The sequence below is a fragment of the Crocuta crocuta genome, unplaced genomic scaffold (genome assembly GCF_008692635.1).
Source record: "Crocuta crocuta isolate KB4526 unplaced genomic scaffold, BGI_CrCroc_1.0 scaffold172, whole genome shotgun sequence".
NCBI classification, from domain to species: domain Eukaryota; kingdom Metazoa; phylum Chordata; class Mammalia; order Carnivora; family Hyaenidae; genus Crocuta; species Crocuta crocuta.
Genome location: NW_027528872.1, coordinates 3,095,250 through 3,239,428, shown reverse-complemented (window position 1 = coordinate 3,239,428; position 144,179 = coordinate 3,095,250). Strand labels below are relative to the sequence as shown.

The 144,179-nt window shown below is 44.8% G+C and overlaps 2 protein-coding genes across 2 annotated transcripts; one reads left to right on the top strand and one right to left on the bottom strand.

The window, feature by feature from the left end:
- Window positions 1–44,801: 44,801 nt before the first annotated feature.
- ADAMTS8 (ADAM metallopeptidase with thrombospondin type 1 motif 8) lies at window positions 44,802–82,849 on the bottom strand. Its single transcript, XM_077756506.1, is given in 13 exon segments — window positions 44,802–45,999; window positions 48,021–48,196; window positions 48,318–48,490; window positions 50,884–51,067; window positions 53,440–53,741; window positions 54,702–54,869; window positions 55,548–55,683; window positions 56,484–56,723; window positions 64,725–65,019; window positions 65,021–65,231; window positions 65,586–65,704; window positions 71,549–71,657; window positions 82,465–82,849. Coding segments are annotated over 13 exon segments (3,069 nt in total). The 3' UTR covers window positions 44,802–45,428.
- Window positions 82,850–83,771: 922 nt separating this feature from the next.
- ADAMTS15 (ADAM metallopeptidase with thrombospondin type 1 motif 15) lies at window positions 83,772–111,079 on the top strand. Its single transcript, XM_077756527.1, has 8 exons — window positions 83,772–84,956; window positions 97,000–97,132; window positions 97,636–97,803; window positions 98,035–98,318; window positions 103,998–104,175; window positions 105,169–105,350; window positions 105,457–105,632; window positions 107,539–111,079. The coding sequence occupies exons 1-8, from the start codon at window positions 84,000–84,002 to the stop codon at window positions 108,311–108,313; spliced, it is 2,853 nt and encodes a 950-aa protein (XP_077612653.1). The 5' UTR covers window positions 83,772–83,999; the 3' UTR covers window positions 108,314–111,079.
- The last annotated feature ends 33,100 nt before the right edge of the window (window positions 111,080–144,179 follow it).

Below are 144,179 nucleotides of genomic sequence, written 5' to 3'. Positions count from 1 at the left end.
GAGCAGTCACTCGCTGAGTGAAATGATCTGCTGCCTCTTTCTCTCAAGCCCACTTGAATTCATATGAATTAAATGTGTGTATGTTGTTCTAGAATACAACAAATATAAAGTGATGAAAGACAAACAGAATATTTATAACTTAAAAACCTTTAGGAAGAAGAAAGAGAAAGCAACACATCGTGGTCACGGCTACTGATTTTATCTCCTATCTTGCTGGAAGAGCTGAGTAAGGGAGATCATAGGACCAGCAGATTTCACAGGCTTTCATTTGTTAACTCACTTGCTTAATAATGATAGAAGTTCAGTATGTATGCCCCAGGTTCTGTCTGCTGGGAGAATTTTCCATGCCTCTATCCCACAGGGCCATCCCTGAGAAGGAGGTTGGGGAGAACCCTCTGAAGAGGGAGGACTCAGCTATTTTAGTGGTGTACTCTTGTTGGTAAATACATTTGGGTTGTGGCTTGTCTTAAAGGTTAAGCAATAATCACAGCACCCTACGTAAGGATTGAGGGTTGTTGTGGGGTTTTTTTTTTGTCAATACTTCTTTAAGACTTTAGTTAACTGTCTATTGCTTTCATTTTGGGGAACAGTGGGTTTGTTAATAACCCAATCTAGAAGCCATTTGTGGTGAGGAGCATAAGATAATGATTTACCAAACCTGTAACAGGTGGTCATCTTTAGATCAATGAAATATTGTCCAATGATAGGTAAGACAAAAATAGAATTCCCGTAGCAGCCATCTGGATGGGGGAAAAGGTGTTCCCAATTCTCTTAAGTGTTTTCCTGATGCGGGCTTGCATTACTATACTATATTTTGCTAGTCAATTCATTCTTTTATTTTCCTAGATGACTATTGCCTAACATCTCTTCTGTTAAACCCCCAATACCTCCTTTCCTACTCTCACTCACAACTGATGACCGCCGTAACAATAATTACCCCACATTTAGTGCCATAACACACCACAATGTGTTGTCTTCTAGTTCTACAGGCCTTGACACAGGTCTGCTAGGTTAAAATCAAGGTGTAGGCAGGGCTGTCCCTTTCTGGAAGCCCAAGGGGAGAATCCATCTCCTTGTCTTTTCCAGCTTCCAGAGGCCACCTGCATTCCTTGGCTCCTGGTCTCCTTCTTTGATCTGTAAAATTAGCAATTTTCTGACCCTTTTCCCATCATCACATGTTACTCTGGCCCAATCTTCTGCTTCCCTCTTCCACTATTATTTAGTAACAGTTTTATTGAAGATCTAGTTCACATACCATACAATTCGCCCATTAAAAGTGTACACTCCCTTAGTTTTAGTGTATTTGTGGAATTGTGCATTGTTCACCACAACCAATATAGAACACATTTCATTGTCCCCAAAAGAAACCCTATACGCCCTGGCAGTCACCCTTTTATTCTCCCCACCCATGGAGCCTGGCAACCAATAATTTTTCTATATATATGGATTTGCCTGTGGGTGACATTTAATATAAATGGAATAATACAATATGTACTCTTTTGTACCTGACTTCTTTCGCTTAGCCTATTTTCACACTTCAGTCATGTTGTTGCATGTATCAGTATTTATTTCATCCCCTTTGCTTTTAGGACTCTTCTACAAATGAAATCCACTTGTTAGGAAGAAGAAAATTTCTGTCAGCAGTAAAAGAAAGGAAGAACAGGTATGGGAAAATTTGATGAGTATCCATAAAAAAAAATAGAACACACTAACACTTGTTTTATTTTTATTTCATTTTGTTTTTCTTTGTTAGTTACTCTTTTCTGCTTGTTGACAAAATTTCCAAAGGATTCATCTCAAATATAAAAGGAGATTTAGGATTTGACTTACCATAGACAAGGTATATAGTAGAAGTCCCTCGTTGCCTCAAAATGAGAACCATATTAACATGGTTAATATGAGGCTTTATTTCTGGGGTCTCTATTCTATATGGTTAAACCAATAATTGGTTTATTCTCATAAGTCTTATTGCGTGCAAAGTTGAGAGGGCAACTACTCCTATGGTTCGATTTTGATGTCACGTGGAGGAGCTGCTCCGTTCCATAAATTACCGTGTTGGAAGAAGTATATTTACTTCTACGATGGGATTCTACATTTAAACATCAATTCCTTGAATTTAAGGCAAATTCTCCTTTTTATTTAGTGGGCTCACCAATGCGTATCTGAACACCAAGGAATTTTCCTGAACTCTGCAACTAAGTAGCCATTTATTTGTTTCTGCCCTTCAATCACTTCACATGCAACATTTCTGAAGGAAAATGATTTGTCTTGCCGTAGACCTATTTCTTCCTCTGAGTTTCTTATTTCAGTGAATTGTATTACCATTTGCCAAATTTCCCAAGGTAGAAACCTTAGTCTTCCCATTACCCATACCCAATCAGTAACTGGTCTCCTGAACATTTGTTAATTCTGCTAGTCTCCATGGCCAGCACCTTAGTTGAGGGCCTTCACCAGTTCTCACATGTCGGACTGAGGAATTGAGCCTCTCTTCTGTCCAGTCTCCACAACATAGCGCAGGACACAGAGCTGATCACATGATTTCTCTTTCTAAAAGCTTACACAATGTTTTACTCATTGCCCTTAGGATAAAGTACAAACTCCCGTATAATGTAAGATATCCATTTTCTGAGCCTTGTCCAGCTCTCCAATATTTATCTTCCTCTCTTCACCCTACCGTCACCAATTTCATGTTGTCATATTTTCCCAATCTGCTTATACTCTGCTTATATTTCCCAATCTGCATATTGTCCCAATTTGTTTATATTCTCTTTACTGTCTGTGTCTTTTTGTGTATTGCTTCTCTTGCCTGAGAAACCCTTTTCCCTTCTCCTCTGGCTAACTCATATATGTTGAGGCTCAACTTAGTCACTAATATCCTTTAGAAAGGATGTTTCCAGATATTTCCTGCTTGGGCTAAATGCTCCTATATGCTTCATAAATTTCATATACTTACCAATATCATGGTACTTATCACATGGTTCTGTCTGTTAATTTTACTTTATGCTTTTCCAAACACGTTATAAAGTCCTTTATGACAAAGACTATTTTTTGTGTATCTTTGAAAGCTGAGGACCTACCAGCGACCTGACAATTGGTTAGCATTCAGTAAATTTTGGTTGAATAAAGGGAAGAAAATTAAATGACTCTTAACGGGCAGTTTGGGAGGGCTATGAAAACATGTGTCATCTTCAGTATAGTTAAACTTTTTTTTATTGTGGTAAAATGCACATAACAGAAAATTTATCATTGTAACCATTTTTAAGTATATAATTCAGTGACATTAAGTCCATTCAAATTGTGGTGTAACCATTAACACTAGCCCTTTCCAGAACACTTTCATTATCCCAAACAGAAATTCTGTGTACATTAAACAATAATTCCCATTCCACCCTTCCCACAGTCCTTAGAAACCTCTATTGTACTTTCTGTTTCTGTGAATTTGCCTATTCTCGGTAACTCATAAAAGTAGAATCATGGAATATCCATCCTTAGCATAATGTTTTCAAGGTTTGTTCATGTTGTAGCATGTACCAGAATTTCATTTGTTTTTAAGGCTAAAAAACAGTCCATTGTATATGTATACTACATTCTGTTTGTTCATTATCTGTTGATGGACACTTGGACGTGTCTTGCTATGAATACTGGTATACAAGTATCTGTTTGAGTCCCCGGTTTAAATTCTTTCGAATATAACCCTAGACATAGAATTGCTGAATCCTATGGTAGTACCATTTATGTTTATCCTTGTGAGGGACCACAGTACCTGTTTTCCATTTTGCATTCCCACCAGCAGTGAACAAGGGTTCCAACTTCTTTTTTTTCATCATAATTGAAGTATTTTTATTTTATGTACAATGAGTTGACATTTGGTAGGTATCTTGGATATCTGCAGTTAAGGTAGGTATCTTGGATGGCCCATTCAAGGAAGTTCACTTAATCCAACTTAGCAGCCTATGTCCTTTGCATCCTGATGGAAACACTGGCAGCACATATTGAGGCCGTAATTCCGGTTCAGAGTGTGCTGGATTGAGCAGATGCAGCAAGAATGAGAATCCTGGCCTCATTTCCTCAGATGGCTACAGTAGAGAGGCTGGTGACCCATCTTACTCACTCGGATGCAATGAGGCAAAAGGCTGAACAAGGGTTCCAGTTTCTCACACCTTCACCAATACTTCCTTCTTACTCTCTGCCTCCCTCTTCCTTCCCTCTTCCCTTCCTTTTTTCCTCCCCTCCTAGCCTCCTTTCCTTCCTTCCTTCTGCCTTCTCTCTCCCTCCCTTCCTTTTTATGCTTCTGAGCATGAAGTAGTATCTCCTTGTGGTTTCAATTTGCATCTCCGAAATGGCTAGTGATGTTGAGCATCTTTACATGTGCTTGTTTGCCAATTGTATATCTTCTTTGGATAAATGTTTCTTCAAGTCTTCTTTTTCCTTTTTTTAGATTGGTTTGGTTTTTGTTGTTGCTGAGTTGTAAGAGTTCTTTAAATATTCTGGATATAAGATATAGGATCAGCAAGTATTTTCTCTCCCTTGGTGGATTATCTTTTCACTGTCTTGATAATGTCCTTTGATTACAAAAGTTTTTCATTTTAATGAGGTCCAATGTATCTACTTTGTATTGTTATTTGTTTTTAATGTCATATACCAGAAATCATTACCAAATCCTATGTTATGAGCTATTTTCTTTCTNTAGTTTTGTGGGTTGTTTCCTTTGCTGTGCAGAAGCTTTTAATCTTGATGAGGTCCCAATCATTTATTTTTGCGTTATGAGCTATTTTCTATATTGCCTTCCAAGAGTTTCAGCTCTTATGTTTAGGTCTTTGATCCAGTCTAAGTTAATTTTTACATACCAGCTTCATTTTTTTACATATGGATATCCAGCTTTCTCAACACCGTTTGTTGAAAGAATCCCCTTTCTCCATTAAATAATCTTGGCACCCTTGTTGAAAATCATTTGACTATAAAATGAGGCTTTATTTCTGGGGTCTCTATTCTGTATGTTTATATTTATACCAGTACCACACTTTTTTGATTACTGTGGCTTTATAGTAAGTTCTGAAGTCAAGAAGTATGAGTCCTCCAACTTTATTTTTCTTTTTAATATTGTTTTGGCTATTTGGGGTCCCTTGAGATTCTATGTGAATTTTAGAATGGATTTTTCTATTTCTGCAAAAAAAAATGTCATTGGGATTTTGATAGGAATATTATTGAATCTGTTGATTGCTTTCTGGTAGTATTGATATCTTAATAATTTTAAGTCTCCAATCCATAAACATGGGATGCCCTACCATTCTGTCTTTAATTTCTTTCAGCAACATTTTACAGTTATAAGTGTACATTTATTTTGCCTCCTTGGTTAAGTTTATTCCTAAACACTTTTTTCTTTTTAGTGCAATTGTAAATAGATTTTCATTTTAGATTGTTTATTACTATTGTATAGAAATGCATTCTTTGTGAGCATTGATTTTTGCATGCTGTATGTTTTCTGAATTTGTTTATCAGTTCTAACAGTGTGTGTGTGTGTGTGTGTGTGTGTGTGTGTGTGTGTGTGTGTGTGTGTAAAATCTTTAAGGTTTCTACATATAAGATCATGTTGACTGTGAACACAGATAATTTTACTTTTTGTTCCTCCATGTGGTACCTTTCCTTCCTTCATCACTTCCTTCCTTCTATATTTTTTCTTTTCCCTCCCTTTATCCCTCCTCCATCTCCCTCTCCTCCTCTTCTTATTTTCCTCCTTCTTTTTCTTCCTCTTCCTCTCCTTCTTCCACTTCTCCCTCTCTGTTTCTCTTTTTAATGTAAGTTTTTACACTTATAAATTTCCCTATTAGAACTACTTTTGCTACATTCTATAAATTTTGACATGTTGTGTTTTCATTTTCATTTTTATCAATGTATTGTCTAATTTCACTTGTGATTTCTTCTCTAACTCATTGGTTGTTTAAGACTATGTTCTTTAATTTCCACATATTTTTGATTTTTTGAACTCTCCTTCTGTTTCTGATTTCTAGTTTCATTCTATTTTGCTAAGAAGATGTATTGGGGGCACCTGGGTGGCTCAGTTGGTTAAGCATCTGACTCTTGGTTTTGGGTCAGGTCATGACCTCATAGTTTGTGAGTTTGAGCCTGTGTTGGGCTCTGCGCTGACAGTGGTGACAGTGACAGTGGTTAAGGTTCTCTCTCTCTGCCACTCCCCTGCTTATGCATTCTCTCTCTCAAATAAATAATCTTAAAAAAAAGAAGATGCATTGCATGATTTCAATTTTTAAAAATTTATTCAGAATTGTTTTGAATATGTATGTATGAAACATGTATGTATGAATGAATGTATATATATATATATATGTTTGCTAGTTAGTGCATACATGCTTTTACTTATATCTTTTTGATGAATTGATCCTTCTATCAAGGTATAATGTCCTTAAATTGTCTCTTGTAACAGTCTTTAATTTTATTTCTACTTTGTCTAATATCAATATAGCCATCATATATGCTCTTTTGATTATTGTTTGCATGTAATATCTTTTTCCATCTTTTCCTTTTCAGTCCCTTTGTGTCTTTGGAACTAAAGTGAGTCTCTGGTAGACAGTATATAGTTGGATCATGTTTTATTTATTTATTTATTTANTCCGTTGGTTGCCTATTAGTTTTGTGGGTTGTTTCCTTGGCTGTGCAGAAGCTTTTAATCTTGATGAGGTCCCAATCATTTATTTTTGCTCTTGATTCCCTTGCTTTTGGGGATGTGTCAAGTAAGAAGTTGCTGCGGTGGAGGTCAAGGAGGCTGTTTCCTGCTTTCTCCTCTAGGGTGTTGATAGTTTCCTGTCTCACGTTCAGGTCCTTTAAGTTGGATCATGTTTTAAAATCAATTCTGCCAAGCTCTGCCTTTTGATTGGAAAATTTAATCCATTTACATCTAAAGTAATTACTGATAAATGATGAATCCTAACCTGAAACTAATATTACACTGTATGTTAACTACCTGGAATTTAAATAAAAACTTGGAAGAAAAAATAAAATAATTACTGATAATAAAGAACTTACCTCTGTCATTTTGCTATTTTGTTTTTGTATGTCCTATAGGGTTTTTGGTTTTTTTGTTGTTGTTGTTTCACATTTACTCCATTACTGCTTTCTTTTGTGTTTTGTTGCTTTTTTGTATTGGCATATTTTGATTTTCTTCTTATTTCCTTTTGTATGTATTCAAAAGCTATATTTTTGTGGCTACAATGATAATTGCATATAATATCCTCAAGTTATAACAACCTAATTTGAATTGATAATTTATACAAAAACTCTACTTCTGTACAGCTGTATTCCTCTCCTTACCCAACTTTATGTTATTGATGTAACAAGCCACTTTTTTCCCATATTTTGTGGCTATATTAGTTTCCTAGTTCTTGTCTAACAAGTTACCACATATTGGGTGGTTAAACAGTAGATATTTGTTATCTTACAATTCTGGCAGCTAGAAGTGCAAGATCAACATGTCAGCAGGATTTCTTCCTTTTGAGGCTGTGAGAGACAATCTGTTCCATGGCTCTTACCTACCTTCTGGTGGTTTCCTGACAATTTTTGTTGTTCTTTCATTTATAGAAACATCATCCCAATCTCTGCCCTCATCTTCATATGGCATTCTTTCTGTGTGACGTTCTCTAAATTTCCCCTTTTTATAATTACATCAGTCATATTGGATTAGGGGCTCACCATACTCCATTACGACCTCATCTTAACTAATTATATCTGCAGTGACCAAAATATAAACCAAAATAAGGTGATATTCTGAGGTATAGAAGGTTAAGGCTTCAACATACTAATTTTGAGGGAGACGTAATTTGACCCAAAATAGTGCCCAATAACATAGCTTTGAAATGATTTTATGCATTTTTTCTCTTAATTACTTTATCAGAGATCTTTATCTCTTCATAGAGCTTAAAGTTACTGACTAGCATCCTATCATTTTAACCTGAAGGATTCCCTTTAGCATTTCATGTAGGGCATTACTGAGTGATAGTGATTTCCCTATGTTTCTGTTTATCTGGGAGTGTCTTAATTTCTCCTTTATTTTTCCAAAAATGTTTTGATGGATATTGAATTCTTGGTTGACAGTTTTTATCTCTCAACACTTTAAACATTTTATTCTATGTTCCTCTGGCCTCCAAGGTTTCTTGTGAGAAATTGGTTGATATTCTTATTGAGGATCCCTAGTGCACAGTGATGGTTCACTTTCCTCTTGCCACTTCAAGATTCTCTCTTTACTTTTGGGCAGTTTGCTTATAATGTGTCTCAATTGGGTCTTTTTGAGTTTACCCTACTTGGAATTCATTGGGCTTCTTGGAGTTGTAAAATTTATATATTCTTAGACTTGTATATTCATGTACTTCATCAAATTTGGGATGTTTTACCATTATTTCTTTGAATAGTCTTTTCTCCTTTCTCTTTTCTAGGACTCACATAATGTGTGTGTTGGTATGTTTCATAGTATCCCATTGGTCCCTTAGGTTCTGTTCACTTTTCTTCATTCTATTTGTTTCTGCTCCTCAGACTCCATAATTTCAATTGTCTGATTCTCAGGTTTCTTGATTCTTTCTTCTATTTGCTCAAGTCTGCTGTTGGGTCTCTCTAGTGAATTGTTCATTTCAAATGTAATTTTCCGCTCCAGAATTTCTGTTTGCTTCCTTTTTAAAATTTATTCTCATTTTGTTTGTACATCATTTCCCTTGTTTTCTTTAGTTCTTTATCCATGTTTTCCTTTAGATCTCTGAGCATATTTAAGTTTTCTCTGGTAAGTTTGATGCCTGGACTCTCTCAGGAATGGTTTCCATGAATTTATTTTTGCTTCTTTGAAAAAGCCGTATTTTTCTGTTTTTATCTGTACCTGGTGATTTGTTGCTGAAAAGTGGAATTTAGCTATTATAATATGGTAAACTCTGGAGATCACATTTCTCCTCCTTCTCCAGGGTTTGATTGTATATGTGTGTGTGTGTGTTGTTGTTGTTGTTGTTGTTGTCAAAGGTTGTAGGCTGTAGTTAGTCTGTATTTTTGTTAGTGTTTTCCCAATTTTTTTTTTCAGAGGCTAATCCTTGTCATATATGACCACTGAAGTCTCTGTGCCTTTAGCTGACATTTGGTACTTGTTTTTATAGAGTTTTACTTGAGTGCCAGGAGCTCTTCCAGTATTTGCAGATTGGTTTTATGCTAGGGCGTTCCTTCAGTACTTAGGTAGGCTTGTTCTGAGGCTAGCAATCAGCCCGAGGTGAAAGCTTAAGAACTCAGATTTTTTCTGAGCATGCATCTTGCTTGGATGTGCATGTGGCTTCCTAAATTCCCCCATATATTAATTTCCTGTTAATCGTCCAGTTGCATCTCAGGTTTTCACCTGTGCTTTAAATAGTCTGTTGTGTTTCCACCTTTAATCTCTTGCCCCACAAGTCTGTGGATCTATAGTCAAATTGCAAATTTATGAGTAGTGTCCACTGCTTTTCCTATGTGATTTCTGAGTTAAACATAACAGAGACAATATCCTTGCCTCAGTCCTTTAGGTATCTGCCAGACAATTTAGAACACATATACACAATAGTTTGCAAATAAGGTCTTCTCTGCTCCTTCCAGTTTGAGGGATAGTACTGGGATCTAGGCTGCCACCACTTCAAGACCAAAACCATTGCCATGCTGGGAAGGGGTATAGTAAGGGTAAGTAAAAATGCCACAAAACTTCCTTACTGTTTGAAGATTGCTTTTTTTTAAAAAAAATTTATTATTGTGTGTTTGGTTGGTGGCTGTAAATCTTTGAGTGTTTTCCAGAACTTCAGTAAGATTGATTCAGATAGTTTCTGCCTTTAAAAAATATTTCTATAAGGTTGAAAGCTTGGAGCTTTCTAGCTGCCATTTTGATGATGTCTTCTTTTTCAACATAGTTTTTCCCTTCACTTGGACTTTAACCAAAGGACATCAGAGGCCTTGGCATGAGACCTAAATGAAGGTGGTTGCAGTCACAAAACAAATGGTGGGAACAAAGACACTCTTAGCCACTGTAAGAAGCTTGGAATCAGAACTTGTTTGGGTAGTTAAAGTTGTATAGATGAGGAATCCACTAGGATATTGGATGACAGTTGAGAACAGATAAGCTTATGAAATGTTCTGTCCAGGTAGTAAATTGCTCAGGGAGCTGGTGCTTGCTGACAGTATGAAACAGCTGCAGTTACATGCTCCAAATGGTTGGGTCTGTTTCTGGATACAAATTAATTCCAGCTCATGAAGGGTTTTGAGCAATGCCAAAAATGATCTAGTAGAAGAATATGTGAAAATAATGAGATGGCTGGTTCTGGTGCGAAGTTAGAGCCTCCCCTCAGGGCTGAGAGAACCTGTCTAATTCAATTCATTCCTAATGGTAGCTGTCATATCAGTTTGTCCTAACCCTGACTGTGGTTCACAGCTGTAACTCGGAAGTGACTTGGGAAGGTAAGCCTTTAGTAATTGTCTCCATCTCTCCATTTGCCACCCTCTCTCTCCTGCCAGTAGCACCCCTGCCTCTCCTCTCCGTCTTCTCTGACTACTTATCCTCCTTTGCCTCCTCCTCCCTCAGTGAAAATAATACTCCAAGGAAATAATCTGCTAAATGAATTCACGTTAAGGTGTACATAGTGAATAAGACTTGAGTGTAAACACTTTCAGGCGCTGTTTGTGTTTTAACAGCAATCTGTACTTCAAGAGAAAAGAAAAAAACTGTCTAATTGTGAAGCTCTAAGTGTTAGCTGTTCCATAGGAAAGAATTTTTAGAGGAGCTTGTTCCATCTCAATATTATCCTGTTTTCTGGATATTCACTACTCCAGATAGCACGAAGAAATACCAAATTATAAAAGAGCTTAAAAAAAACCAAATTTGGGGACGCCTGGCTGGCTCAGTCGGTTAAGCGCCTAACTTCGGCACAGGTCATGATCTCATGATTTGTGAGTTCGAGCCCCACGTCAGGCTCTCTGCTGTCAATGAAGAGCCTGCTTCAGATCCTGTGTCTCCCTCAGTCTATTCCTCCTCCAGCGTCTCTTTGTCTCCCAAAAGGAAATAAACATTAAGATAAATAAATAAATAAATAAATATTTAAAAAATTAAAACAAACAAACAAACAAATTTGTTTTCCAAATGTGCAATGAAGCTCTGGGGCTGATTTGAGTATAACATTGTTGGTTAGTGACCTTTTACATTCATCCAGTCAGAGACACTAGGGATAAAGCCAAGACCTTGATTATACTGAGAAGTCAAGTCAAGGAGATTTTCACTTTGCTATAGAAAAAACTGATAAGAAATAATACAACAATCTAATTTAGGATCTTGAATATTTTAGAGGATGATAAGCAACCTCAGTACCTTTTTATGGCCTTTCTTCCAGTCATCATCAGAGAATCTTCTTTGGGATACAGTGCACAAAGTGGGGTGGGGTGGGGTAGGGTGGGGTCTCAGTGCTAGAAAAATGAATACCAGGAAATAAGAGCTGGGAAATAAGGAGTGGGAAACACATTATTATCATGATTGGATCTAACCTCTCCTAGCTTCTGCTTTGTCCTCTGTAATGTGGGAATAATAATATCTATTGAAGAGAATTCAAACTGTTTTGATTGTAAGCTATAAGAAGCCATATTGAACTAGATTAAATGGGGGAGGGAATTTATAGGTTTCATTCTGGATGTCTAAGGAGCATTGGCTGGATCCTGAGACCTAAAAGATCCCTTCAGAACTTTCTGACTCTCCATTTCTTAGCTCTGCTTGTTTTTATTTGGATTTATTCTCACAGTTTTAATTTTATGTCAGCTAAGACAATCTAAAAAACATAACTACCAGCTTAACAATTTTAACAGAAAATCTCATTCAGATATCAGTCCCTGGGAAGATTACATTACCTTGCTCAGGTCTGATATCTAAACCCTAGCCAATCACCGTGTGGTGGGATTTTTTGATTGGCCAGCCTAAATCATACATGTAACCCAGTGATTTGGCCAGTATACCATAGATCTTTCCCAGGATCACCTTACATGGAGAGAGAATTCCTTAAAGGATTCAGGAGGCAGAGGATGGGAAAGTATGCTGGGCATAAAAATATTATAGATGTTATAATTTATCAAAGCTACCACTACAAGTTCCCTGAGCAGACACGGGGAAGCTGTTTATAAAATACAATCATAATTAAAACTTTTCAATCAAATGATGGTAAATGCCATGATAATTGAAATCAAGAAAGCTGCACTGTATAAAGATGGTTTTATTATTATTTATTATTATTAAGCATGGGAAAAGATACACCATTCAACATCTGGTGTGGAATAACTGGATAGGCCTCTAGAAAAAATGAAAGTAGAAGCCCTACCTCTCACATATAACAAATGAATTAAAGGTTTAAATGTAAAAATGAAACCATAAAAGTACTAGAAGAAAACATGAGAAAACTCTTTTATAAAATCTTGGAATAGGAAGTCTTCCGATCATTATTCAAAATTCTGAACTCATAAAAATATGACTGATGAATAAAACTACATCAAGGGTGCCTGAGTGGCTCAGTCAGTGAAACATAGGACTCTTGATTTCAGCTCAGGTCATGACCTCACAGTCCTGAGATGGAGCCCTGTGTTAGGCTCTGTGATGAGCATGGAGCCTAAGATTCTCTCTCTCTCTCTCTCTCTCTGCTTTTCTCCCCTGTTAGTGCTCTCTCTCTCTCTCTCTCTTTTAAGAATTTTTTTAATGTTTATTTATTTTTGAGAGAGAGAGACAGACAGAGCACAAGTGGGAGAGGGACAGAGAGAGAGAGGGAGACACAGAATCTGAAGCAGGCTCCAGGCACAGAGGCTCAAACCCATGTGAGATCATGACCTGAACCGAACTCGGATGCTTAACTGACTGAGCCANTGCTCACGCTGCCTCTCTCTCTCTCCTAGAAATAAATAAAACATTAAAAAAAAATAAAATTTATAAAATATACACCATAATTGTTTGATATATGTATATATTGCAAAATAATCACCGCAGTAGGTTTAGTTAACATCTACCACCTCATATAGTTATATATTTTTTCTTGTGATAGGAACTTTAAAGATCTTATAAGATCTTAGCAACTTTCAAATATACAATACAATATTGTTATCTCTAGTCATCATGCTGTACATTATATCTCCAGAACTCGTTTATCTTATGACTGAAAGTTTGTACCTTCTGATCAGCTTCACCCATTTTGCTCATTCCCACCCCTTACCTCTGGCAACCACCAACCTGTTCTCTATTTCTATGAGTTTATTTGTTTGGTTTTTTTTAGACTCCATATATAAATGAGGTCATGCAATATTTGTCTTTCTCTGTCTGAGTCATTTCACTTAGCATCATGCCCTGAGGATCCATCTATGTTGTCCAAATGGTAGGATTTCCTTCTTTTTTTATGGCTGTATAATGTTCATATAGTATTCAAACAGTATTTTCTTTGTTCATCAGGTTACATTATTAAGTGAACAAAGGCAAGGTTAATATCAGAGTGTATATCATATTATCTTTTGCATAATTAAATAAAAATCCAGTTGTATATGATTTGCATAAACAAACTGGAGAAGGATAAATAGAAATGGTTCTGGGGGGAGGTTGCTGGTAGGATGTGGGAACTGAGTGGGTAGAAAATGGGGTGAGAACAAGACTTGGTGTTATCTTTTTATACTAAAATAAACGTTGAACTATTTCAACGTACTACCTTTTTATAAAGCTAAGTGAAAAGAGAGAAAAGCTTCATTAAAGAGCTTGTTGTTTCAATAAATAGTTATTGAGCAGCGATGATGTGGCAGGCGCTATCCTAGGAGCTGCTCCCAGAAGACAGCACCATGTAAGCTGTGATCTAAAGCTAGAGTTTCGTGGTTGTCTTCAGTGACATAAACTACTCTTGAAATGCCACATCCTCTATTATGCCCATCCAACAGTTTTCTCTCATCCCGTCTGGTCTCATATTCACTACCTCAGCATGGGGAAACAGCCCCCAGGCCCTTCAGGTCTAGGGACCATTTAATGTTCGTGTCTTCTCTGTGGATATTCTCTGTATATGCTTTCACATCTCTGTTGTCTTTCTTTTTGAGTGTGTTGTTTAATGTAATTGATGGAATTTGATATTTTAAAAGCTCAGGGCTTTCATTTTATGGACAGTGAACGAAATAGACAACAATTCCTGTGAATTTACACTCTAGCGCTGATCAAGGAAGGGCTTTCTGAGAAGGTGATATTGAACACAGACATGACAAGTATAAGGGAAAGTGCTTGTCAGTATCTGGGATTATGCTTGTAGGTTCATAGCAATTATTATTTTTGCTGCCCTCAGGGGGATTGCAAAACATCACACACACACACACACACACACACACACACACACACACACACACACATTTACCCTTATTTACAAATATATACTGCTGCCAAACTATCTGAAGGCTATTTCCACCTGATTGCTTACCTGATAATGACGATAGCATTGAAAGGCGTAAACCATCACTGGTCTCTTGCTCAGGCTCCCAGTAATCAAGGTCACAGCAGACATTTCCTTGGCCCCTGGCTTTGATTGATGGATACACCTCTGGTTATGGGGGCTTTGTCCTCATTCCAAATGAAGCTAAATGGCCCATAAAATTAAACCCTGACCTTTTAAATATTAGATTCTACCAACCAGCGTAAACAACACACTTGAGAAGAAAAGAAAAAACAAGATGTGAAAATACATACAGAGAACACAGGGGAAAATAAAACATTCAATTATTAGTAGACCTTGACAGTCACAATCATGGGGGAATTTTTCATTTTTTCCCATGTTGGGGTCACTGATATGAGACTGGGTTGGAGAAGAGAACACTGTTGGGTAGGCATAATGTTGGGGTGCATGTAAAGAGCAGTTTATGTGTGTTTGAAGAAAGTCACAAATTTTTTAGCTTTAAATCACAACTTACATGACCTGGTTCCTGTTTCCTGGGCTCCTGCAATGACTATGCTCTCTTTTGTCCTAGCTCCTACTGCCTTTTTTTTTCTTTCTTTTTTTTTGGTAATTGTTGATTAGGTGGTGAGCTCCTTAGAGGAAAGTACTGTACATATTTCCTGATATCCCTAGCGCCTAGCACAGCCCTGGCATTTAGAAGCCTCCATTGAAAGACTGGTAAAGACATGTCCTATGAATCAAGAAACTGGATAACCTTGTAGGTATCTCTTTGGTTTGCAAGATTTGGAGTCCAAGAGGCATGCTCTGTTTGCCAGTTGGGTGAATTGATGGACTGTGGAGTGCTTTTGGTAACTGCTAAGATTTCCCCCTCCCAGTTAGCCTGCACTCTGCATGTACACACAACGCAGCTGGCGCAACACAGCTGACCGTGAGAGTTCTCAGCTCCCTGCCAGCTGGTTAGGCTCTCCCATGAATCTGTCCCAGAGTCTCCCACACCCTGCAATCTGACAGTAATCCAATCCCCTTCCTTAGACTTCTCTGATCACCCGCCCTGTGTTTTCCTCACCTCTGTCCCTTGCTGTCTAAGCTTCTCAGACTTCAGCAGCCATGTGGGACTAAAGCAAAAGTGAGTTCATCCACAGAGCATGTGCCGGGGCAGCCAAGTACTCCAGGTTTGAATAAAATGACCCAATCTATTTGGTATTTGCTGGGCAGTCACATAGGGACATGTCCATTCTGGGATGTCCCTCAACAAGGCAGATGCTGCCTCAGCCAGATTTGCCAAAGGTCCTTAAATCTAGCTCCTGGTGGGAGGCTGGGGAGGTCAGAGTATACCTTCCACTGCTGCCCCACTATGCCCCTTATTCTACCACCGTTTAGCCTTAATAATGAGTTCCAAAAGGAATTTCTATCCCAAATTTCATTTGGATTCTTCCCTATTTGAAATCTCTCACCTGGTCTGTAACTGCAAATTTAAAAGACTCAAAATAGCAGCTTTAATAGACAAGGGACTATTTCATTTCTGGGGGTAAAGAATTGGCACTGGCTAATGAGTTATATTCCAATGTACAATGCCCTCTGATTGTGTATTATATATTAGCACTCTGGACTTGAAAGAGACAATTGTGTAATGTTTGCCCATTAATTGAGAATAATCATCTCAGCTGCACAGTGTTGCATACCAGCCAAGCTTGTCATTCTTCGATCCAACAGCTTTTAATTGTTGTGTTGCCCTTTAATGGCAACCTTTCTCAGAGTTTGGAGAACAAAAACAGAGACTTACCTAAATATCATCTCCTTCCCACCCTGAGAGAAAAGAATCCATTTAGATGGAAAGGATTTGCGTTTTCTAATCCCCAGAGAGTGATCATGCTGTTGCAATTTCCATTATCCATCAAGTCTAAATGCAAAGGCCATGGGATTGCTTCTTCCTAATAAAGTTAGGAAATGTAGCAGACAAGGAAAAGGCTTGCATGATTACACAATGAGCTGGAGACTAAAATAGAAGAGATGCCTTAAAATCATTGTCAGGACCCTTTTGAATGCAAGTAACAGAAAATCTAAATCAAATTGTCTTATGTCAAAATTTTTATTGGTTCACATAAATGAAAAGTCCTGGGGTGGAACTGCTTCAGCATCTCTAGATTCCAAGGCTCAAAAATATCTTCAGACTTTGGTTCATGCTCTCCATATCATGAGTCTTCTCTACTGCTGCATTCTTAGATGGGTGCTCCTTCTTCAGGCAGTATGGTGGGTGGCAGCTTAGCTCCAGGCTCACATCTCTGGTGAAAGTCCCAAGATGGAATTTCACTGGACCAGTTTGGGTCATGCTCTTTATTCTGAATCCATCGTTGATGGCCAGTGGGAATGGAGTATATTCACTGGCCAGGCCTTAATCACACTCACCCCTGGGGGTGAGACAGGGTCAAATCCATCAACTTGAACCATGTAAACCAGCAATAGAAAGTGGTAGTGAGTCTCCAAGAAAAAACAGACACTTAATCAGAAAAATGGGACTCGATACAGAACAAATTAGAAAAACTGAGGTACCATACTTTCATCTCAACTTCGGGAATGAATGTCTTTATAGGTTGGTAATTTAAGCTTAATGTCTTTTCCCAGAACCCACTGTATAATAAAGATGAGCATTTACCAAGTGTCCGACGTTGTGTGGAGTGTTTTACATACATCCTCTCATTTAATCCTTACAGCTACAGAATCAGGCAGGTATGATTAACCCTCTTCTAAGTAAGGGAATGGAGGCACAGGGAGATTAAATAACATGCTCTAAGCCACACAACTATTAAAAGATGAGTTATTATTCAACCCAGGCCTAACTCCAAAGCACATGTCTTTTCTCCTTTTCTGTGTTTTCCAAACGTGCCCATTTGCAAGACTTTCTGGAGTGTTTATTGAAAATACAGGTTCCTCGGCACATTCTCCCCTCTGCTCCCAGCTCTGCCCCAGAAATTCTGAAACAATAAGTCCGGGCTAAAGTCTGGGGATCTCTTTTGTTAACAAGTATATTCTGTGATTCTTATGATCAGACAAGTTTGAAAATCCACAATATCACGCTGCCTCCTACAGGTTAAAAAAAACCTGCACATGGCCACTGCCCCATGCTGGCCCCCTTTTCCTATCTTCTCCTTTTCTCCACAGAGCATCTGAGGGAATTGCTTTAGCTGCTGACTATGCTCAGTTCACTTTCTAGAGCAGTGGTCTTCAAAGTTGGTGGGGTTGGTGGGGGTGGTGGTGCATATAGAAGTTCTGGTGGTGTCAGGGAAGGCAATCTTTTTCCTGTTTTTTTTTTTTTCAATTTCTATTTGATTTTTATTTAAAAAGAGAAAAAAACTCAGTTTCACTGAAATTTGATATCCAAATTGACACTGGCATTCCCCTGGGGCACCTGTGAGGCATTTATGGTACCCGAGGGGTTTTCATAGGAGGGCAGGTGGTCCCACAATGCACAGAGATAATGGTGCTCTCATCTTTTGCTAGTTTCCAGGCCACGGAGACCTTATTTGTACCTAAGGAGAATTACAGATTATATTGTCCTGTCCCCCAAAATCACCAGGCTTAGAGGGTTTTAGAGACAAGTTTTACAAAATCATCAACAAACCTATAATCATGTTATACCTGTTTCAGATGATAGAAAAGAGGGGAAAGCTACCCAGATTTTTTTTATGAATTAGTATCACTTTGATACTATGACAAGGACAAAACAAGAAAAGAAAAATGTAGATGTAGGATTCCTAAACAAAGGACTAGTAAATTTAATTTGGCAGTGCAATAAAAACAATAGATATCCATTTGCAGCGACATGGATGGAGCTGGAGAGTATAATGCTAAGTGAAATAAGTCAGTCAGAGAAAGACAAATAGCATATGACTTCACACTCATATGTAGAATTTAAGAAACAAAACAAGTGAACGAAGAAGAAAAGAGAGAAAGACACAAATGAAAAATGAGGCTCTTAATTGTAGACAACAAACTGATGGTTACCAGAGGGGAGAAGGGTGGATGGATGAGTGAAATAGGCATAGCTTCAGGAGTCATGGAGGATTAAGGAGGGCACATGTCATGATGAGAACTGGGTGTTGTATGGAATTGTTAAATCACTATATTGTACACCTGAAACTAATATAACACTGTATGTTAACTAACTGGAATTAAAATAAAAACTAAAAAAATAAATAGATAGCTGATATTTCAAATAAGTAAGATCCATGGGACACAGCCAGGCAGTGTCATTATTTTCTTCCTGCTGTTGTCCTTCAAAGCTGGTATGTGGACCGGGTTCTTTCTTATCTACGAATAAGTGAAAATCTATGGACTTTTCTGGTCACTCCAAGTAAAAAGTCTTTTGATCATGAAAAACTGTCTCAGTTTATGAATTAAGACATACAGTTGCAGGTACCAATCGAACTTCTAGCACCACAAAGTTAAAGCTTATCCTCATCCCCAACCTGAGCCTGTAGCAGGTGGAAAGCTTGGAATAACCACCAGGCTATTATCTGTTTCGCTCAACTGATTTCCTCTTTCATCTCATGCATTCATTAGTTAGTCTCTGACTCTTCTGGGATCGAAGTAGGAGAAGGGAGGGGAGCAGTAGGAAAATCCTACTTGCCCAACACTATTATGAACTGGTATCAGAACATCCTAGACTGGGTGGAAGTTTAAAGCTAACTTTTTTTTTTTTAAGTCATCATGGAATTCTCTGTGGGCTTTCTTTGAGACCCCTATTTCTGGGAATCTCTCACTTTCAATTTCATTCATGCAAAAGAATGCACCCTTTCTACTTAGTTTCCACCCCTAACAACACTAGTTCTTTATAGAAGCTGATCCTCTTAAATGGAACTAAGATGATCCTACGAAGACACATACTCTCTTCTGGCCCACAACTGGCCTATAGGAAATATCTCCACACTTCGCTCAGATAAATTCTGGGAATATGGGGTTTCTCCAATGACTCTGTTTGCTCTGTGTTGGAGCGGCTAGCAGCCAGCCTCTCCCTGTTTAGCTTTCTCAGATGTTAGACACAGTCTACACTGTTCTTCGAGTTCTAGGAGACTTCATGGAAGAGCAAGGGGCCAAGAGCCCAGATTCCATTTTTTAAAAGATGGTGGAACTGTTCTATTAGATATACAGACTTATTTTTTTTAAAAAGGCTTAAAAGTTAGGGCATGGGATGATGCAAGAATTGGAAAATTAATTGCTGTAACAGGATAGGAAGCATAGGAACACTCTTACACATACACATATCATATACTTGATATTATGATAAGGGTAGAATTACAAACCAGTGGAAAAATAATGCTTGGGAAACTGATTATCTGTATGGGAAAACACAAAACTGAATCCCTCTCTTACATCATAGGTGGGTAAAAATCCTACAAGTAAAACATTTTTTAAAAATCCTACAAGTAAGAAAATATTGGTCTTTATGACCTTGTGTATAGAAAGATTTCTTAGGGGTGCCTGGCTTGCTCAGTCAGAGAAGCATATGACTCTTGATCTTGGGGTTGTGGGTTTGAGCCCCATGTTGGGGGTGGAGATTATAAATAAATTTAAGAAAAAGAAAAAATATTTCTTAGAGTTTGCACCTATTAGGAAAAAAAAGGATAATTTTTATCATATTATATTAAATTTTATTGCAGTAAATTTTCTACAACAACAAAAGATACCATAAACAAAATAAAAAGACAAAAATGCAGACATTTGGTAAAAAAATATTTAAAATGCAAAATTTGACATAGCAAAAGTATCCAGATTATAGAAAAAGCCCCTACAAACCAATATGGTGATAATGGTAATAGTTAAGCATTGTCCTAAGCACTTGAGCTTTAATTTAATCTTTACTATGTCCCTGTGAGATAGATATTTATTGTCCCCACTTTATAGATGAAGAAACAGGCACAGAAAGTGTTTAATAACTTGCCTAAAGTAAACGGTGGGCCCAAGTTTGAGCCTAGAAGTCTGGCTTCAGTTCCTGTGGTCTTATCCACTATGTTTGCTTTCACATTCTATAGAAACATCAATCCAAGGGGCACCTGGGTGGCTCAGTCAGTTAAGCATCCGACTTCAGCTCAGGTCATGATCTCATGGTTCATGGGTTTGAGCCCCGCGTTGGGCTCTGTGCTGACAGCTAGCTCAGAGCCTGGAGCCTGTCTTCAGATTCTGTGTCTCCCTCTCTCTCTGACCCTCCCCTGCTCATGCTGTCTGTATCTCTCTCTCAAAAATAAATAAACCATTTCAAGAAATAAAAAAAAAGAGAAACATCAATCCAAGTGGCCAACATGCATATAAGAAGAATCTCAATCTCACTAGCAATCAGAGAAATGCAAATTACAATATCAAGGAGAAATCATCTCACACCCATGAGTTGGACAAAAAGAAAAAAAAGTCTGATGATACCAAGTTTGAGTGAAGATGTAGGACGAACATGAAACCTTTCATTAAGAATTTTTAAATTTGAGTATAGTTGACATATAATGTTATCTTAGTTTTGGATATGCTTATTAAAAATTTTTTTTAAGATTTTATTTTCTTAAGTAATCTCTACATTCAACGTGAGGCTCAAACAGAATCCCAAGGTCAAGAGTCACATGCTCTGCCAACTAAGCCAGCCAGGTGCCACTGAAATTGTTTCTTTTATTTGTGTATAGTGGGAAAATGAGGCCTTTTGTACATTGCTGGTGGGCGTATAGGTTTGCACAACCATTTTGGAGAGCAATTTGGCTATAATTAGCAAATTTGAAGGTGCTCATACGCTATGGCCCCAACAGTTTTACATCTAGAAATATATGCTAGAGAAATTTTCATGCTGTGTGTACAGGGAGATGTATTCAAGAATATTCACTGCAGTATTGTTTATAATAGAAAAATTAGAAAACCCCAGAATTCATTAACAGGAAAAAATGGTGATATATTATGTAAATATTATATAAAATAACATGCAGCAGTTAAAATGAACCAGTAATATATCTACCAATATGGGTAATTATGAAAAAAATAGTACCATGTGGGAAAAACGGGTTGAAGCAAAATACCTATAGTGTAATACAATTCTGTAAGATTTAAAAATCTGTAAAACAATGCTATTTAATGTGTATGTATACAAAATATGTGCTAAAAGAATGAAAATTTGAACAAGAATGATAAATAATGTATTCATGATAGTGTTTACTTCTGATAGAAAAAGAAGGGCGATGAGATCAGGGAGATGTCTGCCTAGGAAGTTTCCATTATGTTTGTAATGCTTAATTAAAAAAATCCTGGGGCACCTGGGTGGCTCAGTTAAGTCTCTGACTCTTGATTTTGGCTCAGGTCCTGATCTCATGATTTGTGAGTTTGAGCCCCATACTGGGCTCTGATGCTACAGAGCCTGCTTGGGATCTTCTCTCTCTCTCTCTCTCTCTCTCAAATAAAATAAAATAAAATAAATAAATAAATAAATAAACAATTTTTAAAAGGCAATATACTTAAAAAAAACATGAGTTTATAATGATACCTAAACAACAACAAACACAAAATACAGCCTAATAGCTTGCCATTGGAAGTTGCTAGGTAATAATTATTCTGAAAATGAATAAATAATGAGAAATCATTTTATTTTATATTTTGTACACCAACTGTATTTCAGTTACTAGATATTTGATAAAGCAGGTCCCTATATAGAAGAACTCCAAATAATAAATGCAGAAGGAAAGGTAGAAGCTTAAAAAATTCACCATTTTCAACCTCTAATGAAGTAATTGATCTAGGCAGCATCCACCAGTGAGACTAAAACTATTAGCTGAGATGTTGATAGAGAACATTATGACGGAAGGGTCAGGTTAACACCACATACCCTGTGATCAATCTCAGCCTCCTAAAAAGTTGGATGGCCTAAATATTATATGTCTCATGAGATGATATAACAAGAAGTATCTGTTATGAAGTTTCTTACCTAAAAAATTGAACCTGATTCCAATTGAGTCTTTAGAACTGCTATTAGTTTACAGGAAATATGAGGGATAGAGGAATTGCTTGAATGACAAGAATATGATTGGATAGATCCCAAAGATGGGACATTCTATAGGAAGTATAACCCAGTTTTTCCAAATATGCTTTATGCTCATATAAGAATGGCATTAGAGAAGAGGAAGGGCGAGTTATTACAGGATAAAATACACTCAGGAGATAAAAGAGCCAAATGCATTGTGAAGCCCTAATTTGCATCCTGATTCAAATAAATCAGCAATAATAGGTCTTTGCCTATTGGATAAAAATCAAGGAAATATGCATAGGGATTGATAGTAGAGGTCATTAAGTAGTTATTATTTTTTCTTAAAAAGTTTTTACGTTTATTTATTTTGACAGAGAGAGAGAAAGAGAGTGGGGGGGGGCGGTCAGAGAGAGAAGTAAAGAGAGAATCTAAAACAGGTTCCACACTGTCAGCATAGAGCTAGACATAGGGCTTGAACTCATGGACCAATGAGATCATGACTTGAGCCAAAATCAAGATTTGGACACTTAACCTACTGAGCCACCCAGGTGCCCCAGGAGTTATTATTTTTGATAAGTGTGATGAAGGTATAGTTGTTATGTTTAAAACATGTCCTCAACATCAAGATAAGAACATGTTAGACAGCGTGTAACATGGTGAAAGAAATGCCTATCCAGTGGTCTTTTATCCCAACCCTTCAGGGAACCTTAATTATGGAAACCAGTCAAATACTTCACTCAAGTGTCTATACGCTCTGAGAGCCTAGGAAGAGAATGCAGTGCAAATAAAGAGGACCAGATCTTCTGCGCTTTGGTGAGGTGCATATTGGAGGAGAGCACTAAGATGTCACACAAATGTTTGTGGGGCTGGCACTGTCCCTCAGCCCAGAGTGGGGGTGCCAATGGGGTCAGTGCAGCTAGGAGAAGGGCACAATGTCCTGGGAGCATTGGGTACATACTAGGGGCTGCCAGGAGGAAGCAGACCTTGCAGAGCACACATCAGATGCCCAGGCTGCGGGACTCTAGAAAGGCAGGATAAGCGGAAGTCTCCTTCCAGTATTGAGTATTCTGTCATGGTCACCACTCCAGGCTGATGCAGCTTGGAGACATCTGACCTGCAGTTGTAGAACAGAGTTTCAGTATTTTACAAGTGCCACAGTCCTCACCCAAGATCAAACTCATTTTACTGTGAGGGAAACAAAGGCACAGAATCGTTTAACTTTGTATCTTTTAAAAAGGCAGAGTGAGAACTACCCCTTAATGCCAGGCTGCTGCTCCATCTGCCGCCTGCCTGTAAATTTTCTGTGCACCTTTGTCTAACATGCAGAAAGACTGACAAAAGAATTATGGGCTTCAGCCCAAGGGTGTTAATAGTTACTATCTTCTTTCTGGGCTTTTATCAGGAACTGCTGTTCTCACAAATCGAACTGTGAGAACATTTGCCAGAGATTTCCCAAGAGCAGACTTAACTCTTCCTATTATACCAGAACTAGCCTCTTTATTGGTCTTCATGCTTCTTGGGGCCTGAGGGGGCCATACAAAGCTGGGTCCATTCTGTCTCTAAAGCAGGTACTCTGCTCTTTTGATTCGATGCCTGCTTCTCTAGTGGGGCCTGGGTGGGTTAGAATGTTGCTGTGGCAGCTTGCCAGCAGCAAGAAGACTAAGCTTGCCCTGAGAATTCCCAGTTGTAGGCTCTGAACCAAGTCCAGGGAGAGCTGGACTCCAAGGAGAACATTTTGATTATTTCTTTTGATCTAAGTTTCTTCCGCCACATGTCCATAGACTCTAATCTGGGAATTCCTTTTGATCTTGAAAAGTTTTTGCTTTTTGGACTTATTTAGACCTGGTCTGCCTTGTTTATAATGAGTAGGACAACATTTTATTATAAGTAAGTGTTCATCTGTACCCTCTATGAAGGCATGGGACTAAGAACGGGTTAATGAGAAAAGGATGAAAAGCACAAGGTATGATCTCCATGAAGATAATTCCATGATACATTGCCAAGTATGGAAAAGACAGAGACTAATATTGAGTAGAAGAGTGAAAAATAAAGAGCTCTACATTGGGCAGTGTGACCTTTTACAAGGCTTTTAGTCTCTGTTGGCCTCAGTTGTCTGGTCTGTAAAGTGACACTAATAATAACTAACTTAGGGGTGCCTGGGTGACTCAGTCAGTTAAGCATCTGAGTCTTGATTTTGGCTCAGGTCGCGATCTCATGGTTTGTGCGACTGAAACCCCTTCTCTGGCTCCATGCTCAGCACGGAGATTCTCTTAAGATTTAGATTCTTGGGGCACCTGGGTGGCTCAGTCGGTTAAGCGTCCAACTTCAGCTCAGGTCATGACCTCATGGTTCGTGGGTTCGAGCCACACGTCGTGCTCTGTGCTGACAGCTCAGAGCCTAAAGCCTGTCTTCAGATTCTGTGTCTCCCTCTTTCTCTGACCCTCCCCCTGCTCATGCAGTCTCTCTCTCTCTCTCTCTCTCTCTCTCAGAAATAAATGAAAACATTAAAAAATTAAAAAAAAGTTTTTTAGATTCTCTCCTTCCCCTTCTCTCAGCCCCTCCCCTGTTGGCACATGTACTCATGAGCTCTCTCTCTCAAAAAACCCCCAAAACCAAAAATATCCCCCCCAAAACTAACCTAAGTCAAGGTAAGAGGTTCAACCTGATAAATATCTGGAATGACTTTCCTTTTCCTTAAATGTGGGAAATACTGACAATGCAACTCATTCATTCAGTGATTTACTATTGCTTTATAGCTCATTCATTCATATATTCCTTCATTCAACAAATATTCACTGAGGACATAGTGTATGAAATTAATGCTGCATGATACTATGGGACATAAAAGTTTCTGCCCTCAGGAATTTCCATTTTAGTTGTAGAGAGAAGAGATGCATGGAAAACTATAGTACACCAGGATGCTAAATGCCATCAGAAAGGAGCCAGATGCTGGGGTGCCTGGGTGGCTTAGTTGGTTGAGTGTCCAACTCTTGATTTCAGCTCAGGTCATGATCCCAGGGTTGTGGGATTGAGCCCTGTATTGGCCTCCTGGCTGAGAGCATGGAGACTGCTAGGCTGAGGATTCTCTCTCTCTCTCTCTCTCTCTCTCTCTCTTTCTCTGCTCTTCCCCCACTTGTGCTCTCTCTCTCACTCTCAAAATAAATAAATAAACTTACAAAACAAAACAACAAAAAAAGGTACCAGATGCTATGAGAGTTCAGGAAAAGAGAAATTGCTTCCAAGGAGGGAATTTCAGGGAAGACTTCATGAAGGATAAAGTGGTTGGCCTGAAGAATAAATAAGATGTGGATAGATAGCTGTGGGAGAAAATATCCCACAGGCACAGCGATGGCCTAAGCAGAGACCTGGAGAGGTGGATAGATGGGATGTGCTTGGGAAACTCTAAATCATCAAGAAAATAATTGGCAACTGTCAAAGCTATTCAAGTGGAAGAACAATTGGAGCCAACTGCCACAGTGCAAAAGATAGTGAGCATTTGAACTCAAGGGGTCGGGGAGAAGAAGGTGTGAGTACTGGCCAAGAAAGTACGACCATGGCAGTGAAGAGGAAGGAATGGGAGTGAAGGAATCTGGAATCCTGATATTTGCTTCTTTTCCTCAGAGTTGGTGGTTGATTTCCAAGGCCTGCTGCCCCACCATTTTTATATTTGAATAGCACTGGTTTCAATGCCCAAGCATCTGTTCAGAGGGAGCCTGGCCAGACAGTAATACTGTTTACGTCGTGATCTTTATTTGGGGTGATATTTGTATTTTGCTTAAGTGTGCCATTTTGCTCTAAAAGTTGATGAATGAATAAGCAACATTTATTCAAGACCCATTGAGGTTTTACAGTTTTTATGTAGTTTCAAAAAGAGTTTTTTGAGTATTTCTGATGTTTAAGGTGATGTGAAGGGAGGGAGGACATTAGAGCTTGCCTATAGGAGTTTACCAACTCATGGCAGGGGGTCTGGAAAGCTGTGTATGTAGATAATTATATACAACGAGATATGTAAAAAGTACCCGGAAATTAGAACAAGTTCAAATGAGGAAGCATCTGGGTCTTACAATCTATGGGAAGTTTTAGGAAGGAAGTGGCCAATAAAAATATGGGTCTATCTGTAAATGTTCAAGGGTGGGGAACCAGACTGTGATTTGGAACTAAAGATCTATGTGGTGGTGGATTTTGTCAGGGTGAGCTGCTCTGCTTACCAGTTGTATCTCCCAGAGTTTTGACACTCCATTTAGCCAATTCCCACACCAGCTACTTTGACTTTTGCAGTTTGTTCTCTTTTGGGTTGAAGCTGTCTTAGTCTCTGGGGACAGACAGTTGTGGGATGTGCCTGCTGAATCAGGGAATGAAGTTGAAGTCAACTATGTGGTCTCCCATTGGCAGTATTTTGACAAGACTGCAGTTTGACAATGAAACTGATATGAACGAGACAAATAGTGCCCCCAGGGGCCCATCAACTGGCCTTCTCAGCCTTCGAAATGAGTGTGGTTTGTTCCAAATCCCACCTAGTGCTTTTACCAAGACCAACTTTCCACACTCCGAGAATGGATTTCTCTTTGTGGTTTGTTAGGCCACTGTGGTTTCCCCTGTTGGATTCCTTTTTGTGGTTGGAGGTCAAACCCTTTCTTGCCTGCTGCTTCCAGGAATGTGCGGTGTGTGTCGCAGAGTGCTACATGGGAGGGTTTTATTCTATCTTTCTTGAATGGAATGGCAGTCATCCAGCATGGCTGTGTGCATGTATAAATAGAGGGACACGTAAGCCTGCATTTAATATCCAGAACATGAACCAGCCTCCACTGTGTGCTACCCCATCATGTTTTGATGAAAGGCTGCTGACAGCACCACAGACCATGCCATGGGGCCCAGCAAACCACCTAATCCCACTGCTTTATCCCAGGCATAGATGAGGGCAGATTTCCCTGCCAGGAACAATTTCTTTCCAGCTACCTGCAGCTCTGAGTTTCCTTGGCTTTTCCTACTTGTGTCACCCATTACTCATGACTCTTGGTCAGAGAGGCCAGGGTGAACATGGGAAGACCGAGGTGTACAGCTAAACCCCACATCTTTTATTTTAGTTTTCTTGAGGCAGAAGATGTCAACTCAGTCACCTGTGAATCCCTTGGACAAGGGAGCTAATGTCAAAAGGGCCCATTGAAGGGCTCCTGGGTGGCTCAGTCGGTTAAGCATCTGACTTTGGCTCAGGTCATGGTCTCATGGTTTGTGAGTTCGAGCCCTGCATCAGGCTCTGTGCTGACAGCTCAGAGCCTGGAACCTGCTTTGGATTCTGTGCCTTCCTCTCTCTCTCTGCCCCTCTCCCTCTTATGCATGCTCTCTCTCTCTCTTTCAAAAATAAATAAATAAACTTGAGAAAAAAATAAAAGGGCCTATTGAAATTTCAGCATTTCAGATCTCCTGCCTGACTTTCTACAATGTATCACAGGAGAGCATCACTTCCTCGCCTGTACAGGATGAAATATGAGTTCCCATCATTCAGATTCTTTACAGTCTGGTTCTAAATACTTTTCCCCATCTTAGAACTAACCACATCCTTACTGTAGCTTCTGCTTACCTGGATTGCTTTTCTTTCTGTTTTCCTAGGCCACTTACACCAACCACTATGCCTTTATTGTACTGATCTCCTCTCCTAAAATAGCTCCCCTCTCTCTGACTCTTGAAAGGCTTTCTAGCCATTAGGCTGAGTTTAATTCCAGGACCTCCGTGACCACTCTCATCCACAGGTATCTTTCTCTCCATAGCATGCCTTGTTTCTACTATTTACTCAATGCCTAATTGTATGTATATGTCATAACATATAGGCTTATATACTAAATAGAATTGGCAGATTTTAGATTGGAGTTCTAGTGTCCCCTGGAATGGAAAGCCCAGGAAGTCAGAAGTCATGCATTGTCTTCTTTGTGACTCCTACAATGTTAAGTAATACGTCCTATATGTAAGAGGGGCCAGGAAGTACTTATTGATTGAAAGAATAATAATCCACCACAAATAGTAGAGGCTTGGCAGTATTTATTAGTGAATCCAGTGACCTTTCAAGGACATTCTCTGGCTAAGCAGTGCAATATGAGGTAATAATTAAAGTTATTCTCAGGTCCAAAAGGGAGCTCAGAGAGTATCACTCCATTGAAGTTCCCTGGAGCCATCTAGAATGTCAGCGTAACCCAGCTTCCATGTTGGGGTGCTTCTACAGTTTTAGGTTTCTTGAGATTCTATGTTATGAACTCAGAAGACCTGATTCTTATGATTGTCATCCCAACATAGCCTTCATATTCATACTCAATAAGTACTTGATGATTTGACTAAGCAAAGAACAGTGTTTAACCTTTTACTAGAGACTGTTTGTATCAGATGTAAATGCCTTTTTTTTAATACAAAATTTAGGTTTTGAACAATGCCTTTGAAATTCCATAAGCACCTGAAACACATAATCAGTGGTCAAAAATTTTTTTCTATTTAAATAGTGGCTTTGGCTTTTATAAACCTCTAAATGTAATTGTTTTTTATTTTTATTTTTTGTATTTTTATAAAACTTGATAAAAAATAGTATTTCAAACTATACAGTCACCAGAAATACACAGTTATCAAAAATACACACATTTCACTTGGTATCTCCTAAGTAGAATTTTTAGATAAATCTGATTAATAAAATGAAACTCAAATATCATCATATTTTAGCACAAAAGAAGGAATACAAAAAATCAGGGGGAAAAATCCGTGATTTTTGCATGTGGCTTATAGAGGAGCTTTGAAGGTAATTTCAAAAGAGAACTTTAAGAAATGTGTTAAATTATAGAATCATTACTGTAATAACAAAAGCTTCCACTTACTGACCATTTGTTGTGAGTCATTAAGGTTTTGGTATTTAAAATCTCGTTTAATCCTAAAAGCAACTCTGTCAAGAGGGATTTTATTAGCTCCATCTTAGAGTCATGGAGGCTAGAGGCGTGTAACTAGAGGTTACAATGGTTAGCCTGGATTTAAACACAGATTTGTTAGACTCCAAAGCCCATGTAGCACTATCATGGCCACCTTGGTGGACACTTGATTTGATGTGTTCAATTGTGCATGTTTTTAAATTAAAAAAAATTTTTTTTATGTTTTATTTATCTCTGAGAGAGAGAGAGAGAAAGCGTGAGCAGGGGAGGGTCAGAGAGAGAGAGAAATGCAGAATCTGAAGCAGGCTCCAGGCTCTGAGATAGGTCAGCACAGAGCCTGACGCGGGGCTCGAACCCACAGACTGTGAGATCATGACCTGAGCTGAAGTCCGGCGCTTAACCGACTGAACCATCCAGGCGCCCCTGTTTTTAATTTTTTTTTTAAAGTCTATTTATTTTGAGAGAGACAGAGACAGCATGAGTGGGGGGAAGAGCAGAGAGAGAGAGGGAGACAGAACTCCAAGCAGGTTCTTCTACACTGCTAGCACAGAGCCCAGCTTGGCGCTTGAACCTTGAAACCACAAGGTGATGACCTGAGCTAAAACCAAGAGTTAGATGCTTAACTGACTGGGCCACCCAGGTGCCCTGCCTTCAGTTTATGACAAGTTCCTGATGGATGGCCGTAAAGTGTATTTAAAAAGGATTTGTCTGCCCCCTCCCCCAATTTACAGTTGCTCAAAATTATTTGGGGCGCCTGGGTGGCTCAGTTGGTTGGCCGTCCGACTTCAGCTCAGGTAATGATCTTGTGGTTTGTGGGTTCCAGCCCCACATCAGGCTCTGTGCTGACAGCTTGGAGCCTAGAGCCTATTTCAGATTCTGTGTCTCCTCCTCTCTCTGCTCCTCTCCTGCTCATGGTCTGTCTGTCTCTTTCTCAAAAAAAAAAAAAAAAAAAACATTTTAAAAAGTTTAAAAAATAATTGTTCTCAGTGGTCTATTGTCACATGTAGAAGGCAGGGTCTTTAAACTGGAGGAGTTGAAAATCCTGAGCAGCTTCTAGATGAGCCACCTTGAAAGTGACAAATGAGACTTCTTATTAGTTAGGATCTGGAGGGACGTGTCACTTGCCTTTCATCATGGTACTGCGTTTCTTCTGTTTTTTGAGTGACTGTATTCGCTCCTAATCCTCTTAGTTATGGATTTAATTTAATGGAACAAACAACGTATTGGGAACCTTTTATGTGGAAGCTGGCCAGGACAGACCCTTGGCAGGAGGAATTGGGGGGAGGGGCATGGAGTGAAAGGTGGAGGTGGGAATTTGAGGGAGGATGCAGAAATGAATATGCGGCCTTGATCTCATCTTATAAATTCTAGAGAAGACTGGACAGCAAGGACTATATGTAAGTATGATAATGGCGGGGGTGGAGGGAGGATATAAATACAATCCTTTGCGAACATAAGGGAGAGAGCAAGTTATTCTGTCTGGGAGAGCTGGAGAAGCTTTCATGGAGGATGGGACATTTGAGCTCCCTCTTGAAGGCTGGGCAGGTCCCTGACCCACGGAGAAGGATGGGATAGCAGCAGGAAAAACAGGAGGTAAGAGTGGCTTAATAGCTAAGGTGAGAGTGAGGTATGTGTACAGGTGTTGGGGCAGGCAGGAGCGGGAGTGTGGATTGTGGCAGGAGAGGTCAGGACACTTGAATATTCTCTTACAGAGTTTAGATTTTGTATGGGCAATAGGAGCCACTAAAGCCTTTAAAAAACTTTTTTTGGATGTTTTCTTTATTGTTTCTCAAGAGAGAGCATAAGTGGGGGAGGGGCAGAGAGAGGAGGACAGAAGATTGGAAGGGGGTTCTGGACTGACAGGCTGACAGCAGTGAGCCCCACATAAGGGCTTGAACTCATGAACCGCGAGATCATGACCTGAGCTGAAGTCAGACACTCAACTGACTGAGCCACCCAGGTGTCCCTAGTCACTGAAAACTTTTGAGTAGAAGTGTAGCATCTTTTCAAGTTTCCATTTTCCAGAGATGATTCTTCTTGTATGTACACTTATTGGATGGTATTGGCTCTACTACATGGTAAGGGTTGTACTTTTATTTTTCCTTTTCAGGGGAGCCCACTCAAGGAAAAGAAACTTACTATGCTTTTATCTCCTTTCACTCGGGTTTAGTTTGATTTTCTGTTTACCATTTCTCCTCTTTCTTCTGATGCTTTCGGCAAGGCAAGGGTTGGACCATTAGTTCTTCCTATTGGTATCTGAGTCAGGTATTTGACTCTCATTTCCACGTGACTATTCTTTTTGGTGAATGAGATGGGTCATCACTGTCTATGGGTTCAAAGCTCAAGAAAGTTTCGGAATAAAAGAGTTGGGGAAAGAGGCACATAGTCAAAGAGGTGGGACATATATCAAAGCACAGAACGGCACATTGTGGATTGAGAGAGGTCTCAAAATAGAAGGTGCTTCTCTTGGGATTCACACCACAGGCCTTGGCAGGCAGCCCAATCTTATCACCATTAATTTTTAGAGTTTGGAATTGGACACTACACTCTGGTGTTAAGCTGTTAACCTCCAGCATCAAGGCCACAGTTGCTGGGAAGAATTCCTCTTTCAGGCTGTGGCCTCATCAGAGATCTTCATCTGGACACACCACAAAGGGCGAATGTTCCTAAAGCCAGTCCCATGATTCTGTGATGCTATATATACTCAGGTATCTTCCACTCCTTTACTCCAGACCCGCACACCCAGAGCAGAGCCTTCTTGTACTGGATCATGGTGCTGAAGTTGCAGTGTGTGTGAGTGAGTGTGTGTGTGTGTGTGTGTGTGTGCACAGCAGTGTGTAGCTCTCTGGATACATAGGCCAAGAACCATTTTCCAGGCCTTTTGTTTTCTACTTCCAGGGAGAACGAAACCTGAAACAATGTGCATAGTCTGAGGAAATTAGGGGCATTTCTAGGACCTGGCTTTTTACAGCAGAAATCTGCTCCAGATTTAGAGACACATTTTGGCTCTCAGATTCAAGAGTTGTTTAGATTTTGCCCAGTTTTCCTCGTTTTGTGCTATGAAGTTACACCCAAGCCATCAGCAGAGGGCTCCCTCAACCTTAGAAGCTGGTATTGATGCTTGGAAAGCTAAGCGATGTAAATAAGAGAAGAAATGCAGATCTGATTGTGAGTTTAAAATCCAATGCCCCAAAGTGCTTTTGCAGAGAAGAAGCCCTAACCTGAAAACAGACCACTTCAGCAAGAAGGTATTTGCTAGCGTTTACATGAAATGACACTGTTTAAATTCCTGGATCAAGGTCAGCCTAATGTTTATGCTAGAGTAACACGTAGCTAAGTTATCCTTCAGAGAACCTGAGAAGCAGAGCAACTCCCTGACCAATGGTTTAATTGTTTCTGGACTGATGGCTTGACGGTTCCTAAATAGTGAATCACAGCACCATCAATCACCGTGGGTCCCAGGTCTGAACCAAAGCTCTGCAGATGCCAAATCCCTATGTGGCATTTGCTCAGATCCATGCTGGCTAAACATTAAGGGTGTCTGATGTGAAGGCATAGTGGTTCCAGTCTGTTGGGGCAGCTGGAACTGGCTAACTGCTCTAAATTAAAACTGGGAGGGCTGCATGGTGACAACAGTATCAGGAAAAGGAAATAGGACCCTCCCAACACAGCATCTATCTAAAGTTAGTATCTCTTGAGACTTCTGATTTTCCACTGTGAAGATAAAGCAGCCAGTATCCAATGCCAGGTATTAGAATCCTTGCTTGGAATTTGCTTGTCCAGGTTTTATTACCTGACTCTTTTCCCTCAGCTCTAGGGAAATAATCACATTCCTTTATCATAACTTCATCTGAGATGTGTTACAGCAAACGTTACCACTGCATGTTGGACATCAGGTATGCTTGGGAATAACAGTGGAACGCCCTAGATTCCTTGGCCACATTTGGAAGGTATCTCGGTCTTTTATTTGGGGGAGATGGGGACACACATGGTTAGTAGGTGAGGCTTTCTGACCTTTTCAAATTCCAGGGAAGTGAAGGCAGCATACTGTGAGCCAAATCAGCTTCCCACCTCTCTTGTATAAAAACATATCAACCACAGCGAGCGACAAGGGCAAATAGCCACGAGGCGGGCTACAGCACCGAGTGCTGAGTGGGCTTGAGAGAGAGTGGGGTTTGTGAGGTCATGGTTAAAATGAGCACGATCTGGAGACTCTTCAAGAAGAAGCATGTGTCTTCCTTGTGATAGGAAAGCAAACGTATACGAGGAGAAACCGTTGGGAAGCCACTCCAGGCTACTGCAGTGGGAAACTCAAGAGTTTCTGTTTGTATTGGCTTCTTTCATTCAGATGTTTCCCATCAGCTACATTCAGATTGATTCCATTTGCAAAGCTCTCCTGGCAGTCTTGGTTGAGGAGGCTGGGTGGCAACATCTCTGGCATTTTCTGAGCCTGCCCAGGCCTTGCTCTTCTTGTGTCGTTTCTTGGCGCTTGGGCTCCTAAGCAGAAATTGGCTAAGCAGACGCTGCTGCTGAACAAAACCAAATGTAAAACAGAACATTGGAACACCAAACGAAGAGACTTTTCTAAATGTAGGGGGCTGGGATGCAGTGGAGAACAGCAAGGGATCAGGAAAGGGAGGGACTTCCTTGGAAGCAGACTGAATCATGCTCTGGTGAGGCTTTGTCATTGACCCATCTTGTCAGCATCCGCGATAACTGTGCCAGATCAAAGGTTACATCTTTTTTACTCTTCAGTCTCACTAATGGATGCAGTATAAAATATTTGGGTCCCGTTCAGGGCCATTCTCTCATTTTCTGGCCCTTATGAAAGTCTGTGACCCACGACACCCTGACACCACTTGTTTTTTCCCCTAATCCTTCAACTTAGCCTTATCGCCTCTTATCACCTTCCTTCTGGACATCCATCTTCCCAGCCCCACCGTTTTACATGGGACCCATCTATTATTCCTCCACTCAATGCTAGCTGTTTCTGTACTATGAGGGAGGATGCTTCTCATCCCAGTCCTTACAGTGCCGTGGCAGGGAGAGGGCACCCAGTGGGAGAAATTTCCAATCCCTCTCTTGCCGCTGCTGAGACTGGGCAAAGGAGTGCTGCTGTCCATAGACCGTGGCTGTCCTGCCTGGAGACTCCTGTTCCTGTCCTTCACAGCATTGTCTGAATTTGATTCTGCCCCCTCCACCCCACGTGGGTCGTAGAGTCTCAACTTAGGGTTGGGACCTAAGTATTGGAAAATGGGGAGCCCATTGACTCTTGGTGCAAGAGTTATCTAGTCCAATAATGCCGACGCACACACACGCACGTGCACATACATACATGCACACACAATGCAGGCTCATTGTCACACAGTTCAAAACTCAAAAGGCACAAAAGGGCAGAGAGTGAAAATCTTCCAGTCCCAGTGCCCTCTGTAGAGTTAGCCCGTGTTTGCAGTGTCTTAGGTGTCCTGACATATGCGCATACACCTTGTGGTTTTTTCATCCTTTTAAGTGGTGCAGAGTATTTCACTGAATGAATTTCCACAATTTATTTAACTGGGCCCATCTGGATGGGCATCTGATAGTTTCCAATCCTTTGCTACTATAAAAAAATAAAATTGATGTTTTGGTCCTCAAGTCTTAGGTTTATTTCCCAGAGGCCCAGTACTCAGAGGGGAGAGGAGTGTGGCCTGCATTCTACATGCCTGCCAAGCTTGGTACTGGATTTGAAGTCCTGGACCACTGAGTCCAACACGTCCAGATTTGCACTTTTGTTCTAATTCTCTTTCCAGTGTGCTGTTATGCAGAGAATTACGCTGTGAGTTCTGGTGTCCACTAAAGTAGGTAAGTTTATTCTTTTCTTTCTCCTCTCTGCCTACATCCTCCTCCAACCCAAGGGTTTGGTTGTAAACAGAGTGCTTTTCCAGCAAGTGGTGCCCCCAACCTCCTAATACTTAAGGCACTGAATTCCTTCCATGTCTGTAGAATGTGACAATTTGCAAAACACTTTCATATGACATTCTTTTCTTTGATTCTTGCACAAAATTTCTGAGGTTGACAGGACATTTTCTAGATGAAGAAACTGAGGCTCAGAGGGACTATGTGGCTTGCCCACGGTCACCTAATTGATGAGTGACAGACACAAAATGTGAAGCCAGATCATCTCATATGAGCCTACTTCTTTCCTAATACATACGTTGACCCTTTCGTCATGTATGTGACATCAGAATCAGTGTGCAGTTTGGAATATGGTGGGGGACTGGAGTTCTAGCAGATTCACCCCCAAATTTCATTTCCATTAGCAGATAGATTGAGACTATTCAGACAAGAGGAAATATGGACTAATTTACTGGTGTCAGTAAGATATCCACCGAGGTAGTTCACAACATGATGAGGGCGTTGCCAGTTGTCCAGTGAGTAGGAGGAAGCATGGTGGGAAGTATGGTACCAAGGCTGGCACAGAAAGTCAAGGCATGGGCTTGCAAGATGGGAGACAGGAAGAGAGGCAATGAATGCATGCAGATCAAGTGTCCACTGTGCCATGCTCACCCATTAATCACTCACCAAATTTGGGAAGAGCATATGCAAAAGTATGACAAGGGTGCCCTCAGTTTCTGGGTGTGACAGTGAGGGTGTGATGGTGGTGCTGGGGTGGTGGGACTATCTCTGCTCCACCCAGCAGGTAGGAGGAGCTCCCCAGGGTGGTAAGGGGCTGTGTAACTGGTGGCACCTAGTGTGGAGTGATAGACACGATGCTTGTCACAACCTCCTCCCTCCAGGAAGGGAGGACTCAGGTCAAGCTCACATGTGTGGCTCTTTCCTCTCTTGGATACATTTTTTTCCAGCTCCTAGGAGCTCAGGCTTCTGGCAGTTTTATTGCATCCGGTAGCTAGGCATCTTCAGATGTGCCACCTCTGCTGCAGCATCTGAACAAGGTCCACTGCCACTGCCCCGAGGTGGCAGGGACATGGAAGAAGACAGGAGCACTGGACACGCCCTGCAGGAGAAAGGGGAGCTTTCCAGGGGCCACCATGAGAGACACAGGACAGAGAGGCAGGGGCTGGGTTATCACAGGCTCAGATGTTGTGCCACAGGCTTAGGAAATTATTCTAGAGGCAGAGGGAATCATGTAGGAACTTTGAGGAAAGGAGTAACAAGATTAAGTATGCATTTTAGAGACACCACTCTGTCAGAAATTCACTCATTTGTTCCCTGAACACTGAGAGCACATACTATGGACCCTGTCCTCAAATTTGTATGTTGTAGTGCCAACCTCCAGTGTGATGGTATTTGGAGATGGGGCCTTTAGGAGGAAGTAGGTTTAGATGAAGTCACAAAGGTAGGGCCTTCGTGATGTTTCTGTCCATATGGGAAGAGACTCCAGAAAGCTTGTGTTCTCACTCTCTCCCCAGAATCGTGGCCCTCTACAAGCCAGGAAATAGGTCCTCACCAGGAACTGACTAGGGTGGCACCCTGGTCTCAGACTTCCAGTCTCCAGAAACGTCTTGTTTAAGCCACCCAGTCCATGGTACTTCATTAGGGCAGCTCGAGCCAATGGAGACAGCACACAGCCAGGTGGCTGGCACTAGCTTGGCTCTGGATATCTAGCAGTGAACCAAGAGTCCCCATCCTCATGGAAGCTGCAGTCTAGTGGGGAGGAGAGGAGGCATGACATAAACAATGCACATAAGACATTTCTGGTTACTTATTATGAAAGAGAGTAATGGGGCCTTATTTAGATTGGGGGAAATGAGGGAGGACTTCCTGAGGACATGACCGTCAACCTGGGACCCTGAGGATGAGTTGAAGGGAGCCAGGGATGGGCAGAGGAAAGAGCATCCCAGGCATGGGAAGGGCATGTGTAAAGCCCTTGGATGAGAAAGGGCTGGGTGAGAAACTGACAAGACACAAATGTCACCTGAGGAGGAGAGTGATGTAAAATAAGACTGGAAGCTGCTATGGGACAGTACACTTAGGAACTTGTTGGTCTTGTTAAAGAGTTTTAGATTTAGGGGCATCTAGATGACTTAGTCGGTTCAGCATCAGACTCCAGCTCATGTCATGATCTCACAGTTCATGAGGCAAGCCCCGCTTCAGGTGAACCCCACTTCTCTCTCTCTCTCTCCCTCTGTCTCTCTCTTTCTGCCCCTCTTGGGATTCTCTCTCCCCACTCCCTTCAAAAACCAAAAAGAGTTTTAGATTTATATTTTTAGTGCATTTGGCAGCCATTATAAGGTTTAAATGGAGAAATGAAGTGACCCAATTTTCATGTTTAAAAGATAGCTCTGAGTAATGTGAGCATCAGATTGGAGGGAGGTCAAGCAGAATGAGAGACACCTGTTCTGAGGGCTGTGGTAGCCATCCTACGGGGTGGTGACCCTGAGCAGCAGTGGGAGTAGAGGGGAGTGGTTGCATTTGGGAGCCAGTGGATAGGGTGGGTGGGGAAGAAGGAGAAACAGAAGACAGGTCATAGTCATAGCAGCTGGGAGGAAGAGGGTGAGTTTGAGGACACTGAGTCTGGTGGGAAGTTGGAAACACGTGGGCCTGTGGTTCAGGAGCCAGCTCTAGCCAGAAAGCAGTGACTACTAGAGAGACCTGATTGCACGGTGGGCCCTTGGCTTGTGTCTGGGAACTTGGCTCTCAGAGTGTCCCAGTTAACACTTGACTGATAAGGCCGGTTCGCTGTGGCTAGACTGTTTGTGCAGACAGTATGATTTATGCTGAACACCTACTTTCCTTCTGGGAGTCTGGGATTTTTATATGTGCTAGGCAGAGGTAGCTTACTTGACTGGCCCCCAATTAAAACACTGGGCACTGAGTATCTCATGGGCGTCCCTGAGCAGAAACATTACACACAGGCTTTAGAGAAAGGCTGTGCTCTGGGTGGCCCCTCATGGGAGGAAGAAAGCACAAGGAAGCCTCATGTGGATTCTTCCAGACTCTGCCTGTGTCTTTGTCCCTTATAATTCAGCAGTTTCTCTCTAATAAGCCTCAGCCATAAGAATAGCTACATGCTAAGTCCTGTGAGTTCTTCAGTGGATTTCTAAATGTGGGGTGGTCTCGGGGACCCCTGACACAATCTCCGGACTTAAATTTGGAAGTGATCAGCATGTGGAAAAAACTGAAATGATGGGAGCGTATGAGATCACCCAGGAAGACTGAAGACTGAGCAGAACCCTGAGGATCTCCACAATTATGAAGGAGGGCCAGAACTCAGGCAGTAGGAGAGATGAATGTCTGCTGCATTTAGCACAAGGTCACTGACAACTTTGGCAAGTTAGTCCCTGTGGGAAGTTGTGGAGAGAGCTGGATTGCTGGGAGGGTGAGGGGTGGGGGAGCAATTCTCCCAAGCTTGACTGTGGAAGGAGCAGAGAGGAACATGGGGTGATGTAAATGTACTTAGGTAGAAAAAACTTGATCATTTATTTCTTCATTTATGAGGTGCCTGTTGTATGCAAGCCAACACGACACTGTGAGTCTAGCAGAGGAGACAGAAGGGACCACCAGTGTGCTGCATATTTGAAATATGAACTGCACAATGCCATGTGGGTGTTTAACCCAACCCAGGGGCTTCTTTGAGGAAATGACCTTGATCTGGGGCTTAAAAAATAAGTAGGAGTTTGTTGAAGTGAGGAGAAGGAAAGAGGGAAAAAGGGCATTTCAGGACAAGGGAAGAATGCATACGGATGTCCAGAAGAAATGAAGAGTGTACAGCGAGCAAGGGGAGCATGAAGAGATAGGGCTGCAACATGGCAGCAGCAAAATGAGGCAGTGCCTTCAGACTCTCACGGGAAGGATCCAGCAGAGAGGGAGAAGCTAATCTACAGGAGAGGGCTTAAAAAGGTGGAGGGCTGTGGGGTCCAGAAAGAATTAATTCTGACAGTAGGTAAATACCTCATCATGTAACAGAAACAGGAAGAAAGGATGGATTTAAAAAAAACAATAGGTATCGCCATAGGGAAGACCTTAGGACTGGTGGCAAGAAATTGAACATTCTTATATGATGACATTCCTTTCCTTGTGGGTACATTTTTCTCCACCACCCCCATCCCTCTTCCTGACATCTAGCACATTTGGAGCCTGAGGAAACCGAAGGGGCCTTTGGTAAATAACTCAAGATGGAAACGAGGGAGACATTCTTTCAGCATTACAGCACATCAGAGATAGGCTAGCAGGAGGCCAAAGTTCGCATGGTGGAAAGTCTATTGTCTTTAAGATATTTTGTCCTTGGACCTGTCCCTGTGAGGGCTTTTTTCTTCTTCATCTCCTCCACCCTTGAGATCTGAACACCCAGCTCCATGTAGCAGTGACTCTACATGGAACAGAATGACTGACAAATCCTGTCATGGACCAAGCCCAAGAAAAGGCATTTCTCTGGGTAGAAAAGGCACTACTCTGTGGAGAACAGAGGGGTCAACAAGGATGATGAGATGGGGAAATTGAACCATATGTGAGTCCTGGCTTTCTAGACTTGATATGCTGTGACCTTTAGAAGAGTTGAGAGATTAATTTAATAAGGTAGAGAGATTATCTTCTGTATCTTCACCTTCCTGTAGACTTGACAGAAATTGGAATATATCTTCTGAATCCAAAATAAGGTAGAATTCTAATGTTCCTCTACATTCAAGTCTATACCTTGACCTGTTAATAGTGAGACTGTCCTCTCTCTCCCTTCTATCATGGGAGATGCAGTTTTGGGTACCACTTGGTAGTAGGAGGTAAGATCATCTACTCATTGTAAGGGTAAATATGGCAGGATCATGCACTTTAGGATAGTGGAGAGAGTGCATAAGAAGTCGGCTTGTGTTGCTGGTCAGACTTTCCATTGGGGCCCCAAACTCTATGGTGGTGCATGTGTGATTTCCCTCAGTGGTGTAGAGCCTGGTTTTTAGCATGATGATGAGAATGAGGCAGATAGTTGAGGGGTTCCGAAGTGAGGCTTTGCTTGTTGACCTCCACAGACTGTCAATGGGACAAGGAAGTTAGGGCTGTTAGGCAAAACTGAAGTGGAGACGCTAGCACGTGGAATCTAAGCAGCACAAAGAAAGACGAAGTAGAGACAGAAGAGAAATAAAGACAGAGGAATGTGTATACGGGGAGGTAGTCAAGGATCTGAGGTCCCTTGAATAAATTTAATGGGAGCCAGCGAGAGATCTTGAAGGATAGGAAGTTGCGGTCGGTAGTAGGATATTTAAGTTTATAACTTCAGAGGTAGAGAAGTTCTGAGTAATAAGCAAGTTCAGGATGTGGCCTTGGGAGGGCCCGCATTGACCCTTGTCATCACCAGGACCCTCTTCCTGATCCAATGTTCACATGGCTTTTCTCCCTCCTTTCAGCCTCTGATGTGCCTCCCAACCCAGCTACCTCTTTCTGGTCCAGCAAGAGGAACTCACAGCATCTTTTCTTACTTCCGGAGAAATTCATTCCACATGTGTCTGATTCATTTGCGTTTACTGAAACTTGAAATCTCCAGTGTCCAAAAGCTCTTTCAACTATTTTTCCCCTGCCCTTTCTTAGAAACAGGAAGTTGTGTTTGGCTGAAGACAAAGTCTTCCAGTGCCCTTGGGACTTACAAGATGTTTGGGAATGAGGTATGGTGAGGTCTGAAGAAGGCTTCTTCATTCTCTCCTTTCCTGGGGCAAGTGTGCATCTTCCCAGGGTAGCCTGGGTGCTCATGGGGATGGAAGACTAGCCAGAACTTTCCTGTCTCTCCCCACTGAGCCCAAGGGCTGAGGGAAGGTATGTTCTAAAATAGACAGGTGGCTGTGAATGCTCCTATATTTCTCTCTCCCTGAACTAGCATCTACTGTTCGGAATTACTTGGATGTTGAGTCTCACCTTTCTCTTCCCAACGCTTGGGCAGTGTCTGTGAGGAGCTTTTTAATCTAGTTTTTGAGGGGTGTGGGCTGGCTGGCACTCAACTTTAAGCAAGAAAGGCCACTTGTGGGATCTTAGAGATACTCTCCGTCTGAAGAAGAATGAACCAGGCTGTGAAGGGGCACATCTATTATGACAAGTCTGCCCAGGTTGTTGGCAGGTGTTAACCTAGAAAACAGACAGTGCCTGGGAAGGGCTGATGGAGTGCCAGTGAGGCAAGGAAAGCATGGAGGTCACAACCCCAGCACTCTGCTCAGTCAGCGCTTCAATATTTAGCTCCCCCGCAGTGTGTTATTTTGTGCCATCTAGGATTTTTACACATGTAAGGCCAATATGACCACAGTATATCACTTGCATGATTATCTAAATTGAACCAGCAAAAATGTCAGCTTAGGTGAGTGACTTCGGTCTCTCACATTCCACACGCAGCTTTCTTGAAGGACTACAGGAAAACATGCTGTGCCAGAAGGGAGCTTTCTTGTAGACATACTGTTCTGCAGCCAAGGGCCACCCAAAGTGAGCAAACCTGTTTGTATTTCTCAAGGGCAAGAGTGCAGCTGCGTCCCTCCTTTCCTCTGCCTCCTGTCCTGGTGCCCATGGACAGCGTCTTGGGGGTGTGGCATGCTGGCATGTGTACACTTCCCTTTACTTAGGACATCTTCTCCTGCTCTACACAGAGCAAAGTCAGGGCGGAGAAGGACAGGTGTTGGGGACAGTAGCTTAACCTTGCCTAAGATGTTGCCTTCTTCGTCTTCCTCGTGCTTATCCAACTTCATGTTTCGTTTGGGCTGTGTGTTCAGTAATTTAGCTTCGATGACTGAAGCGACACAAGGAAGTGGTGAGGCTGTGGCAGCAGAAATCTGGAAACCTAAGAGTGATACTACATCTGATTCTCTTTGGTAGGTTCCACATTTCTGTTCACTCTTACAAACCATATCTTATTTCCAACAGTGAAGGGGACATGGCTGCTTCCTGGAGGGTCTTGGTGATCTGAGGCAGAGCATGTAGAGCAGAGGTTGCTGTAGGCTCGTAACCCTCTTCCTACAACCAGGGGAGACTCAGACCCTGGGAGGCCTGGGCTATGTGTGAAAGCATATTGCCTTACCACTTTACAGACTCAAGAATGCAGTGGTGACAAAGCCTTTCTCCTTACTTGCCCTGGACCAGAAGCTGAAAATATCATGACAAAGCAAAAGCCAACATACTCTTAAGAACTTTCCTATTGTTCATCTCCTTTTTTCCTCTTTCATTGTGGTGGGGGAGGGGGAACCCTTGGGAAAAATGAAGAGGGATCCAGAGGAAAGCAAGAAGAACTACATGTTTGGATGCTTGGAGAGAGGAACAGTCTACTTGGTTAAAAACCCTAAACACGAAGAGCCTAGCGAACGTATCAGAGGGGCATGATGTGGAGTTAGTGGGAAGATGGTCCCATCGCCCCTGGACAGTGTTCCTGGAAGGGGGGTGGTTTGCTGCCATGGGCTGGGAAACAATAATGTCGCATAGTTTTATAAATTCACAAATCCCTCTGGTCAGCTACAGGGGAATAAAGGGCAGAGAATAAACCCCAGGCAAGGATTCACTTACATTAAAGATGAAAGAAATGAACTTTGATGCTAATGTACCACCTCTGAAATGTTTCTGGCCGGTGTTTAGAGGATCCAGATGAATGACCAAGCTACCTGCCGAGTCAGGGCCTTAGGGACTTTCGCAAGCACTAGATTAGGAGCACTAGTGGGAAAATGCAAACTCTCAGAAGAAATGTAGTCTTCCCTTCTCAGGGCTAAAAGGGTGGTTGAGGTTGGCCAGGGGAAATAATGGTGTAGGCTCTCTCTGCAGATCTATTTTCTGAGTCCCTGTACTGCAGCTGTTGAATTTCCAGACACAAACAAGTATGTATTCTGTGAGCCTGGCCGAGCCCACACAGCAAGGAAGAGCCAAGCTGGATTCCATTCTGCTTTGCACATCAGCAGCTCTGCTGCCAGCTGAACTCCAGGGCAAACGTGGTGCCTGTTAGTGATGCAGGCAGTAAGGATGGCACAGCTGGACAGCTCTGGGCAGTGCATGGGGGACACGCTTGGCTTTGGTTATTCTAGGGAGGAGGAGAAACGGAAGGAGATGAGGAGTTGCAGAAACATACATCAGTCTCAACAAAACTGGTGAACAGCAAGGAAGAATCTGGTTTTACTAGTCGTCATCGACATGCCTGTGTGTGTGTGCTTGTTTATGTTTAGGTAAGCCTGGCCTCCCACTCACTAGAGTCAGCAGACAGGGAAAAAAGTGGTCAACTCCGTGTGGAGATGTGCACCACACAGAGCTGACCAGCAGCGACCCGCCGAGGGCACTGTAGGGGCCGGAATCCCAATTATTTTGTCTCGTGCTCCCAGGGTGAGTCCTCCCAGAGGGCACCTTTTCCTCATTCACACCGGTGCTCCCTATAGCATCCTCTCTGCCCATGTCACCAGTTATTTGAGGGAATCTTGAGAGAAAGCAAAAGGGAGGGACGAAGGGGTCAAAGTGATGAAAAAAGGGAAGAAGTGAATTTATATATGGTCCTTCTTTTCACTAGAATGTCACTTCTTTTCTATGTTTTTTATTTATTTTTGAGAGAGAGAGCGAGCGTGAGCAGGGGAGGGTCAGAGAGAGAGGGGGAGACAGAATCTGAAGACAGGCTCCAGGCTCTGAGCTGTCAGCACAGAGCCCGACACGGGGCTCAAATCCACAAACCGTGAGATCATGACCTGAGCCGAAGTCGGACGCTTAACCGACTGAGCCACCCAGGCGCCCCTAGAATGTTACTTCTTGATGGCATTGTTTCATCTCACCCATTTATGAGCAAGGACTAAGTTCCCTCTATACTAGATTATATGGAAGACTGAGCCAGGAAGAGGTGAGGAGATACGGAGAGGAAGGCAGGATTCTGGGGCTCTCAGGCACGGTTTAGGTAGCAGGTGGGGAATGCAGTTCATGTAGAAAAGGCTGATCAGGACCATTGCGAGTTGTTGGGGCCAGAAGAGTGTGGAAATAAAGTCTGATGTGGAGAGAAGGAGCTGAGGTCATTGGGATGATAGTGCTTAAATATGGGTTCAGCTTTCCTCAGTCCACAGAGAATCTGGTATCTCTGGCTGGTCAGTATATCAAAGGAAGGCTGTGTATGTTTGCAGAGTAGAATGGGATAGTCTTCCTCAAGAGTAATGAGCCCAGAAGCATCCCACAGCCACTGTTACCTCCAAGTTGGATATTTCCAGCAGAGCAGTGGTTCTTAAACCAGCAGCCTCCACATCACCTGGGAACTTGCTGGAAAGGCAGATTCTCAGGTCCCCACTGTGACCAACTGAATCAGAAACTCTTGGGGTAGGGCCCAGAAATCTGTATTTTAAGAATCCCTCTGGATGCCTGCTTGAGTTTGAGAATCACTGGTGTAGATTATGACGAAGAGTTGCCTGAATGAGCTGGATTCAGCAGGAGGAAGGCCTAAGAGAATCCGGCAAGGGGCCAGCTTCCCTGTGTGTGTGTTCAAGGTCACCTGACCTAGTTTTAGCGTCCGTCCTTGGGCTCTGGGTCCTCTGCCCTTTCTAAAGAAATACTGAACCACATCAGACCACTGCATTGGCACAAGATCACACTTTAGTTCAGAGACACATTTGCATAAATACTTGAAATGGACCCGCCCCTGCAGGTGGCAGCCTGAGACCCCTCGGCTCTCCACAGTCCTGCAACTCTGCAGCCCTTTAGGCGATGGATTTTAATACTGATGACAGTCAAGGTCATTTCTGAAGGTAGCTCGGGGGCACAGCTGTGGAGCTTTGACATTAGCCGTCAACCTCATACTCCAAGTCTCTTACTAATTTTTTCCCTCTGAGGTAGATTATTTATCGGGGAAACCAAATAGGAAAAACTTTTTTCTCCATTTAACTCTGCTAGTCCTTTGCAAACAGGCTGAATCTCCTGTTTGGGTCAATAAGTGCTTTTTTTTTTTTTTTTTTTAATACCTTTTAACCTATGTCCTCTACCTGAACCCATACTAGGTCCAACCCACCAGATAGTAGACTTTAGGATCTGTTGCCCCTGTTCTCTTCTCCCCATTGTGAATTCATGCCGAATTGGAGTGGCCGTGGCAATGGCAAGCCTGGGTAGGCAACGCCACCTCACAGGTAGGGTCGCCACAGTGGGTACCTTTGTCTGCACCCCAGCACCCCAAGTCCATGAGCATGAGACTGGCCCCGCCCTGCTGGATCACAGCGGGCACGGCTGGCTTTCACAGGGTTTGACATCCTCAGGTTTCAGGGCCTCATTGCAGGTGGTGGAGGCCTGGCCGTTGGGGTCCCGACACTCCACAGTCCGCCGCTGCCGGCCAGCTCCGCAGCTGCTGGAGCATTCAGACCAGTCCCCTAGCACCCACTGCGCATTGAGCAGCGGCTGGATGACGTTGGTGGTTGCCCTCTCTTTGCTGTTCTGTATGCTGAAGTTCACGTCATTAGGAACAAAGAAGGTATATTTGACTTTGGGGGGGAAGACCTCACCAGGGACAGTCAGGAGCTGCACGGTCAGAGGCTCAGGCAGGGGCTGGAAGCTTTGCAGCCGCTCCAGGGTGGCAATAGAACCACTATACTTAAGGATGGTCCCCTTCACCAAGATGTCCTGTTCTATGGCAGAGATGGCCAGGTTTCCATTGAGTAGGTACTGCCCATCAGCAGTCTTCAATGCCAGGTAGTTGCCATCGTTCTGGACCCCTGGGTGGCTCCGTTGTTTCACATCAATGTTAGTGGCACCAGCTGGGATGGTGACAATGTCATTGTAGCCATAACTATGACAGGAACAGAAAGACAGACATCCTTAGGACCAGTGGCTACCCAGCCCGGTGCCTCAGGAAGTTAGCATGCTGGACCAGGGCGGACAGACACAAACCACCAGCAAATCATCCAAGTAGTTGCCCCAAAGTTCCTCATAAATTAGCTGCTGAGGCCAACAGGAATGTTCTGCGCATTGGGATTTTCAAGGGTTTTTGCTTTGCTTGGTAACTCTGTTTCAAAAGCTTGGAGTTTAAATGTATGGATCTGAACATCAGCACAGAGGAAGATATCCCAGAAGGATTTGCAAAGCTGTATCAGTGCTGCCAAACTCGGCCACTCTTGGCTCAAGTGAGATCTCAAAAACAGTTTTAGCTCCTTGCATTGGTATATAACTTTGCTTGGCAACCTTCATACCCAGAGCTCAAACCCATGTGGAAAAATCTGTTCCACACACCCGTTCCAGAATCTGACCAGGATGGACATCTCACGCCACCTCTTAGAGCCAATCGGTCCCCTGTATTTGGTTAAAGGGCCCCAGGGCAGGAGCTGGGGTCATAAATGCGGCTTCTAGTTGCCTTCTTCCAGTGTGTCGAGACAGCATGAGCTGTGTGCTTCTGAGAAGATAGGATGCTGTTTGGGAACGTGTTTCTTTCTTTTTTTAAAGTTTATTTTGAGAGAGAGAGCGAGAGAGAGCGAGAATGAGCATGAGTGTGTGAGGGTAAGGGGCAGAAAGAGACTGAGAGAAAGAGATTCCCAAGTAGGCTCTGCACCAGCAGTGTGAAGCCCGATGTGGGGCTCGAACTCACAAACCAGGAAATCAAGACCTGAGCCAAAATCAAGAGTTGGATGCTTAGCCGCGTGAGCCATCCAGGCCCCCCGGGGAACATGTTTTAACTCTACTATAGGTCTAGGGCTTTATGTCGGATGGAGAAACCTTAGTTTTTATTCTTCCTTTCTGGGGAAAAGTGTTTGTGTTTCATAGGCTGGGAAGAAAGCAAAGATGATTGAGGACAGGTGGTCGGTTCTCTGCTACCCACTCAGGCTAGCTGCTTAGTTTAGGGCACCTCTGAAAGAATCCACAGCCCCATATGTCTAATGCCTAAGAAAGCTAGCTAACGGACTCAATATCTGAATATCCCACACCACATGCTTCTTTTTTCTATATCCTTTGAGTTTAAATTTGAAGACTGCCAAGTTGTCTGCTGTAGGCTGGTTCTGTTCTCTGAGCTCGATAAGGTGAAAGACAGTGAGAGACAGAGAAGGGCACAGTGCAGCCATGTAACGTATGTCCTTGTCCTTCCTCTCTGGGAATTGTGTATGCCGCGGCAGGAAAAAAAAAGCCCAGGAATTAAGACACTTGGGTTCTCTTCCTGGCTGTCATGTGACCTTAGGAGCAGCATGTGATCTTTTCGTGCCTTAGCTTCTTCATCTATAAATGGGGAATAATAGTATTGGCCACCTGATAGCCTTATTTTAGGAATCAAATGAAGCTACAGGGATGAAAGCACTTAAATACGAGTTTTATGAACATATGACTTTAAGATGTAAGAGAGCGTCCAGAGTTGTCAGATTCATGAAAACCCTAAGGTCACCAAGACACCCCCCCCCCCGGCCCCGCCCTTTGTGCCCCTTTCTGAAAGATCTACCTGCAGAAAGGTTGGGACTCACCAGGTGTAGGATGAGATAGCCTTCCCAAAACAGGCCTGGGAGAGCTGCTTTCTGGCCAAGGCCCCGGTTAGTCAGCATAGCTGTATTGCCAGTTGACTCAGAGCTGATACACCCCCTATCCTTGGGGCCTCTGGCTCCCCTGGGCACCATCCTCTCTACGGGTCAGTCACTGTGCCAAGCGTTCCGCCCATCTCATGACTTGTTGTGATTCTGAGATAGGGGGGCCTCCCAATGCTTTACAGAGAAACTACAGCTCAGTACCGCATGCGTATTAACTGGCCGCCACAGTCCACACTTAGGCCGATGTGATTCTAAAGCCTGTCCTGCTCTTCTAGAACTCAGACACAGGACCATGGGTGACACTCACCTGGAGGGGTTGAGGGAACCAGACACCTTCCTGCATGAATTGCCTTTGCCCCCACACACCCCACATTTGTCCAACTTCCTAGGCGAGTCTACTACATGGTCACAGCCAGCTTTGACGCACTGGCCGCGGACACAAATGGCCAGAGTCTCAGGCCCACAGAGGGTGCCATCGATCACCTGCAGTGGAGAGAGGTAGGATAACAAAGAGCATGGTGTGCACAGAGACAGCCCACAGGTGGGGTCAAACCAGGTGACCCTGCTCCCCACCCATAGTTCTGAGCTCCAGAGGGATTCTCACCTTGGCCTCGAACACTTTGAACTCACTCCTCCCCCGGGCTCGGCAGAATAACTTGCAGCGGTCCCGGGGGGACACCCCAGCATACTTGGGGACCCACTGTAGGAGGTTCCCATCCATGTCTGTGTAATTGTAGGCATTGTACTTCTCACACTGCTGCTCTCTGAAGCTTTTCCCTACAAAGAGTAAGAAACCGTATGGAGGTAACGTAGCTTGCTAGAGCAGGGATGACCCAGCAGCATAAATGCCAGGATTCGGGGCCCCTTTATTCCTCCTGGCTTTGACCCAATCCCAGGACACAGGTCCAGTGTCATCTGGGCTCAACATTCCTAGACTCCCCCAATCTAGGTCCATGTGGCAAGGTAAGGATAAATGTCCTTTCTGAGATCAATGTCCTTTCCATTTGGGGAAGATACCAATTCTATCTTATAAATGAATAAACTTAGTAGGAACAGGGGACAATTAAGGAAGCTTGAATGCCCATGGAGCATATTTTTGGGCCCCTGCTAATAGTGCTCTATTCTAACTTCCTTGGTGACGTTGGACATGTGGCCAAGGATCTATCTCTAGTTCTGAGCTTGCCCCTGTCCCTCACCTGCTATAATTCTGGGTGTCTCTGGGGGGACCTCCATTTCTAGTAGTGGGATTACCTCCAGCTCAGCAAAAGCCCGACCCCATATGGCTCCTCCATTAACTGGTTTAGTTTGCACTTGGGGATACTACCACATTCTGCTGTGACACTAGAATCGGGCTTCTGCTGAACGCGTGAGCATCTACATCCACTATTTCCAACCTGTTGTCAAGTCCTACACTCTATTCAGGACAATCTGCAATTTTAAGTGTCTCTTTCCCACTCTCACCATCTGAGTCTACCTCCCACAAGAGGAGGCATTGCAGTTTCATGTGAGACCTAGTGCCCAGCCTCCTCTCCAATCCTGCTGCATGCTGCTTCCAGAACAATCTGTCAGAAGTAACACTTTTTTTTTTTTTTTAACGCCACAATCCTGAAATTAAACCTGCTCTTACTACTGAGGTTCTCCACCCTCGTTGCATATCTGCATGGCCTGTAGATACTTTTCATAACACAAATGGCCATGTCCTACTCCTGAGATTCTGATTCAATGCACCTGAGTGGTCTGGTGTTTCAAAAAGCTTCCCTGACGGACAGCTGGCACATTTTTAGCTTTCACATTTCACGTTTGTTGTGTAGCCTTGAAGTGCTAGTATGCTGCTTGACTCCACCTGAGCAAATCCTAGCCCCTCTCAAACCTCTTCATCTCCTCCCTGGCACACATCTGCACACATCGTCCTTCACTTCGCTACCATCTCCATTGTCCAGGCCCTGCTCAGCCCTAACTCCCTGTGAAGCTTCTGACTAGCTCAGGCTTTTCCTTGCTCTGAATTCTTCAGAAGCCTAGGGGTCCAGGCCTCATAGATTAGGCTTTAATTGTTTTGTAAAAGGCATGTGGATCTCTAACTAGACCGCAAGTCCTTTGAGGACATGCATTGTGTGTTTTTAAAATGTCATTTATAACACCTATTATAGTTGGAGCCACACAAGAGGCACTAAAAACCACTTGAATGAGAAGGCTGACCCTTGTGCATCTTGAGACCATACTATCACCTACTGTCCATGTCTACCTTGTGCTTTATATTCATCCCCTCTCCTTTCTCTTTACCCCATATGCCAGGCAAATTCTCATGATTCCAGGGCAAAATTTCGAGAGCCTCATGCCATTGCTGATCCCTCCTGTCTTGCAAAACTGCAAAGCCTACAGATTCCCTCATTAGACACCAACCCAATGTCAGTGAGTCTTTGCACTTGGATGAATCTCCCTTGAAACTCTGCTTGTCGTTTGCTGCCTGCCAATATTCCCTGGATCTGCACAAGGGGGAGTTGGATGGGATGGTGGGGAAAAACGTCTAATAATTCCTTCTCACCAGTTCTGCTGCTACCTCTGCTGCCTCTGAGTTAATGTGTGTGCTTTCTAGTGGGAACTAGGGGGCAGGAATATATGCCAAAGGGAGGTAGAGGTGGTGCTGCTCCCTGGCAAGGTTCCATCAGGCAGTTGCCATGGCCCCTGGGGAAGATGGGCAACTCTTCTCAGAAGGAATGTGCAGTAGAATCAGATTCAGAAACCCTCCCTCCGCCCTGGGCTGAATGTTGGCTGGAAAGACAGTGGAGGTTTGGCTCTGACAGTTGCTTTGGAAAACACTTCTATTCTGCACACAGATGAGGGTTCAGATGCCTCCAGGAGGATTAGTATCCTAGACGCTAGCCCCTCTGCAGAGCTCCCCCCAAACCCCTGAATGAGTTTGGTTGGTAATGACATCCTCTATTTCCACATCTTGGAAGACAAGGGCTATTTCTTTCCTTGACTTTGCTATGCCCTCCCAGCCCAAGTGAGAGCTGTCTAGAGGCCACTAAGCTTTGCCCTAAAACTTGGTGTCTTGCAGAGTCCATTTATATCTGGATCACAGGAACGCTCTGCATCCCAGGAGACCCACCCTACTTCTTGTCTGGGGATCTGCTGCAGTGACAACAGCAGTGGCCATCAGTGGTGATTACCATCAGGGGGGCATTCCTCTGTGTGGCAGGACTGATACTTGGCTCTCCGACCCAGGCAGTATCTTCCTCCATTCTGAGGCTCAGGGTCCTTGCATTCACGATGTGAAAACTGTACTCCTCCTCCGCAGGTCCGGGAACATTCTCCCCAGGGTCCCCATGGGGCCCAGCCTCCATCCACTACAGCCTACAACACACAAGGCCACAGTGAATCAGGAGAAGAGGTGAGGAGGCCTCAGCTGTCAGGGTAACAGGGGGCCATGGCCCTGACCTCCTCATCTAGTCATGCTCCTACTGGGGGGGTGTTGTTCAGCAAACTGCCCTAATCACTTGTTTAATGACTCTGTGGTTTGCTTGGCTATTGTCTTCTTGAACATGGAGGCTGTGCAGGACTTGTTCACGGCTGGCTCCCCCGTGTCTTGCCATTAGTAAGGTGCTTGGCATTAGTTGTTGAATGAAACAACATTTTATGGGAATAAGGTTGGGTCTAACGCAGCAGTTCTCCACCTGGGCCAGTTTTATCCTCTAGAGATATTTGGCGATGTTAGAAGACATTTTAGTTGCCACACCTGGGGAGGGCATATGTTGCTGGCCTCTCGTGGAAAGAAGATGGGGTGCCGCTAAACATCTCACAATAAACATCCGACAATGAGACCCAACAATGAACACCCGACAATGGGCACCCAACAATGGGCATCCAACAATGAACATCCAGCAATGAAGAAGACAGCCCGTTCACAACCAGGACTTAGGCAGCTCCGAATGTCTCCAGTGCAGAGGTTGGGAAGTCCCGGTTTAAAGGAGTAATTGCGGGGAGCTGTTGCTATCTGACTACCAGCTGCCAGTTCCAGTGGTAGGAAAATGCCCGGGAAATAGAGTGGCTTCTATCTTTAACAATCAACCTGTAAGAACAGAGAGCTGTGCCTTTGATGGGTTCATAGGGTTTTCAGAAGGGAAATAATTCTTAAAAATGTCCTATTTACTTGTGTAAAAAGTGGAAACCCCAGTAAAGTATAAAAAAGAAAATAGCACTTAAAAAAAAAAAAAAGGAAGACACACTACCCAGGGCGCCCCGGTGGCTTAGTCGGTTAAGTGTCTGACTTCAGCTCAGGTCATGATCTCGCAGTTTGTGAGTTTGAGCCCCGCATTGGGCTCTGTGCTGACAGCTCAGAGGCTGGAGCCTGCTTTGGATTCTGTGTTCTCCTTCTCTCTCTGCCCCTCTCCTGCTCACACTCTGTCTCTCTCTCTCTCTCTTAAAAGAAATAAACATTTAAAAACGTTTTAAAAACACTACCCAAATAAAACCACTGATGTGATTTTCACTGATAACTTCTTACACTTTTGCTCTGAATAATCATAAAGATATGATTACTTTACATACTTATGATTCTGTCGTATAGTGTTTTATGAAGTGTTCTCTGTCCTTAAAAACAGATGATCAACATCATCCCATGATCATTCCTTGTCAAAGTCCCCCTGCATTGAGCTTGGCTCTGCTGCTGGGGAATGTTGGACAGACCCCCCTCCCCTCCCCTCAGTAATGTATGAAGCACATGCTATTGGGGGGTGAGGGAGGGGGTCAGTACCTAGAAGAGAAGCTCAGCGTCTGAATGGGGAGGATGAGAAGTGGCTGAGGATGAATCTATGAATCCTGCCCTGGTTCGAGCTTAGAAAGAGCATGGCTAACCTGGCCCAAGCCAGCTCATGAGCCTCAGGACAAAGGACATGCCACTGAGGAGATAGTCCTTCTGGACAGTGAGCGCTCAGGCCACCCCCCACCCCCACCCCGGTGATTCAGTGCTGGGCTGGGACCAGGCTGCAAAACTCAGCGGATGCTGTTTCATAGGCAGGGCTCAGTGACTCGCAGTAAGAGAAATGTGATCAGCCTCACGGTTTGGAAGTATTAAGAGCAGGGCAAAGAAGGGAATCATTTAAAAACTCTTGCTGGCATTGCCTTGGTTTTTCTTCTAAGTTTACTATGTCCTAGGCCAAGTTTTCTCTGCCTGGTCAGAGACAGCTTTGATTCCTTCTCCCCTCCTGAGTATGGAATATTCACAACTAATCTCATTCTCCTGACCTCTAATTATGAATGCAGCTCGGGCATGGGTAGGATATGGATATTTTTTCCTCAGTTCTTGATTGAATGTTCCTCTCCTGCTATTACTCTGTTTGTAATGGAATTCATGATGGCCTCTCTTTATTGAATGGCGACATTCTGGTCTTTGTGCTGGAATGCTTCATACCTATCACCATTCCTCACAAGCCTTCAAGTTAACCTCAAAGCAATTACCAAGGGAGAGTTCCCAAAATGCCCTAAGCACTGGTGGCGTCATCAATCTGCCACCATCTGTCATTCGAGAGTACAGCCTTGAAGGGTTCCTCTTGAATTTGGGTAAATATGCTTTGCTTTGTTTATTAAAAGATGAGTAATTCTACTTGGAAGTCACGGTTGCAGCCTGGCCCAAAGTCTCACAGTTCATGGCCCTCAAGTGTGGTTTCCTCCTTGAAAACAGCCTCCCCCTCCCCATCCTCCCACACCACCAAGTGGCCGTCCCTCACCTTGGGCTTGTCCACTTCCTCCTCAGGCAGACAGCGGCCATCCCAACAGAGGTGCCCAGGCCCACAGGGCGTCCCATCAGCCCATGGCAGGCTGCCGTTCTTCGTGTGGCAAAGGGGCTCGGCGCCATCCACGTGGCACCAAAGCTGGGCGCAGATGTCCTGTGCAGAGGTGTTGGGGCAATGGCGGAAACCCAGCCCAAAGATCTGCTTGCATTGTTGGTCCAGCTCATAGAGGGCCCTGCGGCCTGGGAGGTCTGTCGGGAGGGGTAAGGCCGAAGTGGGGGCGTCCAGTAGACAGTCTCCTGAGAAATGAAGGAAAGCAGAGGAACAAGAATGAGATGCAGGACTTTCCCTCTCTCAGCTCTTGGTGGCCTCCCACATTATTGCTGGGGTTTAAGGACCAGTCACTACTTTCTTTGATCACAAGCTAAAAACCATCAACACTCAATCATCAATATGAGCCTATCGCATTTTTGACTAGCAGTAGTAAAAATTTTGCTAGGATTGAATTTTTGTGTTGTTGTCATCCAGAACATCGTACTTACATTCAGTGTGCACCTCGGGAAAGCCAGCTGTCATACTACATCACGTATAATTGGGGATGTGAAGGTGCTCTCAAAAACCATGGCATGCGAAATCAAGCCAAAGGATTGATGTTTGGATAATCTATTATTTTTGTATCATAGCTGTCCTTATCTTCTTCAGCGAGAGCAACCGCGAATAAATTGTTTTCAGGGCTTTTTGCCCAATAAGTCAAACTGTTTCAACCAGGCACGCCACCCCTCCCCCACGCCCCCGGGCCCTTGCTCTCACACCACCCGTTCCCTGCCTCTTTGCCGTTTCTAAGCTGCCACACGATCTGTCTCTCCGGCCTGGACACTCTCTTCTCTTCTCTGTACTACATTCTTCTTTCCCTTTGAGCTCTGTTCAAGCCCACCTCCTCCAGAAAAACCTTCTCAGGCTAGTTCTACCTGCTCAGTGACATCATCTACATTAGCCCAGCACGCTGGCCACCGGAAGATAGGGGAAAGGAAGAGCATGCTCTGCGGGGATGGTTAGCCTGCCATGGCACGGCACGTTGGGTGAGGATCATACCTCTGGGTTTTTTTTGTCCTAAGTGTCTCTGATGCTTTGTGAAGGAGCTCAGCGAGAAACAGCGCAGGTGCCAACGGCAATCTAGTAATCGAGGAGGCGGGCCGGGCAGACCTCAACCACCAGCAGCTGGCCAGAAAGAAGCAGGGAGAAGCTGGAGGGACACTTACCGTGCCCGCCATCCAGGAGCTCCGTGAGGTACATGGCACTGCAGGGAGACCAGGGCAGCGTTTTGTTTAGGTGGACGAAGAGGGGTGCCATCATGTGGTGCTTGCCCATGGGCCCAAAGAGCCGGGTACAGGGCTTGGAGTCGTCGTGGGGCATGCTGAGGACGTGCCCTGGGATGAAGAGAGACCTGAAGTTCACCGTTAACGGGCCTCCGCTGCCCTCCACCCCGCTCTGCCCCTCCCTGAGGGCTCCCCGTAAGGCCCAGCACCTCTCCCCTCTCTTGCAAGACAGCCACCCTCTGCTAACAGAAGAAGGCGTCTCAGGGGCTAACCAGTTACCCCAGCTCCTCATGGGAACAGCCATGCCCCTGTTCCTTAACGATTTTTGTTTCAGGCTTTCCTCTGGGCTTTTCTCTCCCAGGAAGATTTCTCAGAGTACTGAGGAACACTGATGTCCTTTCATTTTCTGCCTCAACCCGTACCAAATTCACACGTACCTCAAGGATTCGCTTGCTCATACAGCACTCTCTCTGCAACGGATCTTCCCAGAGATTTAACCACTTAGCCTAGGCAAAGCATTGCAACTCGACCCGAGCATTTGCTTGGTTTGGCATTTTCCTGGTGACCTCTGCTGATGGTCCAAGACCCTATTTTAATATTGTGGCCTCATGCTCAGGGTAGCAATGGAGAAAGCACAGTATCTATCTGCATATAATCAAGTCTATCAAAATTCTGAGTAGAACCTGGCCATGTGTGAGAGCTGCATTCCTTAGACCCTGGGCTGGCCTGGATTTGGAAGAGGCAGTTCCCTCTGACACAGTACAGTAGGGGTGGCATGGCAAGTCTTACCTAGCTCGTGGGCCAGAGTGTAGGCTGCCTGGAGCCCCTCATCCTCGATCACGGAGCAGCTCTTGTTGGGGTCACAGATTGTGCCAATGTCCGCCACACCCAGGGTGTCACACATGCCCTCTTTCCCACAGAAGTTCTGCTTGGCGGAGAGAGCGAGGGCGTGAGAACAGACATCAAACAGAAAATCCTCCTATTTCTGCTCTTCCTGAGTTGAAGGAAAATTTTTCAGCCAAAGGCCCTATTTCTTCACAAAGGCCACTCGGGTGGGAAGCCTGTTTCTTTTTCTATGTTGGTATGTCCTGGAGCCAGCTGGTTTTGGGAGGCAAGGTTACGCAGGGGTTATGAGTACTGACCCTGCAGCAAGACTGCGTAGGCTTGAGTATGGGCGCTACCACTGTGTGGCTGACCCGTGCCTCAGTTTCCTCAGTTGTAAAATGGGGCTTTGTGAGGCCGCTGTGAGGACTGAAGGCGTCGAAAGGACCTGGCACATGTTATTAGACTCTTCAGCCTTTGGGAAGCTCTCTGTTTCACTCGTACCAGAGAGGAGAGCAGGCTCCTGATTTGGAGGTTACCAGATCTCCGGTTACCTGCCTCTGTGTTTCACAGCCGCTGCAGATGGCTCTCCTCTCTTCATTCCAACTCCCGGTCTCTTACTGGGCAGTTTGAGCACACTTCCTCTTGTTATGACCTCAGCGGACAGCTGGTCACAAACTTTTGGAAAAGGGCCCTTACAAGATTCCTGTCCTTCCCCTGCAAATACCTCACACTTGTCCTCATGACCTCCCCCTCATCGTTGCACACACGAGGCTCCTGGCGTCCAGCTGGGGCCAGCAGGGAGACATTTCCCATGTTTGGGCCGGCCTTAGTGGCCCTCCCTTTTGATCCGCCCATCCCGCTTCCCTTCCTCCCTGGGGTTTCTGGAGCCAGCCCACAGACCTGTCTGGTGAGCAGAATGGCTGTGTCAAAGTGTTCTGGGTGCCGGTCACTGGGCTGGTTGAAACGCCGCTGCCAGTTGCAGAAGTTACGCAAGGTAAGGCCACCGTTGTCAGACACTTCCGGGCCCCACCTTTCATCTTCCACAATCAGCACTTTTACCACCATCAGGTTGATGGAGTTTCTAATGCTGGGGTGCTTGTAGATTCGGGCTGCCACAGACATTAGGGTCAGGATGTGGTTCTGTTGGGAAGAAGGGAGCAGGTAGAGGGGAGGGTTAAATCTCCTGGCCCATTGCCTGCCCACCACTACTGCCCCCCCCCCCACCATGTGTTCCATGTGCCAGGCTCTGTGCTGAGTGCTGGATATGACGCATGTTGCTGAAGACTCACAAAACCCCTGAGGCCCTAGCATTATTTCCCTTTATTTTACAAGGTAAGAAAATTGAGGCTCAGAACTGGCCCATAATCACAAAGCTAATGAGTGTGCTGCCAGCATTTGAACCCAGTTGGCCTGGGTTTAAAGCTTGTGCATTTAACATCGTGACCAGCCAGCCACAGGTGGCTCCGTAAATCTAAACTTAGTTAAAATTCATTAAAATTAAAATTACAGTTCCTCTGTCACACTGGCTACAGTTCAAGTACATCAGTAGCCATCTATAGCTCAAGGCTTCTGTATTAAACTCAGCAGAGAGAAGATTTCCATCATCACAGAAAGTCCTATTGGACTACACTGGTTATTCTGCCTTAATGTTGACATCAACCGCCTCCATGCCAGCCCCAGCCACCCCATCCCCTCTCTGTTCTCAGCCCAGAAGCAATTATTTGCGTGTTCAAGGTTAGTAGAATGTGTCCCTTAGAATCTAGTCGAGTATTTTCCTGGTGCCTGTTGGGGTAACTTGTACTCTTCAGGATGGGCACTGCTAGCCTGCAGATTGCTCCCATAATCACTACTGATAAGAGCTAGTCTGGACCAGTCACTGGACCCACACCTCATTCAATGCTCATGCTAACTCTGTGCAGTACCCGTTGTCACCCCCATTTCATGAATGAGGAAGTAGAGGTTCACACAAGTTAAATAAGCTGCCTAAGGTCACACAGCTCTTAACGCCAGGACACCAGCCCAAGCATGTCTGTCTCTGAGGTCTACATTCTTTGCGTGAAGTTTCCCAGTGCTCGACCATTGCTTTCTGGACAATCCCGCAAGGTTTAATCGCTTTTTTCTGCAGGGGCTTGAGAGAAGTCAGGGGACCTAATGAGACCCAGGCACTTAGGATCACACCTGCCTCCAGTTCTGCCCAGGCCAGCTGAAGGGGTCCACATCATTGCTTGGCCTCTGTCCTATCCCTGGGCTGCTCCCAAGGCTTTGGAGGCAGCCAGATGGAGCTCACTCTCTTGCTTCAGGGACCTCTAGAAGTGAGTCCTCTTGGATTCTTGTGCAGAAGAGAAAGGGGGCAAAGGCACACGTGCTTTCAGCCAGGAGTGTGGCCAGCCGAGCCTGCCATTCGTGTGCCCTGCCCCCTGTTCCCTAGAGCACCGTCTCCCTTAAGCCTTTCTTTTTTTTCCTCTCCTCTGGTCTGGAAGGTAGGAGTGGAAGGATGGGAGAGAAGGGTGAAAGGCTAAAGAGGGACATTCTGTCAGTTGAGGCCATGTGTGGGAGTTCCAGACAAATCCCATTATTTGTGAATGGGATCTGTCTGTTCACCTCTCAGGCAATGAGCCAGGTATTTTGTAAGCCCTACAAACAGGGGTTGGCAGGTTCCTTAGCGTGTCAAGCACTCCAGCTATGTTTAGGCTGATGTAAACATCTTATCAGCAAAGCTGAAACTTGGCACTTGCTCCTGGAGCTGGATTCCTGAGGGAAAAAAGCAATCACATCATTATGCAACTGGGGGTGAGGGCTGAGGAATGGGAGCTTGCTGAGGCTGCTTCCTGGCCAGGCTTTCGCTGCTTCCAGGGAGCAGAGTCTCCTGCGCTCTTGCCCTAGGAAAGGTCAAATCTGATGGGCCAGGGACCAAGCCCTGGGATTTATTCAGAGGCAACCTGCAACTCTCCTTACAAGATTTCTTCCTTTTGAGTCCCAATTTCACAATCTCAAAATTGGGAAGATGAGGTCTTACAAAGGAGGCGTTAATACAAGATGCCAGCTGCTCAGCATTGGTCCTGGAAGGCTTGAGGTTTAAGGAGGGTCTGTGTTCCCAAGCTGACCAGTTCAGACTGGGGCTCTCGGGCAACGCAGCTGAGCAGGGACCACGCGCCAGCCGCATCCCCAGGGAAAACCAAAGGCACACGGGTGTATATTTGTGCACAAAGGAGGGGGTGAGGCATCAGTGGAGGCTTCCCGACACTAATATTTTCAGGGAGTCTCCTCCTTTGCAGTTCAGGGAGCTCACAGCAATCTTCTCCAGGCACTAACTGGGGCTGAGCAGGCTTGAGAGCCATTTTCTTTCAAGGCAGCGGGTTAGACTTGAGAGCATTTGGATGTCCTTCTGGTTGCTATTTCGGAAGATAATTTCCATTGCTACAAGTTCCTATGGAGAGCTACAAAAACTACGTGGTCCAGTGTTTCTGTTAAGATCGCAAATCCTGGTCCTCCCCTTCTCTCATCTCGCTGAGCCTTTGGAGATGGGAGGCACTACTGTCCCCACTGTTAGCTTCTCTAAGAAACTGTGGCAGGAAAGCCTGACATTTGTAGTGCCTCGTACAGTTACCTAGGGGGAAGGACCTGGGGAGGTGGGGTTGGCTGCCAGTCCTGTGAGCCTCTGATTCTCAGCCAGTACCCTAGGCAAAAGGCCAGGCCCAACTTATAGTCCCACAGAGAGAAGGCTTGGGAGCCAGTGAAGGAGAAGGTCAGATGGCTCACTCCACCACCCGGTGTCTATTTATACTTCTCTGCACACCACACAAGTGTGGGCTACTTGCTGAAGAATGTGGACAAGATGGTGTCCCTGGTGGCGTGGGGGCCCCTGCACAGCAGATGACCTCCAACAACCATGTCAGGTAGGTGGGAGCCCATGACCAGCCTGGCCAGGGCTGGTCCAACATCCCTACTCCTGCATAACCTGGGGACCTCATGCCCTTAATTCTCATTGGGAAAAAGGCGGGGCATTTTCTAGGGGGTCTCCTTCTCCACAAGTGCCCCTAGGACCTGAAAAAGAGAAAGAAACACCCTAGTCAGCTAGGCTGAGACATAGCACTCTTTGATTCTTAGCGATACAAACAAGGAGATTCCTCCCCCAGAGCTCCCATGGCAGCCAAAGCCAAGTGCAATGGGAGTCCAGGGGACTGGACTGGGCCAAATGCATTTCCAGTAGCTTCTTCTGCTCTGAATGTCATCCCTTTGCTTGGCTCATTTGCTCTTCACACTGTGGGTCCCACTGCTTTTCCTTGCTGCACCCCTGGGAGAGGCAAGGCTGGGAAGCGCAGCAACATGGAAACCCTCTGAGCTCAGCAACCAGTGCCATGCTTTTCCTCCTGGGGATCTCCCTATAGCCCCAGACTGCCGAGGAGGTGGGGGAGAAGCAAAAGAGAGTAAAGAAGCAAGTGGAGAAGAGAGAGGGTCCTGCACTGATGTCCTTCATAGCTCCTTGTTCTCAAAACAGCATGGGACAGGGCACCTGGGTAGCTCAGTCAGTTAAGCTTTCCGCTTCAGCTCTGGTCATGATCTCGCAGTTCGTTAAGTTCAAGCCCAGCGTCTGGCTGAGCTGATAGCTCAGAGCCTGGAGCTTGCTCGGATTCTGTGTCTCCCTTTTTCTCTTCCCCTCCCCTACTCGTGCTGTCTCTCTCTCTTTCTCTAATAAATAAAAAAAACATTTAAAAAAAAAACCCAGAAAACAAAACAAAACAAAAAGGGGCCAGGTCCCTTCTCCAAAGGTATACGCACTTACCGGAACCACAGGAAGTCAAGCTTAAACACTCTGAGCTGAGCAAGCTGGAAAGGAGGGCCTCCCTGCTGCGTGGGACAGTGGAGCCAACACGGCAGTGGGCTGGCTATGAAGGCATGTGACCATACTGACCTCCTGACAAATGCCATCACCAAAGGCAGCTCTGGTATTAATTCCTCTTTGTTGAGCACCTACTATGTGTTAGGCACTAGGTCAGGTGCTCTCTCTATTTTATTGTATCCTCAAGGCAATGCTAGGACATCGATATAACCGTTCCTATTTTGCTGGTGAAAAAATCAAGGTGCAGAGAAATTGGTAACTTGCTCGAGAACACTCAGTCATTTTGATTACCCTTCGAAGTTATGTGCTCTTACCACACCGCCGCCTACCCTGGCTGCTGCAAGGACAGGGACAGCATAGCCAAAACAAACCCAAAGCATGCCAGCAAGCGAGCTTATCCCTGGCATTGTCTACACCCGGGGATGCGGAAGTGGCAAATCAAAGCCCTTTGAATATTAAAGCATTTTCTTTGAGGAAAAACTTCAGATTGTTGATCACTCTTGGAAGAGACTCCTTCTCTTGCAAGGAGAACATAATTCACCTGGGATATAACACTTGCCTTTCCCCCATCTTCAGGGGGGACATAGGCCAGTGGGGAATGTGTCTGCTTCTGTTATTATCCAAACCAGGACACTTTTGAGAGTGAAGATGATGCTATTAATAATCATGCCAGAACAGGCCCAAGTGGGGATTGTGCTGGACACACTGGGATAGGTGGGCTGTGGGAGACATTGTCCCAGGGGATATGGGTAAGGGGGAGATGGCATCGCTAGGACTTAACGATTTCCTGAAATCCCTTGCTGGTAGCCTGACATCTTGGGCGTCCTCTGGTCTTCTCTGGGGACGGTGAGTGCCACTTCCAGGACTCCCCCTCCTAAGCAGAGAATTCAGAGCTCAGTTGGCAGCTGATGCACTGGCAGGATGGATTTCTTGGCCCGAGTGTGGGGCTCGCCTCAGCCCACCCCTCACTGCACTCCAGCTCCAGCTTTGTCCAGGGAACAATCAGCAGCAGCCCGATGCAGACAGAGTTAATGGCCTCTTCCGAGGTGGTCCCTCCTTTCAGAAAGCCCCCTTTGTCTGAGCTCATTAACTCTGAAACCAGATAAGAAGGTGGGAGGTGGCGGGGTAAGAGGGGGGTGGCCCTTCTGTCAAGGGATTAAGTGAACTCAAGTGTACGGAGTTCTGGAAAACTTCATTGTCACTTAACAGTGTGACCAGCTTCCAGCATGGCTAATTCCTTCCCTTGGCCTTAAAGGTGGTTTCTTCCCAGGATAGGGCCTCCCACTTTGGCTGGGCATCTTGGGACTGCTGGATTCAATGATCCATTCCCACAGTGTGGACAAGTGTTGGGGGTAAGCAGAGCCACAGAGTCATACACCCTCATGCTAACGAAACCTCATGGCACAATAAAAAAGAGAGCTGCACTCAGGTTCAGGAGACTTAGGTTGTGACCCAGTCCTGCCGCTTACTAGTTATGTGACCTTGAGAAAGTCACAGATTCCCTGTGAGCCGAATCTTTTTCCTCTGCCTCCCTCATAGCTATTTCCGCTGAGGTGATGCATACAAACCATTGTGCAAATTGAATGCACTCAGAGAATGGTTTCCCCATGATGTGCTGAATTTTCTAGAAGACTCCTCGCGAAGCAGCCTCACTGATGCTTACATTAGCACTGATGACCTAGTCCAGGTGCCTGGCTTCACAGATGAGGAAATGCAAGCCCTCAAGGGAGTAAAATCTCTTCAGCTTTACCTTACGCCCCTGGCTGCTAAGACACCCCAAAGTGCCTTCCATCTGTGCAAATGAAGTCTCTAGGGAGACTCCTTGGAGATTTACTTATAAAGAACTGGATTCTATTTTGGGGAGATGGGTCTGAGCAAGCAAGATCTTGGGGAACTAAAACTTGACATTCATTCTTGTCTTCGCTGAGCTCATGGACATGTTTAGGAAGCTCAGGGGATTGAGCTGAGAAGCTCAAGTCTATCCCGTGGCATCTCCACAGCTGGTGAGCAGTCAAAGCAGAGAGGTCAGTGGGCGGTCACAGAAGCAGCTGTGCCTCAGCCCCTGCCCCACCCCAGCGTGGTGACAGCAGGCAGGGATGTAAGTGGGCTGTGACATAATGAGACCAAGGGGGAGGTTATGGAGTCGGTCCAGCTGAGAGAGAACTTTTCCTTCAGGTGTAAGACCTGGAAGCAGATCCCCTAGAGAGAGGCCCTCAGCCTATTCAGGTACCTGATGCCTATTTTGATGTGCTTTTTTAACCCATGGAGGCTGGCTGGGTGCAAGGTGTGTATCCTGTGAATGGTCCAGAAACGGTGTATGGGGAGGGAGACGGGATGGGACAAGCATGTAATGGGTCATCCTGTCAGAAATCTGTAAGGGTGGAAGTGTTCCCGGGTGGCTCTGTGAAGACAGCCTGAGGCCGACTTAGCCCAGCCAAGTACATCCTTGAGGCAGATACTCAGTATCTTAAGTTACGAGGTGATGGGCTGAGTGAGATGGTAGGAAGGCAGTAAGGAAAACATTTTGGCTCTGAAGCCTGAAAAGTAATTTCTTTATGTGATGCTTCCTTGTGCTCTTATTTTTCCTGCCTCCTGCTTCTCAGGCAGATGTCAGAAATTGGTCCATGCATGTCAGCACCCCAGCTCAGGGTTTGCAATGACTGTACTTGCAGCCTCTCTCTGGTAGAGCTCCGTAATAGCCAGGTGTGGTGATCCTAACCTGCGATGGGAGAAGCCCAACTAACCACCCTTTTGAAGACTTGCTTGGGGGAAAGGAGTCAGAGGAGTCAGCTGGTGCCTCCCTTTGCTCTCAGGCTGGGCAGGGAAGCAGATACACGGTCATCACGGACCTAAAGCCCATTGGAAAGCCCAAAGCCGATGCCTCAAAGCTGCCTTACCAGCACAGAGTGAATACTACAACAGCGTGCAAAGGAGCCTGCTCCTACAGTAACCAGAGAAGCAGCCACATGGACCACTCACCCCTAGCTCTTCCCATCCTTCCATCTACATGCATTTCCTCATGTTTGCAGAGTGGGAAAGATGGGGTCCATCATCTAGACTGTTTGGCATGGGTGATGTTGAAGCGCTCGGTGCCCCCAAGAGTCAGGCATGGGCTGAGCCTATAATAGGATCACTGGCAAAGATTGCCATTACTGAAAAAGTATCAGCTGAACTGCGGCAGTGGCCAGGATCCCTTCTGGGGGGGTCTATGACCTCTGGGCAGGGCAGGTCTTCTCTACCTAGCACCTCTTTGGTTTTGTGCTCCTCAAGGGAAGAGAAAGTACAGCCCTCTCCTAGAACCCTTGTGTTTCACCTGGTCCTTGGGGGAGGTGTTGGGGCACAGGGTGACATAAATACCTCCTGCTGAGACTGCACCATCTCTGAATCTAGTTAGACATGGTCTGGCTACAGGAGCTGTCCCCTGAACTGAATGTCCCTGCTCAACCAAGCTCAGTAGAGAGCCGTGTCTGGGCTGAGAGCAGCTGAGGTGGACCGAGCATAGTTCTGGCTCCACAAGGAGCGTTAAACTGAGAGAGTTCATATCCCCACGGTTTTCTCCCGTCCCCTTTCCACTGAAGCTTCAGTCTCCCAGGCTGAGCCCCCAGGCAGAAATTCTGTTCCCCTCCCTTCTTGTGCTGATGCTGGCACTGCTAAGTTCTGCCCGGGGCTGAGCGCCAGGTTGGCAAGGTAGTCCATGCCCCTTGATCAGAACCAGCTGGGCACACAGAAGTTGGGCAGCCCCCTTCCGGGTTCAGCTGCCTCCAAACAATGTCTTTTACTTATGGCAACTTCAGTTCTGTACACAAAGGGAATGAAACAGCCACATCTTCCCATCCCAGCTGATTTTCCTTGGGAACCTCTCAGGTCTGGAGACAGCAGAGGGCTGGGAAATGGAGGGCGGGGTGGATGCTCTTCCAAAATGTTCAATTTTCATCCCTGTCGGGAGAGGCAGGTGCCTGGGTCGGGGGCGGGGAAGCTGTTGTACTTTAAAACCCACTTTTAGTTCAGTCTGCCAAGTGCCGAAGAGATTCAGGATGCCAGGGGTGAAGGTGAGCAGCAGAGGAGGAAGAGCCAGGACCTCCATTCTAAATTAGAAAGGACAGGGAAAGGGGCAGCAGGTAGCCCAGGGGTCAGAGGCTAAGAAAAGCGTTCCTGCACTTTCTCAAAAAAGGAAAGAACCTTGTTTGGGGTTGGTCTTGGGAGGACGAGGGACGTGAAGGATTTTCTCAGGGGAACTGACAAGGCAAGATTGTGGAGGCTCTAGGAGTTGGCTCGGGGCCTCCAGGCAAAGCGAATCCTACCTGCAGGTCGGCTCCATAGAAGGCAGCCATGGACGCATCGGCCACCAGCAGCGTTTCCACGAAGCGAGCCTCAGACACAAAACGCTTGGTCCTACTCGTGGCCCCCAGGGGTGGTGGCCGCTCACTGGCGCCTTCTGCATGCTCTTTGCCCTCCGTCTCCTCCTCCTCCTCCTCCTCTTCCTCCTCCGTCTCCTCGTCTCCTGTCTCCTGCCTCTGACCCTCTCCTTTCACCTCCCACTCGGGTCCTTCAGGGAGGGGGTGGGCGGCGGCGGCGGCGGCGGCGGGCCCCCAGCNAGGAGAAGAAGCAGCCGCGCAGCTCCCGCTCGCCCCCGGCCGCCGCGCCGGAGCCCCCGAGGCGCTCGATCTTGAAACCGGGCGCCAGGAAGCTGGCGTCGGGCGCCAGGCGCAGCACGAAGCCCTTGCCGAAGGCGGACAGGTGGAACGCGAGTTCGCCCGCGCTGCCCNCCCTGCCCCGCGCGTAGTCCCCGCGCAGCCGCCAATTGCCTCCTCCCCACCCCGGGAAGCACCGAGTGGGCTGCCGAGCCCTTCGTATTTATACTTCCTTCCCGGCTTTGACATAAGAGGTTTATTTTTGATCTCTCACTATTCCCGTTTCCCCTCCCCTGGGACCAGAGAGAGAAACTGAAAAGAGGGAGCGAGAGAGGAGAGGGAAAAAAAAATTTTTTTTTGGATGAAATGTAAAACCAATCAGGAGTCAGCGAGACGCGTTCCCCCCACCCCCCTCGGTAAGTGTCAACTCCAACTTTTTTCCCCTTCCCTTTACGCGCGGTCCCACATTAACTCCTGCAATGCTGGACCCGCCCTTCAGACAGAGTCCTTGGGTGAGGCCCCAGTTGCTACCTCCTTTAAGGCCAAGGGCCCAGGGCACAGCCTCCAAGAGGCTCCTGCACTGGCCCCAGTGACAGTGTTGCCATCGCTGCAAAGTCACTGTGGGGATCCGGACTGTTGTAGATCCGGCGCTGGAGATCCAATGTGTAGAAGAGATGTCCCCAGAGCAGGTTCCAGAGATTTCATTGTGAGGCAAAACAGGGAGGTAGGAAAGGTCGTACTAAAATCATGCTCCCCACTAAAAACCACATTGCACCCCAAGCTGGGCATCGAGGGAAATATACCACCTGGTTAACACAACCGAGGACTCGGTTGCTTGCCTTGTCCAGGGGCTGCAGGGCAGAGCCCAGCACAGTGGTAAACCAGAGGTGAGGTTGGCAGCAAAGTGGAATCACCCCAGAGGGAAGGTGAGCATTTCCCTAGGAAGGCTGCAGGTCTTCAGGAACTGCAGGTTGGGCCCTGAAAACTTGATTTGACTACTGCTCAGTTGTCTGGGGGCCTTGATAAAAGGTGGCAAGCCCTCTCTCATGGCACTACCTACAGCTGTGGGTACAAATGTGTATGAGAGGTGATCCTTTCCCACACTGCCGTCTACCCCAGGGATGAGAGGGGACTGCAAGCCAGAGAGAGAGAGAGAGAGAGAAGTGGCATGATCTACAGTCTTCACTGAGGACCACAAAACGAAGCACTTAATGACACCCCAGTCTTTTTTTTTTTTTACAAATAGTTTATTGTCAAATTAGTTTCCACATAACACCCAGTGCTCATCCCCACAAGTGTCCTCCTCCATGCCCATCCCCCCCTCCCCCCACATCCATCAGTCCTCAGTTTTTGTCAGCATTCAAGAGTCTCTCATGGTTTGCCTCTCTCCCTTTCCCCCACCATTTCCGCCCTTCTTCTCCCCCTTGTTCCTCCGTCAAGTTCCTCCCAATCCTCCTATACGTGCAAACATATGATATTTGTCCTTCTCTGCCTGACTTATTTCGCTCAGCATAACACCCTCAAGGTCCATCCATGTTGCTACACATGGCCAGATTTCATTGTTTCTCATTGCCATGTAGTATTCCATGGTATAGATAAACCACATCTTCTTGATCCATTCGTCTGTTGATGGACACTTAGGCTCTTTCCATGTTTTAGCTATTGTGGAGAGTGCTGCTATGAACATTGGGGTCCATGTGCTCCTATGCCTCAGCATTTCTGTATCCCTTGGGTAAATTCCTAGCAGTGCTATTGCTGGGTCATAGGGGAGTTCTATTGTTAGTTTCCTGAGGAACCTCCACACTGTTTTCCAGATGGGCTGTACCAGTTTACATTCCCACCAACAGTGTAGGAGGGAATGACACCCCAGTCTTAATGACACAGCTCTGGATTGGATTCAGGGTCCTGTTCTCTAAGTATAGGCTCTAGAGTGGCTCCTCTCTGCTTTTGCTCCGAGTTGTCACTGTGGGAGATTCACAGGGATCAGGACCTTTAAAGTCCGTTGTCTGCTCACCTATACCCAGCTAACCCAGTTCTCTGCCTGTGTTGGATGCACTGACAGTTGAGGCCCTCTCTGCTTCTTTGTAGCCCAATTGAGCTGGTAGCTATGGACCTTCAACATGCATATGAGACCCTCTGGGCTTGTTACCTCCGAAGAGGAGGTTTTCACAAATACAAAAGTACTTTTGTGATTACGTAACCTGGGGTAAACCCTGGTTTCCTCCAAATTCCTTCCAAGTGTCTCCTCTGTCTACTTCTCAGAAGCACGGAAGAATGGCTTTGAGTGAGAAGAAAGGATGCACTAGCAAGCTGTAGGATTGTCTTTCCCAGATCGTTTACAAGCTAGGAATAGCTCGTGTCTTGGATGTTTCAGGGAGACATTTCTGGAGAAAGGGGTATGGAAAGAATGGCCTCTTCAATCCTTTTCCAAAAATGAGCAAAATGCTACATCCCAGCGCAATGGGGTAATAGCCCTGGGAGAGTCTGACCTGGGCAGGCAATGAATAATCCTCTCTACTTCAAACTTCTTGTAACATTTCCGTCTTTGGTCTTTGCTTCTTAAAGTCCCTTATTCACTATTTCCCAGAGTAAAAGTGCTGATTTTCCATAGCAGTTATGTCCCTATATGTTTTCCTTCTTTTTCCTTTGTAAGCATCTGAAAGGAGAAGGATGGGGCCGTTGGGCTCCATTCTCCGTCCTCTCTTCTGGAATGTATTAATAGCTGCAGGCAGGAGATTTAACCAGACCAGGGAAAGTCTTGAATGTCCTTGGAGCCCTCTGGTCTCATTTGGGAAGGCTCTGGAAGTTATTTTTTTTTTTAATAGAATGAAATGCCCCTAAAGACAGCCCTTTGGAGAGAGAAGTCAGACGGTGATCTGCGGACTTTATGCTGCCCCGTTTCAACAATAACAACAGCTGCTGGCTGGCTCACTGCTGGGTTGAGTCTGCATGGCTGCCCCCTCCTGGATTCACACTTATCGGGAGATGTGCCTTGCTAGCTAATTTCCAGGGTGGCACCTGCCACTTGCCGAGCGACCTCAAGGTGTCAGGCTTGCCTTAGTTATGCTTAAACCCAGTGAGTGCCGTAGTCTCTGGGACTAAGAAAGGGTCCCTGGTTTGTGGTGAAAGCCTTAAGGAGAACGGTAGGTGAAAACAGTCCAACCAACCAAACACCAACCAACCAACCAGCGAAAATCCCAGAGGGGTATTTTGCCAGTCCTGGATTCCCTGCATTATCATGTTCTTTCCCCAAATACGTAATTACAGCAGGGGATGGCACACTCCAGCCCCTTGGCTAAATCCTGCGCTGCCTGTTTTTGTATAGTCCACAAGCTAAGCACGGTTTTAACATGTTTTAAATGATAGAAAAAAATGAAAAAAATTCATGACGCTTGAAAACAGTATGAAGTTCAAACTTCAGTGTCCACAAATACTGTTTTGTTTTTGGTTTGTTTTTTTTTTTGAATGCAGTCGCAGCCATTTATTTACACATTGGCCGTTCTTGTGCTATAAGGGCAGGGTTGAGTGAGCCTGAAATATATTTACTGTTTGGTCCTTTGCAGGAAACATTTGCTGACTCCTGATTTACAGTAAAACAACATTAGTTTGGAGTCCTCAAAATTTGGAATATGGGATTATTTAAACTCGTGATTTTTACAGAATGAGAAGCTCAAAATAATTTCTTGGTGTGACTATAATGGAGCTTATATAAAAATTGAAATTCAAATATCTGTGTTTGTCCTTAATTCTGTATCTAGCACTTATTATTTAACCAGTCCTTAAATAATTAAAGGACCTTTATGTTTATGGTATTTTATATTGTACGTCTATTGGTACTTTTAAGTTTTTAATGAACTTCTACTGTTGGTCACTGGTTATTAGTTCATAACTGGAATTTTATAGAGTGTATATTATAAATTTATTGTCTAGACTAAGCTCTGGCATTCTCTGGGACCTCCTTCTAGAACCAGATTGGAGGAGACATAAATGGTCATCTAATCTACTAACATTCCCATTTTGCAGAGAAGAAACAGAAATGCAGAGGTTTTAGTGATTTGCCCAAAGACACATACTCAGTGGTGAAATTTTTCCCAAAATATTACAACCCCCTGTATGAAGATAAAAAAGCTGTATTACTTTTAAATTTCATTGGAAATTTGTCCTTTTCATTAAAATTTAGTGCTTGTTCTGCGTCAGGCAGTGTTCTAGAGGCTCATTTTAGTTTAATTTTCATTTACTCTTCAGTAAACGAAAGCTTCCATCTTTTGAGAATGCTGGCTATGGGCTAGGCGCTCTGTTGAACAGCTCACAAACATTATTCTACTTTATGATTATGACAGCCCTCCGAAAAAGGCATCCTGCAAATAAGGAAGTAGGTTGGGAGGGGTGAGGTAGCTTGCTTAGGGTCGTTGGGTTAATAAGTAGTGGATATAGTGTTGGGGCGCCTGGGTGGCTCAATCAGTTGAGCATCTGACTTCAGCTCAGGCAGTGAACTCAGTTTGTGAGTTTGAGCACCGAGTTGGGCTCTGCACTAACAGTGTGGAACCTGCTTGGGATTCTCTCTCTCCTTTCTCCCCCACTTGTGCACTTCCCTCCCCCCCAAATAAATAAACCTAAAAAAAGTAAGTAGTGGAGACAGTGTTTTTAACTAAGGTCACATTCATAAGCTACCAATTAAATATATTATTTTCTAGTGATAATGTCCTGCACTGAATTAGTGTTCCTTTGTTTAGAACCGAGGATTAAATCATGGCATTACAGAGCTGGAAGGGATTCTAGGGTTCATCTTTAAAGATCCCACAGAAGGGAATAAACAGCTTTTCCCAAAAGCCTGGTTGTAGCACTTAAACATAAACAAAGTTCTTTCTTTCTAAACAAAATGATGCTCCTTTTGCCACAATTTATGTTTGTTTTCTGTAATTTTTGGCTATTTTGTAATTGCCACGACCCTGCATTGCCTATAACAGAGAGAGAGTTTCCTGGTCTTTATCTATCACACTCCTGAACATCCATCCCAGGAACATTATGTTTGACTTTTGACATCACTTAGGTGCTGACATTCACCTTATATTCCCTTTGACATGCAAGGTTTTGTGTCTGCTACCTGTATGTACACAAATATTCCTATGTATTTTTATTTGTCTAATTCTTTCTTAGTTCTAAACGTTCTTTCAGAACGTTTGGAACTTCACCCAGTGTTTGGGAAACCACTGATTCATATTCTTGAAGCCACTTTAAGTGCAATTTCCTAACTTCTGTAAAGTGCTAGCTACTTTGAATGCGTAACCTACCTTCATCTGCTTGTTCTGGTGTTGACAGACAGGTTCAATGGACAAGCTCTCAATTCCGTTATCTCTATCTCTGAGAACCAGATCTAGTACAGACTTTAGTGTGATATTGACACTGGCTTGCTTGCTGGCCAGATTTGAATGGATTTTAATACACCAAGAAGTAAACAAATAGATCTTTTTTGTTTCTGTTTCTGCTGTTTGTATTTTCAGTGACTTAACTGCCATGTTATTGGGTTCACGGTTGGGCATCCAAAATATAAGGTTGCCCAAGGTTTCGTGTGCGGTGCGTCTGTGCTTATAGTCTGTGGTTACTAGTGTAACTTGTGCATTCCGAGTCTCATACGCCGTAACAATGGACACCCTGATGATCAGAGGATTAGATCATGCTTGCTTTACCACATTATGGCCAGCAGGTGACACTGTTGGAACTGAATATTTATCCTCTTTTACAACTTTCAGAGCAACTTATTGAAACATTAGAAATCTCTATCATGTCATAAAAGTCTGAGACAGCAATTCTTCAAAAGTGGACAAATAAGAATCTGAGTGTTTACTACATTTCTTACGAGCAGTCAGTGGAGAAGGTTGGAGGAGGTGTTGTGTGGTTGTCTTGTTTAACATAATGCCTGCTTCTCTCCTTCCTTTGGCTCTTTTCTCCCCTTGATTCCTGGTCTTCATCAGCCGAGGGTCTCTCAACTCGAATCATCAGGCAGTCCGGGAGAGCTGGCTAAGTTGAGACATATCCAGGGCCTGGGACCACTTTAATTGTGAGGGTCGTTGGGTTTCTGTACATCTGGTTAATTATTAATGCAAACAGTTCTCCCCAAATCTTCATTGATTGATTCTAACCACTAGATGGGAGTCTTGTCACATGTACCTTTTATAGCTGCTCCAAGAGAGTCTAAAATCTCTCTAAACAATGGGTCTTAATTAATCCCATCTGATAACACACACACACACACACACACACACACACACACACACACACACACACTTGCAATGATGTACCCTTTCTCTCTGTTTTAGAGGGAAGGAAAGAGAGAAGGAAAGGAGCCAGGATCTTCCAATGCAGAGTGATTTCTCAGAGCAGATAAGATGCTTGTTCACTGTCTGTATTTCAAGGGACTTGATGTAAAAACTATCCACTGTGTGGAAATAGGTTCACAATGAGTTGGAATTTGAAGCACTAAGAAGAGTGCTCACCCCATAGTAAGCACACACCAGTGTTTGTTTCTATCGTTGTCGTCGTCATCGCCGCCATCATCATCATCATCACCATCATCATCATCATCATCATGTATTCCCACTGGGCCTGGCAGAATAATCTTAAAGTCATCTAGAGTTCATCTTGGCATCATTCCCCTCATCCTCCCTTCTTTTAGAATTGCCCAGGGTGCTCACCCGAACTTCTGCTCTCAGGGACAGAAGGGGATTCACTAAGTCATGAACACTTTGGTTTGATAGCAAGTACTACCAAGAGTGTTTGGATTTTAAGAGACCAACAGAAATAAACAATTAATGGTAGAGTTTCAGACACCATGGTTCCAGCATGAGGGAGAAATCAGGGGTCAGGGACACATGCCAGAGCTCCAAGTAAGAGCCGTGTTACCTCTTCCTGCCTGCATCTTTGCAGGACTTTGCAGAGTGGAGCTTTCTGATCACTAGAAGGGTTCAAGCAGCAACAGGGGGCACTTGTAGGAGTCGGAAAGAGGATTCTTGAATTGGATAGGAGAGGAGGTCTTTAAGGCCTCATCCATTCTATTTTTCAAGTATTCCTGGAGGAAGTGAGCATTCTTTTGATTCTGGATTTTAAAAAATCCAGTTTTTTTCTCTTAGACATCTAGGTCTAGAGCAAAGTGTGCAGCTGTCCACTGATGATGCTTCCTGAGGTTACAGGACTCGTTTCTTTCCTTTTTTTAAATAAAAACTTTATTTTTAAAAAAATTATTTATTTGTTTTAAGACAGAGAAAGAGAGAGAGAAATGGAGGGAGAGGCAGAAAGAGAGAGGGAGAGAGAATCCCAAGAAGGCTCCATGCTGTCAGCACAGAGCTCGACACGGGGCTTGAACACACAAACCAGGAGACTGTGACCTGAGCTGAAATCAAGAATCAGATATTTAACTGACTGAGCCACCCAGGCGCCCCTCTTCCTTCCTTCCTTCCTTTTTTTTTTTTTTTTAATACATTCATTTTTGTAGTCTTCTCTGCCTGGAGTCTCATCAAATTCATTGGCACTACAAAATTTTGAAGAGGGATACAGACATTAGAGGTGGGGATTCTTTTTCTAACTTCTCACTTTACAAATGGGGAAATTGAGACCTGCAAGGAGGACATTTTCCCAGAGTCACACCCAGGTTGACAGGAGATTTAGGGCTAGAATGTGGATCCCCAGCCCTGCATCATTCCATGTCACATCGAATCCCACTGTCCCCTTCTGCTGCTCTGCAGTAGAACTCAGGATTTGTGTGACACGTCACCCACTGACACCCACGCTCTCTCTCTTTTTAAAGTTCTTAGTTTATTAATCCTCTTATGAAAAAATCTGCACAATCACCATGGAGAAAGTCACCACAGAATCTTTACTCCTTCTGTCCAATCTCCAGTTCAGTTTTTGCCAGGGCCAACACTGACTTTTGCAGGCCCCCTCATTTTTGTCATTTTGTTCTTGCATTCCTTTTGATGTCTTCTTGGATTTAAAACAATTCTTTTAATATTTATTGATTTTTGAGAGATAGAGTATGAGCAGGGAAGGGGCAGAGAGAGAGGGAGACAGAATCTGAAGCAGGCTCCAGGCTCCATTGAGCTGTCAGCACAGAGCCCAACACGGGGCTCAAACTTAGGAACCATGAGATTGTGACCCGAGCTGAAGTCAGATACTTAACCAATTGAGCCACCCAGGCACCCCAAGTCTTTTTCTTCTCATACGGACTGTGTCTTGCAAATCTGTGTTTGGGTTCATTTTTCTTTGCAGACTCCAAGGAATCTTAGTTCACACCAAAGCCCGTTGTCTTGCCATCACTACAATGGGTTCTGAGTTCAAATACAAAGGTGACATCTGGTGTGGTCTTGTACATTTTGGGTTGTGTTTCCTGGATTTCTGTCTTAGGTACTGTTATCTTTCTGGGGTGACAGACATCAAAGACCATTTGTTTCTGTTGTGAAGTAGTCAGTTGGCCGTGAACTTCCTGGTCCGGATAGTTACTGTGTGGTTTATGATGGCAGCCAAGCTTCAAGCCATGCTTTCTCTTTCTTAGACACACAGACACGTACAGGAATCTTTGCATTTGGGAAAGTGAATCTTGCAGGTTTGGAGTGTAAGGTGTTGCCCAGGAGTGGCAGGCGATGAAGCTGGAGCAGTTAGCTGGGCTGGTATGTGAGGGCATGTGTTTGTTGCCCTGGGTGCTGAAGAGCTTTCTTTTGGAGGGCGATTAAAGACTTAAGCAGGGAAGTAACTGATGGCGTTTGTCTTTTAGAAGGACAGCTCTAGCAATTATATAGACTGAGGACCACGTGAAAGGCGGGGTTAGAAAAAGGGAGACCTGTGAGGACGAGCTTTCCAGAGATGGTGAGGGCCCTGGGCTAAGGATGTGGTGGTGATGATGGAAAGGAGTACGCTGGGCCTGTGGGGTGATGGGTAGAGGGCCAGGTGGGGAGAAGGTAAGGCTGACTAGTTGAGGGTGGAGGTGAACAGAGATGCCACTGGCCAAGTTGGGGAAACAGGAAGAAGAAGGTGTGTGCGTGTGTGTGGAGGGTGTGTGCAAAAGAGGGACTAGCAAGTTTGGTTTTAGGCCTGTTTAGGACTCTCTGGGACGTCGCTTGAAGCTCGGCAGTCACAGGGACTGGGAAGGCAGAATTCGCAGCCAAATGTTGAGATGGGTAGTTGGAGCTGTAAGAATATACTCTGCTGGACAAAGATATGTAAAATTTGGGGTTTTCTTTTAAATTTCTACTCATCTTTCCAGTTTCCCCTGTTTCTCCACTTTTCTCTTTTCACGCTTTTGAGAGCACAGGTGAGATCTGTTGGTCCAATCAACTGCTCTCACTGTCTCTTCTCTTCCCACCTCAGGGACCCTTCCAGAAGCAATAGGCACCTTTGGCTTTCCTTTATGAAATGCAGTGATTGCTATCCAGTGGAGCTCTGTGGTCTACAAGTGTCTTCCAGTTGGTCTGTTGGCTGATTCGCCCCGGCAGGGTGGGATGTCCTGATGGGAAGGAGGAGATTCCTGGGCAACATGTAGAGACAGAGAGGAGAAAGGGAGAAATCTTTCTTGGGGGGGTAATTTGATGTTTGGAGTCTCATCAACCACAGCTTGAAATTATTGGACAAGCTGTGGGGCTGCTCCGGCTAGGTCGGCTAAGAAGTGATGTTACTGTATCCCATCACCTCTCAGCTCTCAGTGGTGACAAGGGAGGATGCACCGAGCTGTAGGGAAGGGCAACGAGGGCAGGGGAGTCACGTCAAGCCTTTATGAAGGAGATAATATCTGTCTTCTCAGCAGAGCACTGGACCCCAAGGTGAGAGAAGATTGGGGGCTGCTCGATGCCTTGGGCTCTGCCTGGGACCCACACTCAGGTGGGAGGTGGATCTGGGCCAGGAGAGCCAGAAGCAGCTCTTCTTCTACCACTGGTCTGGGTCAAGGTCTAGTTTGATGTTCTTCTTGTAGTTAAATACCACAGTTGTCTGCCCTCTAATTTCTGATGTTCTTGAGGATCAGAGAGAACTCACACCTACATGCCTCATGGGTATTAGGCTGTGGACACTCCATTGGAAATCTTCTCTGCCACTCTGGCCTCATTGCTCTCACCTTGTCCATGATGATATCTGTTGCTCATCTCCCGATGCCCACCCACTTCACCTTCAGAGCGAAACAGAGGCACGAAACCCGACATGAGGCAATGCACATCGACCGAGTTAGTAAGAGACAGGGAGAGATGAGGTAGGCATTCCACATGCTCTTGTCAATGAGAAGCCAGATAAAAATTTGAGGGCAGTAGCTTACTAGGTGGAAATCCTCCCATCCTGGGAGATTTAGTAAGAACCCTCCCAACCTGTTGGGTCCAGTAAGAGGTGTAGTGGATGAGAGCAGGGTGGACAGATGGAATCTGCTGCTGTGCAGGTGGTTGGCTCAACCTTAGCGGTGACCTTGCCTGGGAAGGTCTTTGTGAGACCCCTTTCTCCCTCCTCCCCTCTTCAAGAACCTCCCTTGCTGGTCCTGTCTGAAATTCCACCATCACAACTGCCTTTTGAAAAAGACTTTGGTACTTTAAAGGTGTAAATATACGTGAATGGGAAGCATTTCGAAACTGTTATCAGTTGTTTTCACCTGAGTGTAAATTAAGACACAGGCAGCAGCCTATTTTGAGGAAAGGAAGTGAAGATGTATGAGGAGAATTAGAGACAAGGCAGAAAGCAGAGCAGGGGCTGGGTGGGGTGGGGGAGTCAGGGAATGTAGCAGGTGGAGGAGAAGGGGCTAGAATGCTTGGAGGAGACAAGAGTATAGGACCACGGTGCAGACGGGAAGGGTTGGCTGCCCTGGGTTTCCACAGTCTATGTACCCACCCCCTAATTTTACCTACATGAAGAGAGCAAGAGCCTACAGCTCACCTCAGGCTTTTTGTTTTTTTGTTTTTTTGGGGTTTTTTTTTTTTTGGCAGAACAAATCAAAGAAATTGCAAACTCCAGATGTAAGACCTATATCATACTTTCTAATTACTAGACTTCTGCATAAAGTTATTTACTCTGTGGGCTCATTGTGTCCTTACTGATGATAATAAGAACATTCTTCCTTTTTCATGAGTAAGAGTTCAAAGTTGCTGGAGACTGGGCCATTTAACTAACATCCTCAAATAACCCAACATCAAACAGAGCTGGGGCTGAGCCCTGGCTTGAAGGCCTGCAATTTTGGGCAGTCAGCTTGACTGTTCCATGCTCCTGATCTCTCAGTCATATAAGGGCTGGTGTTTTAGGCTCAGGTTCTGGAGCAGCCATATCTGATTTTCAAGTATTTTAACAACATGTGTGAGAAGAAGCTTCTTCCTGTTTGGGCATGGACAGGACTTGCTTGGTATAGTCCAGGAGCTAAGGAATGGCTTCTGAGAGTACAAATCTGCCAAAGTTATGGGCCAGGTTTCAAGTGTGTGTACATTCCTGGGTACTTTTCTAAGGATGAGGTTTCACAGTGTTTATGACATCTCCATAGCCTCCAAATGGTGAAGAATCACTACATTAGAGCAAGCTGTGATCTTTACTGACTTGCAGTGCGTCGAGTCCCCTTAGTGCCATAGTATGGAGGGGAGGAAGTGAAACACGATAGAAGAAAAAATGCTCTCCTAATACAAATTAAATAATACTCCCCTGTGACGAGGGTTCTCTGTGGCTTTTTGTAAAAGCTCCAAAGACAGTACACCAGCCACACTGCGGCCATCAAGTTAGGTGTTGGTTCGGAGTAGGACTTGGCTTCCAGGCAGTCACTGTGTTCTTATAAATACTATTTAAACTAGCTAGTGAGCAAGCATTCAAGGGGTGTGAGGGGTGTGAGTATGAAAGGAAGATGAGGAAAGAACTGCATGGTGGGGGTATACGACAGGCCAGAAGGGGTGTGCTCACATTGGGAGTGAGGAAAATGGCGCGGTCTTGCCAGAAGAAAGGCAGCTGAGTGAAGTACAGAGGAAACAGTCTGGGCTGGGACTTAATACCAGGTGAGTGTTCCAGTCTTCCTCTTGCTACTCACTAACCAGGTGACCTTTGTTTATCCCCTTAACCTCTTTAAGTCTTAGTTTAATTTACCTAAAGTGGAGATGCCAGTAATTCCTGCCCTACCATTTTTCCTCGCCGAGTGTTTCTGTGAAGATAAAGTCCGATCATATGTAGGAACTCGTTTTACAAATCACACACTCTTTTGTGTAGGTCAAGTGTTTTTTATTAAGAAGGGAGATGTGCCGAGGGAAGAAAACATAGCCACCTGTGAGGAATGATGCATTGTATTTTGGATCCTTGTCTACTGAAGTGCAGGGGTGGTGCTTTCCTGCTGATGGTGGCCAGTAGCCTGAGGCTCAAGTTCAAGTTCCCATTTTGTAGCTACTACTCTGGGTGCTGATGGCGACGGGAAAAGGGTGCACTGGGAGGAGTAGAGGGATAGAAGATGGTTTGGCAGAAAAAACTTCTTTCTAAATCCCTAGACAGGAGTGGAGGATTTAATAGTCATTTCTCCCTTCTAGTTATTTCTCCTCCACCAGCCTGAATGTTAGCCCCATATCTTGAACAGCCCAGAGCTCCAAAGTAATTTACATGGGTGTGTGTGTGTGTGTATGTATGTGTGTAAATTTATAAAATGAATCATTAAATTGGGAAGCCTGAGATCCAAGGGTAGCAGCTGTTATTTCAAATTGTGTAAGGGGGAGATTCAGGGTATAAGCAGGAGGCAGCCGGGGACTATGGTTTGATGAGTTTCCTCAAGCCAAGTCAGGACCCTTTGTTTTCACCTCCTAGCACGCAAGAGAACAAATACAGGACTTAAGTACCAGAGGGACTTCTATGAAATACTTCGCCCCAGAGAACCCAACAGAGTGGGTGGCTGAGAGGGGAAAAAATAGAGTTAAGTGTTTCCTCTGAGCAAAGAAGAATGCACCCAGGCCCAGGGTTATAATTCACGGAGCCTCAGATGAATCTCCAGCTGCTTCAGCTGTCTCCACATCTGGGAGCAGAGTGGCCAAGGAATCCAGCACTGGTGGAAGCCAATGGATGATGCAGCTCAGTGGCTTAACACTCCCTGAGTCTTCCAAGAAGCTTCCTCAAACCCGCGGCTTTTCTAGATGTTGTGTGCTTTGCCCATCTCTGTGGTGTAGTTTCCACGAAGAGCACATTGAACACATCTGGGGGTTTTAGAGATCTTTGACAAAGAATGGTGACGACATAAAGCACAAAAAATGGTAAGGTCTTAAATCTATTTTCTGTGAAAGCCTAATTTAAGTCCTAACATGGTAGACCAATGAATGAGTACTATCTGATTTGAGCAATGGGGAGACTTTTGTCAGTCACTTCCCTCCCCATTAAAATATTGCCTAGACCATAGAAGTGCTCATTTCTTATTTTTTCACCTACCCACTCTCTTTTCTCCTTAATCTTTTTATCCACTTTGGGGAGATCCTCCAGGATGCTTGATTTCGCAGGTAGAAAGAAGTCATTCTTGGTTCTCATGTTGAAAAAAGTCACAGTCTGAGAGAAGTGAAGTCTAAGACTCCAGACTGAATCTCTGTGGCTGCCTCCTTCTATCATCTGTGCATCCTCCTTTAGGGCCGATTTCCTACCTGGAGCTTCCTGCACCCACCTGGCTCAGCCCAGCAGTCAATACCTTGTCTGGGCACTGTCATGGAAGTTGACATGGAAGAAAAGGAAGCCCTGGTTTTGGTGAGTTTCTAGTCTAGTCTGGTGTGGCTGTAGCCCAGTTCGGGAAAAGGGTTTACTATTTCATTAGAAAAGGCAAGTTCAAACAGAATATTCTTTAAATTTTTTTTAATGTTTGTTTTTGAGAGAGAGAAAGAGGGAGAGAGAATGAGCAGGAGAGGGGCAGAGAGAGGCGAAGACACAGGATATGAAGCAGGGTCCAGGCTCTAAGCTGTTAGCACAGAGCCTGACACGGGGCTCGAGTTCATAAGCTGTGAGACCGTGGCCTGAGCCGAAGTCAGACGCTTAACTGACTGAGCCACCCAGGTGCCCCCAAATGGAATATTCTTATGCTAGAAGTGGAATAGGCATACACTGAAGGGATTGAGAAACAAGGAGCAAAGCTGTGCTGTGTGAGTTAAATGAAGTGTTTTCATATAGGAGGTGAGAGTTAAATCCACAGGCATAGAGGAGGCTGAGGGAGCATCCTATATGGAAGAAATGGTTTACACAAAGCCATGCATCTTGGAAGAATAACTTCTGGGCAGAAGAAGCCAAGCTAGAGCCAGGTTTTCATGTAAAGGGTAGAGAGAAGTGAGTAGATGACATGAGCAAAGCAGCTGGCCGGGGAGCCTTAGACAAGTAACCATCCCTCTGGACTCCAGCTGCCTCAAACAGGTAATGAGTGGGCTAGGTGACTAGGCTACTGGGCTGAGCTTTCCATCAGAGAGGTGAAGAGAGTTAATAATTATGGGAGCAGTGTGTCAGGCACTCCAAACTCTCCTAAAAGATAGTCTTATCTCCATTTTAGAGATGAGATATCTTTTTAAAAGTTTATTAGAAGTTATTATTATTTTGAGAGAGAGAGAGAGAAAGAGAGAGGGAAGGGGAGGGGGAGAGAGAGAGAATGAGAGAGAAAGAATCCCAAGCAGGCTCTGCACTGCCCGATGTGGGGTTTGAATCCACAAACCATGAGACACAGCCTGAGCCGAAGTCAAGAGTCAGACGCTCAACCAACTGAGCCACCCAGGTGCCCCCAGAGATAAAGTATCTTGCCCAGAGTTTCATAGACAATTAGTGACCAAGCTGGGATTAGAATCAAGTCAATTCTATTTGTCAAGCACTGTGCCAGGCCCTGGTGGATATAATAGGGAATGAAACAGACAAGGTCCCACTCTCATTCTAGTTGGGATGTGGGGGAGTCAATAAAAAAGTTAAGAGCCAAGTGAATAAAACAGGTTTAAATAGAATTAAATTCCATGGTGAAAATAAAACATGGAATCATGGTCATGATTTGGGGCTTCTTAGGTCAGGTGGCCTAGGAAGTCCCCTCTCAGGAGGTGGCACCTGGCTGGAGACCTGAAGGGCAGGAAGAGGTCAGCCTAGTTGGCAAAAGGCATAACTGGCCACGCTGAAGTATTTAGATTTGATACCATGGACTACACCCCCAGGTTTTCTTTGGGGGACAGAGTTGTTGTTTTTTTCTTTTTATTTCTCAAAGACCTTAAGATGGTGGAGGGGGACTCTTGGATGGCTCAGTTGGTTAAGCATCTGACTCTTGGTTTCACCTCAGGTCATGATCTCACAGTTTGTGGGTTCAAGCCCCACATCAGGCTTCACACTGACAGCTTGGAGTCTGCTTGGGATCCTCTCTCTCCCTCTCTGCCCCTCACCCACTAGCTTGTAATCTGTCTTTCAAAAATAAACAAAGATTAAAAAAGAGAGAGAGATGGTGGAGGACAAGCAGAAGCAAGAGGGTGGCAACAGCAGAGTCCTTGTGGAGGTGGGGTGGTTGAAGTGACACGGGAAGTTTCTGGGCAAACCTGGGAGAGATTGTTCCCATTAGCTTCCATCCCTTCCCTGTTAGGAATATCAGGAGAGACTTCAGGAGGTAATGAGGCAGTTATCTTAGAAGGCCAAGTAAGACTTGATACTAATGATAATACTAATAATGGCTAATGAGAATATTAACTATTAAATAACATTTAAGAACCATTCTTTAGGTACCAAGCACATCTGAGCACTTTTTAAGCATTAGCTTATTTATCTTCATAGTAACAATAGAGATGGGTAGTATTATTACCCTAATTTTAATAATGAAGAAGCTGAGGCTTCTGGAAGTCCAGTCACACAGTCACGTAGTGGAAATTGCACAACTGAGGTGGGTGGAGCAAGGATGCACATCTGGGCCCTCCGAGCTGAGACTCTCAATCATTATGCAATGTTGCCTCCCATAGGCATCAAATAGTCATGTAATATTTGATCTGGAAGTGATCTTAGATAGTAGCATATAGACCAGAAATTTCTAACTCAGTCCTCTGAGAGAAGACCTCTGATCTAAGGTAATCCCTCCTCTTTTGACAGATGAGAATATTAAGAGTCAGAATATCAAATTAGTGACAGCAATGGAGGGTTGATGCTGAGTTCTGCCTTCTATGCGAATGCTGTTTGTAATCTACTTCAGCATATCCGTAGATACCCAGATCCTGGTTAGGAGCCCCTGGCAGAAGTGACTGTACAGAACTACAGCCTCCAAGAAGGTAGAGACAAGCATTAAATAAGATAACGCACATGAGATTCTTGGTGTGGTGCTCAGCACAGAGTGAGTGCTCAAGGCATGCCAGTGCCTTTGAGAAAGTCCATTTGGCTGGTTTCTGTGCCCAGTGGTAAGAACAGCTGGGCCATTGGGGCGCCTGGGTGGCTTAGTCGGTTGGGCGTCCGACGTTCGCTTAGGTCATGATCTCGCGGTTCGTGGGTTCGAGCCCCGCGTCGGGCTCTGTGCTGACTGCCAGCTCAGAGCCTGGAGCCTGTTTCAGTCTGTGACTCCCTCTCTCTCTGACCCTCCCCTGCTCACGCTGTCTCTCTCTCTCTCTCCTAGAAATAAATAAAACATTTAAAAAAAAAAAAAAGAACAGCTGGGCCATGGTTGGGGAAGAGGAAGCAAGACACACAGGTGGGGAAGGGCTTCCTCTCCCTGAGCCTGCCTTCTTGAGCGACATGCCACAGCCCTTACCAAACCCCATCCACTACAGTGAAAGTAAAATGTCTTTGGAAACCTCATAACCCATCATTAAAACCCCAGGGTGTAGGAAAACAATTGCTTGCCCCAAATAAGTGGCTTACGATTGCCCTTGATCTGTCTGAGTTTTCCTTTAATTATAGGCCCTCTCGAAACACTCAAACACACAAGCGCTTTGTAAATTTGAATTTCCTTGCTCTCACATACATTCCTCCCATATGCACACGCTCCCTTGCATTTACAGAGCATAAACACCCTTCTCTTACACATTCACATAATGAATTTCAGCCCCGTGCATCTCAATTGGGGAGGAGCCTAGGAGAATTATGGGTATCTGAGCAGGCTTCCTGCTCCAAGGCACCAGGGGGCTCTTGGAAGGAAGACTGAGTCCTTCGTGGGGAGAAGGTTAATGGGCAAAACGTGCTCTTAACTGATGGGCCGGTCCCGGCATTCTTTTTCCTTCAACAGTAGAGTTGTTCACTTGAGCAGCCATGTCTCTAAGAAAATTCCAAAATTCTTCTGCACCAACCCACTTCATGCTTCAAATCACTACATCCTCCCCCATCCTGTCCTCTTCTCTTAGAAACTCAACTTGGAGCGTTTTGGTTCTGGCAAGATGTCCTAGGTGCTCGGAGAAACTACGAAGACCTTCTTTCCTCTACTTGCTTTTTTTTTTTTCCTTGTCAGAAGGAAGAAGGGGATTTTTTGGAGACGTACAGAGTGTCCGAAACAGGGCTCCCCAGACTGTCTCAGAACTAGACGGGAACTCATGGCTTGTTGGTCTTGTCCCCACCAAGCTACTCTCGGCCTTCCCTTCCAGGGCCCTACGTTGTAACTGGTCAAGGACGTAAGGAGAGAAGCTTGGAGGAAGAACTGGCAGATTTTCCTCTTGCCCACCAGTCCCTCGGCCCCTCCCTGGCGGGAAGACCAGCCCTTTCTCCACATCCGCCCCAGGCACTGGTGCTGGCCCAGTCTTTCTCTTCCCTTCCCCAAGCCCTGAGAGATAGCAGTTGCGCATTTGGTGGTGTAAGCGCTCCCCCTGGGGCCTGTTTCCAGCTCCTCTTGTGATGTCCCCGAATGGGGTAGCATTTAATATTTCCATTATACTTTCACCTCCCTGGACCGTTATCTTTTCTGGGAGCTCTGGGCTGTCCAGGAGGGTTGATGGCTCTGGTTCCTCAAGGGCATAGATTATAGTCAAATAATTAGGCAGTGGCAGGGTTTGTTATTAAACAGCTTATAATTGTAAGTTTATATATAGTTTAATTTTTAGTAACGGTGGTGTTTGACAGCTGCCTGGCCAAATCCCTGAAAATTTAACGCTCTGCACCAGCCCACCCAGCACACCACCACCTCAGGGCAGGACTGTGGGTCCACATGGGTTCGAGAAGGGTTCTCCGTGTTCCTGGGAAGTTGCCCTTCTGACGATAAGACATTTACAGCGACAATTCTTGGTTCTGGGTCTTTTAGGGGACACTGTGATGAAGAAACAGCAGAGATGTTGCAACGGGAGGGATGAGGCGGGCCTAGGATGGGGGGGAGGGGTCAAAGGTGAGTCTTCATTCCTAACTCCTGACCCTACGGCCTCGAGATAAAGGCTTAGACCCAGGGAGCAGACAGATGTCGATCGGGACAGATGTAACTGATGCGTGGGGGGCACTGGGGCATAATACGAGGGCAAAATGCAAACGGAGACGGTAAGCGCTGGTTTCTCCAGCCAGCCCACGCCTCCTGTCTCAGCTCAACGCCACTCCCTCCCCGCCAAGTGGCTCTCCGCTTTGGAGGCGGGACCGAGTTCTCCGGTGGCCCCTGGAGGCTCGGGGCTGCAAGCTTTGGGAGGCTGGGAGGGGAGAGAGGGAGGGGCGCTGACTGGGCAGTCCAAAGAGGAGGGGGCCTTTAATAGGCTCGCCCAGCGCCTGGCTCTCAGCGCCGCGAGTGGCTGCGGTTCGAGGAAGCGGCCCGGCACCTCCCTCTAGTTCTCGGCTGCAAATCTCCGTCCTTGCACTTGACAGCGGTTGTACTTAAGCTCCCAGGGCGCGCTTTGCTTGGAAAGGCACAGGTAGGAGGCGCGGGCTGTTGAGTGCACGCTCACTGCTCTGGGAGGAGTCTCTCTCCCTTTGCTCGGCTTTCTGGGAGCTGCGGACTGCCCCGGAGCGTTGGTGGTTGCCGAGTGCCGGCTGCAGGGAGACTCGCCGGCGGCCGGGAGCCGGGCCGAGCCCTTCTGAGAGTGCGGCCGTGCGCTGCCCGGCGCCATGCTTCTGCTGGGCATCTTAACCCTGGCTCTCGCCGGGGGACCCACTGGTGCAGCAGAGCCAGAGCAGGAGGTGGTGGTTCCCATCCGACTGGACCCGGACATCAACGGCCGCCACTACTACCGGAGGGGTCCCGAGGACTCCGGGCACCAGGGACTCATTTTTCAGATCACAGCATTTCAGGAGGACTTTTACCTACACTTGACTCCAGATGCTCAGTTCCTGGCGCCCGCCTTCGCCACTGAGCATCTGGGCGTCCCCCTCCCGGGACTCACCGGGAGCTCTCCACACTTGAGACGTTGCTTCTACTCTGGGGACGTGAACGCTGAACCAGACTCCTTCGCCGCTGTGAGCCTGTGCGGGGGTCTACGCGGAGCTTTTGGCTACCGAGGCGCCGAGTATGTCATCAGTCCACTGCCCAACGCCAGCGCGCAGGCAGTGCAGCGCAACAGCCAGGGCGCACACCTCCTCCGGCGCCGAGGCGCCCCCGGGGGGCCTGCCGGAGATCCCACCTCTCGCTGCGGGGTGGCCTCAGGCTGGAACCCCGCCATCCTGCGGGCGCTGGACCCTTATAAGCCGCGGGGGACCAGCTTAGGAGAGAGTCGCGGTCGGCGCAGGTCCGGGCGCGCCAAGCGCTTCGTGTCTATCCCGCGGTACGTGGAGACCCTGGTGGTGGCAGACGAGTCAATGGTCAAGTTCCACGGCGCAGACTTGGAGCATTACCTGCTGACGCTGCTGGCCACGGCGGCGCGACTCTACCGCCATCCCAGCATCCTCAACCCCATCAGCATTGTTGTAGTCAAGGTGCTACTTCTCGGAGACCGCGACGCTGGGCCCAAGGTGACGGGCAACGCGGCCTTGACGCTGCGCAACTTTTGCGCCTGGCAGAAGAAGCTGAATAAAGTGAGTGACAAACACCCCGAGTACTGGGACACAGCCATCCTTTTCACCAGGCAGGTGAGTTGATCTGTCACCTCTTTGGACCCAGACAGCTCCATTTTCTTAGGGCCACCGTCCTTAGCTCTCCAAATGCCCTTTGTGCCGAGCAGGTGACCCCGGGTTAAAATTTTGTTGATCTCTCCCGCTTCCCACTTTGGATCTAACAGGGACAGTCCGCTCCTAAGCTCCGTGGAGCTTCGGCTCACGTGCATCTGGATGCACGTGGGCTGTCGGAGGAGCGCCCGCTGCTTCAGAAGGTGTTGGTCTGGCGCGGCCAATCAGCGCCTCCTAGATCAGGCGCCGAGGGGCCGGAACCCAGGAAGTTGCCGCCCCGGACCCGCAGTGTGTCTGCAAGGCAGATAGGAGGCGCTCTGAGGATGGTGTTGGAGGGGTCGGGGAGAGGTCCGCCCCTGTTCAACCAGGGCATCTAAATCCTTTCAGACAGTTCTTCTGAGGCTTCTTTTCTCTTCTTGTAAAACTGGAAGGTGATGCAAGCGTTCCAGTTCGGAGCCTGGCTACGTTTCTTCTGGGTAACATGTTCAGTTATCCTGTGTCCTGAGCCTGGAAAACTTGGACTGGGATGAAAGGAATCAATTGGGGTATTTTGTGGGTTGAAATGAAAAGGACAGACTCAAGTACTGGGAGCCTTCCCTCCTCCGTTGCTGCTTCTCCCTACACTCTTCTGTGCTGGGCCTGCCTTCTGTGTGAGGGGATTCCAGTCCATTCAGAGCAGGCCATCTAGATCGAGCACCTGTTTGGAGCCTGGAGTTTCAAGTGGAGTTTCACTTGGAGCTGAGCTGGGAAAAATCTCTCAATTTTCCCATTTCCTTGTTGGCCAAGGGTGACCCATTTGCCCTGATGTCTGTTACGGAGCAGAGCAGCCGGGGTTGCTTATGACACTGATTCACTGAAACTTCTGATGACCGCACTTGACTGTAGGGCTCCAGCTTCTGCCCCTGGCAGTATGCAAGTGGTGTAAGCTTAGTAAAGAGCATCTGGAGACCCCAGGTGCAGGACTGGAAAGGTGCTGGGAATGGAAAGATGGTCAGATCACAGAAGCACCTCTGTTTTTTGCTATGGCTTTGTGAAAATTTACATTCATAGGTATTGTGGTGCCTGGGTACCGTGAAGACTTGGATTCTTGAAATTTCTCAGATACATGGGACTGGGAGGATGAGGGGCATCCAGGTGACCTGCTTCCTCTGATTTTGGGGGTTGCAACTTGAATCGGTGCCATGCTCTTGTTTTGATATTGTCATGAGCACATCATTCTGGGAATGGCCCAGAATCCTTGGTTACCCATGGGGCTCTCACTCTCCACTGTTTCCAAAGGCCACTCAGAGCTGCACTGGCACACACCCGGCTGGAGCTAAAGTCTTCCACACTAACCCATTTGGCACCACTTGTCCCCTCCTGGAATTGAACTTCCTCCTTTCCCAGCCTTCTCCTCCCACCACCTGGTTCCTCTAGGGAGGTCTTTGGCCTGAGTCTGTTTCCTTGCACTCATTCTTCCAGTTGAGGTCTGTAGAGCTGCCACTGCCCGGCCCCTGCACACACTGTCTGAGTCATGGGGAAATTGCAGAGGAGGTGGCTTCAACCTCTGCACACAGACCAACTCGGCAGTCAGATTGCTGGGGGGAAAAAGCAAAGGCCAAGAACAGGATATCTTAATGGGCAAAGCAGCTGTTGGCCCATCTGCTACCTGGGATGCCCCTGTGGAGGTCACTCACTGCTTCTAACGTAACAGATCTCAGTCTCCGCCACTTAGTGGCTAAGGTTGACTTTTGAGGCCAGCCCTAGAAAGAGGACTCCTGTTGGGAGTATGAGCTACACCATCAGAAGGATTCGTCTTTTAAAGAAGAAGCAATCAAGCAGCATGACAGCTTCTGTTTGTCACTGGTGTGTCTAGACCCAGGGGCTATGCTAACCATGCATAATGGGTATAAGATGCATGGCCACTTGGGTCAGAAGCAATGATATGCAAGATGTGAATTTTGGAAGCTGTCTTTCTCTTAGGCGTCTAGACGGCGAAGCCAGAAAGTGGGGAGGTTGTGTTGGCAGGACTAACATCCAGGTATGTGCTCAGTGCTTTCAAATAAACATCTCTCTGTTGCCTCCTTGCCAGCAGACTTCAGGGCCTGCCGCATTCTTGGGGTCTTAGGAACTGCTCATTCCTGAACTCCCCTGGGGAAGGTACAGTATGTGGTGAGAACATGAGCATGCAGCTGCTCTTTGTAGATGAAGGCAGATGCAGTCTCTGGGAACCTGGAGGAGTCTCCTCCTGCACTCCAATGCAAGAGAATCTTGTGTTTCACTTTGTAAGGGTTAGTAGTAATCCTCTAAGTCGGATATGAGCTTCCCTGATTATTGTAATGTTGGTGTGAGCAATGCTTATTCACACTAAAATGAGGATATATACATACATACATACATATATATATTTACTTCCATGAAGATAAATATATACAGTTGACCCTTGAACACGGATTTGAGCTGCATGAGTTCACTTACAGGTGGACTTTTTCCAATACAGTACAGGACCCTAAATGGATTTTGTCTTATGACTTTCTTAATAACATTTTCTTTTCTCTAGATTACTCTACTGTAAGAGTACAGTAGAGTACATATAGTACACATATAATAGAGTATAATACATATAGCATACAAAATATGTGTTAATTGACTCTTCCTGGTAAGTTTTGGTCAATGGTAGGGTATTCGTAGTTAAGTTTTTAGGGAGCCAGAAGTTAGGTGTGGATTTTCGACTGCAGTGGGGGTCAGGGCCCCTAACCCTCATATCGGGCAAGGGTCAACTCTGTATAGTTTGTTTGGATAATAAGTTTTTAGAAATGTGCTTATTTTGTTAATCACCTTTGGTCTATGATGGATCCTGAACTGTCAGACATTTTTAGAGTCACCCATTCCTTGGTCCCCCCAGAAAATTCTGAAAAATGGCTAGTGACTCTGACTGATAGTACACAGGGAGGGAGCAGGGAAGGGTTAGGCTCGGTCCGACTGTACTTCCTCTTGTGAGGAAAAGGCGAGAACAGCTCCTGTAGAGCTCCAGGCGCCAGGTACCTGAAAGGGGAACGGTGGGAGCATTGGGACTGCCAGGCACCAGAGCATCCGCGCTGACCCGCGTCAGAGTTGCTGTGCACGCAAACAAGTGTGAGCCAGGCTGTGGGGAGAGCTGCTGTCCTCTGAGCGGGCAGAGGGAGGGGTGTGGGGTGTTGAAATCAAAACACTGGAAAGACATGACCCAGGGAGGAGCCTTTGCTGTGCTCAAAGGAGAAAGAAAAGAATTGATCATACAACAAGTATGTTGACCATTTGAGGAGTTTACTTAAAGATTCAGAGTCAGCCCTTGCTCCTGGAGAAGAAGTGTCCATCTGATCCTGCAAAGCAATCCGTCTCCAGACTCGTAACAGCAGGGCGAGGTCAGCACGGGATGGGAACCAGGATCTGCGGAGAATGAGAGCCAGCCTTTCTGGGTGGACATTCATTTCCATCAGAAGACAAGTTTCAGTGGCTTCTTGTTGCTTTGGGCAGCAGGAATGAGGTATTTGGTGCTGGGGCTCAGTAGGACTGCGTTTCCCTCGGTCTTCTCTCCCTTAACCTCCGATGCCTCTGCAATTTGGGTAATTTTGTGTCAGACTAGCTCTCATTAACTTATTCTACATTTTTAAAATGCTTATTGAGCAGTTGTTATTTCCAGGTACTGTCCTGGGGTGTGGGGTACAGATATTAAGATGTGGTCTCTGGCTCTCAGGAGTTCGCTGCGTATCTGGGGGCCTGACAGGGAAACAGCTCATTACACTAGGGTGTGTTAAGTGCCGTGGGGGAGGCATGGGTACTATGTTGGAAGTTCAGTGGGGGGTCATTCTTCTCGTGGCTGGAGCCAGGGAGGCCCTCTGAGGGAAGGGGACGAGGGACAGGTGGCAAGAAGGTACTGGGCTTGGGAGCTGGTGGTGATGGGAAAGGAAGCGTGTTTCCTGTGTTGCAGGAGGCCCTCTCCTCCATTCCACCATCTGTTTTGCTATTTGTAACATTTTCTCCTTTGAACAGACTTATTTTTTTTTTTTTAGGATTTGGAATTTGTGGGTTTTCTGCCTGCTTATTCCTTCATTTACTTTATTCTGTTGCACTTATTTTTATTATTATTTTTCAAATTTATTTATTTCGAGAGTGAGAGTGCATGAGTAGGGGACAGGCAGAGAAAGAGAGAGAGAGAGAGAGAGAGAGAGAGAAACACAAGCAGNTATTTTTCAAATTTATTTATTTCGAGAGTGAGAGTGCATGAGTAGGGGACAGGCAGAGAAAGAGAGAGAGGGAGAGAGAGAGAGAGAGAGAGAGAATCCCAAGCAGGCTCCACACTGTCAGCTCGGAGCCCCATGTGGGGCTGGAGGTCATGAACCATGAGATAATGACCTGAGTGGAAGTCGGACACTCAACCAACCGAGCCACCTGGGTGCCCCGATTCTGTTGCACTTAGTATGACTGTATGCCATTCCTTCCCCCTCTCCTCCCCTCACCATTTTTTCTGCACTCTTGTTTCTCTTCCTTTGAGATTCTCCAGGGCAGGCTGCTTGCCTTCTTTCTCTTCTCTTCTGTTTCCTTCATTCATGTCCTCACCTTTCTGCCTCTTAGTCTGCAGCTTGGTGCTTACCTTCTTGTTTTGGCCTTGAGTAGTACTGTGTTTTGTGGGAGGGATGTACGTGTATTCTATACTGTGTAGAGTGGAACAGCACTATGGAGCCTCATTTGAGATAGAGGCTAGTAGTTTCTATAATAAATGACTTGCCATATGGCAGTGAAATTTAGTGTTCAATTAAAAAGTTGATAATATGATAATATGTATTTTACACGTATCTCTTACTACAATAAAGAGAGTCCTAATTTTGTCAGAATCTTTTTGGAAGTCGGGCCTTGGAAGATGTTAGCAAAGAGAGGCATCTGTAGTTTTGGTTTTTAAGAGTCTGTAAATCTTTATCACTGAATGGAAACTGAACACTACTTCTGGGAGGGAGGAGGGAGGAAGGGAAGGGAGAGGAAGGAGTGGAATATGGTTGCTCCCAGACTTGGAAGGTGATGGCTCTTCTCCCTCCTTCTTTTACTTATACCAAAAAGGAAGCCGATATTAACAGTGGAGGATGGGGAAGGACGTTTGGAGGAAGGAATGTGCACCAGAATCTTTTTTTTTTTTTAATTTAAATTCCACTTAGTGCACAGAGAGTGTAATATTAGTTTCATGTGTATGATTTAGTGATTCAACACTTCCATACAACTCTTGGTGCTCATCACAAGTGCACTCAGTAATCATTGTCACTTATTTAACCCATCCACCCACACCTCTCCCTTCTGGTAGCCATCAATTTGTTCTCTACAGTTAAGAGTCTTTATCTCTCTCTGATTGTTCGTTTTGTTTCTTAAATTCCACATATGAATGAAGTGATATGGTATTTGTCTTTCTTTGACTTATTTCACTTAGCCTAATCTTCTCTAGCTCCAACCATGTCACTATAAATGCCAAGATTTCACTCTTTTTGATGGCTTAGTAATATTCCATTGTATGTATACACCATGTCTTCGTTATCCATTCATCAGTCGCTGGGCAGTTGAACTGTATCCATAATTTGGGTTTGTAGACAATGCTGCTATAAACATCAGGAGGAATGTGCACCAGAGTCTTTTTCTTTCTTTCTCTTGAACGCTGGTTTAGACAGGAAGGCAGATGAGGTTTTCTCCTTCCTTGGTCTTGCTCTCATCCTACCTTTGAACTTCTTGGTAGCTGTTTGTGTCACTCATGGTGCTTACCCATGCCTTGCCTTGATGCCTGGTCTTGGTTGTATGGCACAATGGAAAGAACATGGACTTGGAGTCAGGCAGAGTTGAGTTTCAGTCCTGCCACACGACTTTTAGCAACGGTTATTGAACGAGTCAGCCACTTGAACTTCACTTTCCTTATCCATAGAAGGATAATGATGATGACAGTGGTACTGAACATATAGGCATTATCAAGGATACATTACTGAGTGTTCCAGAATAGGCACCCAGTTAATGGCAGCTATTGTCGTCACTACTTTCATGATCCCTCAGTATGTTTGTTGTTGTTGAATAAATACCTACGGGTCCTTTGTCAGAACCTACATTTGGGATAGCCCTGTTTCAAAGCATTCTGTCTCATTGCACTTGCAAGTACAGTTAACACATGTCTGTTTTTGTGTGGAAACCATGGACTTGGCATTTGCCATTCCCACTGACTTGTAAACTCCTTTAAGCAAGGAGTGCTGATTTTTAGGGGCATATGAACCCCAGTGTTGATAGCAGTGCTATCAACAATAGCCAAATTATGGGAAAAGCCCAAATGTCCATCAACTGTTGAATGGATAAGGATGTGGTATGTATACACAATGGACTACTACTCAGTGATGAAAAAGAATTGAAATCTCGCCATTTGCAACAGATGAGGATGGAACTAGAGGGTATTAGGTTAAGTGAAATAAGTCAGTCAGAAAAAGACAAATATCAGGGGCACCTGGGTGGCTCAGTCGGTTAACCAGCCAACTTCGGCTCAGGTCATGATCTTGCAGTTTCTGAGTTCAAGCCCCATGTTGTGCTCTGTGCTGACAGCTCAGCGCCTGGGGCCTGCTTCAGATTCTGTGTCTCCCTCTCTCTGCCCCTCCACTGCTTGTGCTCTGTCTCCCTCTGTCTCAAAAATAAACATTAAAAATTTTTTAAAAAGACAGATATCATATGTTTTCACTCATATGTGGGATTTGAGAAACTGAACAGAAGACCCGAGGGAAAGGGAAGGAAAAATAAGTTACAAATAGAGAGGGAGGCAAACCAAAGAGACTCTTAAATACAGAGAACAAACTGAGGGTTGATGGGGGTAGGGCAAATGGGAGATGGGCATTGAGGAGGGCTCTGGCTGGGATGAGCACTGAGTGTTGTATGTAAGTGATGAATCATGGGAATCTACTTCCAAAGCCAAGACTACGCTGTATACACTGTATGTTAGCTAACTTGACAATGAATTGTTTAAAAAAATAATAAATGAACCCGCCAAGAAAGACTTTTTTGTATCTTTGTAGCCCCTCCAGTGGGCCATGCATGCTGCCGTTGCTCAGTATGTGTTCATGGGAGGAAGATACTGATATTAGAATGGACTGTGCGTAGCTTAGGTAGTTCACCTCCCTTCCTGGGGATCATTAATCCAGCATTTTCAGCTGTCAGGCTGCAGGCTTGGGAGGAGTCAGGTTCTTTGGCATTTCTTCTTGGCTTTTTGCCATCAGCTTTTGCCCTGGAGAAAGAAGAGGCCCCAGCAAGGAGCCAGCAGACAGGGTGCACAGGAGGGACGGGGTCAGTGTGTCAGTGCAGGTGTGGGGCAAGGAGCCAGGAGCTTGCTCAACCAGGAAAGGGGTGCAGACGCCGCTTTAATAGTACTCTTGGCACTTAATCCTGCCGTTCCCCTCTCCCCGGGCCTCTCCCAGGCCTCTCCCTATTCAGTGGCCAACCTGTGCTTTGGGGGCTGAGGGTATGGGCTGGACTGTCTTGCCATCTTGAGATTCCTCAGCCCCTTCATTCTCTGGAGGCAGTACTGATGCAGGGAAAGCATTCAGCTTTGAGGCGGCACTTCTGGATTTCAGCCATCACTTTGCCCCTCCCTTCCTGTCTCTGACCTTGGGTTCACTGACCCTGGGCTAGTAACTTACCTTCTCTGAGCCTCATATGTAAAATGTAAAATGGGGCCTAACAATGGCATCTCCCTTATAAAGCTGTTGTACAGGTTCAATAAGCTAATACAGGACAGCTCTTAGAAAGGTGTCTGGCACACAGCAGCAATGCAGTAAGTGTTAGCTATTAACTTTGTATTCGATAAGTATCCTCTCCTGGACTGATGATTTCCGGAAAAAGCCTGGTCTTCCTGCAAGCTTTCGATTTCTCTTCTTCCACATTGAGGTAATTCTGGTCTTAGTTACCTTGATCTCCCATTGTAATACCATTTTGTACATCTTGAGGAATTGATGTTCTAGCGAAATCCACTCTGCTGATAGATGTTTCCAGAGTGGGTTCTCTTCTTCAGCAGGCATCCCTAGTCCGATTGCCCGGACACCCAGAATTGCTAGATTTTTTTTCTTCTTCTAGCAAAGCAAGGCCCTCCCATGCTTAGGGATTACAAACAGAGGTAGAATTAGGGTTGGATGAGGAAGTACAGTGATGCATGCCAGAGATTCAGATGGGAAAAAAGCTAAAGGCACAGTATTAATACTAGCTCAGGGTGATTTTTCCCTAACAGTAATTATGCTATCCTAACTAGTGTGCTGTGGTTCAGACCAAAGACCCCTGCTGGCATTGGTGTCAAAAGGCACGGACGGGTTCAGTAGCTCATTCTTTAGTTAATAGCTGTGTGGCCTTGAGTGAGTAATCTTAGTTCACACGCTTCAGTTTCCTCGTCTACAGAGCAAGAGGTTGGCTCTCAAGTTGTGTGAGTATAATACTTGGATGCTGTGTTGTGGCCATGCAGATGAACACTGGCCCACATGCTTAGGAGTTCATTATGAGTAGGAAGTTGGCTACATGAGAACACATGTCTCCTGCTACATTAAAAAAAAAAAAAAAAAGCTAATGCGCTTGATTTTTGTGGGTCGTCCACCCGTACTGCTGGAAAATATGAGCATTTCAGTATGTGGCAAGAGAAATGAGAGGAGGTTGGAGGGAGGGCCACGGGGAATCCTGGTGAGGTGTGGAGGGGGCAAGCATGGTAAGTGTGGATTGGGCCACTGCAAGGTTCTTGCTTTCAAGTTGTGGCTCCAACCCTAAATTATTTTATGAAAAGGTACAGTTAGAAAACAATAACCCGAGAAGACCAGGTTCTGGGCAAAGATGATTCTTGGGTCATCTGGAAAAGCAGCCGCAGCTTCAAGGAGAAATGGCAAATTATCAGAAATAGTAAGGCAGGTCGGGGCTGGGTGGGAAGCGCCTCCACCCTTCAGGCAGAAGGAACCAGAACAGTTTCCATTTCTGGAGACAAGTGCCTGAGCTGAAGAGGTTAAAGCAATCTGAGTGCAACTGAGTTCATTCGAGAAGGGTGGAGACATTCAGTGCCACAAATGAGGCACTACTGAGCCCTGCACACCCGCCTGTAGGCGTTCAAAGAACTAAGATCCAGCGATTCTTCATTGGAGTCCCTGGCTGTGGGAAGAGGGAAAGGCAGAGCCCCTGACCCCAAACAGCTGCATCTTCCCACAGTGAAGACACTGGTTACTGCAAGCCTGCTGCTCTCAGCTACACCCTGACCCTCAGGAAATCTGCCGGCTCCTTCCTTGTTCCTCTTGTTTGATCCAGGGAAACTGGGATTTCTTGATGGAAAGAACAGGTTGCTCCTGGCCAGGAAGGGCCTGCAGCTGCATGTCTTCGCTCCAGAGAGAATCCACCCTCCCAAAGAGGAACAGAGGCTTTTGGCTTTAAGGACCTTCCAGCAGCAGAGGCGGGCTGCTGGGCAGTGGCGTTTCAGTGGCCGCCTAGACCCCAGTCTGAGATGTCAGCCTCGTCTCACCATTTCTACTGAGCAGAGCAGGGGATGGGATTCTGAATGTCCACGTGGGTGACCTTCACTTTTCTGGGAGTTCATTTCATAGATTAGTAGACAAGATCATCCTTAGGGTTCTTTCCATTCTAGAAGTCTATCATTGTGTGTGTTCCTTTCATAACCTAGAGGGCCAGAAGGGACTCTGCACCCTGGGGTCCGGAAGGGAGTAGAGGCTTTAGGCACTGGTCCAGGCTAGGTTCTGGTTGAGAACTGGTCCTTCCCCAGAGGAGGAAACTGAGGCCCAAGGAGAGACATGACTTGCCCCAAGACACACATCTACTTAGTGGTGGGGCCAGGACCAGAGTCTCTGTTCTTGTTCCCATGCCCTTTCTCTTATACAAAGCCAGTGGTGAGTGTGCATGGTGGCCCCAGGTGGTGTCACGTTTGTCCTACAGGCTCCCCCTATGGGCTGTGACCACTAGATGAGAATTTTCAGAGACTCCTGCCTTAGTGGGGATGCTGTACTGTAGTGTCTGAGGATGAATGGGCCCAGTTCCCTCCCCCTCCCCTGCCATTCTTGCCTTCTTTGTCTCCTACCTCCTCCTGCCTCTGTTCACAAGCTGATCTGTGTGACCGCGTCCTGTTCGTCAGTGGTTGTGTTCCCTAAACGGCTTGTCAGGTGAACTTCCCCTTCCAGATTTTGATAGAAGTTCTCTTCTAGGTCTCAGAACTCTGGGGGAAGGAGAACTTTCTGGAAGGGTGAGCCTTTGGAAAGGGAAGAGCACTCGGAAGAGAGGGAATTTGAGGTTCATCCTGAGGGGTTCCCAGAAATGGCAGACGTGCCACCTGTGAGCCCAGAACAGCAGATCAAGGCCAGGCGTGCACCACTAATGGCTGACCCATGTACTCTGGAGTCTGATCACCCTCTCAGTTCTTTGGCCAGAGTTAACACTCATTAGGGAGTGTGACTATCACCTGACCGTGGGAAGCCAAGTTTGACTGCTCAGGTGGTAAACTTTGGAATGCTCTGGATTAAATTTTGCTGATTTTCTGTACTATGACCACTTTTCCTCTTATGCCCCCTGGCCCCACTAACTCTGTTGCCCACCTGTTCCCCACCGTCAGCATGTGCATGCACACGCACGTGCATACAGCCCTAAAGAAAAATAAAATTGAGAACAGCTCTGGGTGTGTTTATGCGAACACCTTGGCTCCCACGGAGAACACACACAACTCTTTCTTTCCTGAGAGTTCACCTAGTTGCTGCTGAGCAGTCAGCTGTGATGTGGTGCGAAGAGTGCTGATAATCAGTCATACAGACCCCAGTGTGCATTTCTGCTCTGCAACTGGGGCCTCTCTGAGCTTCTGCTTCCTTGTTTGTGGAAGGTGATAATAGCAAGTCATCCTTCCAGTGGGATGTTGTGAGGATTAAGTAAGGTCATTCATGTTAAGTGCACACACGATGTCAGCATTTAGTAAATCATTGCCATGATGAACTGTGAGCACGAGCCTCAGTTTTCACCCTTGACGAATAGGTAATAATAATGTATCTGCCTCCTAACACTGTCTTGGGGATTAAAATGAGATGATACAGGAAATAGTTTCATGTAAACTGTAAATGAAGACAAGGATGTAATGAAGAGGATACCAGTATCACTGATTCAACAGTGTCTTCTCTATTGTGATTAAGTATCTTATCCTGTTTCCAACTCCTGGGCTCTTAAGTTATGTAGGTGCATTGCTGGCCTACAATGCTCAAGTTTATTAAGACATCCATCTCGGAAGTGCTTCCCATCAGGGTCGTTGCAGGAAGTCCTAGTTTCTGCTGCAAGTTTTAGTACAAAAAAAGAGGGACTGTCTTAGGTGGCAATTCATTTAATTTATTTTTTTCTTCCTAGCAGCCACTGAGCCAGTGGTCCCCTTGAACTTCCGTAGCCAGTTGAGCTATGTCTGGATAGGAGACTGTATCCGCCTCACTCTGCCTCTTCCCAAATCTCTGGCTTGGGTGGGTCCTTGGCCCATGACCCTTTGGCTGAGAATCTGAGCTTAATTCATGGTTGTCCAGTCCCTCAGCAAGGACCGAGACTACTCAGAGCTGACTCTGGATGAGGAACACCCTTGCCTTCCACCCCCACCTGCCTCAGTTAGCCATGACCGGAACCTCACCCTGCTGTGGGAGTCACCATTTTCTGGTTTGGAAGTCTGTCTCATAAAGCAATGACCTTGTAGTTTAAGTTTGTACTTCCTAATTTCTTCCCGCAGGATCTCTATGAGTAGGATTTGGGTAGAATCTTCTCAGTGAGCCACAGAGCTTTCTTCCCGATGCCTCCTCCCTTAGACCGTGTTGATTCTGTGCATAGCCCTGCAACCCCCTGGGAGAAAGGACCTGGCTAGGAAGGTGCTGGGCTTGGTTAGTCTGGGAGTGGGGATGAGCTGGAACATCCCAGGATGCCTTTTCTTTCCTCCAGGCCCCTTATGTACCCCCTCCTAATTTCTGCCTGGCTTCTTGCTTCTCCCACACCCCGACAGGACCTGTGTGGGGCCACCACTTGTGACACGCTGGGCATGGCTGATGTGGGCACTATGTGCGACCCCAAGAGGAGTTGTTCTGTGATCGAGGATGATGGGCTTCCATCAGCCTTCACCACTGCCCATGAGCTGGGTAAGGCTGTAGGGTACTCTTGGGTAGAGGGAGGAGAGCACCCCTCCGGGGTCCTTCTGGGTTTGCCCTGAGTGGTTTGGGCATGGGGTAGACATCTGTCTTTGTTTACTCATGTCCTGAAGCCCTAGGAATCCTTTCTTAGGGTCAGAGTCTGTCTTAGCCATCACTTGGTTTTATTTTTTCCAATTGCTCCAGCCTACTTGGCCAGCGATATTGTCTGACTCAGCAATCAGAGTATCTCATCAATGAGGCACTAAGGGGAGAATATATTAGATACATTGCTGCTCTCACTGAGCCCATAGCCTGATGGACAGGACAGAGAACACAAGAACACCATCTTACCATTTGCAAAGCAGTGAGTCTATCACTAGGTAGAAATGGCCAGCCTGAAAACTGCTGACGTGGGCTCTCTAGCTTCCTCAGCCGAACTGCCCTCCCCCTCCTGTTAAAACTGCATAGCCCACATCCTTCTGCCCTCTGAGTCCTCTTGCCTCACCCCACAGGCCACGTGTTCAACATGCCCCATGACAATGTGAAAGTGTGTGAGGAGGTGTTTGGGAAACTCCGAGCCAACCACATGATGTCGCCAACACTCATCCAGATTGACCGCGCCAACCCCTGGTCGGCCTGCAGCGCTGCCATCATCACCGACTTCCTGGACAGCGGGCATGGTAAGCCAGTGCGACAGAGGAGGAGCTTTGGTGCTGTCGCTGGAGTGAGTGCTCACTACCTCTCTGCACCTGTCCTGTTACCTAAGATGTGCATGACCCCACGGGTTTGGGCTCTCAGGGGGGCCATTCCACTGACTCTTGCTTCAGTGTCTCCCTATCATTCAGACTCATGGCTAGCTGAGCTTCACCTTTCTCAACTCATCTCTGACGAATGTCCTTGTCTCCCTGCAGGTGACTGCCTCCTGGATCAACCTAGCAAGCCCATCTCCCTGCCTGAGGACCTGCCAGGGGCCAGCTACAGCCTGAGCCAACAGTGTGAGCTTGCCTTTGGTGTGGGCTCAAAGCCCTGTCCCTACATGCAGTACTGCACCAAACTGTGGTGCACCGGCAAAGCAAAGGGGCAAATGGTGTGCCAGACCCGCCACTTCCCGTGGGCAGACGGCACCAGCTGTGGGGAGGGCAAGTTCTGCCTCAAGGGGACCTGTGTGGAGAGACACAACCTCAATAAGTACAGGGTGAGTGTGCTGGAGCTGCGCGGGAGGGAGAGGGTGGACTCGGAGGCCTCCAGTGGGAACAAGTTTGCTGTGTGGCCGTATTTGTATCACATTGCTGCACTGTGCCTATCACATTTACCTTTCTGTGGTCCTATCACCTTCTTGACTCTNTACAGGGTGAGTGTGCTGGAGCTGCGCGGGAGGGAGAGGGTGGACTCGGAGGCCTCCAGTGGGAACAAGTTTGCTGTGGGGCCGTATTTGTATCACATTGCTGCACTGTGCCTCACATAGTGATGGTCCTATCACCTTCTTTCTGTGGTCCTATCACCTTCTTGACTCCGATATGGTAGGTCAGAGAACTTGGTGAAGCCTTAGACATGTGAGGAGTCTTCCATGTGGAGTAAGGGGGCCCAGCCCTGAGTTCTGTGCCTCATCCTACCTGGGGAGGAGCCCTGAACCCAAAGCCAAACACTGGATATCAGGCATTCCTTACATGTTGGCTCCTTCCAGCCTCCTCTTATCAGCTATTTCTTTTTCTTTTTCTTTCTTTTTTTTATGATAGTGATGACTAAATTTATTGAGCTCACTCTAAATTCTTTATTTAAAATTTTTTAATGTTTATTTTATTTTTGAGAGAGAGACAGACAGACAAACCATGGGTGGGAGAGGGGAAGAGAGAGAGGGAGACACAGAATCCAAAGCAGGCTCCAGGCTCTGAGCTGTCAGTACAGAGCCCAACATGGGGCTCGAACCCGTGAGCCGCGAGATCATGACCTGAGCCGAAGTCTGACACTCAATGGACTGAGCCACCCAGGTGCTCGTATTACCTATTTCTGAGTGTGTTCTGTTTCCAGGGAGCTCTGGGCCAGAAGTGAACCAGGCTCAGAACTGAAAGGACACAGACCTTTGGGCAAGCTTCAGTAATTTGCTACATCCCAAACCAAGTTTCTGTCGTGGTTGTTTTTTGAAGCTGAAACATAACTGAGCAAAAGTTTTTTTCCTGGTAAAAAGGAATAACAGTTGAATAAGAACAAATTTAAAACCCCACATATTCTCTGAATGTAATAAAAACTTTATATTCTTCCGGTCAGGGGGTGGGGTCCCAAAGGGATTAGGACTTTGTCAGACAGGAATAAGCAGTCCATACTCTTTCTGAATCCTGGGGATGATGGTCCCTTCTCCATCCTTGTCTCGGCTGCAGAGGGCTTTGCCTTGGGGTTTTATGTATGGGGAGGGGGGGTGGAATATAATACAAAAGCATTTGCCAGTACTTTGTCAGTTTCCCTGAGCTGGGTTTGGTACGCAATTATGTAAAATCTTGTTCTATGTTTTGGGAACATATTTAATTAAGCCTTTGGCCATTTATTAGGCATCACCCCACTGTATTCGGAGAACAGTGTGGGATACTGTGTCATGGTCAGTAAAAGAAATAAAACATGGGTTGTGTCTCAGTAGGCTCACAGGCTAGGAGGGAAGCTAGAAATGTCACTGTTATCCAAGACCCAGAGAGGTGTGTATTCTGTTTAAGATAGAATGAAAACATGTCATGGGGGAATAAGGAATGAGAGATTAATGATGATTAGGGGGGGTCTGGAAAAACTTTGATGAGGAGGTCAGATCTGGAGAGAGCCTTGAGGAATGGGGAGGGTCTCAACAGGCAGAGATGGAGCAAAGTCAGGGAGGCAGGGCAAGCCGGAGGAGTGGACAGGCCAGAGCTCTATGGGAAACATCTTTGGGGGCATAGTTTGGGGCTAGTCTGGGGTTACTTTGACCACCAGAAGGTCCTGAGGACAGGCCAGCCACTGCCAGTTCCTTCTCTTGGGAAGAGGAATCTGGAGGATCAAGACGTTGCCCAAGAGGATACTGGATATAGGAAATGGAATCTGAGAACCACAGTCTTTCCACAGGCTTTCTGGAATTCTCAGCCCATCAGCAGCAACATCCACCATATCCTCAGTCTCTTTATTGGCCCTTCACAGAGGACGCTGCCCTAATCAGCCAAGGTCAAAGCACAAAGCTTATCTTACTGATCACACAGCCCTGGTCCTCCCCCACCCCCCACCCCGATCTCATTTGCAAGAATCACACTCTGACCCCCAAGGCTCTGTTGTCCAGCTCTCTAGTTTTGGACTCCAGCAATTCTTCAGTCCCACCTGCTCTTCTTGTGCCCTCACTAACCTTCTTCTTGAGCTGCAATTCCATAGTCCATTGTTAAAATCACTCTTTCATATATACTCATGGCTCCCATGCCCCTGCTTCTCTCCATTGGACTCACAAAGATATGCCACTGTCCTGGTGGAATCCAACTCTCACCTACTCAGATGTGCTGGTGGAGGGGAGTATGGCTGGAGAAAGACATGGAACTGTGCTAAGTGGTTTCAACTTAAAATAATGACCCAACAACTTAGGTGGGCCTGTAATGTTGCTCAGGAGTCATATCATATTTTATTTCCTTTACCTGCACTCGGCCTCCCAACGTCCTACATGATTATGTAACACCTTCGCATCTCTCCGCCGTTACCAACCCTTTCTTTTCATTTCCCCTTTTGCCCGTGACCTTTCTTCCTATCTCATTAAGGAAAAAGAAGCAATCAGGTAATCAGAAGGGAACTTCCACCAACTCCCACCACCACATCCACCGTCTGTCCTGCTTCTGTGCCTGTAGTCTCTATCTTTCCTCCTTTGTAATGGATGAGCTGCTCCTACTGTCATATGGGGCCCAGTGCAGCGCTTTGTGCTTAGGAGAGTATCTCCTCTATTCAAGGAAAATGCTCCATAAATTCTTCCCTCTCTCTCCAGCAGTGTCAGGTTTCCCCTCTCTTGAGTTGAATGCTTCCTATCAGGATACAAACTTGCTATAATTCCTCCCATCTTAAATAAAACTTCTCCTGATCCTACTTCCTCTCCATAAATCACAGTCTATCTCTCTGACTCCTTTTACCACAACGTTCCTGGAAAGAGTGGTATGAAATTTCTCTCTCCAGTTCCTGTCTTGCCATTTTTCTCTGGAGCCCATTCCAATCTGGCTTTCAGTCTCACTATTCCTCTAAAAATAACTCTAACTAAGGTCGCCAAATGGCCTCTACACTGCTTAAGGCAGTGATTGATTACCATTCCTCATATTGTCTGACCTGTTAGCAGCATTTGACACAGCTGATTACTCTCTCTCCTGGGAACACAGGCTCCACTGTGTCTTGGTTTCCCTTCTCCCTACTGGCTGCCCCTTCTGGTCCCCTTCACTGGCTCTTCCTCATACTCTTGTTTTTACAGTGTTGGGCATTCCAGCTCTCCGTCCTTAGCCCTTGTCGCTAGCCACACTGACTTCTTAGGTGATTCGTTTAGGGCAGTGGCTTTAAGTATCATTTACACTGATACATTGAAGAGTCCCAGATGTGTATCTCCAGCTCAGACCTCTGTCCTGAACTACAGACTTGCATGCCTCGCTGAATCTTGATTTCTCCATTCAGATAAGCATCCTAAACATAACATCTGTAAAACCAAGCTCCTGATCATCTGTCCTGAACCTGCTTTGGCAACTCCATCTTCCCATTGCTCGTGCCAACCCTCTGTTCTCTCCCATCCGTCCATCTAATATTTCAGCAATGGCTGTTGACTCTATCTTCGAAATAGATCCAGAATTGAACCATTTTTTCCCACCTTATCTACTATTACCTTATGCCAAGCTACCGTCAACTCTCCCTTGGATTCTTGCTCTTGGCACTCTAGCTGATCTCCTTGCCCCTGGTCTTATTCCTCACGGACTGTTCCCAACATAGCAGCCAGGGGATCCTTTAAAATGTAAGTCAGGTCATGCCACGTGCTCAGAACCCTTCAGGGGCTTCACTCTAAGTGCTCAGAATGAGTGAGCTGTATCTCTGCCTTCAGCTTCTGCTTCTTCTGCTCATGTGATGCTGGAGTACTCCAGGCCCATCCCTCCTCAGGATCTTTGCATTGCTCCCTCTGCCTAGAATATTCTTTTCCTCCTATATATCCTCCTCTGCACCACTGTCACATTTGCAGTGAAGACTCCATGACCCCCCTGTAATGGAGAGCGGCCCACCTCACCAAGGCCCTCCCCACCACTCTCTCCCCCATGCCTGCATTTAACCCCTTCTGACACTATACGCCCAGGCTTATTTTTATTGTCTATCTTTCCCTGCTGGGATGCAGTCATTTTGAGGGCAGGGATTTGATGCACGTGGTGTTGACATGGAGTAAGAATTCAACAGCTATTTGGTGAATGAATGGCGCACAGCAGGAGCGTTTCTTGTGGGATGAATGTTTTCTGTAGGAGGCGGGTGGAAGAAGTGATGCCGGGTTAAAAACCACAGCAGCAGCATCTCAGAAGCTGCAGAGACAATGTTAAGTGCTGAAGGGAAACGGGAGAAAATGAGGTCTAGGCACTGACTCTTCAGTTTATTAGTGGTCATGTCAGACCTTTGAGAGAGCAGCTTCCCAGGTGTGATGGGGACAAAACCTATATTGCAGGGCACTGAGGAGGGAGGAGGTGGAAGGAGCGAATGTAGAGACTCTTAGGAAGTGAAAAGCCAGAAGGAGGTGGGGTGCTAGTTGGAGGAAGAAGCAAGACTAACAGTAAGTGTTTCCTCCACTGGATGAGAGACGTGTTGACTCAGTGAAGCAAAAGCTAGCCGACAGAAGGGCAGAGAGAATAACTGCTGCATGTATGCCTAAGTTAAAGTATTTAGATTACATGCAGCCAGTTCCTGATTAGCTCCATGCGGATTAATCACTTTGGATGATGTATGAGAGCATTTTAATCCCAGGCTTGTACAACGAGGCCGCTTCCTCTGTTGCCCAACTGATGTGTGTTCAGGGGATGAAAACTCGCATTACTGGCATCCTAAGAAAAACAATAATGAAGACTATACAGTTTCTCTCCCCTCTCCACCCTCTTGAAAAATGAAACAACACTGCCTAATTCACCCCGAAGCCAAAAAGAGTTTTAGGATTGCTTTGTAGTCTCCTATCTTCATTTCCTCTGAGTATAAACGTTAAAACCTCTTGGAGTGAAACTTTCTCAAATGTAGCCTGATTGAGCTTAAGATCTGCTTAAGTCTAGTTTGGAGAGGAGTCTGGATTATGCATCGTTTACAAAAAAAAATATATTCAAATATCTATGGCAACAAGGCTTCCTGGTAAGGCTGGAGGCCTGCCCTGTCTTAGATTTAGAGATTCTTGTCATTACACTAACAATAGGTAAGGAGAAACTTTGAACTCTTGCTCCGCGGCAAGCACAGTGCTAGGAATTTTCATACATGTTGCATCATTTAAATCTGTCTGATCTCACACCTGAGGATTATCGGCCCCATTTTTGCAGATGAAGCACCTGGAATTTAAGCAGGTTTCACCCCTTGCTCAAGACCACCCATGTGGTGAGGGCAGAGGTGATGACAGAACTTGGCTACCTGACCCCATAGCCCAAAGTGGCTATTCTTCTGAGTGGCCTCATTCATAACTGGGTGCAGTTGGCATTTGCTAATGACCGGGTTAGAGTGCTGTGCAGGTGCTGTGTGGACGCTGACCATTTGCTTGTCATTTTCCCCTCGTGATCCACGGGGGACTTCATTCTGGTGGGACGGGATGGGATGGTGGGGGCTGTACCCGTGTAGCCCTTTTGCAGGCTCGTGGTGTGGGTGTGCACCCCACCCCTGCAGGACTATGACAGACTCTTTCTCATAGGTGGATGGCTCCTGGGCCAAATGGGAGCCCTACGGCCCCTGCTCGCGCACCTGCGGGGGAGGCGTGCAGCTGGCCCGGAGGCAGTGCAGCAACCCCACCCCTGCCAACGGGGGCAAATACTGCGAGGGGGTGAGGGTGAAATACCGATCCTGCAACCTGGAGCCCTGCCCCAGTTCAGGTGAGGAGGAGAGGGCAGGGGTGGCCTGCTCCTGGGGAAGTCGACACTGGGGGGCATGCCTCCCTCGTCCCCCACACTCTGGATACTTGATGGCTGCAGGTTGACTGCAGTCAAGATTCTATCCCCTAGGGCAAGGTCTGGAAGTGCTGGGAGCAGATGCCTCTTGGGATCATTTCTTCACCCACTCTCCTTGGGCAGGGATGTTTTGTTCCCCGTGCTTAGGCTGCTGGGCTAAGTGGCCCAAGGGAATGGCACACAGAGATGTCCCCTTAGTTAATTGAGGGGTCATCTCTGTTTTCACTAGCCTTTTTAAATTTAAAATTTATCATTTCCTTCAATTAGAAGTTTAGTATAGTTTTTACTAATCTTTCTATCTAAAATTGTTATTTCTTTTAGACAGCAAACTACAATACTAGTAGCACTACCCGCAACTTGGTCTCCAATAGGATTCTTGGGTATCTTCATGTGACATTTCAGTTATTGCCATTTCTCAGAATGGAATTTCTTCTCATCACTACTTGAAAATGACAGTGGTTATTAGATTCATTATTGAATCTTGTTGTGTAATGAGCTAACAAGGAAGCATACATATCACAAATATGTTTCAATGTATATTGATAGTTGTATAGCAATATAATTGGTATTGTTTGTCATTGATGTAATTTATTTTATTCTTTTAACAACATTCTGAAAATAGTTTCAAAGACCGCTGAAGGGTTTTATAGCTCCAAACTGTTTAGGATACCTGTTATGGAGGGAGTTGAAGGCGGCCCATTGCCTTCACATGGCCCACAGCATGATCAGCTGTGACCAGCATCCTTTGGTCCTAACCTGCTTTAGTTCTTTGAGAAGGGGTGGTGTCAGTGATGAGGGTAACTCACATGAGGGTAAGACGTGTTGAAGACCACAGGCACTGAGCACCCTGGGGAGAGGGCTCCTTCTCCCCCACCGCCCCTCCCTTTAGCTTCCTGCATGTGCTTCCTCCCTCCTCAGCTTCAGGCAAGAGCTTCCGGGAGGAGCAATGTGAGGCTTTCAATGGCTACAACCACAGCACCAACCGGCTCACCCTTGCCGTGGCGTGGGTGCCCAAGTACTCAGGTGTTTCTCCCCGGGACAAGTGCAAGCTCATCTGCCGAGCCAATGGCACCGGCTACTTCTATGTGTTGGCACCCAAGGTGAGTGAGCCTGGGGCAGGAGACCAAAGCAGAGACAAAGTCTTTGGGGATGCATCCGGCTGAGCCACACTTCTCTCCTTTTCTCCCCATCCTGGGGGCACTGCAGGTGGTGGATGGTACACCATGCACTCCTGATTCCACCTCAGTCTGTGTCCAAGGCAAGTGCATCAAGGCTGGCTGCGACGGGAACCTGGGCTCCAAGAAGAAATTTGACAAGTGTGGAGTGTGTGGGGGTGACAACAAGAGCTGTAAGAAGGTGACAGGCCTCTTCACCAAGCCCATGTGAGTTTTGGGTCCTGGAGCAGGGGGAAGAGGGCTGAGTGGAGCTGCCCCCAAGTGGTGGAAGCTTGGGTTAGACTGGGGTAAATGGGCAGTGCCCTTGCTGTAGAGGCCACTCAGACTCTTCTGCGAGTATGATATTCATCCATCTATCCATCCATCCATCCATCCATCCAACCAGTCAACAGAGATGAAGGCTTGAGGAGTCCACCACTGAACAGGAGATGGTAGGGAGATGGCAGAGAATCATTATGGTCTATCTGGAGTTCTAGAGTAAGATTGACCGGTGTTGAAATCTCAATTACCCATTTTCTGGATGACCTTGAGCATGTGACAAAATCTCTGGAATTCTGGATTTCTTCATTTGTATAGTGGGCATGACATGAATATATTTCCTGTTGTGCTGTTGTGAAGATTAAGGTGTCAATCTAAGTAAAATGCTTAGTGTAGTACTTGGTGCATAATAAATGCTCACTAAATGTTCATGATGATGATCACAAAACACAAAACAAGCCTGGAGACAAAATGTGAGGAGAGCCAGTCTCCCTAAAGCCTGAGGCCCTGGCCTCAGGGATGAAATTGAGGTAAGAATGTCAATAAATGGTAGAGTGAGTGGCTAGGACTGAGGGATTCTCCCTTCCTGGGAGATGTGTGCAGGGTCAGGTGAAGAAATGTTTCTATGCCTCTCCTATTCCCATCTCCGGAGTCCAGCTTTCTGAGGTCTGGGCCGTTCCCTTTTATTTTCAGGGGGAACGTGCTCCTTGGGAAGTCCTGCTCCAGGCTCCGCAAGGAGGTGGGGCAAGCAGAGTCCCGGAGGTCTCAGTTGAGCAGGGCTATGGTTGGCTCTGAAAATGTGGGAGTCAAGGTGCTGTGATAGAAATGCCTAGATGGCTGTCCAGGAGTCTCAACTGCTTCTTCTGGACACAGTGCCCTCTGCTGGGCCTGTAGGTGGGCAACTTTTCTGGGAATGGGGGCGCTGCAGGTGGGTGGCGTTCACAGGTATCTGCAGGGGGTGCCAAGTCGACAATTAAAGGTAAACACCCCCAGACTTGCTTCGCTGGCTAAATGGCAGGTGCTCCTTTCATAGACTAGTGGAGCTAGAAGGAGCCTTAGATATTACCTAGCTTGACCCCCTCGCTGTATAGGTGAGGACACTAGAACCCAGAGAGAATGATTTGCCTGAGTCACCAGGGATATGGTGTCCGTGCCAGGGCTTCAAGTGGGTGCCTGACTCCAAGGCCAGTGTGTCTCACTGCGTCTAGCTCCAGCCTTGGGCGCAGAGACTGAAGCCTTGTCTTCTGCCCCTCCCCTACCTCCTCCTCATTCTCAGTTAGTATACAGAGAGTGCTTACTGGGTGGGACTATGCCACAGGCTTTATGTGCTTTAACGAGGTATGTGTGATTATGATCTACATTTCACAGGTGAGGCAACTGAGGCTAAGTGACTCATCCAAGGCCAACAGCTAAGCCAGTGGTAGGGATGGGTCTGGCTCCAAAACTTGTGCTTTACTCTAAACTGCCTTAGAATCTACCACCGTGTAGGAGTGTCTGGGTGGCTCAGTCAGTGAAGCATCTGACTCTTGATCTTGGCTCAGGTCATGATCTCACAGTTTGTGAGTTGCAGCGCACGTTGGGCTTTGCGCTGACAGTTTGGAGCCTGCTTGGGATTCTCTCTCCGCCCCTACACTGGCTAGTGTATGTCGCTTTAGATGACGTGGTGACAATCTCAGGTACTGCCTTTTCAGTTCGTGTGCCCCCCTGACCTCCCGCGTTGTGGTTGAGCAGTCTCTGCCGTCTTGGTGACCTCCTGCAGGGGTTGTGAAAGGGGAATTCGCTATGACCTCAGAGGGGGAACGAGGGCATTATGTCCAGGCAGGTGTCTGACACATGATCCCCTTTCTCACCACAGGCATGGCTACAATTTCGTGGTGGCCATCCCTGCGGGTGCCTCGAGCATCGACATCCGCCAGCGTGGCTACAAGGGGCTGATTGGAGATGACAACTACCTGGCCCTGAAGAATAGCCAAGGCAAGTACCTGCTCAACGGGCACTTCGTAGTGTCGGCAGTGGAGCGGGACCTGGTGGTGAAGGGCAGCCTCCTGCGCTACAGCGGCACCGGGACCGCGGTGGAGAGCCTGCAGGCCTCCCGGCCCATCCTGGAGCCCCTTACCGTGGAGGTCCTCTCTGTGGGCAAGATGACGCCGCCCCGGGTCCGCTACTCTTTCTATCTGCCCAAGGAGCCTCGGGAGGACAAGGGCTCCCACCCCAAGGACCCCCGGGGCCCCTCTGTGCTCCACAACAGCGTCCTCAGCCTCTCCAATCAGGTGGAGCAGCAGGGCGACAGGCCCCCTGCACGCTGGGTGGCAGGCAGCTGGGGGCCTTGCTCTGCAAGCTGTGGCAGCGGCCTGCAGAAGCGGGCGGTCGACTGTCGCGGTCCCCCGGGGCTGCATGTGGCATCTGCCTGTGATGCAGCCCACCGGCCAGCGGAAACCAGAGCCTGTGGGGAGCCCTGCCCGACCTGGGAGGTCGGGGCCTGGTCGCCTTGCTCCAAGAGTTGCGGCCGGGGATTTAAGAGGCGTCCACTCAAGTGTTTGGGCCCCGGAGGGCGGCTGCTGGCCCGGGACCAGTGCCACCTGCGCCGGAAGCCCCAGGAGCTAGACTTCTGCATCTTGAGGCCGTGCTGAATAGGACCACGCTTTTCTCCTCCTCACTCTCCCCCACGTTGGTGCTGCCAGTGTTCTGGCCAGCTGGAGCCACGGGCAAAGGGCAGTGGTCGGGGGTCCATGTCATGACGTCACCCGCTTCCAGGGACAAGGACCAGGGGTGGGAGTGAGAGGTCTCCTCCTCTTCCCTGGCCTGGGTGGGGGAAGCCAAGTGACTAACGCACAGTCTACCTCATGCTGGGCTCCTCCAGGGCCCAGTCTCTGGGAGAGGCTGAGAGGTGCGGGCTCTGGGCAGAGGTGCCGGGCCCGGTTTTCAAGGGACCTGGAGGATGGGCACCTCCCAGGAAGAACTTCAGGGACCTTGGCCCCCCGTCAGGGAGGCCACAGGCTGCTGGAAGAGCCATGGCCCAGCAGCTTGGCACCCTCAGGTGGCCCCGGGGGCTCGAAGCCGTTTCTGAACAAGGCAGGTTTTTATGGTGCTGTCAGCCCACCTTTTCTTTCTGACTGACAAGGACTGAATAATAAAAAATGGCTGGGGTGGGCAGAAACTGGGGGGAGAGTGGGATTAGGTATAACTGGAGCCTGGGCCACCCCGTTTGAGAAGAGGTATATAAGTAGGGAGAGTCCGGAGGTTTCTCATTGTCTTTCTACTCCTGGCCCTCCCTCAAGAGCCACCTCTTCTCCTCGTGTCTAGGGTATCATGCTGGTGGGAGGGCTTCCAAGTACATGCCCTCTGGTGCATTGCAAATAGATACAAAGTGTCAGTAGGGAGCCTACTGCCTTCTTCAGGAGGGATCTGACCATTAAAACAAGATACAAGGGATGATGGATTCTGTGGTAAAGCATGGAGTTTGAAGAGTGACTTAGGGGGTTCTGTGTCACTGGGGCTGGGCTTGAGCTTTGGGGGAATGTTACCCTGGGATGGGGAAGAGGAGGCCCCCGTTCTGATGGCTTCTTCCTTCAGAGAGGCAGGTATAAATAGGGCTGCTGGCTTAGGCTCTGCATTGCCTCAGAGAAGCTTCAGGGTGGCCGCGGTCTTATCCCCACTAAGAAGGGCATGGGGGGTGCACAAGAGGGCTGGGTGCTGAACATCCGCCTGCCTGCAGGTTGGTTTTCACCTCGACAGCTACATGTGGTCTGGCTTTGGGCACGTCACGTGGCATTGCAGTTGGATAACGGGGCTCACTGTTTGCTACCTCAGGCTATGCTCTCTGGGAACCCACGCTTGCCCCTCTCTGGGGCAGTGGTGACCCTGGTGCTTCCAGCAGACCTGGCTGTTGTCCTCTGTAGACTGAGCTGCCCAGACACAAAAATGATTGTGTGGTACGTGGTGTCCTGCTCCCCATAGCCCAGCCAGTCATGCCCTGGGGCTCCAAATATGAAGACAGGATCTCTCTCTTCAGGTGCCTTGGGAACAGGTTTCAGGAGACACCAAGAATCAATGACCTGACCCAGAGGCCCTTGGCAGCCACAATGGGAACTCTTGTGTATCCTGGAGACATGTTGGGGATATAGAAACCAGGGTGTTTCCTATAGCTCTAAGTGGGAAGATGTTCTGGGGTTAGCGAGTCTTTGGTCAAGCAGGGTATTTCTTGAGGAAATACAGCACGTCCATGGGATGGGAGGTTCTGCTTCTGAGTCAGGTAATATGTCCTGGCCTTTAGCGAGGTAACATCAGAGCAAGCGTCTTCCCTGGGAAAGGGGTTCAATCCTTTTATTTGGCTTCCCCTAATAGCCCAAACCCACAAACCAGCCATTCAGGCAAGCCTCTGTGATGATTTTACAAATTCCAGCCTAACCCCGAGCTGAGCCCTTGAACAAGGCTCCCCCAGTGGGGCAGAGGGCCTGCAGATCTCTGAGGCAGGGCTGCAGTCACTTCTGAAGACTGAAGTGAGGAGGAATCTTCCCCCCCCCGAATGGGTGAACACTGTGGGGCTTCAGCATCAAAGGGGGCCCAGGGCACCAGGGCAGATGTGGACCCCCGCTAGCCGACGATAGCACTGCACCCTGTGCTTGGTGCACCCATCCTCAGCGAGGAGGTTGTGGCACAGGGGGTGTGCAGAATAGGCAGGGGAATGGGGTGGGAGGGAAGGGAGCTGCCGTCAGTGGGGGTGACTGACCCCCTAGCAGGGCGGCTTTACAAATTACTTCAAGGAGGGACAACCTGTCTTGTTCCTGACGCAAGCTGGGTCTCAGTGATCTTTTCTGTCATGATGTCTTTCTTTTTCCTTTTTTTTTTCTCTTTTTAAAAGAGGTATGACCAAGACAACTTGGGAGGTTTGTCTTATCCTTGACCATTTTGCCAATCCAACCATGCTCTCCAGGGCTGAGCAGAGACAAGCCTCAAGGTACAGGTTTCTGGTGATGGGATAAGAAAAATTAAGGTGGTATCTCATGTCTGTGGAAGAGGAGGAAGATTCTGGGGGCTCCAGAAACTTCTTCCATGGGGTGTGGATCAGTAAGGATCTGGGCTCTGGAGCCCCCTGCCTCCTCTGCCCTTTGTGTGCACTGACTGGAGGAGTCCAACCTTGTGAACCTTGCCGTGCTGGAGTAGGGGGCTGGGGTGAGCCAAGGGGCTTGGTTGTTCCCAGCCTGGGAGTTGGCTCCCAAAGGCACTAGACACTGTCACTTACAGAGCCCCCTTTGCGTTTGGTTCTTTTGCATTCCACGTGCTGCAGAAGGATGGAAGGACGTGGGTACTGGCTGGGCTGTGTATACTGTGTATACATGGGAGCTGGCTGCTGCGGGGACGACAGCCTGCTCCTAATAAAGTTGTAAGTATTTAAATCCGTGTCCTGCTTCTGTGACTTCATCTCACCCATGCATACATCCCCCTGTATCTGCTGAACACACACGATGTGCCAGCCATGGGGCTACAATAGATACAAGAGCGACCAGGACGGGCAGTCTCTGTCCCGTACACTCCCCAGGCTAGCTGGGGAGACAGAGTGAACAGTGGGAAGCAAAGATCCAGAATCATGACAGATGAGGTAGGTGTGAGGAAGAGATGAACTGATGCTAAGAAAGAGAAATTGCATCTGGGTGTGTGTGTGTGGTGTGTGGGGTAGAGTGACCAGGGAAAGCCTGGCAGAGGATGGCATCTCAGGGTCAGACAGCATTCAGTCTGTCTCTATTGAATAGACCCTCACTTAGAATACATGCCACACCTGGGATCTCAAATATTAATAGTATTAATAAGGTTGCAAATACATTGAAATGCACAGTCTTTTGGAGAGGGGGATGGGAGCCTTTCAGAGATGAGCGGCATGCTGGGACATCTTCTTCTGGCAACCAGAAGAGGAGTGGCTATGTAGGAGGGTCTGAGAGAAGGCCTCTGGGGCCAGACTGTGTTGCGGCAAGCCATAAGGAGGGACTGGAGGGTCCCCCATGTGGGGTCTCCCAGGCCCCTGAGGGGCCTCCCAAGTCTCCCGAGAGAAAGTTTCATTCTGTTTGAAGACTGTTTCCTTCTTCCTTGTTCAGTTTTGGTCTGAAAATGTTAACAAATGTACAGGCAGGAGCCTGGCGTGGCCCATTTCAACAAACATCCAACGAGGAGTCCAGAAACTTGGGTTGGTCTTAGATCTAAGTCCTCTTTTGGGACCCCATTTTTCTTTTCTTTTTTTTTTTTTAATTTTTTCTTTTTAATGTTTTATTTATTTCTAGGAGAGAGAGAGAGACAGCGTGAGCAAGGGAGGGTCAGAGAGAGAGGGAGTCACAGACTGAAACAGGCTCCAGGCTCTGAGCCGGCAGTCAGCACAGAGCCCGACACGGGGCTCGAACCCACGAACCGCGAGATCATGACCTAAGCGAAAGTCGGACGCTTAACCGACTAAGCCACCCAGGCGCCCCACGGGACCCCATTTTTCAACCGCAGAGTGAGAAAGGTAGATTTAATTCCTTAAGGTGCTTCCAGCTTTAACAGTTCTGGGTTTCTAGGCACAGTTATGCTTTATACTTTGGCAGATGATTATTTGGTTTCAGTCTGGTGTTCAGACATGAATGGGGTCCCTCTCATGCCTTTCGTGCAGGGCAAGACCAGGAAGTGAATGGCTTCTTCAGGGGCTAATTGGAGACCTATGGGCCCAGGGCTAGGGGTGTGGAGTTGGGGCTTCAGCACTTGCTAGAAGGTTCTGGTGGAAGGAGGAACTAGCCAGAAGAGCCCACTTTGACACTACGAACTAGTTGGAGGCCTAGAAGGGACCAGGGGAGTTTGACTGATGTCTAAGCTAGAAGTCAGCAACTTTAAGGTTTTTGTAAAATTTCTCAAAGCATTGTCATAACCCTGAGGTTGTTATTTCTATTGCCTCTTCTGTTTTCCATTTAGCAATTGCCAATAAAACCTTTCTGAGGAAACGTTCCCACGGGCTGGTCTCTGGGTAAAGGAAAATGGTTTCTCTCCTTACAATGTTTCTGACACCAAATGTGTGGTGGGGTTATTTTTTTCCCACACTAACCAATTTTCCAACTCTGCAGACACCAACTGAGTGTCCCAGAGTTTAAGTCATTTCTGACACTAACTAGCTGGAATTAGCATCAGACTTGACAGGCTTAGGGCTCAGTCTCAAGAGGCTGCCCTCACTTCAGACACCAGTCACGAGCAGTGGGTCCCCAGGGCATCCACACTTCTGACCGACTTAGCTGCAAAGTTGAGTGTTCCCACAGTCTCTGTGGGACATTTGATAATTTGCTGGGTTGGCTCACAAAACTCGGGGAAACATTTACTTATGTTTACAGGCTTATTATATAGGATATGATAACAGATGTAGCTGAAGAAGTACATAGGCCAAGGTCTGGAAGGGTCCCAGAGTGAAGGAGTTTCTGTCCCTGTGAATGGGGTGTGTCACCCTCCCAGCGGCTCACCGATGCGAAAGCTCTCCAAACCCTGTGATTTTTGTGGAGGCTTTCTCATGTAGGCGTGATCAATTATTAACCCAGTATCTCTAGCCCTTCTCCTGTCCCTAGGGAATAGGGGTTGAGCTGAAGGGTCTCAGCTTCTAATCATGGCTTGGTCTTCCTGGTGATAAGTCCTCATCCTGAAGCTATCCAGAAGCCTGCCCAGAGTCACCTTATTAGAATAAAAAAATGCTTCTGTCACCCAGGAAACCAAGGGATTTAGGAGCCCTGTGTCAGGAACCAGGGTCAAAGACCAAACAGAACAAAAGATGCGGCTAGTACCCTTATTACTCAGGAAATTAAAAGGGCTTTATAAGTTTAGTGTCAGGAACTTGGCACAGAGGCAAATGTGTATTTCTTATGTTGTAGGAGGTCAGCAAATAAAAGAGGAAGGAGAGAAGTCTGGGTCCCATCCTGCAGCCAGTTAGGCTGTTCAGGAGAGCCAGGTAGGGTAAGGGGGTAGCATGTCACACTGAAGCCATCTGGAGCAGACAAATCTGCCTGAATTATCAGGCTTTCTGGAGAAGGAAGGAGTGGTTTCCTAACTTCCTTGGCCTTTGAAGAGAGGCAGGAACAATTTGCTTTGTAATCCATCCGCATGAGAGGAATGCTTTCTTGCCCCAGTGGAGTAATAGCCTCAATAATTGCAAAAAGGTCTTGACTCCCTGGGCCTCACTCCCCTCGCCCAGCGAGCCCTGGCTGGTCCCCAGCAGCCTGCGCTGGCACGCGGAGGGCAGCTTGTGTGACCCTGAAAGTCTTTCCGTGCCTCCTTGGCTTGCACCCAGCACTGTTGTGTGAGTCAGCCCCGAAGCCTGCAGTCTTAGCAACAAATCCCAGAAGAGCAGAACGTCGCTCTTCAGGCTCTCTGAACGCCGCTGCATTACCCTCAGCCCACGAGAGGATTGCAATGACATGTTCACTGCTCCCAATTGTGTGTGGAAGGACAGGGCAGTGGGTCAGACCCCAGGCTACTCAAGAAACTCTGTCCTCACCCTTTCTCTCCCACCCACACTCTCCACCCCACCCCCTTCATGCTCTACTGGGAAGCCCTTCCTTTGTTTTGTTCTCCTGTGCTTGGTCAGTAATGTAAATCACATTCCGAGCAAGGGCCAGAATGTTGTTGAGGGAGATAAGACTTCCTGGCTTCCAGAGGCATTCCAAGGAAGAAACAGAACTATTTGTTCCCAAAGGAGAGCTATTTTGGCAGGAAGGGTAAGAGAGAGAGGAAGACAGAGGGATCTCCTCATGAAGAGTTGGATTCAGGAAAATGGTGGAAATATTATCATGGTGAATGGTTGGAAGTAAAGATTTCAGCCGCACCCCTAAATTGTTAGAAACAATCCCTTTCTACCCACCCCGTGCTCCTGCCCCATCTGGGCCACAATCTTAAGACTGTATCCACAGCGGCTTAGGCCACTGTGCCTGGGGCTTCTGACCAACTTCCCAGAGGATGCTGTGGGCCTGGGATCCTAGTGTCCACAGAGGGGACCCATCACCTCCACCACGGGTGATCCAGCAGGTACTCATACCATGGTGTTGGTGTTGAGGATTTTGAGGAAAGAGCCTTTGAGAGGCTTAAAGAGCAGGATGACATGACCTTTTCAAGAGCCTTTTTGCACTGGGTCTGCAGTGCCTAGGGAATCTGGCCCCTAGATGATGATAGAGATAATCTTATCTGGAACTATGAGGATACTTCTCCATGCAGGCACTGTTCTAATCTACAAACTTCAATTTGGCCTTCATAACCACTCTCTGAGAGTTGACCAATCCAGTCCTACAGATGCTGAAACCTGGCTTTCAAAATGCGAAGGAACTCGTGCAAAGCCTGCTTAGTGAGTGGGAGCCAGGATGCAAGCTTGAGTTTGTTTCCTTCCGGCACTAGGCTCTTCACTACTCTGTTGTACTCTAGGATGGCTTCCAGCCACTTTTGAGGCAGAGAGACAATTAACTGTTTCTTTTGTCCTGAAAGGTTTCTTGAAATGACCTAGGAACATGTTCTTGAGGCTAGGTTTTATGGTTTCTCAAGGACCTCTTAACCCAAACTTGCCCTGATCCCCATAATCTCTTAATAGGAAACCTATTCACCTCATTGCTTATTTGGTATGTTTCCCAGTAGAGCTTCTTCTGAGGTTTTTAGGGCCGGTGTTTAAAGGAATGACGAGGAGTAAAACTGGCAACGAGTCCAGCAATCCACGTGGCTCTTCATTTTCCTTGGAAACCTCCAGAAGTTTTTCTTCTTCTCCTTTCACTTCCTTAAAACAGTAATCAAATATTTAAAACACACAGAAGGAACAAAGAATGAGAAAATAAAGCCCAGGAGCCAATCACCTAGTGTAAGAGCTAAAACATCACCAGGAGAATTGAAGTTCCCAGAGGATGCCTCCCCTTCATGCCCCTCCCTCTTTTCTTGGCCAGAGTTTATCATTATCTGGGATTTGGTGTTTATTATCCCCAGCCATTCTGTCATTTTTTCACTACATATATCTGGTACCCCAAACAATGTAGTATGCTTTGAATGGTTTTTGACTGCATATGTAGGATAGCATCTGCATATACCTGCACCTCACCTGTGTTCTGCAATTTACTTTCTTTGCTTAACGTTAAGCCTGTGGGAGTCATTCATATGGATACATGTAACTCTCCTTCTTCACTTGTTTTTCAGTCTGGTATATTACTTCATTATGTGGATGTGCATGGTGGACATTAGGTTGTTTCTAGAATTTTGCTAATACAAAACTTTTGCTGTGAAAATTCTTGTAAATGTTTCCCAGTGCATGTATTATATGAGAAATTTTAGGGGTGGAATTTCTGGGCAATGGGGTATGTGTATCTTTGACTTTATCGTGGGCTATTTCCAAAGTATTCTCCCAAAGGGTTTTACCATGTCTGGAGTTTTGCCCATTTGCCTTTCTTTTTCCAGGGGCTACTTGTCCACCAATGAAGCTTGCTTCCTGGTCCACCTCACTATTGAGTAGCATTCACATTTCTCTAGTTTTCCCCCCTCTGTTTTTCTTTCTCACAATCAGCTGAGATTCCATCAGGAAATAGATGGCACACTCAAAGTGAGATAATCTGAGGACAGAATGGAATAAAGAACAGTTTACAAAAGTGTAGGTGGAGGGGTAGGGAAATCTCAAGAGCTGCTGCAGCACTCCAGGCTAGTAATTGTGGGGCTCAGTTTCCACAGTGGCCTCGAAAGGAGAAGGGAGAAATGGTTTTGAGGACCAGGGTTAGAGAAGTTTATGTAGATGGGGCTGCCTGACAGGAGCTGAAACTTTTGACTGGAAGACACCCCTTTAATCTATAAAAAGGGGAATAATACTGCCTACCTCTTATAGCTATTGTGTGACTTCAGTGGGCTAATGTATTTAGCACAGTGTTGTTATGTAGTAAGTGCTCAATCAACGCCAGCTAGTCATGGTCTAAACCAGGAGTAATTACATTGGCTCAATAATTCTCAAAGAATTTTCATAGTTATTTCCCAATCTGTGTTGAAATATAAGTGGGGTAAGGTTATTCTTCTCATAGTTGTTTCCTTAATGTTTTAAAAAATAGGACATGTAATATCTCTATTTTTTTGTACTTTATTTTTTAAAAGTTTGTTTATCTCTTTTGAGAGGGAGAGAGAGAGAGAGAGCAAGGGAGGGCAGAGACAGAATCCCAAGCAGGCTTCATGTGTCAGTGCAGAGCCTGATGTGGAGTTCAATCCCATGAACCGTGAGATCATGACCTGAGCTGAGTCAGGAGTTGGACAGTTATCCAACTGAGCCATCCAGGTGCCCCGTTTTGTACGTTTTTTGTACTGCCTTTTAGCTAGCTCCTCAGGAGTCAATGTGGTTCCTACTTCCTGGATATTGCAGAACAGTTTTTGGGAGATGACTCTTCAAGTTTCTAGAGANGATGAGGGACGCTGAGCATTGTTTCATGTGTCTGTTGGCCATCTGGATGTCCTCTTTGGAGAAGTGTCTAATCATGTCTTCTGCCCATTTCTTCACTGGGTTGTTTGTTTTTTGGGTGTGGAGTTTGGTGAATTCATTATAGATTTTGGATATTAACCCTTTATCTGATATGTCATTTGCAACTATCTTTTCCCATTCTGTCAGTTGCCTATTAGTTTTATTGATTGTTTCCTTTGCCGTGCAGGAGCTTTTTATCTTGATGAGGTCCCAGTAGTTCATTTTTGCTCTTGATCCCCTTACCTTTGGGGATGTGTCAAGTAAGAAATTGCTGCAGTTGATGACCCTTCACTCCTAAATACTTAAGCATGCATTTTCTAAGAATAAAGACAGTCTTTTACATAAGCATGATACCATTATCATACCTATTAAACAATTCCATGATAGCACCAGATATCCAGTTCAAATTCAAATTTCCCCAATTGTTCCGAAATGTCTTTTATAGGATCCAGTCAAAGTTCTCACATTGAATTTAGTTCTCTGTTTCCTCATGGTGCCTTTTGACTTGTTCCATTACCCCCCGTGTTTCCTGTGTGGCTCTCTGTTGCAGCACGTCTGAAGGCTCATCATGCCAGCTGTTTCACTAGTTGTGAAGCTGTTGGATTAGTTGGTTTCTCTGACTCTTTTCTGGATTGTCTTGAGGACATTTGTGGTTTCTTTCTGTTATTCTTTCATTTATGGGATAGATTTCAGCCAGCTGTTGGTTTCCCTACTCTTCTACTGAATGCCAGGGTCCCTCTATCCATGATCTTAAATAGCCTTAAGACTACGGGGGTAAAATAATCGGTGTATCCCTGTTCCGATGAGAGGACTTTCATATGTCTTCAGTTTTAAGTGGGTCATTTAAATTCAGTGATTCATTCATGTATTCTGCAAATATCTGTATATCTACCAGGTATCAGGCACTAAGAATAACAAGAAGATTCTTCTCTCTGCTTCCTTGGTTGCTTCTGTGCTTCCTTGTCTCTCTCTGCTTGTTCCCTTTCAGTCTCCCTCCTGAGCAACTTTTCCTCCTTTAGCCTTAAACACTCGTGCTCCTTGCAGCCCTCTATTTGGCTCATTTCACACACTTTTCCTGGGGAATCGCATGCTCTCCCACATTGCTTCTGTTAAAACAAGCATATTGATGGCTCCTGGAAAAAAAAAACTGGCATACCCAAACTTCTCCTGGACCTGTGTACATTCAGACTCCCTAGCAGGGATTCCCCCCCGCCCCCATCTTATCATTCATTGACTCCCATTACTTGATTCCACTTCCTAAATGTCTTCCTTTCCTAATGTTTGTTTCTACTGCTGCTAGCTTATTGCAGGCCAGTATCATATCTTACCTGGAGGACATCAATAAATAACCTATCCTTGTTGTCTTTCATTCCAGATTCAACCCTTTTCAATCCTTCCTTCTATAATGACTTTCACCCATAACAGTAGATGACCCATTTCATGCTCTCCTGGCATCCTCTGTGTCCCTCTGACATTGTACAGTGTTATCTTTCTCTTGGCTTATACTCTAAGGACCTTGAGAGTAGGCTTAATTTAATTGACCTTGTGTTTCATAAGTGCTTGGCATACATACAACAGCCATCACTTAGCATTAACTATATACAAGTATTGTTAGGGACTTTACTTGTGCCATTGTATTTATTCTTCACAACAGCATTATGAATTGTATTAAATTATGACACCCTTTTGTGCATGAAGAAGCTGAGGGCCAAAGATGTTAAAGATCTAGCATTTGTTCTCTCAATTTATAAGTGACAGAGTCAGGACTCTAAACTTCATGTTTATCAAATGAGTTAGAGAATGAAGCACTTGTCCTAGTTCTCAAGAAACTCACATTTTTATTGGGGATGGGGCAGGCATGAGCAAATGATTCTGATGCAGTGTGGGGAAGGCTATAATGGAGGCATGCATATTGATCTACGGGATTATAGAAGAAGCAATCACCGTAATACCTTTCAGTGGATCTGGGAAGACCTCACAGAGGAAATAATGTTGGGGTTGGGTCTTGAAGAATGAATAGAATTTGTTACTAGACAGGAGGGAAGGCATTCCTCATAGTGGGGTCAGCATGTATGGAGGGGTGGGATCTTTAGGAATGGACATTGTATGGTATGGCATGGCTGAACTACAGAATGCAAGGGCAGAGTGGTGGTGATGAGTCTTCAAGGTTGGGCTGGGGTCTCATCATGAAGGACCTTCTATGCCACAGTAAGGAGTTTGTGCTTTGTTTGGTGGGCAATGGAAGCCATCAAAGGATTTTAAAATCGATTTTTAAATCATATTATCTTTTAATAGCTTACAACTCTGGTGAGTTTGTAGTAAGCATGGATTGGGATAGGAAAAGACTGTTATTAGAAAAACCAAGTAAGACGTCCCTGCAATAATACTGATTTAAGTCCTTGATAGGCTGGACTAGTGTCAAAATGAATTGGAAAGGATGCCATAAATTCCAGAAATATGTAGGGTCAAGTGTGAGCCAGTCTTGATAACTAACTGTGTACAGGGCATGACAGTGAATGAATTGTCAAAGGAAACTGCAGGTTAATATTTTCTCTGTCCATGATTTCCTCACTTTAAAAGGAAGTATAAAATTAGGCCATCTCTCGACACATGGATATGACCATGGAACAGAGGGAGAGGAAATTAGATATTCTTGATCTCCTCTCTGGATTATGTTTCTAAAATTTAGTACTGCCAAGATTTGAGGGGATGGATGACTAATACTTTTCTTTTTCCTGTTACTTCTCACTTCCTACCACACTTCCATACTGATTGCCTTACTTTCTGGACTCACATCTCCCTACCTCTAATCCTACTATTTTGTGGTTAGCTTGGTACCAAGAAAACATACAAGGAGCTATAAGAGATTGAAAGGAAAAGGACAGAGTGATCAGAGGAAAAGACAGAGAGTCCACATACATTAGTGTGAAAGCAACTGTATGGTATTTCAAATGTATTGCAGCATAGGTCATATAAACAGTTTTATTTTTTAATATACCCCCTGTATCTTTCAATTAACCATACATTGTGCATAATATATTTTAATACACGTATCTCAGGATGCGAATAGCAGAAACATATGTTAACGGAGTTTTGTTAACTCTAGGGACAATTCCATTGGGTTACGAGATATTATGACTCCATATGTTGCCCATAAAGAATCCCGTGGCTTTAATGTGTAACACACTCTGTTTTGGATTGGCAAATGGATTGGAGTCAGACTGAGAAAAATGTGGACTTTTCTGAATGAGAAGGTTCATATACTGTATCTGGGTATGAAAACATTCTTAAAGCAACCTGGGTAAATCTCCTTGCTACCCAATCTCTAATTGAAATGGAGATTCCATTGGGTTAGGCCACTGCTATTTTCTCCTCACCATCCTGGGAAACTTTGACACATATAGATTGCCTTTGAGACAATTAGATAGATACCTAATTGCTTAATGGGAAAGTCTGTCCTATTCCATGAGTCCAGGGCACTCCGTCTTGGTAAGTCACTTTGTTCTTATTTCTTCAAAAAGCACCTCTTTATTATTACATGGAAAGGCATGGCTCTGGGAGTCAGGAGACCCAAACTTCTGTCTTGACTCTGCTACCATTGGGCTCAGTGACCTTTTGCAAGTGACTTGTCTTCTCTTGGTGTCCCATGTTTCTCACTTGTTAGATGAGGTGCTGGACTTGATCATTAATGACATGGTTCCTTTCATGCTTTAAGACTCATCAATTCCATAAACAGAAAAACCCAGATCCAAGGGAATTTTCAAATGCTTTTGTCTGTCATTTCTTTGGAAACAAAAGGAAGTATATCTTCTGGCCTTATTTGGAAATTTCCATGATGCTTCACTCCTTTTGGACTTTTCTCACCCAAAACATGCCTACTTGCTCTTCTATCTGTAGGCAGCCCTTAGAAGGACAATACACGTTTGAGAAATCTCAGCAGACAGGCTTGCTATTGCCTGTGTGGTTTCCTTAGTCCTTCTTGACTTTTAAAGTAGTTTTGGATGTCAGAGAGCAGGAAAGTGATACCGAAATACTATTTTTTCTCTGCATTTCTCTTGCCATGCCTAGACGCCAAAATCCGTTTTGAACTCTGCACTGCCGCCCAGTGGGTAGCTCTCATCACTGCATTCTCTTTGTACTGGGCCTTGGGCAAGGAAATCTAAATACCTTTTGGAAGGTAGGGTAATAATGAAGCAGCTGCCGCTAATAATGGAGGGTTTTCTACATCCAGCCCTGATACTGTTAAGTCCTTATATGTTGTGTATGTTATATGTGTTTATAGGTTATAAGTATTTATGTGTTACATGTTGTCTGTTTTCAGAGCTGCTGGATGAAATAGGATCCACTATTATTCCCATTTTGCAGATTAGGAAACCAACATTGATGAGTGACAACTAGCTTGGTAGGTTTTAGGGCTAGAAACAGTGAGAACGGTTCTTCCTGGGCCTCTGATCACACAGAAATTCTCAAAAACTATGTTCCTGTCTCAGCTGCTCTCCTAAGCATACAAAGAGAATCAACTAATTGTTAGACAGTGTTTTCAGTTCTGTCCAACAACCTTCTATTGCAGTGTGTGCTTGGAGCTGTGGAGCACAAGAAAGAAGCCCGAGGAACAGTCTTTACCATTAACAGACCTACCAGCCAGTTCAGGGGAGTTATTTAGGAAGTAAACAAATAGTGCAGAGCAGTCCAGAAAGTTTTGTAGAAGAGGGGGAGGTGAGATGGATGAGGAAGGTACAGGTCAAATGTGCAGGCTGGAGACAGATGGGAGATGGTGAGTGTGGGTGGATTGGAAGGGGGTCTCCTTGGGGCAGACACTGTGTCCTTCCTATTCTTTTTCTCCTCTTCCCCCCTTTTCAATATGCATCATTTCTCAATTGAATCTAGGCATACTGAATGTAGGATATCCATATGGAATATGAAGTGGAATATGGAATACGAGACAGGATATGCACTCAGAGGGCTCACAGACTAATGGAGAGACTGTAAAATTCACCCGAGTATAGGCAGTGGCAGGGACAACTCTGGTCCCTGCGGAGTGGTGACGAAGCTGTGGCTTCGTGACGGAGGCACGTGAAGAGGCACTGTGACGGAAAGCTGTGGCAGATAAGAACAGATACGACTAGACCATGGAGGCTTGAATTGCTGCGCAGAAAGTTGGGGCTTGGGGCTAAGCCATAGCAATGATGTGTCTGGTTTCTAAACAGGGGAAGAGCATTCGGAAATCATATGGCATTGACATTTTTTTAAATAAGAGAAATGAAGAGAGCACAGAAGAGGACTCACGCACTTTGTGCCAGAAATGAGTCTCTGTGTTAATGTATTTAACTCGTTAGGAACCAACTCTGGAGAATTCTCTAACACCACTGCTGCCTTTCTCCACTCACGACTATTCCTGGAGAGATTTAGCAAGGACAACCATATTGGCTGTTAGGGTCCCGTGGTGCACAGATAATTTACTGTGGTCTCAGTAAGTTTAAGGAATTGCTTAGGAAACTCAAGAGATGAAGAGCCCCAAATAGAAGCTAGAGACAGAACGGGCTGTTTGACTTCTATAAGTTATAGTGAGCGGTTTGGTCGTTTTCTGAAGCTAAGCATGTGACTGTTTTTTCCTTTTCTTTTTTAGCTCCCTCTCTGTGATAAAGGTCAAAAACTCAAAAAATGAAACAGACAGCATAGAAGGGAGAGCAGGAAGCCAGTTTGGTACAGAAAAAAATATGAATTCTTTAACAAACTATGTGCATGCAAAACTTAAAGCTTCCAGGCAATATGTACTGACTTATAAAATATGCTTCTTACTTGATATGGGAACAATTCTTTGATGAATCTAACCTATAGAAACACATATTTATAAATGTACAAGAGTATACATAAGAATGTTAATTACAGCACTGTTTATAATTGAAAAGGAAAGAAGATAAAGAAGGAGGGAGGGAGGAAAGAAGGAAGAATGGAAGGAAGGCTGTCCTTAGATTCCTATCAAAAAGGGAACTATTTAAATCAATTATGGTACATTTATAAAATTGTATGTGAATTGTATGTGGTAAAACTAGGTATTAGTTTATTAGGGCTGCCATAACTAGGTGTCTTAAGCAATTTTCTCACAATTTTGGAAGCCAGAAGTTCAAGACGAAGGAGTCATCAGATCTGATTTCTTCCAAGGCTTCTCTCCATGGCTTGTAGCTGTTTTCTCTGTGTGTCTTCTCAGGGTCTTCCCTCTGTACATGTCTGTGTCCTATTCTCTTCTTTTCATAAGGACACCTGCCATATCGGATTAGGGACCCTAGTGACCACATTGTCACTTAATGACTCCTGTCTCTAAATGTAGTCACATTCCAAAGTCCAGGGGGTTAGGGCTTTAACATATGAATGAGTACATATACTCATATGGAAAAGTGCCTAGTATTGTTAAAAATAATAAATTGAAGATCAGTATAATGAGTATTATTCCATTTTGAAAACAAAGTATATATGTAATGTATATGTGCATATACACCCCAGTCTACTCCTTATGAACTATGTGTGACCTTGGCATTTGTTGCTCCTCCCTGTGCTCTGGTGTGCTTATCTATAAATAGAGATGATAATAGTACCTGCCTGGTAGGTTTGCTGAGCAGACTAAGTGAGATAACACATAAAAAGCACTTAGAACCCTGAGTGCCTGGCTGTTCTTATGATCACCCCAAGAAGGCACGGAGATGTGAATGCAGAGAGCAGTTAGGAGCAATTGCGTATGAGAGGAGAGGGAATCCTACTGCCTCAAGTCGCACACGCGGATTCCTGCCTCTCCCATCTGGTGTTATTCAGGCAAATTCTCTGTGGAAAATGTCCCTTTGCCAACAAGGTCACTTTTCCAACTTCCCAGAGTTGAGAGGTGGCACCTCCCTGACCATCAGCCACCAAGGACCCTTTTGTGCAGATCTGGCTCTTTCCTTGTTGGATCTTACTGGCTCTGGATATTCAGGCCCAGCTGCTAGAGAAATGTGCCCTCAGTTACCACCATTGCCGGATCACAGCAGACCCCCTCCCCCCTACTCCTCTTCTCGGCTTGATAGGTTTCTCTGTGAAGGAGAAAAGCATGTCCAGCAGCCTCTCCAGCCTTCGGCCTGCACAAATCCCAGCCCTTTTTGGGCTTTCATGTTGGAAATATGAAGTGTGACTTCCCTTGCATAGGGGAGCCCGAGCCAACACAAGGCTGGGCTTATCTCTTTACTCCGATTAGTGTTTGTTTTATGAAAATCAAAGCACTTTCTTCTTCTGCTTTCTTCAAAGGGAGGAAGAGCGAAGCTGGCTGCCGCTCGGGAGCAGGGGTTGCCAAGTTCAGAGGGGTCAGATCAGAGCTTCCCTCTTAGTCTCTTGCCTTCTGGTCATGGGCCTACCCCTTTTCAGGTTGATCTGCAAGCATCAGCTTGTATCATGGTACGCAGACTCAGGGTTCTGCATCAGGCTGCACGAGGAAGCTGCCCAAAGTTCACCGACCTCTATGGACCTTCTCATTCCCAGGTCACAACCATTCGCTGTCAGCACTGCTGAAGCCTCCCCTCCATATAGGGCTCTGCTGCTCTGGGCTCCTTACTTCTGGGCCATTCCTGTAGGCTCTGTAGTACTGCCGCCTCAATACATCTGCAGGTGGAGAGGTCATGACAAGGATGTTATCCCTCCCCTCCTCATGTTTCTGCTTTTTCTTTTCCTTCTTCTTACCTCACATTCAGCAGCCCCTAGGGCCAAGTACCACATCCTCCCTCCTCCCACTCCAGGAAAGGACAGAGCCCCTCTTCTCCCCCAGCCTTCATGGAGGGTCAAATTTCTTGTTGCTGGCATTGAGGGAGCTGAGACTCGCTCTCCAAGGCCTGGCCACTGATGGGAACAAACAGCTCATTGTGTGAGATGCTTCTAGAAGTACTCACAGTCCACTGGGTCCCTGGAGTGCCCTCAGCCAGGATCGGGACAAGGCCAGTGTGTGAACTTGAGAAAGCCATTGGGGGCCTCCTAGAGCTGTTGAGTCAAAGCAGCAGCAGTGAATCGTTGTTACTCCCTGGGTCCTGCTTTACTACCCCGTTCAAATCACTTTTCATAGCCAGGGTCTTGCAGTATAAATGACAGTGCTCTTTGGCTTACATTTTTTTTAATGTTTTATTTATTTCTGAGAGAGAGAGAGAGAGAGAGAGAGAGAGACAGTGTGAGGAGGGGAGGGTCAGAGAGAGAGGGAGACACAGACTCTGAAACAGGCTCCAGGCTCTGAGCTGGCTGTCAGCACAGAACCCGACACAGTGCTCGAACCCACGAACTGTGAGATCATGACCTGAGCTGAAGTTGGACCCTTAACCAACTGAGCCACCCAGGTGCCCCAGCTTAAATTTTTTTTTAAAGAAGAAAATGGGTGGGGCGCCTGGGTGGCTTAGTCAGTTGAGCGTCCGACTTTCGCTTAGGTCATGATCTCGTGGTTCGTGGGTTCGAGCCCCGCGTCGGGCTCTGTGCTGACTGCCAGCTCAGAGCCTGGAACCTATTTCAGAGTCTGTGTCTCCCTCTCTCTCTGACCCTCCCCTGCTCACGCTGTCTCTCTCTCTCTCTCCTAGAAATAAATAAAAATAAAAAAATAAAAAAAAGAAGAAAATGGGCATTTTCAAACACACAAAGCAGGGAGAAGAGAACAAAGAAAGCCCAGGTACCCCATCACTAAGATTCAGAAAGTCCTGACTTTTGTGTAGTTATGTCCTCAGCCTCTTGCTTCACTAGCTCTCTCTTTGCAACATACTTCTCTTTAACTTGCAAGCAATTGATGACTTTTTAGGTGAATTAGGCACATGCCTTTCTGCCACAGTAAACAGGAAACTGATGCTGTTTTCATGGTTTATTACAATGGCTTATGCTTTGCACTCAGGAGACACAATCTGTTTTACTAGAGAGCTAATCCAATGGCAAAAGACTGTCAGAGAGAACAGTCCAAGCTTATGCCAAATGGAAAATAGTTGTTTTAGGCAGGCATTTTCTTACACCCAATCACACAGCATTAAATAATGATGTGACTGGCCAATTTACACAGCTGCTTTGGGCTGGGGGGTCAGTTGGGGGCTGGCTCTTTACTGGGGCCCTTTCTGAACCTCTCCCAGAATCAGGGCCTTTCTGGATTAGTGGCTCTCTTTGTAGCCTTGTGGTTCAGGGAGGGGGCAGCTGAAGATGTTACCCACAAAGTTATTCATCAGAGTTTTTAAAGGAATTACACCATAACTCTTGCAAAAGGCACCTCCGGGAAAGGGTTTGCCATTCCTGATATCTGGTATGAATTTTTTTCCCTGACAGTGTAAAAAGAAAAAAAAAAGAGAACACTTTTGTGTTTTGCTTTTTGCCTTGGCTACCAGGAAGCTTAGCACTAAATGGAGAGCCTAATTACAGTGACCTGTGGTCACCTATCATTCCAGTTAACTTATCTCCCCTCCATTTCCTCTATATGATTTCCTATTTCACACTTTTATCTTTATATGCCTAGGGCACAGGGGTTTTTATTGTAACCAAATTTCATTTTTGTTACTTTGAAATTAGGAGTGGTAGTAATTAGAAACAAAAGCAAACAGAATGCAACTGCACCTTCCCTATTGAGCTTTCTCTGTAGAGCCCTTGTTTGCGAGAAGCCCCAGGAGGTTAAGGTACTAGGTCCAGCCACACATTCAGTAAGTGGCAAGGAGGCATAACAAGACTTTATATATATGTGCAGTGCATTTACACTTTGTAATTTATGGTTTGTACTTTTAAAAGGGCTTACTCATATCGAGCAAATTGTCTCAATTTGTCCTTGATTTATTCTTTCAACAAATACTCACTGGCTTTATCTGTATCATCTTAGGCACCATAGATAGACAAACAGAGATAACACAAACATTGTCCTTAGGGAATTTACAGCAAAATAGGGGAATCTCAGAATGTTCATGTAATTAAAACCCAAAATGAAAAGTTTGGGAGTGTTTTAGATAAAGTTTATAGGACTTGAGGGGAGGGAGAAGCTACAGGAAGTAAGTGAGAGGAGGCTGTGTAGTGGGCATTCAAGTTGCTTCTTGAAGGAGAGAGAACGTATGGGCACTGATATATGAACCATATACTTGCTACTACCCCTATTTTACAGAAAATGAAATCAATTCAGAAAGAGGAAGGTGATTTCCTGGCATCACACAGATGTTACTACTGTCATAAGCATCCTACTGCCTCTCTGTGTTGAAGCTGGTCCTGTGGCTTAAGGGTAACTGAAGGCTGGATTAAATTTGTTCTTAGGTGACAACCATTGAATTAATGGTATTCACATGCCAGAGCCTGAGCCTTGGTATTTGGGGCAGTACTTTTTTTATTTGCAAGGGACAAAACATTATTTTAAGCTAGCTTCAGGTAAAAAGTGGGAATTCAGGGAAGCCACTGAAGTATCACAGACAATTTAAGGATGGGTTGAAGAAGCAGCTGGGGCTCAGAGACCGTGGCATGCTTTGTGTCTGTGGTCTGTGGTTCTACTAGAGCATCAACTTCATTTGCCACTCTCTCCACCCTCATAGCTGGTGCCCATTTTTCAAGGCTGACTTCGAAATTAGAAACTTTGGCATGTAGGTGCCTGTAGCTCACAGATGTCTGCCCTCCTTCTGAACTGATGTAGAACTTATTCTTTGTCTGCCTCCTTCGAAAGCAATTGTATGTACATCCCACTCCCCACCCCCCATCCTACCCCAGAGCTTCCTACAGTCTTGAGAGAGAACTGGCTTCTCATGGTTCTTTGGAAAGGGGGAGGGAAGGTGACCTTGTCAACACCTCTGCAAGGCATTTTGCATTTCCCTGCCACCATGACTTTGGGATGCTGTATGTTTGTTCCATTTCCGGATCTGTCCAGCTCTCCTTTTGTTATTTTTTTAAATTAAAGTTTGAAACTTGAAATGACTATAGATTTACATGTAATTATAAGAAACCATTCAGAGAGTGTGCACATAGTCTTTCCTCAGGTTTACTCAGGTGACATGTTGCAAAACTATAGAATAATGTCACAACCAGGATACTGATGGTAGCACAGAACATTTCCGTCGTCACTATCTTCATGTTGCCCTTTTTGAGTCATGTTATGTACCCCCCTCTTTTTTTTTTTTTTAAAGAGAGAGAGGGCACAAGTGAGTGAGGGGCAGAGAGAGAGAGAAAGAGAAGTGGGGCCTGAGCTCACCCAGAGTGGGGATCTAGCTCATGAAACATGAGACCATGACCTGAGAGAAAGTCAGATGGTTAACTGACTGCACCAAGACACCTTGCCATGTTGCCCCTTTTTAGTGACTTCCCCTTTGCTGCTACCGCCTCCTTTACCACTGGCAACTAATATCTTTCCCATTTCTGTATATAGGTGGAATCACATAATATGTAGAGTTTTGGGTTTCCTTGTTGCATAGCAATATCAAGCTATCAATAGCTTGTTATTTTTCCTTTCTGAGTAGCAGTCCCCCGGTATGGCTGGGCTGTGGTTTAACCTTCATCCGCTAAAGGGCATCTGGGCTGTTTCAAGTATTTGGTTAAAATGAAAAACACTGCAATAAACATTTGTGTACAGATTTTTGTGTGACCTGTCTTTATTTCTCTGGGGTAAATGCTAAGAAGTGTAACTGCTAAGCTGTCTGGTAGTTGCATTTAAAATAAATTTAGATACACTTAAAAATAGACGTTTTGTGTGTCAACTATACTTCAATTTAAAAAAAAAAAGAAAATCAGGGGTGTCTAGGTGGCTCATTCTGTTAAGAGTCTGACTCTGTTGTTTTGGCTCAGGTCATGATCTCGCAGTTAGTGAGATGGGGCCTTACATTGGGCTCTGCACTGAGACTGTGGAGCCTGCTTGGGGTCTTGTTCCGTCTCTTTCTGCCCCTCCCCTGCTCACTCCCTTTCTCTCTCTCTCAAAATAAATGTACTTAAAAAAGGAAAAAAAACCCCAGAAATCAAACCAACAATTTTGTTTTGCTATTAATAGTTTTGCAACACGTTAGAGTTGTATTTATGATAAATTGGAGAATGTGTTTTTTTAAAAGACTTTATTTAAGAGCAGTATTAGGCTTATAGGAAAATTGAGTAGACAGTGCAGAGATTTCCCATATACCCCTGACTCTACCAGCCTCCCCCATCATCAAAAGTCTACACAAGAGTGGTACCTTTGTTCCGATCAATGAATCCAAATTGATGCATCATTCTCATCTAAAATCCATGGTTTACATTAGGGTGTTGTGTATTCTATGGGTTTTGACACACATATAATGACATGGATGCACCATTATAACAGTATCACACAGGATAGTTTCACTGCTTTAAAAATCTTCTGGGCTCCACCTGTTAATCCAATCCTTCCCTCCTTTCCCCTAGCCCCTGGCAACCACTGATATTTTTATAGTCTCTAAGGTTTTGCCTTTTCCATTATCTTACAATATGTAGTATTTTCAGATTGGCTCTTTTCACTTAGTAATATGCACTTAAGTTTCCTTTATATGTTTCCATGGCTTGATAGTTCATTGTTTTTGTTGCTGAATAATATCCAGTGTCTGGATGTACCACAGTTTATGTATCCATTCACCTACTGAAGGACATCTTAGTTGCTCCCAAGCTTCAGCAAATATGGCTAAAGCTGCTATAAACATCCATGTGCAGCTTTGTGTGGGCCTTAACTTTTGTGTGGTTTTCAACTTATTTGGTAAATACCAAGGAGTATAATGCTGGTTCATATGGTAAAGTATATTCAGTTTTGTAAGAAATGCCAAATTGTCTTTCAAAGTGGCTATACGTTTTGCATTCCCACCAGCGATGAATGAGAGAGCTCCTGTTGCTCCACATTTTCACCTGCATTTAATGTTGTCAGTGTTTTGGATTTTGGTCATTCAAATAGGTGTGTAGTGGTATGTGGTGTTTTTTTGTTTTTTTTTTACTGCTTATTTATTTATTCTGAGAGTACATGCATGTGCACAAGTAGTGGAGGGCAGAGAGAGAGAGAGAATCCCAAGCAGACTCTGTGTTGTCAGTGAGAAACAGGAGATCATAACCTGAGCTGAGGTCAAGAGTCAGGAGTTTAACCGACTGAGACACCCACGTGCCTTGTTATGTCATAGTTTAATTTACATTTCCCTAATGATATGTGATATGGAGTATCTTTTCATTTGTTTGTTTTCCACCTGTGTATCTCCTTTGGTGAGGTGTCTGTTCAAGTCTTTTGTACATTTTAATTTTATTTTATTTATTTATTTTTAAATATTTTTATTTATTTCTAGGAGAGAGAGAGAGAGAAACAGCGTGAGCAGGGGAGGGTCAGAGAGAGAGGGAGTCACAGACTCTGAAACAGGGTCCAGGCTCTGAATTGGCAGTCAGCACAGGGCCCGACGCAGGGCTCGAACCCACGAACCGAGAGATCATGACCCAAGCGAAAGTCGGACGCTTAACCGACTAAGCCACCCAGGCGCCCCATTTTGTACATTTTTAAATCAGGTTGTTCAATTTATTATTGTTGAGTTTTAAGGGTTATATGCATACTTTGTGTATTAGTCGTTTATCAGTTATGTCTGTTGATATGATATTTTACTTGATTTTCAAGTGTTGAACCAGCCTTGAATATCTGGGATAAATTCCACTTAATTGTGGTTTCTATGTCTTCTTATACATTATTGGATTATATTTGCTGACAATTTTTGAGGATTTTTGCTTCTAAGTTAATGAGAGATATTGATCTGTAGTTTTCCTATATGTCTGTCTGGTTTTGGTGTTAAGGGAATCGCTAGTGTCATAGAATGAGTTAAGAGGTACTACCTCTGGTTCTGTCTTTTGGAAGAGATTGCAGAGAATTTATATAATTTTTTCCTCTGGTAGAAAATCCAGAATCCACATCTGGATTTTGTGATTTCTGTTTTGAAGGATTATTAATTATTGATATAGTTTCTTTAATAGATATAAGCCTATTCAGATTGTCCATTTCTTGTGTGAATTGTAGCAAATTTTGTCTGTGAAGGAATTGGTCCTTTTCATCTAGATTATCAGAGTTGTGGGCATAGAGTTGTTCACTATATTCCTTTATTGTCCTTACAGTGACTATTGGGTCTGTAGTAATGTTCTCTTGTCATTTCTGTCCCCTCCACTTTTTTCTTAGTTAGCCTGGCTAGAGGCCTATCAATTTTATTGCTCTTTTCACAGAACCAGCTTTTTGGTTTTATTTAATTTCTCTATTAATTTTTTCTTTTTAATTTCATTGATTTCTGCTTTTCATCTGCTGATTTTAGGTTTCTTTTCTTTTTCTAGTTTCCTAAAGTGGTAGCTTTGATTATTGATTTTAAATCTTTCTTTTGTTGTAATATATACGTTAAATTCTGTGAATTTCTCTCAGAAATTGATGTTTCATTTTCATTTAATTCAAGATGTTTTAAAAATTATCTTGAGAAGAAATGTGTTGTTTAATCTCCAGATGTTTTGGGGTTTTCTAGCTATCTTTTTGGCATTCATTTCCAGTTTAATTCTCTTATGATCTGAGAGCAGATAGTATTTGATTTCAATTCTTTTGAAATTTTTAAGGTTTGTTTTAGGCAACAGAGTGTCATCTATCTTGGTGACTGTTCCATGTGAGCTGGGTAAGAATGTATATTCTTGAGAAGAACCTGAATTCTGTTGTTGGATGAAGTAGTCCATAGATGTCAATTTATTGAGAGTGTTGTTCAGTTCAGCTATATCCTTACTGATTTTCTGTCTTCTGGATCTGTCCATTTCTTTTCTTTTCTTTTCTTTTCTTTTTAAATATTTTTTATTTATTTCTAGGAGAGAGAGAGAGAGAGACAGCGTGAGCAGGGGAGGGTCAGAGAGAGAGGGAGTCACAGACTGAAACAGGCTCCAGGCTCTGAGCTGGCAGTCAGCACACAGCCCGACGCGGGGCTTGAACTCACGAACCGCGAGATCATGACCCAAGCGAAAGTCGGACGCCCAACCGACTAAGCCACCCAGGCGCCCCAGGATCTGTCCATTTCTGAAACAGGGGTATTGGAATCTCCATCTCTGACTCACCTATTTCTCCTTGCAGTTCTATCAGTTTTTGCCTCACATAGTTTGACAATATTTTGGGAGGTACGTAGACATTATACATTGTTATATCTTTATGTCACTAGAGGCAAGGGCAACAAAAGCAAAAATGAACTATTGGGACTTCATCAAGATAAAAAGCTTCTGCACAGAGAAGATAACGATCAACAAAGCTAAAAGGCAGCTTACAGATTGGGAGAAGATATTTGCAAATGACATATCTGATAAAGGGTTAGTATCCAAAAATCTATTTTAAAAAAACACCTTATCAAACTCAATACCCCAAAACCAAATAATCCAGTGAAGAAATGGGAGGAAGACATGAAGAGGCACTTTTCCAAAGAAGACATCCAGATTGCTAACAGACACATGAAAAGATGCTCATCGCTCATTACTGGGAAAATACATATCAGAATCACAATGAGATACAACCTCACACCTATCAGAATAGTTAAAATTAACAACAAAAGAGACAACAGGGGTTGGCAAAGATGTGGAGATAGATGAACACTTTTGCACTGCTGGTGGGAATGAAAACTGGTACAGCCACTCTGGAGAAGTGGAGAAGTGGAGAAGTATGGATGTTCTTCAAAAAGTTAAAAATAGAACTACTCTATGATCCAGTAACTGCACTACTTGGTAAATATCCAAAGGATACAAAACTACAGATTCAAAGGGATATGTGCACCTTGATGTTTATAGCAGCATTATCAACAATAGCCAAAATGTGGAGAGATCCTTAATGTCCATCAACTGATAAATGGATAAAGAGGATGTGGTATGTATATACAATGGGATAGTATTCAGCCATCAAAAAAAAAAAAAGAAATTCTTGCCATTTTCAATGACATAGATGGAGTTAGAGTATATTATGGTAAGTGAAAAAAGTCAGAGAAAGACAAATACCATATGATCTTACTCATAATGGAATTTAAAAAAGAAAACAGAAGAATATATGGAAATGGGGGAGGGGGGATTAAGGAGAGAGGGAAACAAGCCATAAGAGACTCTTAATGATAGAGAACACACGGAGGGTTGATGGAGGGAGGTGGGTGAGGGATGGGATAGATGAGTGATGGATATTAAAGAGGACACTTGCTGTGATGAGCACTGGGTGTTGTATGTATGCGCTGAATCACTGAATTCTACTCCAGAAACCAATGTTTTATGGTATGTTAGCTAACCAATAGTAAATAAATAAATAAATAAATAAATAAATAAATAAATAAATAAATATTATTATGTCTTCTTGGAGAAGTGAGCCCTATATATTAATCCTTGATTACTTACCTTGTCTGAAATTAATATAGCTACACCCACTTTTTTTATTAATTAGCATGTTTTTTTATTTGCTTACTTTATTTTTTTTATTTTTTTATTTTTTTTATTTATTTGCTTACTTTAAATTTATGTGTCTTTATATTTAAAGTGGGTTTCTTGTAAACAATAGGTGGATTTTGTTTCTTGATTTATTGTAACAATCTTTTAATTGATATATTTAGACCATTGACATTTAAAGTGATTATTGACATAGTTGGATTAATATCTACAATATTTGTTACATTTTCTATATGTTGATTTTGACTTTGTTCCTATTTTTTTCTTCCATTCCTTTTCTGTCACAATATTAATTGAGTACTTTATGATTCCGTTTTCTCTCCTTTCTTACCATATCAGTGATAATTTTTTTTTTTACTTTTTTTAGTAGTCGACCTATGGTTTGCAATATACATTTACAACTATTTCAAGTCCACTTTCAAATAACACTATATTACTTTGTGGATACTGCAAGTACTTTATAATAATGAAAATAATCCTAATTCTTCTCTTGTCCCTTATATTATTGCTGCTATTCATTTTACTTATAGATAAACATACATTAATATATATGTGCTGCATATATATATACACACACATAAGCATACATAATTAAATTCATGGTTGCTATTATTATTTTGAACAAATTATTATCTGTGAGACCAAGTAAATATAAGAAAAATTAAAGTTTTAATTTTACTCTCACTAATTTCTTCTTCAATGCTCTTCTTCTTTTGTGGATCCAAGTTTCTGACCTATATCATTTTGCTTCTCTTTGAAGACCTTATTTTAACAAATCTTTTAAGACAGCTCTAAGCAACAAATTCAGTTTTTGTTTGTTTAAGGAAGTCTTTATTTCCTCCTCACTTGTGAAGGATAAGTTCAAAGGGTAGAGAATTCTGGGTTGGTGTTTTTTCCTTTCAACACTTTAAATATGTCACTCCATTCTCTTCCTGCCTGCATCTGCATGGTTTCTGAGGAGAAGTCAGATATAATTCTTATCTTTGTTCCCCTAAAGGTAAGGTATTTTTAAACACTGGCTTCTTTCAACATTTTTATCATTATTTTATTTTAATTTTGTTTATTTTTATTATTTAATTTTATTATTTATTTAATTTTTTAAAAAAATTCTGCACTTTGTGTTTTTTTTAAGTTTATTTGAGAGGGAGAGTAAGAGAGCAAGAGAGAGAACACAAGCAGGGGAGGAGCAGAGAGAGAGGGAAAGAGAATGCCAAGCAGGCTCCATGCCATTAGCTCAGAGCCTGACCCAGGGCTCAATCCCACAAAACCATGAGATAGTGATCTGAGCTAAAATCAAGAGTCAGACACTTAACCAGCTGAGTCACGCAGGCACTTCTTCTGCACTTGAGATGCGCCTAGGTGTCTTTTTGTTTGTTTTCGCAATTATCCTGGTTGGTGCTCTCTGAGCTGTATGGTGCTATGGTTTGGTGTCATTAATTTGGGGGGAAATTTTGAGTCATTGTTGCTTTAAAAATATCTTCTGTTCCTTTCTTTCTTTTTCTTTTTCTTTTGATATTTCCATGTAGCATGTATGTTACACCTTTTGTAGTCGTCCTATAGTTCTTGGATATTCTGTTCTGTTGGGGTTTTTTTTTTCAGTCTTTTTTTTCTTTTTTGTTTATAGTTTGAGAAGTTTCTATTGAGATATTCTCAAGCTCAGACAGTTTTTCCTTTAGCCAAGTCTAGTCTACTGCTGAGTTCACTGAAGAAATTATTTCTGTTATAGTGTTTTTGATTTTTAGCATTACTTTTTGGTTCTTCCTTAGAATTTTTGTCTCTCTGCTTACATTGCTTATCTGTCCATGCATGCTGTCTACTTTATCCACTAGCAATCTTAGCATATTAATCACACAGTAGTTCCCTATCCCAACCTTATCTGTGGTTTTGCTTTTTGTGATTTCAGTTACCTGTGGTCAACTGTGGTCTGGAAACAGAGGCCTCTCCTTCTGATTCATTGTCAGAAGGTCAATAGTAGCCTAACACTATGTTATAATGCCAGTGTCATTGATCTCACCTCTTGTCATTTCACAGGCATTTTACCACCTCACATTATCACAAGAAGAAGGATGAGTTATAGTACAGTAAGATATTTTAAGAGAGAGAGAAAGCACATTCATATAACTTTTATTACAGTGTATTTTTATAATTGTTCTATTTTATTATTAGTTACTGTTAATCTCTTATTGTACCTAATTTGTAAATTAAACTTTATCATAGGTATGTATGTATAAGAAAAATATACCGTATATAGCATTTAATACTGTCTATGATTTCAGGAATCCACTGAGGATTTTGGAATGTATACCCCATGGATAAGGGGGACCACTGGAGATTGTTTTAAATTCCTGATAATTGCAATATCCTTGTCACATTTGAGTCCGGTTCTGATGCTTGTTTTGTTTCTTCATAGTGTGTTTTTTGACTTTTAGTGTGCCTTATAATTTTTCTTGATAGCTGAACATAATGTACTGGGTAAAAGGAACTGTAGTAAATAGGCCTTTACTAATGTGGTAAAGTGTCAGGGGAGGGAAGCTTTCTATAGTCACACGATTAGATCTTAAGTCTTCTGGTGAGTCTGTGCTTCTGGAATGTGAACTTTCACATGCTTCTCAGTTTTGTGTTTTCACTCCCTTAGGTGGTAAGATAGCTAGAAAGGACGCGGGTTAGGTATTTCCCTTTTCCCACATGGAAGACTAGAGTGATCTGGAGTTGACTATTTTCCTTTCTGCAGGTAGATTAGGCTCAGAAAAAAACATCAGTAGTTTAGGCTCTAGTAAAATAGTTTCACTTGAGTACAGGCCTCTGGTGAATGTCAAAATGGTTCATTTTCTCCTCCCTCTGCTGGAAGCACAAGGGGATTTTCCTTTATCATTCACTGTGAGAACCTGGGGGGTAAAACTCACAAGAGTGTGGGAGTTGTCTTGCAGTTGTTGGCTCTTAGACTTGTTCACACAGAACTTCTAGAAATTTGCGATTGCAGTTTGGATTTTCCTGACCCAGTACTGGTTCCCACAAAGGTTTTGCTTGTGGGTTTATGCTCTGGCAGGTTATAATTCTCTGTATTGTCTGTCTGTTCCTCCAATTTTGGACACAGCAGTGTATGCTGTGACCTCATTTCTCTGATGAATCTAAGAAGAGTTGTTGATTCTTGCTTGTTATTAGGACACAGCGATGACTTCTAAGCTCCTTACATGCCAGGCTGGAAACCAGAAGTCAGGCGTGGCTTTTTACAGGCTGTATAATTCCCTGGGGATTCATCTAGGGTGTTGTGTGTGTGCATGGTTTGTTATTCTTCATTTCTGAATAGTATTCCATGGGTGGATATGCCACATTTATTTAACCATTCATCCATTGAAAAATATCTAGGCTGTTTCAAGTTTTTGGCTATAATGAAAAAAGCTATGAGAAAATTCATGTTTAGGTTTTTGTGTGAAAATGTCTTGATTTCTCTGGGGTAAATGCCCAAGAGTACAATTGCTGGATCACATGGTAGTTATGTAGTTAGTTTTTTATGAAACAACAAGCTGATATCCAGAGTGGCTGTACCATTTTATATTCTCACTAGTAATGTGTGAGTGCTCTTGTTTCTCCCAGCACTGTTTAAAATTTCAGCCATTTTGCTAAGTATATAGTGATATCTCATGTGGTTTTAATTTGCATTTCCATAATGATTAATAATGTTGAACATTTTTTCATGTGCTCATTTGTCACCCTTATGTCCTCTTTGTTTATGTCTCTTTATATCTTTTGCCCCTTTTAAAATTAGATTGTTTATATTTTGATTGAGTTTTGAATGTTCTTTTTATATTTTAGTTACTAGTCCTTTGCCAGATATGTGGTTTGAAAGTATTTTCTCCCAGTCTGTAACCTCTTGATAAGGTCTTCTGCAGAGCAAATGTTTTTAATTTTGATGAAATCCAATTTATTATTTTCCTTTTGTGGATTGTAACTTTGGAGTCAAGTTTGGGAACTCTTTGTCTGGTCCTAGATCTCAAAGATACATCTCTTTTTAAAAAAAAAAAACACTTTTATAGTTTTTTTAATATTTAAATTCGTGATTCATTCTGAGCAAATTGGTTTCAATTTAACAAAAGTTTTTATGTTCATTCATTCACTCATTTGTTTATTTTTAAATTGATATTTAACTAGCAATCAATATTATGTTCGTAACATTCAGCAATTTTATACATTATAAAGTGCTCACCACGATAAATGTGGTTACCACCTGTCACCATGCAACATTTGGCTGTTTATAGTTTTATATTTTAAGTCTATGATCCATTCTGAGTGAATTTTTATAAGGTGTGAGACTTGGATTGAAGTTCATTTTGTTGCCTCTGGGTGTCCAGTTATTCCAGNTTGTTGTGTTTTCATTTTCATTTGTTTCCATATATTTTTTAATTTCCTCTCTAATTGCCTGAGGTTATCTTTTTCTCCATGAATTGTTTTTGCACCTTTGTCAATAATTAGTTGGACATACTTATGTGGAGCTGGGTTCTCTGTTCTGTTCCACTCATCTATATATTTTCCCCTCTGCCAATATACATGTCTTTATTGCTGTATCTATAATGTCATCCACTTACTGATTCTTCTTTTGCAAAAATTGTTTCTAACTATCCTAGTTCTTTTGTTTTTCCATATAAATTTTATAAATAATTTTGTCTGTAGCTACAAAAATCCTTGATTGAATTTTGATAAGAATTATGTTAAATCTATATATAAGTTTGAGGAGAATTGACAGGTTCACTGTGTTGAGTCTTCTAATCATGAGCATGGTATATCTCTTCATTTCAGAAGGGTATATTTGCTAGATACAGAATTCTGGGTTGACAATTCTTTTCTTTCAGACTTGAAATATATTGCGGCACTTCCTCATGGCATTTATAGTCTCTGGTGAGAAATCCGCTCTCATTTTTATCTTGCCTCCTGTTCCTCAGCCCATGTACAGTTTTACTTCTCTTCTGTGGAACTTTTTCTTTGGTTTTAGTTTTCAGAGTTTTTCTATGATGTATCTTGGTATAGATTTCTTTGGGTTTATCCTATTAGCATTTACTCAGGTTCTTGAGCCTCTATACTTTTGCTTTTTACTAAATTTGGGAAGTTTTCAGACATTATTTCTTCAAGTACTTTTTTAGCCCTGCCTCTTTCTTATCTCTTTTCAGGATTCTGATGACTTGAATGTTAGATTTTTGTTGTTGTTGTTGTTATAATCCCATATGTCCCTGAAGCTCTGTTCATGTTTTTTTTTTCAGTCTAATTTCTCTCTGTTGTAAATATTGGGTATTAAAATTTTTTCAATGTTTATTTTTGAGAGAGAGAGAGAGAATGAGTGGGGGATGGGCAGAGAGCAGGAGACACAGAATCTGAAGTAGGCTCCAGGCTCTGAGCTGTCAGCACAGTGCCTGATGTGGGGCTTGAACACACAAACCATGAAATCATGACCTGAGCCAAAGTTGGATGCTTAACTGACTGAGAACCCCAGGTGCCACTATTAGGTACTTTTTTATTGTCTTTATTTTCAGGTTTATGGATTCTTTTCTTTGTCCTTTCTATTCTGCTGCTGTGCCCACCAATTAAGTTTCTATCATATTTTTCAGTTCTAAAATTTCCATTTGACCCTTTTTAATATCTTCCCTTTTTTTGTTACAACTTTAAAATTTTTAATTTGTCTTAAGCATTGTATAAATTGAAGCATTTTTATGATGGCTGTTTTAAAATCTTTGCAAGATAATACTACAATTTCTATTATATTGGTGCATGTGTTTATTGATGGTCGTTTTTCATTCAAATTGTTCTCTTGGTTCTTGGCGTATTGTGAGATTTTTCAGTTGAAACTTGGACATTTTGGGTATTATTTTGTGAGACTGATTCTTATTTAAGCCTTTTATTTCAGCTTTTGTTTTTTAAGCTACTGTTGTAGGAAAGGAAGGGTGCCTTGTTACTGCCAGGTGAGAATAGATATCTGGGTCCCTCATCTGACCCCCAATTAAAATATGAGGGGGGCTCCTTACTTCTGGACAAGGGTCGGGTTTCTGGCTCCTCACTAGGCCTCCACTGAAATCTCCTGGCTGGCAGGAGTAGAAGTATCTTGTTCCTGCTTCCCATGTGGTCTCCACTGACACTAGGAAAGGGAGGTGTGGTGGTTTCATTACAGCTGGGTGGCAGTGAGTTCTGATTTTCCACTAAGTTTCCTCTGACACAAGCTCTGCAGGCTGGGGGGACACTTCATTATTTCCATGTGGACTTGAAGTCTGGTTCCCCATTCGTCTCCACCTACACCTTGATGGAAGGTGATTTGTCACTGCCCAGTGAGGGATAAATCTCTTGGCGCTCTTCTTGACCTTTGTGATAGTCCATGCAGTGACATTGTGTCTTTTTACAGCATGACGAGGTGATAAAAAGTGATTCCCCACTCAGACTCTGCTGGCAGAGATAGGGTGGGGCCACAGCTTTTTTCTGTGGCATCTGGTTAGAGTAGAGCTGTGATTGTCTGCAAGTTTTGTGTTTTGCTTGGCTTCCTTTTCCTGGTTTTTTGGCCAAAGAGAGAAGGCTTTTGTTGGGAGTTTGTGTCCTGGTCTGTTTGCCACTGTCTTCAGCTCCAACTCTGCTATAGATGAGGTGAAAAATAAGCCAAGGGAACTCACCAGTCTCTTGTCCTTGGTTCCCTAAGGCCCTATCTCATCTACCTTCTTCTACCTGTCAAGGTCTTTTTATGTTTATTTTATATATTCTGTCCAGGGCTTTTAGTCGTACATGGTGGAAGGTATAGGGAAAACTATATCTACTCCTCTTCACACAAATGGAGAGTCAGCCCTCTTTTTGAGCTTCACAAAAGTTATCACAATTATCTAAACTGGGGACTGGGATCCTGGGTAATGGTAGCTTTTATAATTTTTAAATTTATGTTTTTATATTTTATTAGTAAAAATACATTTAACATTTAATATGAAGATTTAATAGCCAGGAACTATGCAAGCTGTTTTACAAATATCATCTCATTTAACCCTCACAGTCACCCTTTGTAAGAGAAATGCTATAGCCCTGAATTTACAGATTAGAAAACTGGGGCTTGGCAAGCAGTTTACCAGGGGTCACACAGATGGTGAGTGCAGGGCTGGATTCTGAACCTTCACCTGATTTCAAAGGTTCTGCCGAGATGCTAACTGCCAAATTCTTCTGTCTGGGAGGCCTGGCAAGCTATTGACTTATTGATGGGTTGTTGACTGTAGGAGGTATGTGGTTTGGCCAGAATCTCAGTTGCTGTAGTGGATGGTACCTTTTCAGGACTCCCACTGACCCAGGAGGGTACTGAAGGACAATTCTTAGAGAGTCAAGGGTTAAGCCCAGGACCTCAGGGCCATCTCTCTTTTTTCTAATTTCTAAACCAAAACAAGTCCTTTCTTTTAAAAGGGTCTTGTTCTATCTGCCTGCTTCATAGGAACTTGGATTTGTTTAAAAGTTTGATCAGGTCATTTGAACCACTACCTGACTTTGTTTGTACCCTTGAGTCTCTAGAATAGAAAAGAAAATCTTACTCAGTCTGAGGAGCTCTGTCATTGTGCCCGTGAATGCCCATAAAAGGAGGTTTTTCCCTGTCATAAGCTTGCTGGGTTTTTAAAGCTCAGGAGGCCTGGTTTAAAAACAAACATCTAACATTTATCTTGGATCTTAACCAACTCCACCAATCTGACATTCTCTTTAAAGTGCAGTTGTAACTCCAAAGTATGTGGTGAAGAAAAAAAAGGAACACCCTTCATACGTCACATCTCTGTTCCTGACTAGAACTGAAAGCCCACTTTTAATTCTGTTGCCTGTGTGGGGCTTGCTTCTCCTGGGGAAGCAGTTTGGGTTGGAGCGAAGGTAAGGGCTGAGTATCAAAGAGATAGAGTTCAGAATTTAGAGGTGTAAGAAATTGAGTGATATGCAAACACATGGGTGCTCCCTGATTCTCACACCCACATTTTAGAAACTGCGATGAACTCACAAGCAGAAAGAATGTGTCTAACTTGAGATGCTCAAAAGCAAGGACTTTGCAATGAGAGACATGTTAGGTCAGTCTCGACTTCTCTACTTGTACTTTATTGTCATTGGAAAGATTTCTTAACCTCTTTGAGCTTCAACTTCATCAGCTGTGAAGTGAGGATAATGACACTCAGACTCTCAGGGTTGCTGTTGCAAGGATTATATTAGATATTGCAAGGAAAATGGCCAGAACATATTCAGCACTCTATAAACATTCACAGCTCATGACATGATCAAAATATAACTTATTATTTTCCCTTTAAAATTATTCAGCTGACGCAATCTTCCATTACCTTAGAAGGAAATGCCTAGCAGGTACAGCTTACCAAGATGTGATGGTCATAACGACCCCAATTCAGAAACTGCAATATTCAGGCAAAAAAAAAAAATCATTTTGAACTCGATTTAATTTTAAATCTCTTACCCTCTTTTGGGTTAAGTGAGCCTCAGGTAGGATCCTCTTGGAGCTAACAGTGGGAGGGAACTGGGGGATGTGCTTGGTTCTCTATTTTCCAGGCTTTTCTTTCCTTTCCTTTCCTTTTTTAAATGTAACTTGTCAAATTGGCTAACATACAGTGTGTAAAGTGTGCTCTTGGTTTTGGGGGTATATTCCCGGGGTTCATCGCTTACATTCAACACCCAGTTCTCATCCCAAGTGCCTTCCTCGATGCCCATCACTCATTTCCCCCACTCTCCCACCATCCACCCTCAGTTTGTTCTCTGTATTTAAGAGTCTCTTCTGGTTTGCCTCCCTCCCTCTCTGTTTGTAACTATTTTTTCCCCTTCCCTGCCCCCACGGTCTTCTGTTAAGTTTCTCCTGTTCCACTTATAAGTGAAAACATATGGTATCTGTCCTTCTCTGCCTGACTTATTTCACTCAGCGTAACACCCTTGAGTTCCATCCATGTTGCTGCAAATGGCCAGATTTCATTCTTTCTCATTGCCAAGTAGTATTCCATTGTATATATAAACCACATCTTCGTTATCCATTCATCAAAGGGTTGATGTCCAGCCCTATCTTTTCATCTTCCTTCCTCATCTCCTGATTGGTTTCTGTTCCTGCCATGGATGGAAAGGTGGAGGAGAGTGGTGAGAATAAGCAGGGAGAAGACCTAGGAAAGGTTCTTGTTGACTGGAAATGTCCCGAAGTGATTTGTGCTTGGGGTGTATAGAGAACTCTCTACAAGTGGGTACTTCGGTGTGTTCTTCCACATTCTCAATACCACTCCCTTCTGCAGACCCCTTGACCCAGTGGCTGTGTCTTTAATCTACAGGGGCACAAAAAAGAAACCTAGACAATATTATTTTCTTTTTTTAAAAATATTGAATATTTCCAATTACTTCTTTGGGGGAATGCTAAAAGCACAGGCTTATTCAGTGAAAATCAAAACCTCAAACAGTTTGAGGTAAAATGTCAGCATAAAGTAATAGATGAAAATGGAAAATGCAATGATGAAACAATCGTACCCACTGAAATTTTGCACAGTGCACTGTAAATAAGGGATGACACACTGAAAGTATTTTGTGATGTCATTGAACATGCCATGTACTGTGAAATAATATCTGTTATGTCTGTTTGCCTATGTGTCCAGAATTATGGTCCCATGTAGGTGGTTGCTTTCAACTCCTATGTCCCCAGCAGTCCTGAATTTATCTCTATCCTTTTGAGGTTGGGGCCCCTCTGCCACTTAGGTGAAACCTTTTGACAGAAATTACAAGATAGACCCAATCTTCCTCTTTCTCTCCTGGGCTAATATCTCAATACTTGAGACACATCATGCACACTTGCCCTGATAAACTGTGGGAAAGAGGTTTTGATTTCCATGCAACCACTTCTGATGTCACCAAGATGGCAACATAGGAAGCTCCTGACTTTTCTTTTTCCCATGGATGTGCTGTACAGACAATTATACATGGATCAATTACCTTTGAGAGAAATCCAGAAACATGTTGGATGTCTGAAAAAATACAGACATTGAAATGAGTAAGAAAGGCTGAGACACTCTCTCACCATAAACTTCACTCTCAGCACAACATTTATAATCAGGAAGCATCCCCAAACTCCCAGTTTTTCCTTGAGGAGTGAAGGCCTTGTATTGCACATCTAGCATCCCAACTTTTTAAGCTGCCACCCAAGGTAAGAGCCTCAAATTAGTTCCAGAAGCTAATAGGTCTTGCATTGAGAAGTCCTACAGGACTATAGTAAACAAAGAGACAGTTGCAAACAGGCACACAAGTTCCCTGTAGCTATTCCTTTGGATACAGTGCAGTGAGAGAAGACAAAAGTGCCTATCTCGTAGATTTTTCCTGCATATTTTCTGAGCTGCTGCATAAGGGTCCAGCTTCTAATCAGCCTGCATCTGAGTGCTGACTGAGGCCCTTGCAGGAGCCTGAAAGAGCTGGAGGGCACATTCTTTGCTGTCTCCTTCTGGCCCACTCCAACAATAAAACCAAACCTCTGCTTCTCCCTGGAAGTAGCTTGTTTACACATCTAGCACCCCAATATTTGAGGCTGCCACATGAGGGATGAGTCTTCATCCCTAATCACTTAGCTGTGATAGCCAATGAAGCTCAACATTCACAAGTCCTATATACAACGTTAAACAACAATGATGATGACAATAATGACAACAATG

Bases quoted from the DNA above. Each gene is read 5' to 3' on its own strand.
- ADAMTS15 (XM_077756527.1), top strand. From the start codon at position 84,000: ATGCTTCTGCTGGGCATCTTAACCCTGGCTCTCGCCGGGGGACCCACT. The intron at 104,176-105,168 runs GTGAGGAGGAGA...CTCCCTCCTCAG, and splicing joins GGAGCCCTGCCCCAGTTCAG to CTTCAGGCAAGAGCTTCCGG. The intron at 105,351-105,456 runs GTGAGTGAGCCT...GGGGCACTGCAG, and splicing joins TCTATGTGTTGGCACCCAAG to GTGGTGGATGGTACACCATG.